The sequence below is a fragment of the Rhinichthys klamathensis genome, unplaced genomic scaffold (genome assembly GCF_029890125.1).
Source record: "Rhinichthys klamathensis goyatoka isolate OS25496 unplaced genomic scaffold, OSU_Roscu_1.1 h1tg000068l_1, whole genome shotgun sequence".
NCBI lineage: Eukaryota > Metazoa > Chordata > Actinopteri > Cypriniformes > Leuciscidae > Rhinichthys > Rhinichthys klamathensis.
The window spans coordinates 3,367,790-3,511,968 of record NW_026606611.1 but is presented as its reverse complement, the minus strand read 5'-3'; positions in this window follow the sequence as shown (position 1 = coordinate 3,511,968).

Genomic DNA, 144,179 nt, shown 5'->3' with positions numbered 1-144,179 from the left:
CACATAAAGACTGCAAATATTAGCAATTTGTTAATCATAATCTGGTGTAATGTTAATCTGAAGTCACGCAAACAGAAGCAGTTTAATGTGCCCTGTGCTGTAGCAAACAGATGCTGTAGCTTGTGGATGTTTGTGTTTCCACAGCAGCTCAGGTAGGAGAGCCATTTGTTTTTATAAAAGTGAACACACACAAAAGATCTCAGCTGCTCAGTAGAATCAACTGAGATTTTGCAATAAACATGTAAATGCGGATAACTACCAAAAATCAGCCGAAAGAGTATACGTACAAATCAATAAAACACCAATGGAATTCCTTTTTGTACATTTTAATGTAGGAACATAAATTGACAATTACACAGTGTTGCATTTGAGACCAGTTTATTCAAGTCAGTCAAAACCAAGACCCAGTTCACATGCTCCCAACTCCAGGACAAGACCAAGACCATGAAAATATTTCTCTCAAATCAAAGTCTAAGACCATATATTTATAGCTTTGATTTTGTTGTTAACTTGACTCTGACTCGATCCTCTCCTTGTCTTGGATTGTCTCCCCTTGTCAAATGGTCTCAAGTACAACACTGCAGTTAAAAGCAAAATCAGGGTAACAGTGTGGGATTACCAGTGGTGTAGGATGGTAATACACTTCTAAATTTCTTATTCAAATTTACCAGAGGCCACCAATTAGTGGATCGCAGTCCAAATCTGGACCCAGATCTGACATAAACTGTTAACATGACAAACAGTCATGTCATATCACACTCAGTCACTGTTCCCATCTACCGCTGTAAGCACAGCAATCTGTGATGCCATTCAATCCGTGATGCCGTTAGATAAGAGAAACACTTTTCTGAGCGTTTTTCCAGAGCTGTAACACTGTTCCACTGAAATCACAGAATGAAAAAAGGTTTTTTTTTAGATTTCATCTCAATGAAATCTAAAAAGCAAAGCAAAGCAAAAGCAAAAGCAAAGCAAGGCAAAAAAAAAAAAAAAAAAAAAACCTTCCATGAGCCTTGGTAATCAATAAATCTCACTGAAATACACATTGCAAATAGAGATGTTTGGCTGGGATGGAAACTTAGAGACTAGACATCATACGAAAACATACAAAATATTTCTTTGGCAGACTATGGAACAATATGAAAAATGTATATGGTAGCACGTAATAATAAGGTATTGACTTAATCACATTAGTTAATGCTTTAGGCATCATGTAAGGAATAACTGACGACAGGCCATTGAATTATTAGAAAAATAATGCACACCCGAGGAGGTAATGCGGTCACGACGTGAAGCGGAGTGGCCGTTACACCTCGGGTGTGCATTATTTTTCTAATAATTCAGCGGCCTGAAGTCAATTATTCCGATACTACAGTTACCACACCTCGAAACATTGTTCAGATGATGCATTTCAAGACGTTTGTCAAGTTTTTGTCATTAAAACGCTCTTGTATGTAGGACTAATTTCTTACGCATCTAATCCCATGCCTCCGTTGCTAATTCCAAAACGTCATTTTAGAGTTATTAAAGGAGGTTTGAGCCACTGATAGCAGACTAATGATGGGGACACACTTACGAATTGCTGAAACATTCGAAGACTGACTGTTTCCATCGACTGTAGCAGGTCTTAAAGCAGTGGTCTCAAACTCGCGGCCCGAGGGCCATTTGAGGCCCGCGGGGTGATATTTTGTGGCCCCCTACTTGACATTAAAGTTTAATGTTAGTGCGGCCCGTCGTTGCGTGTGCCACGTTTTTATTTTTTTTATCCCTTATGGGCTACCATAGATAGTCTCGTGACAGCTTACGGTGGGTTTGTTGTCAATAGTTGTCATAGACAACCGCGAAGTACAAACATACTGCGCCTGGAAAAAATGAGCGCGTCACTTCAATTATGAGCGGGCATGCCGCGCGCCTACATTTGAAATAACGAACTTGAGCGCGCAAAATATGTGAGCGCGATATGTGAACGGCCCCTTGGCGAGCTACCACCAATCAGGCCTCGAGCTACTGGTAGCTCACGAGCGACGTGTTGGAGATCCTTGCTCTAAAACAATGTGAGAATAGTCATTTTGAGCTTGTAATATGTGTCCAACAGGTTGATAAGAAGGTTTGCTTTGATTTGTGCAAAGTCAGTAATTTGCCTGAGACACTATACATGTGTAGAAAGAATTCAATAAGACGGGCAGACATGACTGCAAATATTTGTATTTCAAAAGCAATAATTGTTTTTCTAAGTATAATAAAAGGAAATGTGCCTTCCAAAAAAACATTCAATATCATATTGAAAATAAAAAGGACATGAGGAAATATAAGTACCACAAATATGTGTTATAAGGAAAAGATAAAGAAAGTTTGTAATATGAACTTCAACTGTCAGAAGGACAGCTCATGAAGAACCAATCATGTACAGAAAGGAATGTTCAAATTCAGAGGAACAGATCAGAAGAAACGTTAATAATAAAGATTGAGAAGATTGGATCAGTTGTGCTCCTTTTTTGGAATACTTGAATACTATTTTTTTGTGGAATACTTGATGCGGCCCAGCCTGACCCAGACTCTCCCTCCAGCGGCCCCCAGTTAAGTTGAGTTTGAGACCCCTGTCTTAAAGTCTCCGTGAACCGGAAGTTGCAAACGACTTTTCTCCAGTGTTGTGACGTATTTCCGAGAGAAATGGAATACTAAATGAGGCAAAATAGTGGGCGTGGCTTTTTTTCCAACTACCACCTGATTGGATCTAGAAAAGTAGGTGTTTTCATTCAGCCTGTCTACTGTCAGTTGGAGGGGCGTGGTTACGGATGTTAAGCAGACACCCAAACCGTGAAACCTACGTCATCAGGGAAGGTCCTCCAATGCAGAGGGGAGGGGAAATTTCAGATTTTGATTAAAGATTACGAAGCCAAAAATTTTTTTTTTTGTGGATTGACTTGCATGGATGAATTGTTCACCACAAAACGATCAATTTAGGCAAACAAAGTAAGTATGGTCAATTTTGAATTCATGGGGACTTTAAACACAGACTGAACGGCGCTGAACACGGGTTTGGGCATGATCTGTCATATTGTCATAAGTATCAAATTACATTCATAACTGCCTTAGAGTGAGTGTGTCCCCGGCTTTATGGAGTTATTAATGCAGTTATTAGAGAGAGAGAGAGAGAGAGAGAGAGAGAGAGAGAGAGAGAGAGAGAGAGAGAGAGATGTTGCAATAACTCATCCTTGGGCTCATCCTTGAGCTGCCTGCCGTCACCGACCTTGCTCTCCGAGCGACGTAGGTGACCGCACGCTCCCTGAGTCAGGTGATGTCCACATAGGTGGTCAGACACCTCTGGCTAACCTGGTTGATGTGCGCGAGGCTGAGTGATTTCGTTTCCTCAACTCCCCCATATCCCAGGCTGGCCTCTTCGGCGGCGCGGTCGAGGACTCTGCCCAACAGTTCTCGGCCGCCCAGAAGTGGACTGTGGCTATTTTGTCTGACCCCGCGGCTTTGCTGCCTCCAGCTGCCGGCTCAGACGCCTCAGTCCGCTTGCTGCCGAATGCACCCTCCTGCGACTTCCGCCCCCTCCCGCCTGGCCCCCAGCAGCACCGGGCCGCGCCGTGGAGGTGGTCGCAGGAAGGCGCCCCTGCCCGTACCGGTCCCGCAGCCCCGCCAAGGCCAGGCTTGCGGCGCTCCCGTTACGGGCAGCTCAGATGTGGGTTGCAGTTCTTCAGGGAGTGGTTGCAGGGGCCACTCCTTCCCCCGGTGGAGGGCTGGGGGAGAATCTTTCTAAACCAAAGAGCTGCATCCCATCTCTGAGCCCTCAGAGGGCCGGACGACAGTGCGCGACGCTCCCGGGCCTTGCCGCTCTCGTCCCCCTCTGTCTCTGAGGGCGCGGATGACAGTGTGTGCCGTCTCCGGATCACACCACTCTCGTCCCCCTCTGTCGCCAGACCCCTGGCAGAGCAGACCCCCGTGGAACGCTGGTCCTTCCCTGGTCTCCTCTGTCAGGACGCGGAGCATGACCGTGCCCCTGCACCGGGCCGCTATGCCACCCACGCCTGGGCCGGTCACTCCGCTTCGCTGCCCCTCTGGGGGGACGTCTGTCGTTCGGATGTTTTCGCTGGTTCAGTTCTTGGGAGCTTGGTTAGAGCTTCCCTACCTGTCCCGCTGGGTCGCCCGAACTTCGCACGGTCTCCTCCCTGCTTCAGGGAAGTCCGTTTACTTAGGTCGGTGGCAATGCCCCGATCATGAGAGCGGAGGTTGCCACCCTGCTGGCGAAGGGTGCAATCGAGACTGTCCCTCCATCCGAAATGAGGTCAGGGTTTTACAGCCCGTACTTCATTGTCCCCAAGAAGACCGGTGGGTTACGGCCAATCCTGGATCTGCGTGTCTTGAGCCGCTCCCTTCACAGGCTGCCGTTCAGGATGCTCACGACCAAACGCATTTTCGAATGCGTGCGGCCACAGGATTGGTTTGCAGCGATAGACCTGAAGGACGCCTACTTTCATGTCTCCATTTTACCTCGACACAGACCGTTTCTTCGGTTTGCTTTCGAGGGGCAGGCATACCAGTACGCAGTTCTCCCATTCGGGTTGGCTCTGTCTCCTCGCGTCTTTACGAAGGTCGTCGAGGCAGCCCTTGTTCCCCTGCGCGAACACGGGGTTCGCATCCTGAATTACCTCGACGGCTGGCTAATATTAGCTCACTCTCGAGTCCAGGTTTGCGAACACAGAGACCTAGTGCTCCGGCACCTAGCCCGTCTGGGCCTTCGGGTCAACTGGGAGAAGAGCAAACTTTGCCCCGTGCAGAGGATCTCTTTTCTCGGTATGGAGATAGACTCGGTCGCCATGTCCGCGCAGCTTACGAGCGAGCGCGCACACTCACTGCTGACTTGTCTTCGACAGTTCGAGGGCAAGAGTGCGGTCCCACTGAAACTTTTTCAGAGGCTCCTGGGGCATATGGCATCCGCAGCCGCGGCAACGCCACTCGGATTGCTTCATATGAGACCGCTTCAGCTGTGGCTTCGCAATCGGGTCCCGAGGTGGGCATGGCATTGCGGTACGCTCAGAGTTCCAATAACTGCCGACCTGCCGTCAGTCCTTCACCCCGTGGCGGAACCTCAGCTTTCTACGGGCCGGAGTTCCCCTAGAACGAGTTTCCAGGCATGTTGTTGTCTCCACAGATGCCTCTGCCACGGGCTGGGGCGCCATGTGCAATGGACGTGCAGCCGCGGGCTCCTGGACAGGACCCCAGCGCCTCATGCATGTCAATTGCCTCGAGTTGCTGGCAGTACGCCTTGCCCTGCACCGCTTCCACGCGCTGCTCCAGGGTCAACACGTACTTGTCCGTTCGGACAATACCGCGACAGTAGCGTACATCAACCATCAGGGTGGTCTACGCTCTCGCCGTATGTCGTAACTCGCACGCCACCTCCTCTTATGGAGTCAGAAGCACCTGAGGTCCCTTCGTGCTATTTACATTCCAGGAGAGCGGAACCTTGCAGCCGACGAGCTGTCACGGCTCCGGCCAACCTCTGGCGAATGGCGACTCCATCCCCAGTCGGTCCAGCTGATATGGGACCAGTTCGGGGACGCACAGATATTCTGTTTGCCTCCCACGACTCATCCCATTGCGCCCTGTATTACTCCCTGTCCGAGGCACGCTCGGCACGGATGCACTGGCGCACAGCTGGCCGCAGGGCCTACGCAAATATGCGTTTCCCCCAGTGAGCCTTCTCGCACGGACTCTGTGCAAGATCAAGGAGGACGAGGAGCAGGTCATATTGGTCGCCCCATACTGGCCCACCAAGACCTGGTTCTCCGAACTGATACTCCTCGCGACAGCACCTCCTTGGCCAAATCCTCTGAGGAAGGACCTCCTTTCTCAGAGACGGGGCACCCTATGGCACCCTCGTCCCGATCTTTGGAGACTCCACGTGTGTCTCCTGGATGGTACGAGGCAGGTTTGAGTACCCTGCCACCTGTGGTGGCGGCTACCATCACTTCCGCTAGAGCGTTGTCCACGAGACACGTCTACGCGTTGAAGTGGAACCTCTTCGTCAACTGGTGCTCTTCTCGGCAAGAAGACCCCAGGAGATGCTCGATCGGTGTCGTGCTTTCCTTTCTGCAAGACGGGCTGGAGCGAAGGCTGTCTCCCTCCACCCTGAAGGTGTATGTGGCCGCTATCGCCGCTTATCACGATGCAGTTGAAGGTAAGTCTCTGGGAAAGCACGACCTGATCATCAGGTTCCTGAGAGGAGCGAGGAGACTGAATCCTCCTCGCCCTCCTCTCGTACCCTCTTGGGACCTCTCAGTGGTCTTATATGCCCTGCAGAGGGCTCCCTTTGAGCCTCTGCAATCAGTGGAGATTAAGTTCCTGTCAATGAAGACAGCGCTCCTGGTTGCACTGGCCTCCATCAAGAGGGTGGGGGATCTGCACGCACTCTCCGTTGACGAAGCGTGCCTGGAATTCGGGCCGGCCTGCTCTCACGTGATCCTGAGACCCCGGCCTGGATATGTGCCCAAGGTTCCCACCACTCCCTTCCGGGACCAGGTGGTGAACCTGCAAGCGCTTCCCCTGGAGGAGGCAGACCCAGCCTTGGCACTGCTCTGTCCAGTACGCCCCCTCCGTGCTTACGTAGACAGGACGCAGTGTTTCAGGACCTCAGACTAGCTCTTTGTCTGTTATGGTGGGAAGCTGAAGGGAAAGGCTCTCTCCAAGCAAAGGTTATCCCACTGGATAGTGGACGCCATTGCTTTGGCATACCAGCAGCAAGGTCGACCGTGCCCCCTTGGTGTGACCGCCCACTCCACCCGGAGTGTGGCGTCCTCTTGGGCTTTAGCGCGTGGCGCCTCGCTAACAGACATCTGCAGAGCTGCAGGCTGGGCGACACCCAACACATTCGCCAGATTTTACAATCTCCGAGTGGAGCCAGTCTCCGCCCATGTACTGTCTTTTTCAAGCTAACATGGGAGCCGTTAGGTGTCTCGCTTGCTCGCCATTCCAATCCACGGACTGGATACGTGCGATATTTCCTCAGGTAGCCTTCCTCTCTGAAGCCCTGAGTTCCTCCAGCACTGTTGACGCTGGCGCCAGTGTCTATTGCCTGTGCGTCGGCTAGGTGCCTCCGTGTGCATGGTTCCTCCTCTGAGTAACCCCCACATGTGTATTTCCACTGTAAGCCTCTTTGAGCATGTGTCTTTCCCTCGGCAAGCCACCTTGCCACTCCTGGAGTTGAAAGTTGCCACCCCACGGGCTGGTCACTCCAGTGTTCCTCCATATGAAGCCCCCTCGGCCATATGTGTATTCTTAAGTCCTCCCTATGGGTAGGCATGCTGCGGCATATCTCCCCTGAGATATGCTTCCCAGTGTACCTTGGTATTCCTGTGTTAAGTAGGACTCCTTCGTCCGTGCCTATATCACGACAGGGAGGTCAGACTTCGCAGGGCACTGGAAGACAGCTGTGAAGGTGGCGTGATTACACGGGGACCCCCATTCTCCGTCATCCGACGTAACTCGGAGTGACTACGAAAGGGAACGTCTCGGTTATGGATGTAACCCTCGTTCCCTGAGTAGGGAACGGAGACGTTACGTCTCCCTGCCACTTCCGCTGTACCGCTGGGTAGACGCCTGAGTTCAGTCTCGGCTCCTCAGCGAAGACATGATCTGCTGTTGCAGGTGTCTCTCCTTAAATACCCACGCGGTGGGGCGGAGATACATTATGCAAATTCCGCAGACCCATGGCATTTCATTGCCATAGGCTCGTTTTTTAATACTCGAAGATGATAGGCTTTCTGGCGAAACCCCCATTCTCCGTCATCCGACGTAACGTTGCCACCCCGTAACCGAGACGTTTTCTATTATTGACAGTAGATAACCCAGTAAATGAAGCACACAAAGCCCTTTTAACAAGTAGGCATGTCAATAATTATTTATTTGTTATATTATCTGGAATAATTACGAAAACCCGTGCTGCAGGACTATCAATTTATTTTAGATATTCAGTTTATTTTTCTATTTATTACAGATAGGACTATATACTTTATTTATTTATTAAAATTACACTGCATGTGTCCATTGATTGTGAAGTTATACATCGAAAATTGCAGATCAAGTACATGGGGCTGCATGTTTTTTCTTGTTATGAATTGTATGCTATTTTCCGTTATTACGGTTAACTACACGCAGTGATATAGAACTGTAATGCGGTCAAACCTGCCTGAAACTACTTTAGCCGTGCGTTTCCCTGAAAATAATTGCACACCTTAGAACGTTCTCAACCAATCAGACTCAAGCATTCAACATCCCTGTAGTATAAGATCTAATAATGAACAACATTATTTACTGCATTTATACATTTAGATTGATATACATTTTTCAGCACATTCTCACTCCCAACTCATCACATATGACCCCTTGGCATCACTTTTTAACACACAGGGTACCTGTTTAGCGTAATCTTAGACATACAGGGTAGTCCATTGCTTTCAATGACAAAGTTTTGTCGTCAACAGGCATGGGAATTATATAGTTAAATTATGTGGGGTATCATTTTGTCATTGTGACATATATGTTGGGATATGATTTAGAGACGTTACTGTTAAGTGTTATCATTTCTATTTAAAAGTCTTGTATGCAAGGCAGTGTGCGTCTTTCAAAGGCCATGAGCTATTGCAGTCGCCCACACAACTGAGACATACTGTAACATTTCAGTGTGTATTCATGCCCTGATGCTCATGAATTAATCACACAGAGCCACCCAAACACGTCTTGAGTTAAACATGCTGGAACCTGGGAGGTGAAAATAGCAGTATATAGCGTCATACAGTACGTGAGAGTGATTCGACAGTCAGAAATGAGTCCGGTTGATGACATATCACAGGATACTATTCCATCTGAAAAGCCTGTTGGAGATATGATAAATAGAATCACACCATGCGTTTCTCGCTAACACCGATTTGCTGCATCTGGGAAAGTGGCCAAATGTCATGTGGTTTGTGATGCTTCATTTTCACAGGAACATCTAGATGTGTTCACTTAAAAGAACTGTGCTTTGTCACTCAATGTGTTGAGGCTACGGGGCAAAAAAGGGCCCAGTTTATCCTTAATAATGTAAATTATGGATTTAGCTACGTTTGTAAGATGTCTTTTATTATCACGTAAATACATAGTTCCGTCATGAAACTGTAGATGGTGCAGGCAATGGGTTCTTAATGCAAGCTGATGATATTTGCAACGTTAACTACTGGCACAAGCTGATTGGTTCATGTCCCATCTGCAGCCAATTAGCTTGTTTCTCAACATTTAAATGGCTGGTTAGCATTCACTATAGCAGTTTGCAGTGCTCTTTCAGAGCTCATCTACAACCCCCCACCCTCCCCAGCTCCACCTGTTTAGATCTGCTATGGAAATTGATATATGCTATTTGTGCAGCAGCAGTATGTCTTACACAGCCGCGTATCGGCGTATGTATTGGCAGTAGCAAGTTCCTGTACTTGCTCTGCAGCAGCAATAAACAACAGCAATAACAGCAACAGCTACAGCGTAGCAGATCTATCTTCAGAGAGTTGTCATGATAGAACTAGATTTAGGTCTATCAGCATAAAGTCTGGTCTGCAATGCAGGTTTTTTCACATATCAGACATATTGTCTGATAGACATGGTTGGCAAAACTGTTTGGCCGAAAAAACAAACAAACTGTATTTAATGTAGTCTGGGATTTTTTTCTCTATCTTTTACCTTGCTTTTTTTTTGTCACACAACCTGTTCATGTTGACATCTGCCTAAATGATTCATCTGTTCATCAGCTTTGGCAATTAGCTTAAGAAGCTGTTACACATTTAATATATTACCTCTTAAAACAAATTGTTTGAGCATGTGGAAAGTCTGCTGTCAAAGAAGCTGATGCAGTTAATCCATGATGATTAGACAATGCCTGAGTCGAAAATCAATCATTATCTATGTGCATTTAAAAAAAAAAAAAAAAAGATCAGAGCAAACCACCTAAATGTGCTGTATTATTCATGCCAGGCCAGTAGTTGGCGATGTCACTAGAAACAATACGCGACTATAGACTGAATAGAGTATTAAGTTACAGTATTAGAGTGGTGCAGGTCACGTCAAAACCCGGAAGACTAATTCGCTGCTGGTTCCTTCGAGATTTTCCTATGGGTTTTTATAATGGGGTTTTCAATTTATGAGTAAAATAAAGCCTGTGGTAAACATAACTTGATGATAATTTGGTGTTTTGTTCTACGCCAGTGTAAATGAATGGCTGCATTAAAAGTTTTACGTTTTTAGTTAAAAACAGTGTCGTGTAAAGATCCCCTTTATATTGTTTCACCTTGTTTTCACGTTTCCTTTGTGTCCCATGTTTATGCACTAACCCCCCCCCCCCCCCCCACCCCGTAGCAACCATTGTATTTACCTGTGTCTCGTTTAGCCTAATTGTTTGGTCTTTGTGTTTAAACCCTCTGTTCAGTTAACTTCATTGCCTGATGTTAAAGGTATAGCGGAGGATCTTTCCGAATTTTAGAGAAGACCCGCCCTCTCCAATTTTTAAAAAAATGCACATGCGCAACACTCTATTTGCTCCCGAGAGGGAACGCCTATTAAACGTGTGCACGAGAGAGCATGCACGAGCCTAGTTCACCTCGTGCACGTCGTTTCCACTATGTCAGACCAGAGAATGTCTAGTTTTTCAGCGTGATACCATTTACCGTTTGGTCATAAGGCTACTTTAGACAAATTGAGATGTTTACCGTGTCTACGCGGTGCATGACTTTTGCCAGGGCTAGCATCGCTAATCATAGCTTACATTAACTTTTACTAGCAGTGATTTTAAATGGATTTTCCAAATAGCATGCCAAACTTTACCTGTCGAGTAAAAACTTCGCGACTGAGGCATCGGTGGGAAGCCCAACCTGTGCTTTTAGCGCACGCCAGCGTGTGAAATATTCTCCCAGAAACACTCTGGTCTTGTTTCTTTCTTCAGAGGCCTTTCTCTTCTTGTCACACAATTCGTAGACACTTTTTCTCTTGCGAACCTCAGACATTTTGAAAAAACCCGGTGAGAACGGCGAGCTTCAATGAATGGTTGAAACCGTAGCTCACCACACATATACACCTGAAAGTGCGCATGCGCAGAAAGCGAAAACTACCTAGGGAAGAGCACGTACGACGGCCTTACGTAAACATATCACCAGAATGATTGACAACTAGGAGGACCAATAGTCTTGATGATCCACCCGGAAAAAGAAAATCCTCCGCTATACCTTTAAGATTTATGTTACTTCTGTGTAATTTTCTATTTGAATATATTTTAAAATGTAATTTATTCAATGCTATCTCACGACCAATTCGTACGAGTGATTAAAAGGTGGCTAATTCGTACTAATTCATACGACCTCACTCGTACGAATTCGTACGATTTGTCTAAACCCACGTGATGGGTAGGTTTAGGGGCGGGGTCAGGGGTAGGTCATTCGTACGAATTCATACGAATTTGGTAACTCGTAAAATATGTACGAATTAACAAAAATCGTACGAATTTGTACGAGTGAGGTCATATGAATTAGTACGAATAGCCACCTCGTAAAATTCGGACGAATTGCCGTGAGATTGGGCTGAATTTATTCCTGTGATGGTAAAGCTGAATTTTCAGCATCATTACTCCAGTCTTCAGTCACATGATCCTTCAGAAATCATTGGTGATTTGATGCTCAAGCAACTTTCTTATCATACATTTTAAAAATTGTTGTTGTGCTGCTTAAAATTTTTGTAGGGAGGGAGGGAGATATATTTTCAAAAATGAATCAGTTTTGTTTGCTTTCAGATCACAATGTTACATTCGCATCTTGGGGTGTTTCCAGTTTTGTGGCACTTCACAAATATCACCACTGTCACAAGTGCAAAATTACACTCATGACAAGTATTTGACCTTCTGGCAGCTGCTCCGTTTCACCTTTGCGTGTCACAAAGAGGAAATTGGTTTAAATGAAACCAAAGCTTCCCTTTGAGTCCTATCATCCTGGCGCTGGTCCTGAGTGTGTTTGTGTGTGTTTCTAACCTAGTAACACTTTGCTGGAAAACATCCCAATAGTTGTGCTTAATCTGACAAATCCTCATGAGGATGTCGTTTAAAAAAACCTGTTTATATATAAAGCTAAAAATGGAAGTGGGTTTCTTTTAAGTCTTTGGTTTTCTCACATTAAGACATCTTGTTAAACATGTGAGAGAGAGGAATCTGAAAGTGCAATACAAATGTTATCGCTCTGGTTCAGTTGTAAAGAGGGTAAATGGTTGAAACTGTAAACAAAATGGACTAGAACCTTGATGCTCCAGACAGCTGCAAAAATAGCTCCAGCCTGTCAAATTAAAACATTGCATGCAAATGGAAACTGACAGAACTAATCTAATACTTCTTGTGTACTTTCATAGAGAAGCCATCTGTTCATACACTAATGATAACTGAATTTCGTGTAATATGATCATACCTCCAAATAGGTTTGTAAAACACATTAAACTCGGCATGAAACGTAAGTTCCGATAGTCTTTTTTCCCCTATTTGATCATATAGCCGAGTGAAACAGCTTATCGAACAAGAAAAAATGTAGGGGGGGGGGGGCTTAATTTTGTCCATGGGGAATTGATTGGATGGTTGTGGTTTGCTATTGGTGGATCTGATGTGAGTCGCACGAGCAGGGCCGTCCATAAGGGGGGATAAAGGGGAACGTTTTCTGGGGCCCAGCCGCTAGGGGGGGCCCATGCAGTCCAGCGATAATTATGTTCATCCTAAATATAAGCAAATGTTATCATATTTTATTTTTAACCAAAATAGTGCCATTTATTGTTGAAAGTGAGAAAAAAATGCATTTTATTTAATGTTGCTTGAGTAAAATGTAGCCTGTGCCATAATGAAACACCCCTCTCCTGAAAATGGTCTGAGTAGGCTATTTTTTGTTGTACGTAACGCAAAGTCAAAACGCCAGTGCTTCGCGCCAGTTCGTGGTCAGCAGCGCAAGTGAGTGACACACGATGGAGTGCGCGAATTGACACGGTAAGACCATAGACAGTAAAAGAAAAAGTAAGACCTATTGCTCACCACCTCCCCAGTGTGATAGCAATCGATTGCCTAAAATCGTCCTGTAAATTATCTAATGAGGCCTTATCAGATGCGCGAGGACTGAGAGAATATTTCATGTCATTTACAGCAGCAGTTGTCATGTGCACTGTCCGGCTAAAACTACTACAACATATCGAAGATAGGATGGAATTAGCTTCTGCAGAGTGGCAGCCTTATGGTGTGTTCACACCGAACGCAAATTTAATTATTTGCGCGAGTAGATTACATACAAAGTCAATGCAAAGACGCGAATAGACGCATCATTCGCGCCGGGCGTTGCGAATGACGCGAATTGGGCGACACGTTTGCCGCGAATGTCTTCCGCGCAAGTTGAAAAATTTGAACTCGAGCGAATGTTCAAGCGTCTAACTAGACGCGATAGACGCGTATTTGACGCTCTATTCGCGTTCGGTGTTAACACACCATTAGATGTTGGACAGGTCGCGGGAATGGGGTTGTTTCATGACAATTTTCTTTTTTTTTTTCATTGGTTGTTGCGTTAAATCGTACCCAGATACAATAGTGCTATTTTCTGATTGGCTTTTGTGTAGCTCGACTAACAACACAGGGGAGACGCGCTTGATTCCCGTCGGGTCCAAAGTGAGAGCGGCGCGGCCAGAGACATTTTGGGCGCTGCGGCATATTAAATATAATATAAATCGTTTTTCCGCGTGAGAAGTACAATGTGTGGCGGGAGTGCGTGACAAAAGACCGAAATGAGTGACTGTCATGCTCAATGCGTGACACTTGAGAGCCCTGTGTGTGTGTGTGTGTGTGTGTGTGTGTGTGTAACTATACACACACACCCCATCACTGAGTAAGTCTCTCTCAGTTAAATGTATGTGTTAATGTAGGAGAGAGAGAGCACAGGCATTATATGAGTAGCCTATTGCAGATTTGGGGAGGGCCCATTCACTGGACCTTTTCAGGGGCCCAGTCATTTCTGTGGGCGGGCCTGCGCACGAGTAAACACATCATCAGCGAAGAGATGTCGCTGCAAGAGAGTGACGGGTAGTTATTTTGATTTAAGAATATGAATTTTAATAAATAATGATGTATATGGAAAAATCATTTATTATAAATACAGATCTCCATTTAAATGGTTCATTAATCTGGAGTTAAACAGGGAATGGAGATCGGGTGTACGTTGACTGTTATTTATGTAGCCATTCATATGACATTAATACTTGAATCATACTTATACTGTGCAGCACAGAGTCTGATCCTTTGTTTGCAGTCGATGCATCCCTGTGGTATTTTTTTTTTTAAACATACCATGGTACTGAATGATTACCATATTCATATACATGATACATGTCCAGAAACATAGTATTTCTGTGGTACAATGCCCAAAATACCACAATTCCATGACCCTTAATTGATACTTAATTGTAAGTGTGAAATCAAACACTTCAAACTGAGAAGTTGAATGTAGCATTTACCAACAATATATTTACTGGAGCACTACAAAAATACGTTATGGAAAAAGACCATATGTAATGCTATCCGAGTCTGATAGGACAGTATCCAGTGGCAGACTATTTGTCCACTGTGACAGAAATAAACCTGAGAACCACCTTGACAAGATGCAGACTCAGCGAGTATATAGCCGTATAAATGGGTAAGCAAAAGAAAACAAAAACATGGCTGCACAACAGAAAGCCGGCGTCTACAAAGCAAGCCAAACAAAATCAAGACAGAAGTGCATTTTCCAACTGAATGAACAAAAATGCCAATGATGAAATCACAACGATGTACTTCAACAAAACCAGATTTAACATCATGGATTTGACAGAATGTTGTGCAGTGGAAAAACTTTGAGCATTGTGAAAAAAGATGTTGTGAGTATGGTATCCTTATCTTTCTCTACCAGGAATAGTTCACTCACAAATCATGTACTTAACATCATGTTCCAAAAATATGACTTTTTTTTTTTTTTTCAGGCAACACGAAGAAAGATGTTTAGGAGAATGTTCAAACTGCTATTCGCATACAATGCAAGTGAATAGGCGTAAACACTGTAAAACTGCAACAGGGATACAAATATAGTTTATCTTTACAATCCGTTATATACAAAAAATACACTCTTAAAAATAAAGGTTCCAAAAGGGTTTTCACAGGGATGCCATAGAAAAACCACTTTAGGTTCCTCAAAGAACCTTTTATCGAACAGTTCTTAGTTCACCAAAAAATGACAATCCTTCCATCATTTAGCCTACTGACCCTCATGTCGTTCCAAACCTGTAAGACTTTCGTTCATCTTCGGAACACAAATGAAGATATTTTTAATAAAAATCTGAGAGATTTCTGTCCATCCATTGAAAGTCTATGCAACTGCCACTTTGTTGCTTCAAAAAGTTCATAAAGGGATCGTAAAACGAATCTATATGAATTTAGCGGTTTAGTCGCTTTATATGCTTTTTTTATGACAATTTTTTAATTTAGGCTTTTATTTGCATAACAACATTCATCAACTCACACATCAGTTGTAGTAAACAGAAGCTCAAGTATGTTTGCTTGATGTGCGACTCGCGAGAACCAATGAGGTTCATTCTCGTGTTACGCAGCACGTTTGAGCTTCAGCAAGAACCAATGAGGTTCATTCTCGTGTTACGCAGCACGTTTGAGCTTCAGCAAGAACCAATGAGGTTCATTCTCGTGTTACGCAGCACGTTTGAGCTTCAGCAAGAACCAATGAGGTTCATTCTTGTGTGTAAAGTAAAGTAAAGAAGATTTTTAGCTGAAACTGTGGTCCTCTGTGATTCATATAATGCAAGTTAATGGCTACCATCACTTTGAGATTCAAAAAAACTAAACAAAAAGAGACAAAACAAAATGAATACCCGCGGCTCCTGACCAGGGCCGTCGCTAGTGGGGTGAAAGGTGGTGACAATTATAGGGGCCCCCGCTGCCCAGGGGGCCCCACAAAATCCAGCAGTTATACTATTTAGGCCCCTGTTGTATGAATAATTCTAATATTTATATTAGTTGTATGCCTGAGATTTAAATGAAAACCGCAAAAACGTGCAATTTGGGTAAATATTTTTCCAAATATCTGCTTCTCTTACCTCCATAAAAATGGTTTAGTCCGACCAAAAGTATTTATTAATTATTCAGTCAGAGTCAGTGACAAACATCAGATGGACCCAATAAAATTGTAAGTCCCACCCCAGCTCGTGAACAGAACCAATCAGAGTTGAGGCGGCAGCCTGAAGTTAACGATGAACTTGGTGGAAGAGCAGGAGACTGACTGACTGAAAAATGTCAGTCAGTCTCCTGCTCTTTAAAAAAATTTGTGTTTTATGTCTTCATTTTATTACCAGAAAAAACACAACACAGAATTAGTGTGAATTTTTTTTTCATATTTTTTTTGAAAAAATATGAAAAATATTTCATATTTTGTATTCCCCCAAAATATTTCAAAATATTCCCCCCCCCCCCCCCCCCCCCCCCTGAAAAAAAATCCTAGGGGAAACACTGGGTGCTTCTCAATTCTTATTTGTGCATCCTCGTTTCCTTTCCTCGCGTCTCAGCTCCACCCCCTGCAGGATGCGAGGGAAGGCTGCAAGGAAAGAAAATGAGGACAGAGGAATCGAATGAACGTTTTTTTTATACTTTGGAATACTTGATCACTCGAGCGTCACTTCACTGCGTCATCAGCAGCGCTCAAAGGATCTGCCCTTATGTTGTTGAAGTTTGGTTATTTAAGAAATTAGTAATAAATAATAATAAAGCAAGATACCCTGTTGAAATATGTGAGATGTGTGGTTTATTTAAACTGCAATGGTAAAGTATAAATTAAAATGATTGTGACCGACGTGAAGGGGGAGGAGAATTTATACGTGCGTCACGTTTAGTCGGTAAAACACTTCCGCAAAGCATGCAACTGTGCATCCTCGCTCATAGCTCCTCTGGAAGCCTCCTCACTCCTCGATCCTCGCCTCCTCGCGGTGCAATTAGAGAATTGAGATGTCCTTCAAGATGGCTGAGCTCGATCGGTTTCCGGGTCATAGGATGGAGGACGGAGGATCGAGGAGACGAGGAGGGATATTGAGAAGCACCCACTGAACTCTAATCCACAGCCTTGGCAAATGGTCCTTTCAGTGCAAGCTTCCTGTCGCATAATGACGTGTGGGCGGGAGCGACCTCACACATCCCTCATCATAAGCAAAAACTTCGTCTTAGGTTTAACAACCTATGAAAATGGAAGCTTTAGCGTTAAGTTCTGCCAGGAAGACTCAATTGCTACGTCAATTATTACCTTCTCATCTATCCAATCGTGTCTACTTGCGATATAAAAGACCAGTACTTACACATGTTTGAGTTCGCAGATACTGACGCTTTCATTCACCTCCATCCTCCCCGCCACCACCAAGATGGTCCCTTCCCCTCCATCCTCCCCACCACCACCAGGATGGTCCCTTCCTATACCTCACAGGGGGTCGGCTGCGCCCCTGCCTTCGTCTTCAGGCAGGAAATGCAGAGTCCGGACCCTCGGATCGCGAGCTATGGACGGGGCCTACGCCAAAGAACTTTATTGCTTGCTGGGCTATCAATAAATGTATTTATTGTTACAGTATTTATTCTCCCGAGTCTTTCTGGTACAACTAATAATGAACAATATGAAACTAAAACAACATAAGCTTAATTTAAAATGGCATAGGAACTATAGGCTATTTAGAGGTGGATAAACGCAATTTACAGGTGGATAAACGCACTTTGGAGGTGGGTAAACGCTATTTCCGAATTCTGGGAGGTGCGCAAACGGCGTTTACGTGCGTTTAGCCTTCACTACATCCCTGAATGTTAGTCAGTTTATATGCTGTTTAATGTTTAATGATTCATCTCAGTCGGAAAAGGGTGGCTTGCCTGCTTCAGGTTGTTGGAGAGTTCCTGTCTCAAGTGGAGGAGTTCAAGTATCTTGGGGTCTTGTTCACGAGGGAGGGAAGGATGGAACGGGAGATTGACGGATTGGAACGGGAGATTGACAGACGGATCGGTGCAGCTTCTGCAGTAATGTGGTCGATGTACCGGTCTGTCGTGGTGAAGGAGCAGCTGAGCTGTAAGGCGAAGCTCTCGATTTACCTGTCAATCTACGTTCCTACTCTCACCTATGGTCATGAGCTGTGGGTCCGAAAGGATAAGACCCCGGATACAGGCGGCCGAAATGAGCTTTCTCCGCAGGGTGGCTGGGCGATCCCTTAGAGATAGGGTAAGGAGCTCGGTCACTCGGGAGGAGCTCAGAGTAGAGCCGCTGCTCCTCCACATCGAGAGGGGCCAGCAGAGGTGGCTCGGGCATCTGTTCCGGATGCCTCCTGGACGCCTTCCCAGGGAGGTGTTCCGGGCGCGTCCCACCGGGAGGAGACCCTGGGGAAGACCTAGGACACGCTGGAGGGATTATGTCTCCCGGCTGGCCTGGGAACGCCTCGGTGTTCCTCCAGAAGAGCTGGAGGAAGTGTCTAGGGTGAGGGAAGTCTGGGCGTCTCTGTTTAGACTGCTGCCCCCGCGACCCGGCCCCGGATAAAAGGAAGAAGATGGATGGATGGATGGATGGATGGATGGATGTTTAATGATCACATTATTTTACATTTACGTAAGTAATCTTATATCACTCGTTTCTGCTTCTTCTTCACCTGTGCATAATAGCGCCCCCTACATTATAACAGTTAAAACATGGACAGCCGGAAAATTCAGTCAGTGGCGGGGAAAGAGTAAAGTAAATTTGAAGTAAATTCCTTTGTACACTACCAGTGGATGAGCCTACACAAAAATTCAGTTACTCAGAATTAGGAACATATCTGTTATCTTTATAAATCAATATTTTCCAAAAATGTAAGTTTATAAGATATTATAGAAAAATATTGAATAGGCTATTCAATCAAAAGATTAAACTAAACTACAAGCCAAGTATATTTAGAATACTTAATTATACTTTTAAGTCCATCTCGGTCAAAAGATTGAAAACAAGCAGGGGCCGCATATACTTACACTTTTCTGTCAGAATAAGTCAAGTATACTTAAGTGCATAAAGTATATTTCTGAGAAGTACATACAAAGTAGACTGAAATTCCTATTTTTAGTTTAAAAGAAGTATACCAATAGCACACTTGAAAAAAACTTATTTTTTTGTAAGGATTGTTACACAGAAATTTGAGGAAGTAATCATTCTTGTTGACCAGTTCAAGTGCTCAGCTGAACTTTGACACATGTAACTTACAAACTTCATCCTTACATCTGCTGCTGTCAGACCCGGTATGCTGTGGGTCAGTGGATAAACACATGGATCAGCTCTAGCCTATCAGTCATGGCTTGTTGGTCTACTCTAGTGGTAACCTTTTGCTTTGAGCATGAAAGGATCTGAGTTCTTACTTGCAGTAATTTACCCTCAGGATTTAATAAAGCAAATTTGCAGCACACATCAGTTAATGTCTTAAGATATAAGAAAAAGGGTCCATTGTCTATTGTCAATAGTGTAGCGATGTATGAAGCAAGCTTTCTGTCATGATTCTGCCATCATGTTATTGATTATTCCTAGTCTTGTGGCAGGATCATGACAGAACCAATGTTTTGTGTACAAGAGCATGGCCAATTGTTTGGCCATGTGCTTGTGTTGTCTCGTCTCTTAACCCCGCCCCCTTGTTATCCTGATTCAGTCTTTATTGCTTCACCCGTGTCACCTGTTATGTCTTGATTAGTCTCCTTATTTAATCCCCTTGTGTTTGCTGTCTTGTGTCGGTTCATTGCCAAACGTTACTTGTGAGTATCTTGTGAAAGTCTTGTCATTGAAAGTCATTGTAGGTCTAGTCATTGTTAGTATCTCTCGATGTGTTGTTTGTTTTCTAGTATTTTGTCAGTGTCGTTGTCTAGTTAGTCACCAGAGTCCTGTCTTGTTTTGCCCCCTCGTGGGCTTTGTTTTCCCCTTTTTGTCTTCAATAAATTGTGTGAAGAGCATTCAGTCTGCTTTTGGGTTCGTCAATCTGCATCCACATACCAGAATGAACCGACCAGAACTGAACCCAGCAGACAGTATGTCCTCCCTGCTTAAGCAACAGTCAGCTGACCAGCAATTATGGTGGCAGTCAGCTATCACCGACAGCAGGATGGGCAAGCTTCCTTTCCCTCCCAGGGAGAGAGGTCTCTGAGGAGATATGCTCAGGCCGTGGAAGCAAGGAGGTTTTTCTTACCTGAGATCCTTGTCAACCGTTACCTCATCGCGGGTCTCAAAGCTCCGCCTCCTCTGGCTGAACGGGAGAGGCTGGTCCACCGCCCGTTCCGGGACATGGTGGACTGTTTGTCTCGTAAGGAGCCGCAGGGTCCCATCGTGTCGTCACCTCCTGCCTGTCTGCCGGTGATCCTGGAGGGTCGTATGTTAGGCGTCGTGACGCTTGGAGACCAGACCCGTCCCATTTCGACTCCCGAGGCATCATCTGCACCCGCTGATCTCCGTGGCAAATGAGAGAGACGGCTGTCGTGGGAGTCGACTTCGGAGTCCTCTTCCGCTGAGACTGCAGTCCCAGCTGTACAGCCTCAACTGGTCACAAGCCCGGCTACGGCCTCTGCTCCGCGACCCAGGAAGAAGAGGAAGAGGGGAGCCTCTTGCCATCCGTCTCTCTCAGGGCCCGCTACTGCAAGCGCTGTTCCAGGGCCCGCTACTGCAAGCGCTGTTCCAGGGCCCGGTACTGCAAGCGCTGTTCCAGGGCCCGCTACTGCAAGCGCTGTTCCAGGGCCCGCTACTGCAAGCGCTGTTCCAGGGCCCGCTACTGCAAGCGCTGTTCCAGGGCCCGCTACTGCAAGCGCTGTTCCAGGGCCCGCTACTGCAAGCGCTGTTCCAGGGCCCGCTACTGCAAGCGCTGTTCCAGGGCCCGCTACTGCAAGCGCTGTTCCAGGGCCCGCTACTGCAAGCGCTGTTCCAGGGCCCGCTACTGCAAGCGCTGTTCCAGGGCCCGCTACTGCAAGCGCTGTTCCAGGGCCCGCTACTGCAAGCGCTGTTCCAGGGCCCGCTACTGCAAGCGCTGTTCCAGGGCCCGCTACTGCAAGCGCTGTTCCAGGGCCCGCTACTGCAAGCGCTGTTCCAGAGCCCGCTACTGCAAGCGCTGTTCCAGAGCCCGCTACTGCAAGCGCTGTTCCAGAGCCCGCTACTGCAAGCGCTGTTCCAGAGCCCGCTACTGCAAGCGCTGTTCCAGAGCCCGCTACTGCAAGCGCTGTTCCAGAGCCCGCTACTGCAAGCGCTGTTCCAGAGCCCGCTACTGCAAGCGCTGTTCCAGGATCTGCGGAGAGAGTTGCGGCCGACCTAGCCGCTAAAGATGTTCTGCAAGCTGTTTCTGCGCATCAGGAGATGGCGGTCATCATTGCGGCCAAGGCCCTTTCTAATTACCTGTCTTGTCGCGATTCTTGAACCCCCTGTCTGTCCTGCCTTGTCCTCCGCATCCAAGCCTGTCCCTGTGAGCGCTGCACCCGAGCCGGTCGCTGTGAGCGCCGCACCCAGTCCTGCCCCGTCACCTGCCATGTCCCCCGTCAGAAGTCCCGTTACCTCATCCTCCGTGTCCTCTGTGTCCCCTGTGTCTGAGTCTGTTGCTGCAGCATCCCCGACTGTTTCCCCGTTCGTCCCTGTCTCCACCAGCCCCCGGACTGTTTCCCCGTTTGTCCCTGTCGTCACTAGTCCCCGGACTGTTCCCCCTGTCACCACGAAACCCCGGACTGTTCCGCCCAAGTCTCGTCCTCGTGTGTCTTCCTCCAGACCTGCCCTGAGTTCTTGTCCTCAGCCCTCATCCCATGGACCCAAGACCCCCAGTCCTCCCATCCACCCTGGACCACCCCCCATGAACTCTGTGTTTCCTCCACCTCCTTTGCCTTGTATGTTGTTTTTGATGTTTCACCCTAACCCTGTTATTGTTTATTCATGTATGCCGCTTTTAGTGTTTTCCATGTTTTGTTGGTTTTTGTCAATGTCTCGTTCCGTCTTGTCTTGTGCTTAGTGTCCCTTTGAGGAGCGTCTGGTAGCCGCTCCTTAAAGTGGGGGTTCTGTCATGATTCTGCCATCATGTTATTGATTATTCCTAGTCTTGTGGCAGGATCATGACAGAACCAATGTTTTGTGTACAAGAGCATGGCCAATTGTTTGGCCATGTGCTTGTGTTGTCTCGTCTCTTAACCCCGCCCCCTTGTTATCCTGATTCAGTCTTTATTGCTTCACCCGTGTCACCTGTTATGTCTTGATTAGTCTCCTTATTTAATCCCCTTGTGTTTGCTGTCTTGTGTCGGTTCATTGCCAAACGTTACTTGTGAGTATCTTGTGAAAGTCTTGTCAATGAAAGTCATTGTAGGTCTAGTCATTGTTAGTATCTCTCGAAGTGTTGTTTGTTTTCTAGTATTTTGTCAGTGTCGTTGTCTAGTTAGTCACCAGAGTCTTGTTTTGCCCCCTCGTGGGCTTTGTTTTCCCCTTTTTGTCTTCAATAAATTGTGTGAAGAGCATTCAGTCTGCTTTTGGGTTCGTCAATCTGCATCCACATAACACTTTCAGTCCAAGCAGCTTTCTGTTGGACAACGCAACAAATCTGTGTGAACAACTTGAAACCTTTTCAAAACCTGTGTGGAAAATTCTTTTGTCCTCAAGCAAAATTCCCGATTGAGTGGATTCTTATTGAAATTACTGAAAGGTTCTTTGGGGACTCGAAATGGTTCTTTAATGGCATTGCTGTGAGTCTACCTTGTTTGCATTTTGTTTTGTGAAGTCACTGGTGCAGATACCAATCCACAGAAAAGGGAAGGCAACTGGATTGCTCATTTGAGAACCGAATAAATACTACTGCTGTTGATTTCCTCTAAATATGACAACCACATCCACCACTCAGCAAAACATTTAAGATGACACTTTCTCCACCAGACTGCCACTCATTATAACAAAATGAAAACTGAAGATGTTTTCTTTGCATTACATACACACACACCAGCTGTCTCCTTCACAATGGAACATATTCAAACTTAAAGGTGGGGTAAGCGATATTTGAAAAACACTGTTTGAAAGTTGGTCGGACCGACACAACAAAAATGTAGCCAATCAGCATTAGGGGGCGTATGACTGTGTAAGAGAGAAATTGAGCAAGATTTGAAGAAAGACTGTATAAAGAGAGATGTCTGAGAGACACCACAAAAGAGAAAAGCTCATGAGAATATCACTTGAAAATGAAGGGTTATAATCAGGAAAGAGCTTTAGGATCCTCGTTTACATTAGAAAAGCTTTCCAGCGCTGGAGAGAGCTAAGCGGGAAGGCCTGAAAACAGACGAGGAGGTTGCTTTGATTCCGCTCCATATGTGAGTAACATTTGTGAGTGTCATTATTTGTCTAGAGCTGCTGTGCTGTTGGCAACTAACAACGCACTCTTGTTTGTATTTACTCTTGTGTATGTGTGTTTACTTTTCGTGCTTCCTTGTCATTCGTTCATCATCTTCGCTTCAATTTTTCGTGGCATTATTTTGGTGCGTGTCTGCTACGATAAATAGACATCCACTCTTGCATTGCATGCGTCTAACAGAGGCCAGCTACTGAGAGTTGTGCAGGCTGATGACTGCTAGAGAATGCAATGTTTACTGTTTAGCATCCTTGTTAGTTCACCCGCCTCGCATGCCAGCGATCATGGTTCGAGACCGACTTGGACCAGGGCGGTTAGGATTGGAGGGTGAGCATTGGAGGTGGAGCAATAACAAGAGGGGTGTGTTTGTTTTGGGTTGATTTCAAATATCAACAATACTTTGAGAAATAACATACTGCACCTTTAACATCTCGATTTTTGACACCAGTGCTTCTCACATGTCTCATGACCACGTGATTCAAAATCTACAATGGCATTTTCATTTTTAGATTACTTATGCCATTAAACCTGTCATTGTTTTACCTAGAGAACCTAGAGTACTCTGTAAAAAATGTGGTAACACTTTATAATAACTACACGCTAATAATCATTTGTTAAGCATGAGTAAACAGTTAATTCATCATTCATAAAGCACTAATAGACATTAATTAGCAGTTTATAAATACAGCTATAAATGCTTTCTTCTTGATTTACAAGCATATCTATAATTTATTTAATAATTGTATTTTCATCCTTTATTAATGATCAATTTATTATTTCTAAATGAATAATTGCATTTTTTATAAACCAGTTATTTAAGAGTTTTCAGTGGTTCATAAGATTACTTAGAACGTGTAAGTAACTGATTAATACACTATTTAAATGTACATTCATACATCTTATTATTCAGACATATAGTGATGGTTACTTAGTGTGTTAATAAATGCTTTATTAACATGTATTTATGCTGTAATTCAGGGTTAATTCGGGTAGTTATAAAGCATTTAGTAGTGGTCAGTTAACTATGTTTGTGAGCTCATCTAAAGTGAAGACTATTCATGCCTTGTAAAGCATTTATAAAGGAGATTTAATGGTGCATCAATCTTCTAAACAGTAAAATGTAACAAACACAACACAGTGATACAGAACATAGAAATATTTAACAGCCTTTAAATATCCTTTATAAATGCTTTACAAGGCATGAATAGTCCTCACTTTAGATTAGCTCACAAAATAGTTAACTGACCACTACTAAATGCTTTATAACTACCTGTATTTACTACATTTACTTACACTTTCTAAGTGATCTTATGAATGACTGACAACTCTTAAATAACTGGTTTTTAAATAATGCTTTACTTCATTTAGAAATTATTAATTGATCATTAATAAAGTATGAAAATACAATTATTAAACGCATTATAGATATGCTTATAAATCAAGAAAAAAAGCGTTTATAGCTGTATTTATAAACTGCTTATTAATGTCTATTAATGCTTTATAAATGATGAATTAACTGTTTACTCATGCTTAACAAATGATTAATAGCATGCAGTTATTTATTATTTTAGTCAACTAAAGTTAACTAGCCGTTTAGCCAATTGATTAAAAAAAAGTTCTCAAAAAAGTTCTCAACTTTCGGGAGTAAGTAAAACTCAAAAAAGCCTATGCAAAAAAAAAAAAGAAACAAAATATTACGAGTTGAATGTTTTCAGCAGTGTTTCCTTATGCTGCAATCATACTGTAACATTAATTATGTTGCACCTACATGTCAACTAGCATGTCAGCTAGATAATTAGCTGAGTATTAGTAGATTGTTATGGGTAGGGTTAGTAGTTTGGGTATAGAAAAAGTTGACATGTAGTTGCAAAGTCAGTAGAATATCTGTTGGATGACCATTAAAAAAATGTAAGCAGATATTAAGCAGACAGTCTACTAATACTCTAATGAGAGTTTGTTGACGTGTAGGTGCAAACTTCAAAATAAAGTGTTACCCAGTCGAAAACTCCATACAACAAATATCTAAAGAGAAAGATGACTGAATCTGAGTCAGTTATAGCACTCTGTTTGTATTTGCATGTGCACAAAGCAGAAGAGAAACAGGAATGGAGACAGAATGAAAGGAGATAAAAGTGAGAGACAGTGAGAAAGAGAGCGAGTGGAGTGTTTATTGATCAGTTCGCCTCATCAAGCGGCTGTCTCAGTAAGATGTCGGTGGTGTCCGGCTCACATGCACGCTGCGGTACACCTGAGCAGTGAGACCTACAAGTGCTGACAGCTACGAAATCAGCTCCCTTTCACACATGCATTGTGTCTTTGTCAGAGCACTTTTACTGACTATTACCCCTGAAGGAGTTCACAATGCTGCTATAAGAAGTGTGATTAGTAAGGAAGCTCTACTGAGAGCAATCCAGTTATCTGGTCTTCTAGTCTTGCTTTATTCTGTCAAGATCAGCCAGCAGAGCATAGTAGATGACCTGAAATGATTCAGTAGTTAGTATTTAAATGCTGATCAAATCTGGATTTCAAAAATGAAAGGTGTGGAGAGAGGGCAGAACATTGACTAAAATGACTAACACTGAACTAAAAAAGGATAATAAATACTTAAAGCCACCATGAAATCAAAATGAACAGTTCTATTTTTTTTTATTTATTATAAATGATTTATCTGTGCACATATATATTTTTTTAATTCAAGTGTCCTCGTAATCTTTAATCAGAATAACTTCCCCTTCACCGTTGACGTGTTTATGGGCGCAAGGGTGGGTCACTCACATTAGACCCACCAATAGCAAACAACCATCCAATCAATTCCCCATGGACAAAGTCAAGTCCCGACCTACATTTGTTGTTCGAGAAGCTGTTTCACATAGGGAACTTACAGTAGACAGTCTACTACTGTAGTTGCAAAGTCACTTATAATGTCCTAAGAGGACTATCAAAATAAAGTGTTACCTGTATGATGCTTTTGGGAAACGCAGCCCTGGTTGATCAGCGAGCAGATGTTCACTGATGTACAGTATGGCCATTCTTGCCCACCAGTCAGACCAACACCAAACCATTATTAACAAGATAAAACCAGCTTGATGCTAGGGTCAAACAAGCTCTCTTTACAGAAATCCATTGCATCTGGAAATTTTTTGATAATTATTTCGAGATTGAGATGGTGTTGAATAACCTTCACCTTCTGCCAAATGGATTTCTGAAAAGGAAGTGGTTTTATCATTGTTTCCACAAAGGCACACATGTCACACATGAACTGACAAATCAAAATCTATTCAAATCAATTATATTTCCATTTATCTGCATGTTAAGAAATGTGCCTGAGACAACTGAACTGATATGTCTAATGTCGAGGAGGGATTCATAGTGAGAGAGGATGAATTCACTTGATGCCCGGGATTTAAAGAGAGGCTGTAATCCCAGCATGACAAAAAGATACATTGATATGCCACAGAGGAGATCTGAAGCTATTCTCTGGATCCTTTCTGCTATGCAAGGGCACGGCAGGTTCAGTGCCAGGCAGTCTCTAATGGTACTTCTGTGATAACCAAGTACCCTAAATGAGTGGAATAAAGTTAAAAGTCAGCTATGCATCGGCACATTTGGGGCACCACTGGGGTTATGGGGTTATTAAAGAGAATGATACTTTTAAACCTTGATGGAATCATCTGGCAGCTCTTACATTTGATGCCTTGTGCTTGAGTTGAATCACTCCCTCATGAGCACTGCCATTCACCAAGCACAGAAATCAAGAGAGGTTCATGGCAGACACTACTTCTGCCAGAGGTCTCAAGCTTGAACTGATGTGGAGAGCGCCCCATTCTCTATAAACTGTCTGGCTATTAAATGCAAGGACAGGGGTCAAAATGAAACTGGATGAGACCTTACAAGAGGAGTAGGTTTTAAACTTACTGCATGCTGATAGAAATCCACCGAGCTGGCACATTCATTTTAGATTTTTTCAAAAAGATTTGAGTTATGACAGCATGCTGTTTTAGTATGTTGCAATGCAGTTGCTAGGTGGTTGCTTACTGGCCAGTCAAAAGAGACTCTATTGATACTCTTAATCAGGTTTATTGTCTTCTTTACCAGTAAATGCAACTAAAGTAAACAACAAAATACAATTTCAAAGAAAATATCTTGAATTATCTTTAATGCTCTGGCAAACAGATTGTTCCTTGTTTTCATCTCTAAATTTGTTTAGATTTATGCTTGAAAAAAAAAAAAAGCTAATTGACTAAGGAAAATAAACTGTATATATCACAACAATAATACTCCTAACTCTAAGGTAATACTATTTGTGATGTTTGACTTAGTAACCACCAACGACAGGAAAAATGCTAGTTAAGTTGTCAATGTGCATGACATACAGAGCCATTAACAGTCAGAGCATTTCCTTAAGCTTGATTTCTCCATTTGGAGAAAAAGAATCAACAGACCATTATTTCATCTAGCTAATTTAATGGCACCATATAGTTAGAATAGCATATGGGCTCCTCATAACTCTGTTTAATTAACATCATATTAGCTCTGTGCCTGGAAGAGGCTTTACTTAACCAACAGAAATGATCCATTGATTCTTAGAAAAAGACCATGCAGCGTGGCTGTTTTGTTTGGCTTTAGTCACAGCCACAACACCAACTATTAAATAGTGAATACATGTCTACTTTGATATTAATGGTGATATTATAGTGGTTAAGAATTGTAGTGGTTAAGAATATGTGCTACAAACAAAATAATTTTACTCAATTTTTTTGGTTTTTTTTTTTACTTTATCTGGTCACTACTTCCCTTGGATTGTATGGAGAGGAGCAGCATGAATATTCTTCTAAACATATCTTTTTGACCTGCACAAAGGAAAAAAATAGAAAAGCATGTTGACATTTTAAAGAAATATTAATGTTAACTGATGTCCCTGAAAAATTAATCATGTATTGAACTGAGATCATAATACAGGTCATTTACCATTGTGTCACATCAAAGCACTTACAGCCACGTTTATCAAGCAGAACTGTTCTCGTGTAAGCTTTTAATGACAAATGTCAGCAAAAATGTCCAATGAGTGTAATCTATCCAATGAAAGTGCCTGCAGTAAAAAGTGGCTATGATTAATTTCCATGTGCCTTGTGGTCAACATAGAACTGCAATGAAAAATAACACCTTGAAATGACTGCAGGACTGAAAATTAGACAATATTAAAGCTCTACCATGCAGGAACAGCCCTCGGGTGTCTTACCAACGGGCACAGAAGCTGAAGTAGCTTGAATCTTGATATCACCCTGCGGGTAAGCGGCTTGCAAGCAGCAGCATAAAAAAATAAAAGTTTATCTGAGGTGCCAACACAGCTGCGGCGTTAAAAACAGCCTAGAGATGAACGGCAGCCATCATATGCTCACCTGCTCCTGACTTCAACACAGTCAAACCAATTTACAGGCAACCAGATGGAGAAAGACTGAGACAGCAGAACCACTGAAGAGACTAAATCAACAGATAGAGAAAAGCATGAATGAAATGAGAGACACTTGCCTTTGGAGAACCATAATAATTACTCATTTTATGAAATACCAAATGAGTCTTTTTTTATTTGCAGAAATGTAAACGTCCCTGCTACATTTTTACTTAAATGTAAATATAGGTGCATTGCTTTTCTTTCTCTACTATTAAAGGGTTAGTTCACCCCAAAATGAAAACTACTGTATGTCATTAATTATTCACCCTCATGTCGTTCCAAACCTGTAGACCTTCATTCATCTTCAGAACACAAATGAAGGTATTTTTGATGAAATCTGAGAGCTTCCTGAGCCCTCCATAGACAGCAACGCAACGACCACTTTCAAGGCCCAAAAAGGTAGTAAAGACATCGTAGTTAATGTTACTCCAGTGGTTCAACCTTAATGTTATGAAGCGACAAGAATACTTTTTGTGCGCAAAAAACAAACAAAAATAATGACTTTATTGAAGAATTTCTTCTCTGTGTCAGTCTACAGTAAACACAGTGCAATAATGAGCCGGTGTTCTGACGTAGAACCTGGAAGCACTGCACTGTGATTACTACGTGAACAGCGTATGGAGACTGACACAGAAAAGAAGAAATTCTTCAATAAAGTCGTTTTTTTTTTTATTGTTTTTTTTTTTTGCGCATGGAGGGGTCAGAAAACTCTTGTATTTCATTAAAAAAAAAAATCTTCATTTGTGTTCCAAAGATGACCGAAGGTCTTACAGGTTTGGAACGACATGAGGGTGAGTAATTAATGACAGATTTGTTCATTTTGGGTGAACTAACCCTTTAACATATCCGGACAGACAGTTACAGTCTTCTATTAACAGTTACAATTCTAAGTTTTATTTTGTTGCTACGATGTACACAAAGGGCAAAGCTGTTTGGCTCTGCTAGCCAATATTAGTGTAGATGTAGTGTTTGGTTTGTGAACATTCTCATGGTCTGAAAAGGCCTCGAATTGGTGTGGCTGAGATTACCACAACTCACGGTTATAGTAAGGGTTGTGACATTTCCGGAACACGCTCAAAGCGGTTCGCAAATCAGAACACACTGGGCCAGCTAACCAATCAGAGCACATTTCGCAGGGAGGGGCTTCATCGAAACAGGAACTAAACAGAGCATTTGAGACAGACTGGGAAGAGAGGTGCTGCAATAATGTAAAATATGTGTAATTAATGTATTTTTTGGACAATCAAGCATGAAAACCTATTCTAGTACACCACAAAAACAAAGTTAAGACTTTGTAAAAGAGCATAACAGGACTCCTTAAGTGTAATATACTGACAGATGTTGACCTTTTATCATACGGTCTTATGTCATACAAGCGCTCACAAAGGGGGGCATTGTGACAAGTGATGTAACACACTTACGTCATGCAAAACAATGCCCCCCTCGTGAACGCTCGTATGACATTTGGTAAAAATATTAGTGTTTTTCTTACACACACCTATCGTTTCGCTTCAAAGACATTGTGATTCATCCACTGGGGTCGTATGGATTACCGTCACGATCGCTTTGTGTGGTTTTTCAAGCATCACCCAAGCGGCTCCCATTCAGTGGCATTACAGTATATGGTCTCACAGAGATTGATTATTTTCCTAAACATCTTTGTTTGTGTTTATTGAAGAAAGAAAGTCATATACATTGGGGGTGGCATGAGGGTAACTAAATGATGAGAGAATTGTCATTTTTGGCTGAACTATCCCTTTAAATAACCAAGAACAACAGAGAAACATCTGCTCAAACAACATGTTTAAAAAAAAAAACATACTAATTAAAGCAAACAATTTTAAGCAGTAAATATTCCAAAACATCTAAAAATGTCATATGGATTCATTAATCAAGTGTGAATCACTGGAAACCATCCATGAACAGAAAAGCTCGACCTATAGAATCTGTGACAAGCTGTGACAATAATTTCTGCCCTCAGTTGTAATAACAACAAGCAGTAATCGTGTTTACAGTAATGCACTTACAGTGGAAGCCTGTGTTATAGTCAGCAGTGCTTGAGGTCTCAGTGCTTATACATTGTTACTGCAGTTGAGCTGTGAGGCATGTGCAGACAAGACACCTATAATACTACTGGATCTCAACAGTCTAATCTCCAACAACCTGCTTTAGCTGTTAATTAAATGTTTTCAGCTGGGGGAGGAGACAGACGGATAGAAATGATAGAGGGCTTTAGGAAAAGGGTAATACAGAGATTAGTAGGTACAGTGTGTGCTGCAATTATTATTTAAACAGCACTAGCCCCTAAAAACAAAACCTAGTACATTATTTAATATATGCAGTCCGCAGGGCAAAGGCTCACCGCACTTTTATTTATTTATTAATTAATTTATTATTTATTTTCAAGTGTGTAAGGTCAGTATGTGTTTGCAATAAAAAGAAACCTTAGATGCATAACATGGTGTTTTTTTTAGTTCAAATTTACTGAGAATCTGAGATGATCCTCATGAATGAACCGACCGTCTCATCATGCTTATTTATAAGCCATCTAACTAATCCTGTTTACATTCAGTAAAACCTGTTCTTGAGCCCGTTTGAACTTTGACAAAATCTCTGAGATGAGCTTCGATCCAGGTTCTGGGATTGTGTGATCAAGGCTTGTTTTATTTAACACACACTGTAAAAAATAAACCGTATTTTTTACGGTAAAAAACTGGCAACTGTGGTTGCCAGAACTTTACCGTCAAAAATACGGTAGCAACGTTATTGGTTTTACAGACTTAACTTAAATTTTACAGTAATAAACGGTATTTTATTATCTGATATAATGTTAATTTACCGTCCTATTGAAGTATTAATATCTGTTTTATACCATTGTAATACTCTGACAACCACCAATCTCAGCAGTGATGAGAGTCACGTGATCAATAAAAGCTCATCACAAGCAGCTCTTCCACAAGAAAATTAATGCTATTATAGAAGCTGCACAGTGTAATTCACACTAACACTAAACACCATCATGGTAACATGTTGAAATTTTAAAAATGCAGTAAACATTAATTTAACAACATTAAATATAACATGAAACCCTAATGTACATAACTGATTAGAAAAAGAAAACTATGAAGAAAGTTATTTTAACAAAAATACATCAAATGTGAAGTGTCATGCAGGGAATTGTGGGAATGTCAATTTACGGTTTTTCACTGTAAATTATACAATGAGTTGCTCTTTTTCACTTTCAAAAACTGTAAATTTAACGGTATTTTACAGTAAAATTAGATTAAATGTACCATTAGATCTATCACAGTTATTTACCGTATATAGTGCGGAAACTTTCTGTTAACCAATTAACAGTTTTTCACTGTAGCATTTAACGTCTTTTATCGTTAAAATCACAATCATTTTTTACAGTGCAGGCTCACTGGAAAAACGTGCCTGCGGAGAAATTCCGGCAAAATAACATTAAGGGAGAGTGGTGTAAGATGAGCCATTGTTTACTTATGTGGTCCTCAAGATAAGAGAAAATTAGGATGAAGTATCTAAAGAAATTTAATTTTTTAGACAAAGGGTTCTAAAAATATGGCTTCTTATATAAGATACCTTATGAATAAATGTCACTGAAACTAATAAACATTTAGTCAAAAGGTTCTTGGCATGGTTTTCTGCAATGCCTACATGTTAGGCCATTAGGGACTACAGCTGGAATGATATATATGATTATAATCTGGTAAAAAAAAGCATCTTCTGGTTCTTATCAGAGAAGGATTTGGTGTAATTGTACATCGCTCCTATCAAAAAAAAAAAAAAAAAAAAAAATAGAAACAAATTATGAACTAAACAAGTTGCGTAATATTACATTGAAATTATACCAGTTTATACTTAAGAGATTTAACTTACGGTGGGGTAAGTTTAAAATGCTGGCTCAATTTACCCCACAGCATTTGGCTCACTTTGCCCCATAGCTGCCAATTTGGACAACACTAGCTAGCTTACCAATTCAGGCTAAATGATTTGCATTGTTTTCTACATTGCTAAATCACCAATATGGATCATAAATACTTTTAGACCTGGGCAAATTTGCTTTGATGTAACAGCCATTGCATCTGTTATGCTAAAATTTTACTTTGACAAAGCAAAAACAGTTTTTAAAGTAAATGGGTACCTTCCACTCCCATGTGTTTATCCTTTTCACAGTCTGGCCGAAATGATAGGTGGTTCCAAAACATATAAAAGGGTAAGGTTACCAAGGGGGTGGATCAACATACCCACTGGCTCATCTTGCCCCACTCTCCCCCTACGTTGCCTCTGGCACATTTCACGACACTTTCAAAGTAAAATGTTCATCGAGTGGTGCTAAAAGCATTCAGTTTTATCCTAAACAGATTAACATGAATCTGGCAACATTATTTATTTACGTTGATCATTTACTTTCATTTGTAGCAGACACATGTGGGAAAATTATATCAAAGACACATTTGCACAAAAAACCGCTGACATATAGAGAACAAACAACTATCCCTGGACTCTCCTTCTGCTCCTGGTTTACAAAAACTGGCAGCCACTCAGAAATATCCAGGATGGGAGACTAACAAAGCTATTACCACAAAAGACAACGCATGTCGCCTATGCAGATCTTCAACACAATGGACATTATGAGATCGCCTCCATACCTCCAACGATTGGTGCTAAAAGGCAAATGCTTTATCACATTTGAAAATAACATACCACTTACACTAAACCCTACCCTAAACCTAACCAATAGTATTAACAAAAGCAAACATAAGATACAAACTTATTTGCTGTAGCAATTATGCTATTTTAACTTGCTTCTATAAGTCTTTGAGCTCTTTTACCATGACTCGTGCTTCACGGGACTCAAGTCGTACCCCAATCATTCCACATTACAAAAGCAATTCTTGTTTTAGGTAAGCTACAAAGCAAGTTTACTACATTGGAAAGGCGCACATAGGAGCTGGTTATGTGTTGCTAATTTGTCAAAGTGTATTAGTTTACAAATCATGCACTATATGGTAAAAGTGTTTTGAGGTCATAACATGGTATTCTGCAAGGAACTATTGAATTGTATTTATAGGTAGCCTACGTTTTTGGTGTTTGAAAAATGTAGGTCGAGGCATATTTTTTCAATGAGCCTATGCTGTTATTTTTAGTCTGTGGGGTGAATTCACTAGGCAGTTGCACCACTTCAGTATGAGGTATTGTGCATTTAATTAACTAACCACCTGCAGTCCAGTTTAACCAGAGCCTGGGCTGTAAATGATATGTGTATATTAAATGAGTAAGTCAAAAAGATTCATGAAACAGACTCAGACTCACTCATCAGTGATTATTCAGAGCTGTTACTAATGCCGAGTTCAGAATGCACAATTTTCAAAATAATCGGGTCACTGTTGTTTTCACACTGCATGACTATCTGGGGTAACATTCAGTTGCTGCTGTGTTCACACTGCACGATGGATTGGCGACAGGAGGTTTCACACTGCATGACTTTACAAAAGAAAGAATCGCCGACAACTTCTGCCTGGTCCGCAAACTACGTTTCACAACCAAACAAACGCGAGAAGTGATAGGAAATAACGGAAGATCACGCGTGCGTGAGACCGGAGTTCTGGCGCGACACTGAATTTATTAGTTGACATGTTGCGAAGTTTCTTTTATTCAACAGAATCTTCAAAAGGGACCATCAAAATAAAGTGTTACCAAGCATTCTCCTAAAAAGGGTCAGATATTTTACAAAAAAAAAAACATTAAAATGATATTGTTATGATTCACGTCGGTGTTCCCCGTCTTGTCCAATGGCAGCTGTTTCCTGTTATGTCTATTAGTCTCCCCAGGTGTTTTTGATTTGCCACGCCCCCTTGTTATCTTGTTAAGCTTGTTTGCCCCTGTGTATTTATAGCCCTTGTGTTTCACTTGCTACTTTGTCAGTTGTTGTAAGTGTAATGTCTCTGTGATTCCCCTGGTTTTGTTACTTTGTACTTTGAGTTCTGTTTTATCTGTTACTTTATTAAATAACCCTGCGTTTAGATCCTCGCCTTCGCCTGCTTTCTCCAGCAACATTACAGATATACAGCTTTATAACCGTGTATTCAAATGCGATAGTCAAGTGCGTTTTCAGCTTTGAAGCACAGTAAGAAAATACAGGAAACATATTAGCCCCTTTCACACAGAGATTCCGGAAAATACACGGATAAAGCGACCCGGGATTTGACCCCGGTTCGTTTGATTTTGCTTCATTCACACTGCCAGTGATTTGCCGGAATCAGAGAGCGCGTTCACACACAACCCGTGTATGTTCCGGAAAGACACGTGACATCGATGTGACATGTAATGTCTCAGCAACGTGTATAGTTTGCTTATGAGCTGCGATTTCTCTCTGGAGAAACCACGCTTGTGCATTTTTTTCTCTGATTCGATCATAAACTAGCCTGCTTTCACTTCACTTCAGCGTCATCATTACGACACGGCATTGGTTACAGTTTTTGTTCACACAGCGCGCGTTCCGGGTCTGAACACGGCAATGTTACTAGGTCCCCAACCCGGCATCGATCCCGGCATCAGTCCCGGGTCGTGTTTGCGTTCACACAGAAGGCACTCTGGCAATTTGCCGGCAATTTGCCGGGTTCAAAGCGCTGTGTGAAAGGGGCTATTGACTTCCTGTCTTAGTTCTGAGAAGTCCAATGCTCTGCTGCAAATGAGATCCTAACTGAAATCACCATGGTTACTAAACAGATAAGATCCTGTAGGATTCTGAGATGTTTCTGTAATACGGCCCCAGGTGTCTGGATCACAGAGATGTTATAAAATCAGATCATGGTGGTCCGCAGCTCCCCCCACATCCCAGCACTCATAACCAGCCTGCAAATGGGAAATTGCGCTCTACAAATTGCACTCACCACTAATTTTGTGGGCCTGTTTGTTTCCTGGTTTTCATAATGCCTTTAGTGGATCAGGTGCTAAAACAACACAACATAAAGCGTGTGCAAAAAAAAAAGAAGCTGTGCTGGTGGGTGCAATTAGTGAATCTCCCCAACACTGCATTGTTGCTTTTAGGAATAAAGAGTTGTACTCAGGGGTGTCTTGGACAAAATACCACCATTCACCTTCTTAAATCAGAGCTCAGTATCCTCAGCACAGGATAACACAATCCCTTTGGAAATCCAGGGTTAGGTTAGCAGTCAAATCGTCTTAAGTCATCCATTCCTACTAACCTACTCACTCACCCTCACCTGAGCGATTCCAGCCCAGACCCCTGCTGAATAATCTCACAGTCAGAAAGAAGAAGTGAAAGCTATTTCAAGAGCAAAGTAATCTTCTCGTCCTCTTCAGAGAACATCTATTCCCTCTAATGCGTTTTCCACATTTAATTACCCAAAACCCTCTCACCTTTATTCATGTTCATACACTCTAAAATGCGAAAATCAAAAGTTGAGTTGAAGCCTAATTAGATGTGTTTCATGAACGGCGTGTTACTCAGTATGGATTAGAGGGGATGTCTCTCTTAAGTCTCATTAGAGCAAACCCCTGAGAAACATTCTGTCTGGAATTAAAAGAGTAAATCAAATATTTGACTACATGTGGGAGATGTTTCAGGTAATAATTTATAGAGGCGGATGAATCCGGGAGGATCCAGTAGCAATCACTGTCATGATGTTTTCATTCAGTCTTTCAAAATCAAACTCAAATATCAGTCAGAATAAATGCTATGTTTAATTAAGTACCAACGAAAACTGAAAGACTGCTAGGGATAGAAGTACAGTCTGTTCAATAATATGTGGTACTTCAGAAGCTTTTCCACAGATATTCCAGTCAACCTTAAATTCCAGCAAACAAGGAAGAATAGAAAAACAACTAGATGTGATCAAAGACATTAAGAGACTGTGAGTTGCAACACCTATTTGCCTTAACCACTTAAACATGATGTACATGGATACATGAGGACTTTCCTTCTATAAGGTGGCAGTAGATGTTGTAAGGTTTGTTTGTTTTTTTGAAGAAATTAATACTTTATTAAGCAAGGATGCATTAAATTGGTCAAAAGTGACAGTAAATAGATTTATAATGCTACATTTATAATGTTACAAAATTTGTAGCAATGTAACAAATTTCCATTTCAAGTACAATGTAGTAATTTGTAAAATGTAGTTCTGCTGCAACATCTGGATGTCGTAAAAGTAATAATTCTGAAAATTAAGCTTTGCCATCAAAGGAATAAATTAGCCTATATTTTAACGTATTTTCAAATAGAAAAAGTATTTTAAGTTGTAATAGTATTTCACAATAAGACTGTATTTACTGTATTTTTGATCAAATGCAGCCTAGGTGAGCAAAACAGTCTTCTCTTTTTTTTTCAAAAACATTATGAATGTATAACATCTAATCACATGTTAAGTGGGGAGAGTTGTAACATTTACTTCTAGACCTACAAAAACTGATCAATGGAATTTTGTTTTTGACTCAATTACACAGTGTCAGGAACGACTGGAAGCAAAGTGCAGTAAGCGATGTTTATTTAAAGAATAAACAGTAACGCTGGTCAGCACACAAAACACAGAAACAACAGACAAGTGACGCAGGGACTTTCGACAGGCAACCGGGTGGTGAATGAAGGTCTGAGAAGAATATCCAGGCTCCGGGAATGACGAGAGATGAATCAGTTGTGCAGACACGAAGAACAATCCAGGACACGAAGAAGACCACCACGAAACGGAACAGTAGCTATGTTTCCATCCACACGTTTTTATCCGCATTAAGTGATATCGAATGAAAAATGCCTTATGGAAACAGTAAAATTCGATTGAATTTCATGAATATCGACTCAAATGAAATACGATCGGTCTCATCGGATTTTATCTTGATCGATATACGGCTTATGCGATAAACGCGGATGGAAACGTTATTATGGTGCGATCCATTTTGCCTAGTAAAACTTTGTTCGCAAATGTTGGCTTGAATGTTGTGCAATTCGGTGAGAAAATGAATGGAAACACCTTAACATGTCTCAAATCAATTCGATATACCAATTTGATCGCAAAACAGCATGTGACGTCATTACGCACAGGTTTTTATCCGCTTTAAAGCCGTTTGATGGAAACACACTTTCACCAGCTTTATTCGCATGAGGTTTTTTACCGAACTTCAGATAATTCGATTGACAAGTGGATGGAAACATGGCTACTAACATACCAAATCGATCTGACAACAAGAGATACCAGTCACAGGAATATATAGCCCATGTAAAGTGAAATCAGCTGGCGCTGATGATAAGCGATACTTAGCGGCCACGACCACACAGACACAAACGCCACACACGCACGCACGCACGCACGCACACACACACACAATCACGAGACATGAAGGCAGAGAATTCATAAACCGTGACACACAGTGACTAACATTGTGTATGTTACAATTTTGTGATTGTTAACCCATGTTTTGTTTGCATTTTTTTTATGATATTAAAATATTTTTTATATATAAGTATATAAATTTTATAAATAAGTAAATTCGAATAATAATAGAAAACATGAACAATGATTGAAATTCTGTCCTTGCATTTATTTAAGCGCTTTTTATTATAATACTCCCCCCACTAATAGGGTAGGCCCTATGTTGTAACAACACCACTCTTTGTACTTGACAATAATCTAGAAATTAGCTGTAGAATTTCAAAACAACTTTCATTTGTAGCAGACAAATGTGGGAAAATTATATCAAAGACACATTTTCGTAAAAAACGCTGACATATAGAGAACAAACAACTATCCCTGGACTCCCCTTCTGCCCCTGCTTTACATAAACTGGCAGCCACTCAGAAATATCCAGGGTGGGAGACTAACAAAGCTATTAAAACAAAAGACAACGCATGTCGCCTATGCAGATCTTCAACACAATGGACATTATGAGATCGCCTCCAATTACCTCCATAATATGTGTATCTCATTACATCCACAGGAAATGGCTCACATTCACGTCGCTTTAGTTATTGGTTCCTATTATGGCTTCTTGCAGATCACATACCCACATTCTCTAAATATCTCTCACAGGTCTTAATATGTTTTAGGGAATCAACAGGGCCTGTCTGCGGTGCAGGGATGCTACAGCGCGAACACCACGGCAAGATCGATACTGACTTCAGCATCCTTTAATTCTCAAGCTGGATATTGATCGAGTGGCAGGTGGGAAGGGAGGGATTGTCCTACTGCATGCCATAGATGTCCAGAGGCAGAGAATAACTAAAGCATGTAGACAGATAATAACAATTGATGTGTACCCAGTAACAAAGTGAAATGTCAATAAAACATTTTTGCGAGATATGCAGTGACTCTTTTAGAGTATGTGTGTTTTTAGCCTGTATATTTGCAGGTAAGAACAGATAACACTTAAAATGTACAAAAAAATATCTATTTGACATACGCGTATCTGTGTTCATGACAGATCCGCAATAACGGTTACTGTCTGGTTTGAGGAGATAAAAATTTAGATGATGCGAAAATATGCCATTTTGAAGAAATAAATGTATTAATCCCTTTGTCAAGCAACATAGCTACGGAATACACACAGAGAAACAGTATAGATGTGACAGTAAAAAATTAGAGATAAATCTCTGAAGAAATGTGTCATCCTTCTCTTATCTTTAAGATTAAGCAGATTAAGATAAAACCCTTGCTTGTGCATCAGTCTCTTTTCCCTGAGACTCAATTTGAGCAAGTATGGGTAACTTCCGGTGTGACAATGAAGAAAAACCCCCCCGTATTTTTCTAATGGGGTTTCTCAAAATGTAAAAGCCACACTCAAGAACTGCACACCGGTTTAAACTGGCAGGTGGTATCAGTGCCTCAGATGTGACATCTCCTCAATCTGACAAAGCCCACATGGGCTCAGATCTGACACTGGCAGAGAAACAAACTTGTAAACATGTATGTTCCTGTTGTTCGCTGACGCTGCTTGCAAGCCCCCCTGGGATCTTGATTTTTTTTTGTGACATTTGTATACAGGTGAAACCATACACCCACAGAGATCTTGTTTATTTTATTTTTTGAATGAAGTGTCCTGGCTTGAGAGGATATCGGATATATTGGGTTCCGTTCCACAACACGCTCAGGGAATAGAATGGGAAAACTTTCACTGAGGTGTAAAGGAGGGGAAGGGAAAGCAGGGGGAAAAAGGGGGGAAAAAAGAAATATATTGTGTCTACTCTGACATGTTAATTGTATGTTCGCAATATGAATATATGAATGTCACAATAAAAAAAAAATATATAAAAAAAAAGAATGGGAAAACTAGCCATATGTCCTTCAGTTTTTTTTTGTGGCAGACCACAAAGACTGCTAGATTAACAGATTGCATTATGTAAATAATCGTAAATAATCAAAATAGCTAAATTTAACCGACTGTCTGCTAAATTTAACCGATTGTCTGCTTCCGAAAACTTAAGCCCAGTTCACACCAAGGACAATAAATGTAAAGATAACAGTAAAAATATAGCTCTAAAAATCGTTCTCAATATTAAAGAATAGCAGAGTTCACACCACAGCTATAACGGTAACAGCACAGAGAAAAGATATCGTTGGAATCACTTTCAGAACTATTTTATCTAGCTGATGAACAATAAAAACATTGACAGCCAATCAGAATCCATCCTACTGTAACGAGCTTGAGCATTTAAAGTTGCAGACAAGCACATGCTTGGAATAAACAAAATGATATCGTCCTCTGGTGTTGACGCTAATTATCTTTATAGTTATCGTTCTTGGTGTGAACGGGCCTTTAGGCAGCTGACTTGTTGCCTCGCCGCCCTATCAGGCAATGATTTTACCTCACAAAACTGATTTTGGACAGACTTCTTAGCAGCTTAACAGTTTAATGATCTACAGCTAAATAGAGAGAGCTTTGGTGAAGACTAAGTGAATACTTAATTTCTACAATAGTTATATATCACTAGAAAGGACATCAAAATTGGAAAATGTTGGTCAAAAACTTACATTTAGACAAACTGATCACAGAATGGAAAGCACAGTATTGTGGGATATCAAAGGCAGCAAAGGATACTATATCTATGCTGCCTTCAAAAATTGATCAGATGAAGGAATAGGGATGGGAATTGATAAGAATTTAACGATTCCGATTCCATTATCGATATTGCTTATCGATTCGATTATCGATTCTCTTATCGATTCTCATTGGGTGAGGGAATAAGTACAAATATGTTCGTTTGTATTAACTCGCTTTAATATCTGATCAGAAGACACAGCACAGAGTATTAGTGGTGTGGAACCACTGGTCTCACGGTTCGGTTCGATTACGATTATCATGTCATCGATTCAGTTCAATTCGATATCTCGATGCATTACGATGCACTGCATCCAATTTAAAATTTTACTTCAAAAGTGATGTGTGCGTGTGTGTGTGTGTGTGTGTGTGTGTGTGCGTGTTCGCCTGTTCGGGAAGTCGCAGTGACTGAAACAGTGACATTCCAGTTTAAGTTTCATGGGACTAAAGTCTGTTTATGCCTTTAAGAAAATGAAATTCTGTCAAATCAATTTTGTTTTAAAGAAATGTTCATTTAAAAGCAGTGCTCATTCATCAGTGTATATGTTACCCCAGAGACGCGCGCACCCGTCAACGAGTCCGCTGTTGAAGACGATCATCCATTTATAATCACGCATAACAACACAGAATACTTGTAATTTATTTGACCATCGGGTGCGGATACTTAAATCAGAGAACATTAGGGCGGGTGGATGATTTGTTTTTGGCTGCGGATCCAGGTGATATTGGAGCTCATGCTTACTCTAAAGCAGTGACTCTGCAGGTATTATAACAGCTCGAGTGAACACGGCTAACGTGGTATTTCAAGTTAGTGGTATTACCTCCTGCATATTCTATTTATGCGTGACATGAGCGCACACACACTGTCTCTTCTCCAGGTCGTTCATAAAAGCCGAAATGTGCCCAGATGTAGGCTTTTAAAGTAGTTGGATCATTTTTAATTACTCACACTCGCATCAAATGAATTGCATGCTATGGCCAAATGTTTCTGCATACTGGAGGTAGTTCCCTTTGACGAAATGGAATTTTTTCAAGTGTTGCAACTTGCAAGTGACCGTATTGTCGTCTTTTCGTGTGAAACATAACCAAACTTAAGAGCGGTTCTGCCTCGATGCCATGTTTGCTGCGTTCTGAACGCAGCGCGTGTGTGACGTCATGACACATTTGCAACGAGCGGAACCGATAAGCGGAATCGTTAAGCAGGCATGATAACGGTTCCAAGGAATCGATTCACTGGGCACCGGATCTGAAGAAGAACCGGTTCTCGATTCCCATCCCTATGAAGGTATCTCAAGAGACAGGAAGAGAAACTAACAAACTTCAAACGGGCCTTGATACCATACCTTGGAATGCGTCCTCCGAAGGCAGCCTTTATCAGTTTTCGGACGCAGCCCTTGTGTTTTGGCTTTGTTTTCCCTGTTCCCGTTTTCCCTGTGTTCCCGGTCATTATTAGTTTCCATGGTTTCTGAGTAGTCACACACCTGTTTCTATTCCAGTTAATAGCTCACTCTGTGTATCAGACTGCAGGCAAAAGTGGCCCAAATCCTTTTTTTGGGGTCAAGTGACCAGGTCAGACTTCTTCAGAAGTAGTGTGAACACTCAAATCTTGCCCAGATCTGATTTTTTCAAATCAGATTTAGACCACTTCCATGTGGTCACGAATCATACCCAGGTCTGATTTTTTTCAATGCGGCCGCAGTGTGAACAACCAAGGCGGATTTGATGCGACTTTTACGTCAATCTACATCGACATTATCACGTCACAAATTATGCGCCGGCGAGTTAGCCCTAGACACAGACAGTATAATTAAAACCTTGACTAGGCCTACAAAATGGAGAACAGTGATGGAGCAAGTCAATGGAGGGAGAGTGAGGTGTTAGACCTAGTATATGGGAGATACTTCAATTCAAGCAAAACTAGAAGGATCATACGAAATGGAAGAACGGGGACACAGGAGAACGTGGCTGCAGTGCCAAAGGAAGGTGAAGAGCCTTAAAGGGATACTCCACCCAAAAATAAAAATTCTGTCATCATTTACTCACCCTCAAGTTGTTGCAAACCTGTATGAGTTTCTTTCTTCTGCTGAACACAAAGGAAGATATTTTGAAGAACGATTGGAACTTTGGCACCATTGACTTCCATAGTATTTTTTTTTTCTACTATGGAAGTCAATTGTGCCAAACAACTGTTTGGTTCCAATCGTTCTTCAAAATATCTTCCTTTGTGTTCAGCAGAAGAAAGAAACTCATACAGGTTTGCAACAACTTGAGGGTGAGTAAATGATGACAGAATTTTTCATTTTTGGGTGGAGTATCCCTTTAAAGCTAAATTTAAAGACGCGAATGATTCCAATAACCAAAGCGGTCGTGGTTGCATCACCTGCCCATTTTACAACGAGCTTAGCCGTGTTATGGGCGATAAACCCAGCTGTCAGCCGTTGGAGCTGCTGGATAACTACGAAGCAGGCGAAGAGGAGCCTGAAACTCAGAGGAGTTCGGCGGACAGCCTGGATATAGATGGCGAGACAGGTAAGTTTTCAGTCTTGACATACATAGCCTACGCATATAGAAAATCTTAGGTGGAAACACACTTTAATACAAAATAAAACTTAGAAATATCGCAAAGAAGTTTTACATTTGGAGACTAAAAAGTTGGCGTGTTTATTAGAGGAAAATTATGTTAACAGAATAAACGAGCCAGTCAGCTGCTCCCAGTTTTCTTTGCACAACTCAGAAACCCATCGGAGAAGCAGAGACTACCCTGTACGTGTCTGTCATTCAAAAATGTATACAGTCTATCTACGATCTGATCCAGTGCACTGGTGACCTGGCTTTGCAGAACCAAATCCCATGATTTCCATTACACGAGAGTAGATGTTAAAACTTCATGCTGATTTGTACTCGGCTTTCGCCAAGATAAGCAAAACTAAGACATAGCTTTACAGTAAACTATGCTTCTCCATCCATTTATGCTTCTTTCCATATGGTGGTGAGACTCGCCTTCTGTCCGTCGTTAACGGCTGCAGTGTACTTGGCGCGTCAGCACACGTGACGGCTGCAACTACAGGACCAGCACGACAACCGTCTGGATTGAGCCGAATAGGGGACATCTCTGGGGTCTTCAAGTGGGCACCTTCCGTCCTCAGTGTTTCGTCGACTAGCCCACGACACCTCAAGAGGGCTCGACAGTGACTCCGGCGTCCCAGAGTCACCCCCCTCCGTCCCCCACTCAACTCAGCCCAGCTTACTGACCTCTACATCCCTCCAGCTGCTGAGACCTAACCACAATCTCTCCGCAACCCAACCATACACGCCAACCCGTTTGACTAAGGCTGTCGAGCCCCACTGGTGCGTTAAAGCAGTTTCAGTGGCAACGGTTCCGTATGGCATACCACCTACCGCAAAACACAATATCTGCCCAACCACCCGTCATTCACGCAATATCCACAGGAACGTATACAAATAAACCAACAGACTCTTCAAGTTTTCAAGAATTCTACGAAACCGTAGCGTGGCGGCCTGTACACAGCCAGCTAGAATCTTTCCGTCTCAACCACAGCCAGTTGCTGCTCCTTTCTGCTGCTTCAGATAAGTTCTTTACTGTGCGACGCAACTCTTGGCCGCTAAATCCGACGTCTCTGAGGAACCGGGTTGTAGAGTGTGCCACAAAACCTCGACAACCCACTTCTTCCACTGGATAAACCTGGACTCTCCATCCTCGCTGTTCTGCTTCAGTGGCCAGATGAGCATACCGCAGTTTCTTCCTCTCATATGCCTCATCTACCGCATCCTCCCATGGCACTGTTAACTCTATCACTTGAACAATGCGTGCTGATCCAGACCACAAAACAATATCTGGTCGTAGGTTAGTGGTGGCAATCTCAGGTGGAAAAATAAGCCGTTGATCAAGATCAGCCAGCATCTTCCAGTCCCTAGCAGCTTCCAGTTGTCCTGGGTGAGAATTGGTGTTAACACCTTTTCCCGGTGGTTGCTCGCCTGGGCGGAGGAATATTGTCTTCTGCGTGTAATGTTTTGAACAGGCGGCAACTTATTGGTCATACTACGCTTGCCTTCCAATGCTAAAGCCAAACATCGCAGCACTTGGTCATGGCGCCAAGTAAACCGACCTTGGCTAAGAGCCACCTTACATCCTGTCAAAAGGTGCCTTAATGTGGCAGGTGATGAACACAAAGGACAAGAGGGATCCTCTCCTAGCCAGAGGTTTAGGTTCTGCGGTGATAGGAGAACATCATATGTTGACCTAATAAGGAAACTGATCCTACTCTCTTCCATTGACCAAAGGTCTTGCCAGCCCATCTTGCGTTGTTCCACACTCTCCCATCTCATCCACTCTCCCTGCTTGGCCTGGGAAATGGCCTTTATACACCTCATCCTCTCCTCCTGCTTTCGCACCTCGTTGACTTCCAGCTTCCTCCTTTAAACTGGGCCTGCCTTGTGCCATTTAGGAGGAGCTAAACTGAGCCCAAAACCCCCTCTTACATGCTGTACCTGTCCCACGATATCCCCAATTTGAAGGGCAGCCTTTGCCTCTACTACAGATTTCTTTGCTGACCACTTTCTACCAGTTTTTAACACAGGGGCTGCCTCCCTTACACATTTGTCGCGTGACTCTACTAAGGTCATTTCCAGTCTGACCTTGGCACACTTAAACTCCTCGGTTAAAGCAGAGACTGGCAGCTGCAATATTCCTTTACTATAATGTCCCACTCTGCTGAGGCAGCGTGGAACTCCCAACCATTTCCTGATGTATGAACTAATCAACGCTTCCAGCTTATCCACTGTTGTCAAAGAAACGTTGTACACGGTCAGTGGCCACAGCAACCTCGGCAGTAGACCAAACTGAAAGCACCAGAGTTTTAGTTTGCCAGGTAGAGCACAGCTGTTTATGCTCTTCAACCCTTCCACTGCTTGTCGTCTAACTTCTCCCACCCGAACTGTGTCCTTAAGATCCCCATTGTACCATCTCCCAAGACTCTTCACTGGCTTCTCAGAAACTGTTGGTATTGCCTCACCATTAATGAAGAATGTTTTATCTACTACCTTTCCTTTAACTATCGACATGCTCCTTGATTTAGAGGGCTTAAATTGCATTCGTGCCCATTCAATATTATCTGTTAACTTCCCCAATAACCGATTAGTGCAGGCTACTGTTGTAGTCATGGTTGTCATGTCATCCATGTATGCTCTGATTGGTGGTAGTCGCATCCCAGAAGCCAAGCGCTCTCCTCCTACTACCCATCTTGATGCCCTAATGATTACTTCCATGGCCATGGTAAAAGCCAGTGGAGAAATGGTGCATCCTGCCATTATTCCAACCTCTAGGCATTGCCATGCAGTGCTGAATTTTGGAGTTGAGAAACTGAATTGCAAATCTCCAAAATAGGCTTTCACTAAATTTGTTATTGACATTGGTACTCTGAAAAAAATCAAATGCTGCCCAAAGAAGCTCATGCGGCACTGAACCATATGCATTAGGCAAATCCAGGAATGTCACATGGAGCTCCTTCCTCTCCTTTTTAGCTGACTGAATTCGTTGCCAGATAACATTGATGTGTTCAAAGCATCCTGAGAACCCTGGAATGCCCGCTTTTTAATGAGGTCATTAACTGAGGTGTCAATGAAGCCATTCTTTAATAGGTAGGTGGACAATCTCTGGGCAATAATGCTGAAGAAAATCTTACCTTCAATGTTTAAAGGTGCTATATGGAACTTTTCTTCTAAAATGAATCCTTTTTTTATTGCCTGTGTGTGAAGGGGTTGTAATCACACATTACAATGATCCACTTGTCGGGTTTTGCTATTACCTCTGAAGGCCAATATTCATATTTATATGTGAAGTCTCCGGGTCGGATTTACTGCGAAATCCATCGGATGTGACGTGCACGCGCGCTCCCGAGCCTCTCTCCTTATATACAGTCCATGCGACCAACGGCACTGCAGCTGACGACATGGAGTCTGATAACACCCCAAAACGACCTGCCTCCAGCACAACACACACTCCAACACTAACTCCACATAAATATAAAAACAAAACAAAGTTTTATCTGCTGAAGCTCGTCAGGCCAAACGTGATACTGATCGACTCAGGACGAAAACACGGATCAACAGGCAGAGCTTTTGAATTATTAGTAAACTCAAATGAAATAGCAAGGTAAACTACATGAGACATGTAATGAATACAAAAGACTATTCCAGGATAAGAAGGTTCTTATTCCAGGTGCTTTAGGATACTTGTTTTATGTACTAGATCTAGGTTATGGATCGTTACGCTATAACGTAATTCATCCCACTATCATATTGTTTATAATAAACATTTCCAGACACGTTCAGTACAGTAATGTTACTTCCTACTGTCTTACTGTTACACTGACATTGTTCAGTCTAGTTCACTAACCGTTTTCGTTATCATTATTATGCATTCACCTATCTTGACATTGTTGATTGTGAAAGATACACGAATAGTTAGTGAAATGCCGTAGGCTATGCTAGATAACATCACATGTCGGCTAAATGCAGTCAATGTAACGTTATCATGGTACGAGCATGGAGCATTAGTTCAACGTCAAGCTGATAAAAGTAGCCTATTATTGTAACGTTGCAGTGGGAGTTTACATGAGTTTCCAGCATGTTGTGTGATGCTTTCGCCGTTGCGTTGAAAGTCTCCGTGTGGCCGGTAGTGAATGCTCGCTCCTGAGATCGCACACGCACACGAGCACGAGCGCTCTTGTTGCAATCTGAAACATCACCACTAGAGGCCGCTAAAAGTTCCGTAGAGCACCTTTAATAGTGAAATAGGACGAAACTGACTGATGCTTGTAGCATCTTTTTCTTTAGGTATAAAGACTCCACCTGCTCTGCACCATGCTCTAGGTACAACCTGTTTTTCCCATGCCACTTTTATAAATTCCCACAGAATTCGCAGAACTCCTGAAGCACTCTTGTACACTCTGTACTGTAAGGATTCAGGGCGGATCTAATCCGTGGGAAATTTGCATATCATAATTAATAATTGGTAATTAATAATTATTCATACATGTTTGGATTAGATCAGTCTTACATGTTAATAAATCTCCCGATAAGGGAGGATCTGTCATTTTACCTGCATGCATGCGTGACTCCTTGAAATTAACCACAAGTTGATTGCAATTAATTACACGGACCACGTTTCACAAAACAGGTAAAATGAATTAGCTCAATTGTCAGGATAATATTTGTGGGATCCACAATATCATCTTACTTTATAGGATTTCAGGAAACGCAATTCTCTGGCCAGAAGAATTGGGTTTCCCGCCCTATAAACACAACACATACTCTTTAAGGTAATTTTAATTTTAGTAAGCATGTAGCATAAGACCTTTTGCACTTAAGGGACTTGAAATTGAGCAAAGAGACAGCACATCAATCAAATGAATATATAATTAATTTAATAGAGGCATGACTACTTATGTATTTACTACGGTTACACAGGATATATGTATTTACAAACACATAGACATCAATGAACAATACAATAAGACATCAATGAACGAGAAATGCGTAAAGTTTGGACAATGGATAACTTACACGCGTGAGCGAGTAAGAGAGAGAGGAAAGGGGATGGGGAGAGAGAGAACAGAGAAAATTGGGAGAATTTCATTGGCAGGAAGACATTCACCTCTCCGATTACAACACGAAACATCATCTTAAAACTTCTTAGAAGCTCTATAAAGAGATTATACTTGCACAAGTTATGTTATGGTCTCTCTGTATGTCGAGGCATTCCTGTACGGCCCTGTCTGGCCGCGTGAGCTGAGTCCTTTGTGTGTGAGGAAGCGTCACGTGGGCTGCTTGGCGCGCGTGTTGAACGGAGGTTTAAAGTCTTTAGTGTAACATTTCCAAAGGGAAATAAAGATCTCTACGGGGAAATCACGCGGAGTTAACGTTACATCTTTGCAAGGCTGGCGAAGAAGCGCGTGCTTCGCTCGGTCCGGCGCGTCACGCGGTCACGTGCGCGTGTTTCTCCTTCAAAGCGAGCGCGCGCTCGTTTAAAGGTCCCTTGTAGATGGATTTGCTGAAGAGATATGTCACGGGGTTTTCTTTTCAATCGTCGATTGGAATTAAACACAGAGACTTATCTACAACTGAAAAACACAAACTAAACTAGAAACAAATAAAAGAAAGGCGAAGAGCTCGCCCGGAGGCGAGACGTTACATTATGACACGAGGACAAGGGAGGAAGAGAGAGAACAGAGGGAGGCTCAGTCCTCTTTAGAGGAACTGGAGTCCACGCCTCTGAGGTGCGAACTGGCCAATGACATTCAACGAAACTTTTGGCGGCCAAATTCTCTTTGTCTTGTCAAAGTTAAACTATGGCCGTGTCCGCCTCTTTTATGACCAGTCAGAATTTGTCAGAATCATTCCACAAGATGGTAAAAACATAGAAAACATACATTTTACTGTAATCTTCTGTATCTGACCAAATCAGTTGGAACGAGAAAATTAAAACGGTACCAAACAAAACATTTACACATAATTGGAATACGAAGATACATCTTAAAACATAACTATAAACTCAAGAGTTTCACTGATACGCTAGATCATATCTAGACTACCATGGACTGGGAAACACACAGACATACAGGAATATATCGTATACAATTGGTAATGGCTCGTTTTATGAGTGTAATGTAAAAGTCCATCATGTGTGTGTGTTGGTTTGTGTGTGTGTGTGTTAGAGTTCTGTTATCTCTCTTGCAGAAATGGGGGAAGGCATGGAATGTTCAAGCATTTTATGGCTCTGGCCATTCCTGAGAGAGAGTGTGTGTGTGTGTGTGTTGTACACACGTTCTTGCTTGAGGAAAGGGGGAAGTCAACTGACAGTCCATACCTTACAGTACGGAACTCCATTAGGCCCTGGAGATGATGAAGCCCTTGCCTTTCTCCCTGGAAGCAACACTGGAAATCTTCACTGAAAAGATCAGCAGTGGCCTCAACAACACAGACGACACTGAGCTTCAATTGAAAATGCAAGCAGCACAGCATGAACATGAGCTCAAAATGCTCTCAATGTTCATTGTTTCTTGCAAGGTCAAATTCCCGATGTCCACCTTTCTACCAGGCACCAGTCCAGCCCTCACAGTACAACCCAAGACAACTGCCGCCTCAGCCTACCTTTTACAACTTTACTCAGCCCCCTAAATTTCGCTTGGGTTCACCTCAGCCTCCACCATGTAACGAGACAACCAAACAGCCTCTATCTTTTCTGCAAGATCTGGCTCAACCTCTACCTTTCAACCACCCCCCTGCACAAGCTCCAGATCTACCTCAGCCCTTCAGCCAGGTGTCAGCACACCCTCAAGGTCCAGCTCAGCAGCGTTTCAGCCAGGCCTCAGGACATCCACCATTCTACCGACCTCCAGATGATAAGGAAAAGTAAATCAGATCACAATATTGTGAATTGCTTTCAGTATTGTAGGTCAATCTATGCAAAGACTATCCATCATTATAAAGGTTACCGTAAAACTTCAAATAGTAGCCCGGGCTTTTATTTGCCCAAATCGTCGAACTGCACCGGCTTGTATTTGAGACAGGCGTCTATACGATACGAGACAGGCCTTTATAATTTAGTGTTGAGATGTTGTTCATTGAGTGTATAGGCCTGTCTCTAATCTCTAAAAATCTCCAAATGCTCCACGTGAAACTGCGGTCTTCCGAGCTTTTACTATCGCGTCAATTGATTTTGATTAATATGCGCGAGGGAGAGAGAGCAAGACAGCGCTCGTGGTGTTTGAAGACGCGAGAGTGCGCGCGCGCGGCTGGGGCGCTCTCTCTCTCTCTCTCTGCTTGTAACGCGCCCTGTCAGGCGCAGCAGTCATTCTATTCTACATCACTCATCGATCAAAAAAGACTTTGGAGGGACAAAAATTAGCTTTGGCGGCCGCCAAAAGCGGACGATCTGACGGTTTTAGAGGATTAAATACAACCCGAAACTAAAAAACAGACCCGGCCTCTATTTGAGACCGGCCTTTATTTACCCAAACCTGCAGCCACACCAGGCGTGTAAAAGAGACAGGCGTCTATTTGGGACTCGGCTATTATTTGAAGTTTTACGGTAATTACAGTTCAGATTATATTTGACAGTTTGATTTTAGGTTACAGTTTGAATGTTATGTAGTGTTATTAAACCGACAGAGACTTGCACTATAGCAGAATATTTTTTATTTTGAACATTATTCAAAGTAGAACATAGCAATGGGCAGGTTTTCTAATTTTTTGGCTGAGAAAAATCCTTGTTTGGAAAATTTGATGCCGATTTTTATAGATTAGTTGTTTACATAAACCTACACAACTGAGAATTTCACAGGGATGCATTTCATTTTTATTTTTATTTTTTTTCAGAACAAAACTGACCATTTCATCATTAGTATTGAAAACATTTTTTTTTGTTACACCACACTTTGAGAATGTTATGTTTAAACATTGTCAATTAAAGTTTTCTTTTGTGAATCAGTGTTGGCTGTAAAAAAAACTCTGTCAGTGCCTCTCTGACTTTTGTTGGCTCAGCAGCATCTTGTGCCCCTCCTTCTGCTATCCTGTTGTCCTGAAGAATAGCTCGAGCAGGTCCCTCATAGGCCTCACCATGCTTCTCACACACATTGTGGAGAGTGCAGCATACACTTATGATGGTCGGGACAGTGCGACCATCATAAGTATCTCCACCGACCCCAGGCATCTCCACCGCCCCTTCAATTGGCCGAATGCACATTCCACCGTCACCCTGGCTTTGCTGTGTCGCTCGTTAAAGTACCTTTGCTGCTCTGTCAGGATCCTTGTGTCAGTATACCCTTTAAGCAGCCAGCTCCGCATGGGTTACGCCGGGTCACCAAGCAGCATGATCGGTACTTGGACACCGTCGATCTCCTCTGTGTCTTTTGGTGATGGAAAATAAGAGAAGTTGAATTTATTAGATGTTATATGTTTCTCTAAACATAATCTCCTTTATACTAAGATGGTACTGTTTCCAAATAGGATTTGTGTGTGTGTGTACATCTATGCATGATAGTGATAGAACAACTTACTGGTGGAAAAAGCTCCCCTCTCTCTGCCATGGCAAAGACACAGGAATTCCTAAGAACCCTGGCGTCATGGACACTTCTAGGCCATTCCGTGTAGATGTTGGTGAAACTGTTATGGGGACATGTGATGTGTTATTTTATAATTTTGTCCATGTAAACAATTATGAAAATAAACACAAATCAGTTATTACTGCACTGTGCGACATTTAAATATAGGCTAATTTTGAAATGATCGGTAGGGGATTTTCAAAACAAAACAAAACAAACAGATGGTTACTGTAAACACAGAGGGTCGATCATATTTTAATATCAGTAGGCCTACCGACAAGCCACACCACATAATTGTATCACAAGGCAGCATTATTTAACTATTTTATAAACCTAAATCAGACTTTTCACTCAATGATGGCTAGTACTAGTAAAGTAAAGAAATTACAGGAGAAATTATTTCATAATTGTAGCAGGCTTACCAGAACTAATGATCTACAACTCCCTGCAGAAGGACCGAATGCCATCCTTTGCGATTAAAGTAGTCAACGTGATTTTCTTCTGGGGCAATGATGGGGATATGACTCCCGTCAATTGCTCCAGCGCACTGTGGAAAACGTATCTAGAAGAGGGAACGAGTATTGCGTAAGTTAGCTTACGCTACGGGAAAGATTCATCTTTTCGAGATATTGAAGCCAAAAAATTATCCTTAATTTTGTATTCATTGTCAACACAGTGCAGTGGCTAGCAGACGAGCAGGCTGTCTAGCGTGCTCATTGGCTGCCCTGCGGCAACTGCAGCAGCCTACCACTGAGCCCGGCGTGACGTCACGTCCAATGAAGGGCACTCACGCCCTCATTGCGTCTTAGCCCGCCAGAATGGGCGTGGCTTAGCGTATATAAGCGGGGCTCGGAGGCTGTCTCCCTGGTTTTCATCAACTGAAGCGAAAGTCGCTTGTGGCGCGAGCACGGCAGGTTACGCAATACTCTTTCCCTCTTCTAGAGAGAACCGAGGTTACGTTAGGTAACCAATACGAGAGGTTCTCTCGTATTGCGTAAGTTAGCTTACGCTACGGGAACCCTTTGTCAACGCCGTGCGCGCCAAGCATCCACTTCATGAGTCCCAGGGAATCCCGGGGATCTAAGATAACCAGGGAATAAGGCAGTCAGCAACACGAGCCGGCACAATTACATAAGCACTCATAGGGAATACAGAGCGGCGTCGCTGGTCCGTATAAGCATATAGCATATTAACTAGGGCTGGGCAAGTTAACGCGTTATTATCGCGTTAACACATTTATTAATTAATGCCGAATTTTTTTTATTGCACGTTAACACAGTTTTTTTAATTATTATTTTGAAAGTCCATTGCTCACTGGCTCTGAATACACATAGGCCTACAGTCAAACCATGCATCACAGGAGGGGTGGGATGTTGGTCAGCCAGCAAATAACCCACCCAAACAAGCAGTGGAGAGGCTTCGGCAGGTTCTCTCAGGTGAACAGAAAGGGAGACAGCGCTCCGCGAGTGAATGACAGGCGCTCTATGGATAGTAACCATGGCAACGGCTTCTGTGCCTGCGTTTAGTTTAGCGGAGATGCTCTGCCATGTGAATTCCCTTCTGTTGATGACGTGCTGATAACTATTTAGATTGTGGAAACTCACAAACAGCGAGCCGAGGATCAGTCTCTCTTCCAATGATTTGTGCTGCGCATCGTCAATTCAAATTCGGCAACGGGAGGGCGCGGGCGTGAGGCGAGCATGACCGCAACAGTTTACAGTTTCACAGGAACGCATCCGCTTGTCACTGCACCTGTGCTCGACCACTTCACCTCACTAGGCTGATTTATAATTCTGCGTCGGACCTACACCGGAGTCTCTACGCTATAGACTACGCGTTGGTTTTTATTTATACTTCTGCGTCGTTGTCCCCCTTGACGCGCAATTACACATGCAGAGGGAGCATGCATGTGAAACCCGGGGAGCGGTCCTAGCAATCACAGCGTTTGCGGTACGCGTAGAATTGACGCATTGTTACATTTTTGGAGAGGTGCAAAATGGTATGCATATTTGGCGTGCTGAGAGGGCTCCGGGCTCGGATATTTGGCCCGAACCCAAAGTACTCCCCCCGTATTGCTGGTTTAAGTAGTAACCAGGTGAGTGTGAGGAGACGGGGTGGTGGAGGGATGCTGAAAAACGTTCTTTCGAAGAACATTGGTGAGTCAAATGTGTGTATATATACAGGTCTCCAACTCGAGCTGATTGGATAGACATGTTGATTACTGATGGTCGACAGCTGGTTGGAATGATGTGATTATTGGATCAATTATTTGAACGTGCTCCTCCCGAACTTTGTTAATAAAACATAATTTAATGTAATCTTAGTGTACGTGGGAATTCCATGTCATGACCAAACCTAAGATCAGAGAAGTAACGTTGGTCGACTTATATCAGTAGTAGTGGTCATGACCTCTGACTACATAGACTGTTTCTGCTGCTCCCTGATAAAAGATACCTGTTGATACCTGTTCAGAAAAAAACCCAAGAAAACTGGACTCGTTTTAACAAGCTAGATAAAAGGTAATGCCCTGGCAGTGGCATAGCTTTGTTTTAATATTTGATTTGATTACATTAATGTTTAAGCTGAGATTTACAATAAATATTTTATTGCTACTGTGTTAAGGGAATACTGCTGGTATAAAGCACCTTATTTGTTTAAAGTTTTTGCAAACCACATGTTATTGCACTTTTGTGTATATAGCAGTACATTTAAATCAAAAGTGCGCAATACACTACTTTAGAATTCATTATTCACTCTTGCGCATAACAATAAATTCATGCGATGAATCGCAATTAAAATTTTTAATCGTTGCCCAGCACTAATATTAACATAATATAGTGCAGTTCAACCAGGAGAGCTAAGTCACGTGAGAGTACCCTGCGTACGATCAGATCTGGACAGAACGTGCATCTCTCTTATACTGACAGAAGTTTACCCTGCATGGTGGGAACTTCCAGGTTATAGAACCTAACAAAGGTGGACGAGGAGGCCCAGCCTGCCGCCACACATATGTCATGAATTGAAATTCCGCTGGACCATGCCCACGACGAGGCCATGCCTCTAGTGGAATGAGCCCTGACGCCCAAAGGGCATTGCAGACCTTTTGACGCATAAGCAGCTGCGATAGCGTCCACTATCCATCTGGACAGGCTTTGTTTCGAGGCGCGAGACCATTGGTGCGTCCACCAAACGAAACGAAAAGCTGCTCCGAGCGCCTGAAAGGGGCGGAGTACGTAATGTAAGCCCTCAGCGCCCTGACCGGGCAGAGGAGATTAACATCGCTCTCGCTATCGGATGCTGGCAGAGCCGAAATAGAAATGACCTGCGCTCTGAACGGAGTGCCAATCACTTTAGGGACATAGCCATGTCTAGGTTTGAGGATGACTTTAGAGTCATTCGGTCCGAACTCAAGACATGCAGCGCTGACAGACAGTTTGATTGATGAAAGAGCAGTCAGAAAAACGGTTTGAGTGGTGGGTACTTAGATCCACGGAATCTAACGGTTCAAAGGGATATACTTTCAGGGCCTCGAGGACCAAAGAAAGATCCCACATAGGAACCGACGGGGGGCGCGGGGGATTCATCCTCCTGGCTCTTCTAAGGAAGCGGATGACAAGCTTGTTCCTTCCTAGTGATCGGCCGTGCGTCGACTCTGCGAACGAACGCTGCAACGGCCGCCACATAGACTTTAAGCGTGGAGGGGGACCTCCCCTTAGCCAACAGCTCCTGAAGGAAACTAAGCAACCGCGAGACCCCACACGTTCGTGGGTCCAGATTTTTGTCGGTGCACCATTTGGAGAACACAGACCGTTTAGACGCGTAAAGCTTTCTAGTAGAGGGAGCTCTAGACTGTGTAATCGTGTTCATCACTCCTTCTGGCAGGACAATGGGTATCCGTTGATCAACCATGCATGCAGAGACCAGCGCTCTGGATGGGGATGCCAGATCGAGCCGCAAGCTTGAGAGAGGAGATCTGTCCTCGCCGGAATCGGCCACGGGGCTGTTTGTGACAGCCGCGTCAGCTCCGGGAACCAAGTTTGGTTCTCCCATCGAGGGGCTATAAGGAGCACTGAGTGGCGCATTTCCCTGATTCTCTTGATTACCTGTGGCAACAGTGAGACTGGAGGGAAAGCATACAGCGGGCGGCTGGGCCAGATTTGGGCCAGCGCGCCCTTATTCTTCGAAAGGAACATTGGGCAGTAAGCGTTGTCTTTTGATGCAAAGAGGTCGACTTCCGCTTTGCCGAAAAGGCGCCATAGCAATTGGACTGTTTGGGGATGCAGGGACCATTCCCCCGGGGGAATATTGTCCATGGACAGCTTGTCTGGGCCGTCGTTCAGGTGGCCTGGCACATGCGCAGCCCTCAGCGAGCGCAGATGGTGCTGAGACCAAGCGAGGAGGCGTTCTGTTAGATCGCAGAGGTTCCTGGATCTGACACCGCCTTGACGGTTCACGTTGGACACCACAGACATGTTGTCCGAACGGACTAGAACATGGTGGTCCTGTATGAACGGGAGGAAGCGCTTCAGCACGTTCTCGGCCGCTATCATTTCCAGACAGTTTATGTGAAGGAGCTTCTCTTGGTCTGACCACAGGCCAAAGACCGGTCTGCCCTCGAAGAGAGCGCCCCAACCTGAGTTGGACGCATCTGTCGAGATGACCTTTCGATACGAGACAGTACCCATCGTCACTCCCCGCTGATACCAGTCGGCCGCTAACCAGGGCTGCAGAGCCGTAATGCAGCTCTGAGTCATTCTGATTCATTCGCAGCCGGAGGCCCAAGCTCGACGAGACGCTAAAGTGTTCAGCCAGCGTTGTAGTGGGCGCATGCGCAGTAAGCCCAGCTGGAGCACTGCAGCCGCTGAGGCCATACAGCCCAGCATCCTATCTTCAGAGGAGCAATGCTGCCCTTCTGGAAAGACGTGGCCAGGCATCGAACACGGCGCGGGCACAGTGTCCAGTTCTATTCCTAGAAAGGAAATTGACTGGCTGGATAGTAATGAGCTCTTGGTCCAGTTGACCGTGAGACCCAGGCTTTCCAGATGACTGAGGAGCACTGCTCTGTGAGATAAAAGTTCTATCTCTGACAGTGCCAGAATCAGCCAATCGTCCAGATAGTTCATAATTCGCAAGCCCTGATTTCTCAAGGGGGCGAGAGCCGCGTCCATGCACTTTGTGAATGTACTTGGTGATAAAGACAGGCCGAACGGCAGGACGGTGTATTGATATACCTGACCATCGAAGGCGAATCTCAAGAATGGCATCTTTCAGATTGAGAGAGATAAACCAGTCCCTTGGGCGTACGTGCGCGAGGATTTTTCTGGTCGTAAGCATTTTGAATGGTCTTTTCACAAGAACTTTGTTCAAATGTCTCAGATCTAAAATAGGTCTGAGTGCCCCGTCCTTCTTGGGTATGAGAAAATAACGGCTGTAAAAGCCTGACTCGCTCAGAGAAGGTGGTACCAGTTCTATGGCCCCTTTGCACAGCAGCTTCGCTATTTCTGCGCAGAGTAGATGTGCTACTTCCACATTCACTGTCGTCGTGGTCCGTGCTCGAAAGCGCGGGGGACTGCGATCGAACTGTAGCGAATAGCCCTGCCTTATTGTGCTTAGCACCCCTTCTGATCCCCTGGGATCGCCCCATTCATAGCACGCTTCCCATTGCTATGAATGGGGAGCGTTTTGTGATCACTTTTGTGATGCGCGAGCAGCGCCTTAGGCAAAGTGTTTATTAGTAAGCGTGAACGCACGTGAGCGGGCATGGGACTAACATTCATATGTGGCTCCCTGATTGCTTTGGATGGGGAACGTTTTGTAACAACTCCGAGACGCGTGAGCGGCGCCTGGGGCGAGGTGTTTGTTAGTAAGCGTGAGCGCTCGTCAGCGGGCACGCGATTTACACTCATATGTGACGTCCCGACCACTTTGGATGGGGAGCATTTTGTGACAACTCTGAGACAAGCGAGCGGCGCCCGAGGCGAGGTGTTTGTCAGTAAGTGTGAGCGCTCGTGAGCGGGCACAGGACTTACATTCATAACCTAACCGATATGAGGCTGTTTTGGCTGTGTGACAGAGCGGGCAGAGAGTAGGCGTGGGCACGGACTCGTGGCCACATTTCCTACATTTAACACTCGAGCGGCATTTGCCAGCTTTAAGAGAGTGGGCTCTGTGAGTGTGAGAGACACGGAGGGTATCGTGCTTGTGTGTAGGGGTGAACACCAAGATGTGGGCACATTCTCTACACTTAGGACACCAACGGTGTGAGCCGGATAACCAGACGTTATACCCTTGAGATTTCTCTGGGTCACCGTAGAAACGGCGGTTGTGTGCAGGCGAGCGGGTAGCATTATACACCGAATACACTGCCGAATACACCGCTGCAGTAACCTATTTCTAAGGGGACTGACAGGGCGAGATATTTCGACGATGGTCCGGCCGCGGCGGGACTCAACCGTCTTTTCCTTCTTTCTGCCGCTGGAAGGACTTCAGCTGAGCTGGAGCGTCGCTCCTTAAATCTGTGGAAGCTGGATCCGGGCCTTTCTCCTCCCCTTCTCGGTGGCGCCGTCCACTTGGGAGAGCGTCGAGGAGACACGTGAGTGGAGTCTCGCAGAGAATGGTGCATTCCACGACTTTGGAAAACTCTGAGTCACCTTGGCATCCTTCCGCCTCGCATCAGGCGGTCTCCGTGAACGGCGCTTCTTGTTGCGCGGTCCAGCAGAGGGCGGAGTGACAGCTTCGGCGTTGAACACCTCGAGTCGAGCCCGCAGTGTCGACATCGGGAGTTCTTCGCAGTGGACGCAGCCTCCCGGAGAAGAGCGAGGGCTGCGTGGTCTGGGCCCAGGCAGAGAGCGCAGATCACATGGCAGTCTCCGGCTATGGGCGGGGCTCGGCACGAGCCACAGGAAATGCGAGACGTTTTTAGAAAAACGTCTCGTGCTCTTTTAGAAAGGGTGGTGTCGCAGCGGCGAACACGCACAGAATAGAGCTCAGTAAAAAGGATACGTCGCCGGATAGCGTAGCTCGCACGGATGGCTGAAGGCGGCGCAGACAGTCGGCTTCTTCAGGCGCTGTCGTAAGCTGGCTGTTCGCTCCTCAGACGGCGGTGGCAGCTTCTCTCAGAATCCAGCGATGCGAAGAGCTTCGCTGAAGAGATGAAAACCAGGGAGACAGCCTCCGAGCCCCGGTAATATACGCTAAGCCACGCCCATTCTGGCAGGCTAAGACGCGATGAGCAGGCTAAGACGCGTGATTCATTGGACGTGACGTCACACCGGGCTCAATGGTAGGCTGCTGCAGTTGCCGCAGGGCAGCCAATGAGCACGCTAGACAGCCTGCTGTAGGTCTGCTAGCCGCTGCACTGCGTTGACAATGAATACAAAATTAAGGATAATTTTTTGGCTTCAATATCTCGAAAAGATGAATCTTTCCCAATACGAGAGCCTCTCGTAAGAGAACCACACCTCATTTGGAAGCCTTGTAGGACATCCCGGAGGGCATCTCCTTCGGGCAGTTTTATGAACTCGGGCATGAGGACTTAGCGCACGGCCTTGCAAAATTCGTGCACAATCGCGCACACAGAGGACCTGGCAATGCCAAACAGGTTACCCATCGTGCGGTAACTAATCCCTGTTGCCAGCCAATACAGCCCAACTCCTACACGTTTCCGCACGGAGATGGGTCGCCTAAATTGAGTGTTCTGCTGTAGGAGTCTTGAGTAGAGGCGCTGACAGAGATAATCAAAATTTGCCCACGACATTCGAAAGTTTTCAAAAAACAGCGTCTCTGTGAAGCTATTCACATCATCACATTCCCACCACTCCTGGCTTCGTCTCCGCATCCACACAGACCTCTGTAGTGAATTTGCAGCCATAACCCTGCAAAAGGCCAAAATAGCTCTCTTTCTCTTAATTTTTCTCCTCCTCAGCACCTGCTCATTAATGTTACGGCTGCCATCACAAACATTTTGAAATAAAAGTAAAAATGCTTACTTCCTCCATAAACTCCCCAACTTTAGTGCAACAGTGTGCTGCATCTGATGTCATTGTTATTGTTCATTTGCGCATGCGGGTCAGTTCGAAACCGCAAACAGTTCACAGTGGAATCTGATATAGGCCACATTTTAAAAGGTAATGTGAACAGCCAAACAAAAAATCGGATCTGAGCAAAAAATCCGAATTGAGCATTAAGACTTGCGGTGTGAACGGGGCCTTATCTGTTTTCAGTCTCATTTATGTTTGATGTGGTTGTGTTTTTTGAGTATTACTCTGCTACCTAGTTTCCCTAGTTTAATTGTAAATAAAAGTTTATCTGTTGGATTCTCCTATGATCATGCTCTTAACACAGCCTCCACTCATTACAACAGCATTCTGGCGATGGTTTTAGGCACAGTGGTCTACAACTCAAAAGCAGAATTATTATTTCATTACTATGTTAAAAATGGTTTAAACTGACCAATTGGTGGTTCTGTCACCAAATGTATATGTTATTGTCAGTGGATGCTTACAATGGCATATATAAAATTCAATGGTACACAATAAATTGCATTTAAAAGAGTTATATTTTGCAAAGATTCAATGACCACTGTAGAAGTTCAAAATGGTACATATGCATGTACTTTGCATAACCAACCCGATCTGTGGAGAAAACTTAACTATTTTACCAGATGGCAATGAATCCGTACAATGTGATGATTTGTCCCGAAACATAACATAAAAAAAAGGGAGTATGAAGGTCTACCCCTAACCCCATCCCCAAACAGTCAGTGGGGCGTCAGCAGTACGGAAATGTACAAATGAGATAATTCAAACTAATTAAAATTAGACACCAATTCGCAGAAAAAATTAATTGCTACAAATTGATATTAACAAGACCACGAAAATAGGTAAGCAATCAAAATTATTATTAAGTATTTTTGTTATGTTTAACCAGTGAGTGGTGCTGGTCCCAAACTTCAAGTACTTTCAAAACAGGTTTTATTTGTTATGATGCGCAAAAAGTTTTTGCACAATACAGAGTTTTAAAACAAAATAAAAAATGGTCAAGACCAAAGATAGCCACCACAGTGTCACAGAATAAAGTTCCAATGAAGTTTAATAGCAAATATACTAAACAAACACCACTGAACGTGACCAGACAAAGAGTGAAGACAGTGACCTAAACAAGGTAATTATTAGAACACAGCTGGAACAAATGAACTAATAATAATGATGTGACCATGGAACCTAAAAAGTGTTGGGAAAATCAAACAAAGGAAGGCATGAACTGAAGAAATACAAACTAAAAGTCCTTGAACTGAATTAAACTGAACACAATGGTGACACATAGGAACACTGGGCATCATTTGATGTGGAATACCCCAAAGAAATCTAAAGCGACCACAATGAGATTGCAACCAGAGGCATGAGAGTTTTACAAAATCCTATCCTTGCTTAATATAAATTCAGAAAAGCTGATCCTCAACTTACAGTTACACTTTTGCTAGACAACAATGCACCACTTCCATGTACAGTGTGAATGCTGTAACCTGTTATAATGGGCGCCGACATAAATATGTGCTGCTTACGTGAGCTGTGTGAAACAAGTTTTAGACAGACCAAATCTGATTGTCTCCATTACGGCTAAAAGATCATCCGACTACTAATCAATCACAGAAATGAGCAGCAGCACTGCAGGTCAGCAGAGAGATGTGCAGATGCACCCATAATGAGAAGCAGAAGGACAACAGGGAGCCATTGCTGTTCTTGATGGATGAACATGAGTTAGTTAACAACAAGTGAATCTGAAAGAAGAATGATCCCCTTGAACAACCTAGTGCGAGGAATGACACAATGCCATTGTTTTGCATTTCTCCTTGTTGCACCTGCGCTCTCTGTTCCTGGGATAAAATGATGCACTTCATCTGAAGTAGTTGTCGATAGTGGTTAACATGTTCTCAATACAGATGTTCTGTTTATAGTACACCAACCCCGGAAGATAATTAGCAGTTTCAGCCATGGGATCCCTAAGACATTTCTTAAGGGTTTTAGAACAAACTAGTGGTTTGAGTAAAATGAGGTCGGTGGCTTACATAGATTACCTAACATAAATTAGCAGTGGTGGATGATGTAGGCTACTTGAGTGAAATTCAGGAACCCTAATGAAATACTGCATTTCAAGCATTTCATACAATGAGCTTACAAGCTTGCTCTATTAAAGTAGACTTAGTTCACAAATAACTGACAGTCATGACCTGAATTAGTTTCATATACAATAATCAATACTAAAATTTGGCATTAGCAACTTATCTACACACCATCAGTCACTTGTGTGCATTCATGCTCTGATTTTTTTTTGGTTTTTAGCACACTTTGAGTCAGACATAAACAAATCAGTGATTTGTTAACTGGAGACTCACTCTGACCAGATCATTGAATCACTAAAAAACACACAAAAGAATCAACTGTAAAACTAACTAGAATCAATGGTGCTCATTGAACTTGAATAAATGGTTTTAGTTTAACTTAAATAAATGGTTTTAATTTCAATTGAATTATTCAAATAATCCTACAATTAATGCTTCTTGTTTAGTCCTGTGATTTCAATAACAACAAACTAAATGTAAATTTTCTTTACACATTTGATGTAGCAACTTGTTAGCAATGTACATTCTTAAACCTTCAAAATTCACATTAGAGGTATGACTGTGTAATGCAAGTTATAAAAGAAAGTCATGTAATAAAACCCCGTTTGAAATTTCCTGAGGCAACCCATGTCGAATTAGCCCTCTGGCTTAGCCTACAAATCAAGGTCATGACTGAACAGCTCTATTCACAAATTTTGTTTTGAATGTACTGTGTAGAGTTAGCATGTGCCAATTACTCTACCCAGATTTTAAAGGTGAAGTGTGGAAGTGCCAACATAATGACTTACTTATATTTGTCTCTGCATGTATACGGCGTTGCAATTACACTCTTCACCTCTGCAAACCCAAGACATTTATAGATCTCACTGGACCTTTCATCATTTTCCTGGCTAAGCAGCAAATATGCAAATTCAGCTTGAAATTTTTGATGATGTAGGACTCACAGACAGCCAAGACGCTTGAGAACCTTCCAGACCACACAAGCAGAGGATACTGGCCAAGAAGACAATAAAAAGAGGTGGTAGAAAATTGCATTCTATACCATAAATCATTGTTACAAGAAATAATAATTTCATAGTATGTAAATGTAATTGCTGGTGATGTCATCCTCTGATAAATTATCAGTTACAGGACTTAAAATCTCAGCTACAGGACTTCTTTGCTGCTTCCTCTATGTCCTTCTCATAGGTTGACATGTCATTCATGAATCTAAATTTAGAATAGAGATTGTTGGTATTTCATGGGTGCAGCTCACCTTTCTCCATCCAGGTCAGTGTGATGGACATGGCCTAAGAAAATTCTGAGTTGTCTAACTGGAGGACGGACAAGAGGGAAGTAAAATATTGAAGAGGAGTCCAACTGTACAGACTCTTGTTACTAAGGGAAATATTTTCTACCAGCTAAGGAACACCGAAGTCCATCATCCTGAAAGTAATGAAAGGTTGTGTGCAACAATCTCCTAAAAAAAAACTCAACAAATTTTTTACACAACTTGTCAAGTTTTGCCATTTCATGAGTTGCTGTAAGCTATATGAAGCCCAATGGAAATTAATTAAATAATTTCTAATTTATTCATCAATGTGCCCTTAAATGCTCACAGATCTTAAAAGATTCAGTTGAAGGAAAAAAGAAGAAAGAAACAAGCAGTTCCAAAGCTACCCTCAAACATCACTAAAATCCTTGGTGGAACATGGGTAAAAAAGACTAGTGGCATTGAAAAATCTTTGACAATGGAGATCTGTAGAAACTTTAAGATCTGGAAGGGAAAACCAAACTCTGTAAGTTCTGCTGTGATGTTAGGAACAGAGGGCATATGTTTTGACATATTAAATGAATCGGCCAGCAGTTCTCAGGCTTTGCCTCTACAGAGATACAGTCCAGTGTTGCATCAAACAACAGAGCTGATTTGATTTAACAGATGCTTTTACTGTAGATCAACATCATTCATTCATCATTCATCTGGGTATCATGTCATCAAATAAAATCAAACTTGTTTCTCCATAAAAAACCCCCCACAAAATGTGGAATTATTATTGGTACTTTTGTTACTGTGTGCCACAAAAACTGCAAATGGTATTTGAAACATCAATAGAAAACCTATTTCTTAAGTTCCCTATGCTGTTAGATCACACCTGAACAGAGCAGATCACTCCCTCTGCTCTAACTGAAAACATAAGCTCTATAAGATCTCTCAAGACAGATGGTGCTTGCTTTAACTGAATTTCACATCCAAAGAGACATATTTAAACACAGCTGGAGTCAAGGGACACAGAAAAAAAACAGTGCTAAGTAGAAACAAGCAATCAAATAACAAATTCAATATGTACAATATCTGTCACGTGTGGCTGTACAAAGCACACAAAGACGAAGGAGATCAGCAAAAACAGTCTTTAATCCAATAAATCCAACAGGCAAGGAAAACTGAGGAAACAGAATAACACAACCACGTAAAACACTGACGAGACGGGACAAATAACTGAACAAAACAGGGAGAATATATACCAGACAAAAGCCAGAGGGAGCTAATGAGATAATTAATTAAATGACAGGTAAACTGAAAGATTAATCAAGGGAACAAACAAAAAAATTAGGGCTGTGTCCCAATTCAGAGGCTGCATCCTTCGAAGGCCTGAGCGTTGTTAAATGGGACGGTCTATAGACCTTATGCGCCAGAGAAACAAGCGCGCAGCCATCTTAAGAATACTGTCTCTGAACTTCCGGTTTTGCAGAAAAGAAAATACATACCGGAAGACAAAAGACAACGAGCGCAGCAGTGAAAAGGGGCGGGGCTACATAAGGTCTATAGAGGATTGTTCTTGTCGCCTAGCAACTGTGACAGCTGCCGTTGATGAGTGACAGTAATGTTGTACTAGACTTTTTTGAAAGTTATATTAAACTGTCTGAAAACCAAACAGTGTTCACAAACTGTCTAAATATGCTCACCATGGTTTCTTTCTGTATATAATAAAGAGTATAATATAAAAAATAGTTTTTTTGCAGGGCAGGTAAAAATCTGAACCGGCCTGACTGGGCAAGTAGAAAAAGTGTTAAAACCTAAAATAAAAAACCTTAGTGTTGAGCCCTGATATATTAAAGTCACAGCTAAATGTGACATTTATTACAATGGGTTTATGTCATATTTTTTTAAAACCAATTAAATATTAAAAATGATAGCTTTCAATTATTCTGTAATGTTCAATGGCTATAATTAATGGCAACATTTTAGGAAAAATAATTGAGAAAATGAAAATTGGGAAAAAAATCCATGAAATAGAGACATCAGTATCAGTATCAATGATACCGGCCTACATTCATAGTGCTTAGACGCCATTAAACAAATGTTTAAAATATACAGTCTTTATGTTGTTTCTACATTATTTTGGAGATTCAAAATATAAAAATATATTAAAAACTTTATAATGTTAGGTGCAACTAATCGTGATTAAATACATTTTTTTTAATCAAACTGACAGTTTGAGTCAATAACAACACTGACAATACACATTTTGAATGTCTCTCTTGAGTTCCCACTGCACTATTTTTAAAGTAGTCGGGTCACTGTTCTTTTCACACAGCACGACTATCTGGGGTAGCATTCAGTTGCTGCTGTGTGCACACTGCACGATGGATGGGCGACAGGTGTTTTCACACTGCATGAGTGCGTGAGACCGGAGTTCTCGCGCAAGACTGAAATTGTTATTAAAAATTATAGCCTGCAAGAAGACTGTGATCCAAATTGTCTGTTGAAAAAAAAAATATGCAGGAGGAAATGGTTGGGGAGACGAGGAGAGCAAGGATTGTGTGTTCTGCAAAGAGAGTTGGGGGTAAATAAATAATTTTGCAATGTGCTGCTGTTGCTGCTGGTCAAGCAAATGTTTGTGCTTTGTTTCTGTTCGATATAATTGTAAATATATCTATTAAAATACTGATATTCTGGTTTATACAACTGTCTTGTTTCTTGCTCTCTCATTGGCTGCAGGTCATCGCCGATGTAGTTTTCAGTCAGATTCTCTCAGATCACGTCTTTGATAATTCGCACTGCATGATTGTCACTCACTTGAACGAGCACCGATTTGCCAATGATTTCGGGCATTTGTTGGCGATCTCACAAAACCTTTCGGCGAGCAAAGATCAGGCCTAAAACCGTTCAGTGTGAACTCGGCATTACCTGACCCATTCATTTCAGATCTTGAAGCAGAGGTCTTCAATCCTGCTCCTGGAGGGCCACTGTCCTGCAGAGTTGAGTTCCAACCCCAATCAAACAAACCTGAATCAGCACATCAAGCTCTTTAGGATCACTTGAAAATACAAAGGCAGGCGTGCTGAAGCAGGTTAGAACTAAACTCTGCAGGACAGTGGCCCTCCAGGAGCAGGATTGAAGACCTCTGCGTGTGTTTGATTAGGAAGAGTTAAAAAATCTGTAGAGTTCGTGTGCCTCCAGGAACAGGGTTGGGAAACACTGCTTTAGAGAATGTGATTTTTAAATGTTAAATGGGAAAAGGTTAATCAGATGAAGGATAAGCATGTCTGTTGGACTTCCCCAAACCTCTAATTTAATAATTGTCAAAGTCTAGTGAACACAAATGCACTATGTTGTAATACATACAATTTTAATAAATATAATTTTATTTATTCATTTATATCCTTTATTTCTTTTATTTCATTTAAATAAATACAATTAAATACATAAAATGGATTGAAAACGAAACAGAGATCCTCAAATTTCTTACATGTGCCATTTGTGACATTAATGCTAATTAAGAGATTTGAGAGCTTAAGCAGACAGGAAGAGCATCAGGAATTACAAGCTTAAATTATGTTTGTATGAATTCAGAAGAAATGGAAAATAGCGTACATCATATGAATCACATTTATGATACTTTTATGGTGCTTTTTTGGAGTATAAATCCACTTAAGATGTTAACAGAAGCTTAGACTTTCAGCCTAAGATCTCATTTTGAAATTAACGGACGAAAGAAATCAATACTAGGTTGGAACAACCCTGAGAGTAAATTATAAAAGTATTAATTTTGGGGTAACTTAAACTCCTGGCTAGGAATAAAGTTTATACTAGCATAATGTAGGCTACTATGTATGAAGGAAAAGTACAATGTCTGGTCAAACTAACCATGCCAACAGGACAGGGAGCCCTCTGGAGTTTACTGCCTCTCCATCATGGCTTTACAGCCCCCAGACGGCGCTAAATATTTTATACGATGTGTTCTACGTTAGAAATGAGTGCCATTATTTATGGAAAGGCCTGCAGAGCTCCGTCACGAGGCCACATAATATATGGGCCACTGCTCCAATCTCGCTCCTTGCCACTGAGAGAGCAACACTCAGAGAAGAATAAATAATGAAAAGTATTATTGGAGTGGCCGGCACTTTAAATTTGCTTTCTGTGGCTGAGATGGACATCCTAATATTTGCATACAAAGACTGATTCAAAGGGACAGTTAACTCTTATGACGTTCCAAACCGCCATGAATTCTTCATTGGAACACAGAAAACGTCTCTTTTACTTTTGTAACGACTTTTCTCTGATGGAGGGAACGAGACGTGGTATTGATGACTGACACTAGGGGTCAAACTTTGGAGCCCCAAACACCTCTGATACTTTGAGAGGCCAATGAGAACTGGCCAGTGGAATTTGCATGTGCCATTCCCCCGGACATACGGGTATTAAAGGAGATGGATTGCATCCACTCATTCAGATTTGTGCTCCTGGCACATTCAGACAGTGTCATTTCAGCGAGCAGTTCAGCGCTGTGGCAGGAGGGACACCAAGTCTCATTCCTTCCATTAGGGTGTGGAGATTCCAATAGTAAATGAGACGTTCCCTATTTGTCAGTCACTTCAACGTGGTGTCGATGACTGACACTAAGGGGTCCCCTGGGGAAAACCCCACAACAGCTGAAGAAACTGAAGGAAAAATTAAAGTCCATGGTTAGCCGGTCCAGGGAACTCACGTGGACAAAAAAAGTGCATGTTCTCACGAGGAAAGGCGTTGTGTGCAAGCGGTACACCCGGTCTGTTGCCCGTAACTAACCTGTTCAAACCCAATTGCACAAGGTACTGGGTGTAGCCCAGCTTGCTGCTCTACAAAGGTCTGTTAGAGAGCCGCCGTTGCTAGAGCCCAGGAGGATGCAACACTCCCCGTGGACTGTGTACGCACTTCTAAAAGGCACGGCACGCTTTAGGCGTGGTATGCCAAGGCAATGGTATCCAAAATCCAGTGGGCCATACTCTGTTTGAAGACAGCCCTCCTTCTGCTGTCCCCCAAAACAGACAAAGATCCCGAGAAAATAAATGCTCTGCACTGGGGAGAGCTTGCTCTTTTCCCAGTTGACCTGAAGCACCAATCAGCTGAGGTGTCTTGGCACCAGGTCTTTGGGTGCACACAACAAATGTCCAGAATGAGCTAGGATTGGCTAGTCATCGAGATAGTTGAGAATGTGAATGCCCACTTCCCTTAGCGGAGCAAGGGAAGCTTTTGCAGGGCCCAATTCAAAAGTCGCAGATCTAAGGTTGTAACCCATCGTTTTTCATTGGTATGATGAAGTAAGGGCTATAAAATCCCTTCTTCATCTCGGCTGGAGGGACAAGCTCTATTGCGGTCCTTTGCCAAGAGGACTGCAATTTCCAAATGCAGGAGAGTGGCGTCTTTGCCTGCCACAGAGGTATCTAGAGGATGCTGAACCGGGGCAGGTGCCTGGCGAATTGAATTGCATAGGCGGGTCTGACTGTCCTGATGAGCCAGCACGACAGGTTGGGAAGTTGTAGCCAGGCCTCCAAGCTCCGCATGAGTGGCACCAGGGGAAAAATCTTTTTTGACATACCTGCGGCGGAGCGGCAAAGCAGAGCGTTGGCTGTTATGTCGTGAAGCCACGCCTCCCAATCCTGTGGTTGTGATGTGGGTGTAGTGGAACACCTACCTTGCTCTGTGAGCCCCAACTGGAGGCGGGTGAGGAAGCTACGCATCCTCTAAATGCACCACAACTGTGCTGGACTTTGTGTGAGTTGCATCTAGACATGCGGAGGTGGTGAGTTTGCATCCATCATGTCCGAGCCGCGAGCTGTGTGACCCAGAGAATGAGAAAACTGCACTTAATAAATAAATAAATGCACCGCAAAACACACACTCCACCTGAGGAACCTTTCGTGTACCCCCTGTACCCTAACACCAGCAACTCCTGAAGAGCGGTGAATGAAATGAGATCATGAATAGGAGCACTTGCTTGGCTTCGAAGAACAAATCTGAATGAGTGGATGCATGCCATATCCTTTTATAGGAGTGGTGCATGCAAATTCCACTTGCCAATTCTCATTGACCTTTTCTCAAAGTATCAGAGGTGTTTGGGGCTCCCAAGTACGACCTTTAGTGTCAGTCATCGACACCACATCGAAGTGACTGACATATAGGGATTTTTTTTTTATCATTCAATTAAAATTTATAGTGAATTGAGCATTTAAAAAAAAGAAAAGAGTAACATTTAAAAAAGGATGCAAAGCGCCATTTAAATCAAATCAGCTATTGTTATTTCTCTCATGAAAGTGCCAAGGAGAGCTAAGGTAGATGTCAAGACTTTCAGTGAATAATGACTTAAATTTCAATCTGTTCGTCACACAAAGCTATAGTATGGCTTCCGAAGACTTGAAATATTGCACAGAGGTTGAACGGTCCACTTTTAAGACTTGCCATTCCAGATCCAAAGCACCCTTGTCATTCTTATGGATTACTTCCCATGGCTGTGAACTACAGCCCAACCCTAATATGGTGACTGAAACACATACTTTAACAAACAGCAGTGATGTAGGACTCACCTGCTGAGAAACTGCATGTCTAGGTTCAAATGGGACCCTCAAATACAGAGCACTTCAGACATGTTTAGCTATAAGCCTGTCTCTATAAATAACTGAGTCTCTATGGGTCCCACAGCTGCCCCCTAACACTCACCATCCATCCTCACCAACATTACACTAACTCCTGTTTATTGTAGCAGCTCAGTTGATGATGAGACTCAAGACTAGTGGTTCAAGGTTTATGAAATATGAATTACACTTTAATCTTTTGTAATCATCAGGCACTGAGCTTATTAAATCTTTCAGTAAACAGGTTTTAGACGAAAAAAATACTTTCAGCAGTATACTTACTGTATATTGTACTAAATATATATTTTCTGTAGGATACTGTACATCTTCTATTTATCTTTATATCCCTTTCTCCTCTGGCAAGTACACATATCACACTGACTTTTTCAGGGGAATTAATTCCAAGAAGGTCAAGGAGGGGGCCAACTAAAAGATCATAACATGAAAGTCCTCCAAAGCACACAAAAGCAGTGCAGTTCTACACAGCTATTAATCATGTGTGGATCAACGGTTGTTTATTGCAGAACCTCCACTGCTAAAGTGATTCTGAGGGAGGTAATCATTGGTGCATTCTACCAGATTAAAGACCAATCATGCTTTTTTTGACACCCGTCCTAGCACTAACACTTTTGATCGTGTTTTACTCATCATAATAGGCTGATCTTATTTGAGAGAATTAATTTTTAGCTGGGATTTGGAACTGCATAACCACAAATGCTATTTTTTCTTTTAGACAACACTACAATAAACAATAAGACAATTTCACCACTGTGTTTGCTCCTAAGCCACAGCTAACAGTTTATGCCTCCGAGCAACACACAGGATGCCTTTAATTTTTTTAAACAAATCAGTTGAATGAATGATTCAATTACTCCTCATAATTGTTGGCTGCATCCGAAAGCTGAAAAATTATGCCTCCGCAGGCAGCATACAGAACTAGGGAGTAGGGGTGTAACGATTCACTTGTTTTCTCGATGCATATGCGTCGTCAGGATTTGTAATCGATGCATCGATCTTGAAACAAGTATTTTTAAATCATGAATCGTTGATTTCGGTCAATTATCGATTTAAAATGCCAAGAATTAATCGTGATTTGATAGTGATTTAGTGCTTTAAAATATATAAACATTAAATTACTACTGTAGCTCTCATGAGCAGCCCACATTTGAGCTCTCCTCAGGATGGCCACTGCTATTCACATGAGCAGATGACAGCTCTCTATTGACACAGCAATAGTCCTGAGTCAAACAGGACTGTTGACAAAGCTGTAAAAGTCATTGCATGGTCACTACTGTTGAAATAAAACGCTTTTATTGCGTGGAAACGTTACCGTTATTTTCTATAAATATAAAATACTGAAGTTTAACGAAAAAGAGTCATACCATTGACATTACATGAGCAGTTGAAGTAAAACCCTGTTTATTCAAGGGTACGCATTTATGTCATGGACGGAGCAAACACATAATGTAAGTGTCTAAAGTGTTTACGCACAGCTCCGATGAATGATAAATGAAATTTAACTTAAAGGGATAGTTCACCCAAAAATTAAAATTAGCCCATGACTTACTCACCCTCAAGTCATCCTAGGTGTATATGACATATACAATCGGAGTTATATTAAATAATGTCCTGGCTCTTCCAAGCTTTATAATGGCGGGGAATGGCTATATATTTTTGGTCCATCAAAAAAAGTCAAAGTCCATCAAAGTGCATCCATCCATGATAAAAGTGCTCCACACAGCTATGCGGGGGTTAATAAAGGCCTTCTGAAGTGACGCGATGCGTTTGTGTAAGAAAAATATCCATATTTAAAACTTTATCGACTAAAATAACTAGCTTCCGGCAGACGGCAGTACGCATCGATTTACGGTGAAAGAGTAACGTTTTTCATGTTCAATACTTTTTTGTAGACTTACAACATAGTATTGTAACAACTAGCTACGTTCTCCCCTGCAAATCAAATGGCAACGTAATCAAGACAAGATAAACACAGCATTAATGCCAGTAATTCTTATAAGCCTTGTGAAGCCACAGTGATCCAGTCACAGTCCAGCTGTTCATAAGAAACTTTGGTGTTGAAAACAGCCTCCGAGTGTGTTTGTGTACAACTTTGTGTATACTCACATGTTTGTGCACACCCTAGAGAGGAACAGACACACGCACTTCAAGCATCACTCATTCTTGCACACTTGAGAGGGATAGCGCATAAGACATGCTGTCTTCAGAAACGCCAGTCTTCACTCAACTCCACAGCTGCCTACCTGCTGTGCATTGTCCCTGCTGAAAGGAAAAAAGCAGGACAGTCACTCTGGGAAAGCTCTGAAGCCTGCAGTGATCATAAGCTGTTAAAACAGGTTTTTCTCCCACTGGACACCGCCGTATGATCAGTGATTTTTCAGCCCATTTCTGATAATTACAGAGCTATGCGCTCACACAACCACCAAGTCTTTGATGTCTCTAAGGGACGGGCTACTCTTGAAAAATATTTATTGCGGCCTCTCCGTGGCGTTCATGCAGAATACAATTCCCCCCAACAGTAAAAGCCTGTCACTGGGAATGAAAGACAATAGAGGAGCAGTCAGGACAGATGTATATACTGCATACGTGTGAGGGGAGCTAACAGGCCATATGCTCTTGACACACAGTCCCATTAGACACAAATGCACAGTGACATGATTCCGCTCACTGCAGGCAGCTGTGCTGGAAATAAAGTTCATTTTCAGGTGTAGAATCCTGTGATAGGCAGCATATGCACTTGTTCTAATGGTGACAGGGCAACTGCAGCCAAGCGGCCAATCACTTGTGTTCTTCACGCCCAAGGGCTCAGAAGCTCTGATGGGAAAACAAATGATATTACCCATGCTCGGTCTCTTACTCTCTCGAAACCCCTCTCTGTCTTTCAAAACGGCAGGTCTCTGTAATGAAAATGGCGGATGGCCACTTATCATCTTCAGGAGACAAGATCTGAAGGTAAACCACACACAATGTAATATACAGTATATACAGTGGCCTTCAGAATTATAGGCAAAGATGACAGAAAAAGGCAATAAAACTGTCAGCTTGATGTTAAGCTGAAAATATAAGAGTAATCTTACCTCTCAGTGTGTTAAAGACATTGTGAATTGGTTTGACAAATGCAGTTTTCTTTCCAGTGTTCTTTCCCGATCTAACGGAAAAAATTAACTGTTTTATGAGGTGGTTTTATGATATGCCAAATACATATGAATTTGTATGATGTTAATCACACGAAAAGGTAAAAACATTTTTTAAAGTAAGCATGAAGGTCCACCCCTAAACTTAACAGTCAGTAAGGTATGCAGATCGTGCAAAAACATACAAATGAGATTGTACGAATTCATAAGAATTAGCCACCAATTCACCAAAACGTCAAATTGTTACGAAATGCCATGATGTTGTGTTAATTGAAACAAAGTGAGACATTCCAAAGTCCGTTTTAAATAGCCAATATGCTTTAGTTACATCTCAGCTATGAACCGTTGCTGCATCAGAAATCGCATACTGTCTGAGTCGGCGCTACTTTCAATAAAGAACGTACTTTGCAACAGTTAAAAAGTATGTTCTATAGCATGAACGTGTGTATGTCATCGATGTGCATGTCATCTCGTTGGATGTGGGACATGATTTACTACTTGCTAGTTAGTTGCATGTGGTATTAGGTCTAGTTTTACAAGTCAGTCATCACATTTTGTTTTGTTAAGCGTAGTCATAACTGTAAGTCGGATAAATAAAATCTGGTCTAATTTGAATCTGAAAAGTATGACTGATTACCCCTTGGCGTACTGCTAGTTGGTCAGACTAGTTCTTAAGACACAGTCTGGCTTCTATTTATATAGTCCTCACTGACACACCATAAAGTTCCTATTTAAAATTCACGTATTCCCATTTCAGAATTCATGGTCTGTGGAATTATAAATATGAGCTGACTTGCAGGGCAAATGCCATTAGTCATTCCATCAGCATAGAGAATATAAGAGATAATTCAAATGATACGAGACAAAAGCTTGCTAATCTTATGTCTGGTATAGTTAATATGGCTATTCATGGTTAAATCAAATCCAAAAGGAGTTTGTGTTGAAGACATTTCATTACTTATCTGAGAGACTTTTTAAATGGTCAAATGCTAAGGATTCACTAGCATTCCACCTGTCAACACACTGTCCACTATGACAAATCACTTCACACTTGGAAACAATGTTTGAGAGGCTTTCTCCAAGATGCACAAATTTGCAAAACTGTTCAGTAGCTCCAAATCTCTAGAACTGCAATTAGATACTTTCGAAACAACTATATGGAAGAATTGCTAAACTAAAGTCTCTACCACCATAACAACTCACTAAACATCTCTAGAACTTTTATCAGAACTTGATTCTGTTGAGAGATGAGATCAAATAGAAAGACTGCGAAATATAACATTCTCCACTGTGAAATATAACATTGGATCATGTGTTGTCACATAAAGATAAACGGCACCATGGACTGCACCAAATACCTGGAGATTTTAGGCCCACCATATTTTTCTGGATTTATTGCACTGATCAAAAGCAGATCTCCAAAAAAAAAAAAAATGTTCACACTCAGCCTGTGAATGAAGCATTTGCTGTGGCCATCCAGGTCCCCTGACTAAACTCACCCGAAAACCTCTGGGGCGAAAACCTAAGGATCCCAAAGGATCAGCAAAGATTTGTTTGGAGACATGGTCTCTCAGTGAGTATGCTGTTTTATATAACCTCACCCAGCACTATAGAAAGAGATGAATGATTTTATCTCAGTTTAGAAAGGATGCACTATAAGGTGTAAATGATTTACAATGATAATTGTTCCTATACTCAGGAATATGTACATTTCTTAAAGGGACAATATGTAGGTTTTTTTTCGCCACAAGAGGGCGCAGTTTCCAACAATAACAAAGGCGTAGGTTTATGACGCAGTGATGAGCTGAATGATGGGACATGCTGTCAATCTGATGGATCTAATAATGTTTATGGATGAGTGCAAACATTCATGTTTTTTAACATTACAGTGGTATGAAGCAGGTCGCGATTGCTATATCACACGGGAGTCCCACGGATAAAGGAATAAGGACATTTAATTCTACCGAACTACCCGCAAGTGCTGGATTACTCACACAGGTCAGTTTATTAGGCGAATTAAACTTGTGAGGTAACACAGCGCTGCTTCACTTGGTCTAACGTTACACTATCACACTAAACGGCATTTAAACGTGTGTTGAAAGTTATAATGTTATACTACGTGTTAGTTCGTTTGCTATACGAAACTAGCAGTGAGCTAGATCAACATTAGAAAAACACACTGACTATATTCTAACATTTCATCATGTTGAGCTAACGTTATATAACATTGATTTGTTTTATGTACATTTGCTCACCTGTCTAATAAAGCTGTCAAGTCGTGACTCGTGAAGCTCTGTCAAGTCCAAGTTAGTCGCGGACGTGGAGCTCTCGGCATCTCAAAAACGCCACGCTGATTTTGATCCTCATTTTAGTTCTCATTGTTTGTCCCAAAGTCTGCTTGCCATGGTTTGAAAGAAACAAGAACTGCGTGCCGCTAAACGTTACGCACTACGCAGTTGTCCACGTCTGTCGCCATGGTTACGTCATGGCTATGGCAGTATGAACGGAAACCGAGCATAGCGCGGATATTGCGTCATTGACAGGCGACATTTTTTTCCGGGACGGCCACTTATTTAAAGTGGGAATTTCTCTGAAATAAAAAATCTTTGCAGACTTTTGGGATATTGTAAGTACACAACTGCAGGAAAAATATCATACTGTGCAAGTGATTTTTGGATATTTTATTACAAAATTCTTACATATTGTACCTTTAAGTGCCACTGAAACGTCTCGGTTACGGATGTAACCCTCGTTCCCTGAGTAGGGAACGGAGACGTTCCGTCGGATGACGACGAATGGAGGTTTCGCTTGGAAGCCTATCAACTTCAAGTAATACGAAACGAGCCAATGGCAAAGAAATGCCATGGGTCTGCGGAATTTGCATAGCGTAACTCCGCCTCACCTCGTGGGTATTTAAGGAGAACGCTGGCAGCAATTCAGACATGTTTCTTCGCTGAGGAGCCAAGACTGAGCTCAGGCGATCCCCGCGGTACAGCGGAAAGTGGCAGGAAGACGGAACGTCTCCGTTCCCTACTCAGTGAAGGAGGGTTACATCCGTAACCGAGACGTTCCCTTTCGTTGTCACTCCGAGTTCCGTCGGATGACGACGAATGGGGATCCAGTCTAATCACGCCACCTTCTCGGCTGTCTTCCAGTGCCCTGCGTAAATCTGAGATCCCTGTCGTGAGACTAGCACGGACGAAGGACTCCTATTTAGCACAGGAATACCAAGGTACACTGGGGAGCATATCCCAGATTTTGGGGGAATATGCAATTACTGCCAACCCAGAGGGGGGGGGGGGGGGGGGGGGGGGACTTAAGAATACACATATGACCCGAGGGATGCATATGGGGAAACACTGGGGTGTCCAGCCGCAGGTGAAATATTTCAAGCCCAGGGGTGGCAAGGTGGCTTGCCGAGGGAAAGACACACGCTCAAAGAGGCTTACAGTGGAAATACACATGCGGGGGTAGCTCAGAGGAGGTACCATGCACACGGAAGGCACCTAGCCGACGCGGAGGCAATAGACACTGGCACCAGCGTCAGCAGTGCTGGAGGAGCTCAGGGCTTTAGGGGAAGCTCACCTGAGGAGAATATCGCACGTATCCAGTCTGTGGAGTGGAATGGCGAGCAAGCGAAGACACCTAACGGCTCCCATGTTAGCTTGAAAAAGACAGTACATGGGAGGAGACTGGCTCCACTCGGAGATTGTTAAATCTGGCGAATGTGTTAGGTGTCGCCCAGCCTGCAGCTCTGCAGATGTCTGTTTTAGCGAGGCGCCATGCGCTAAAGCCCAAGAGGACGCCACACTCCGGGTGGAGTGTGCGGTCACACCAAGGGGGCACCGTCGACCTTGCTGCTGGTATGCCAAAGCAATGGCGTGCACTATCCAGTGAGACAACCTTTGCTTGGAGAGAGCCTTTCCCTTCAGCTTCCCAACATAACAGACAAAGAGCTGGTCTGAGGTCCTGAAACACTGCGTTCTGTCTACATAGATGCGAAGAGCACGTACTGGACAGAGCAGTGCCAAGGCTGGGTCTGCCTCCTCCGGGGGCAGCGCTTGCAGGTTCACCACCTGGTCCCGGAAGGGAGTGGTAGGAACCTTGGGCACATATCCAGGCCGGGGTCTCAGGATCACGCGAGAGTAAGCCGGCCCGAATTCCAGGCACGCTTCGTCAACGGAGAATGCGTGCAGGTCCCCTACCCTTTTGATGGAGGCCAATGCAGTCAGAAGCGCTGTCTTCATTGACAGGAAGTTAAGCTCGACCGACTGCAAAGGCTCAAAGGGAGCACTGCGCAGGGCAGTTAAGACCACTGCGAGGTCCCAAGAGGGTACGAGAGGAGGACGAGGAGGACACAGTCTCCTCACTCCTTTCAGGAACCTGATGATCAGGTCGTGTTTCCCCACAGACTTACCTTCTATAAGATCATGCTGTGCTGCAATAGCGGCGACACAGACCTTGAGGGTGGAGGGAGACAGCCTTCACTCCAACCCATCTTGAAGGAAGGAAAGCACGACACTGATCGAACATCTCCGGGGGTCTTCTCGGTGAGAAGAGCACTAGTTGACGAAGAGGTTCCACTTCAACGCGTAGACGTGTCTCGTGGACGACGCTCTAGCGGAAGTGATGGTAGCCACCACCGCTGGTGGTAGGGTACTCAAACCTGCCTCGTCCCATCCAGAAGCCACACGTGGAGGTTCCAAAGCTCGGGACGAGGGTGCCATAGGGTGCCCCGTCCCTGAGAGAGGAGGTCCTTCCTCAGGGGAATCGGCCAAGAGGTGCTGTCGCGAGGAGTATGAGTTCGGAGAACCAGGTCCGGGTGGGCCAGTACGGCGCGACCAGACTGACCTGCTCCTCGTCCTCCCTGACCTTACGCAGGAATTGCGCAAGAAGGCTCACTGGGGGAAACGCATATTTGCGGCCCCGCGGCCAGCTGTGCGCCAGTGCCTGTGTCGAGGGAGGATGGAGACATGAAAGTGGGCGTCCTTCAGGTCGATCGCTGCAAACCAATCCTGGTGCCGCACACATTCGAAAACGCGTTTGGCGGTGAGCATCTTGAACGGCAGCCTGTGAAGGGAGCGGTTCAGAACGCGCAGGTCCAGGATTGTCCGTAACCCACCTGTTTTCTTCGGGACAATGAAGTACGGGCTGTAGAAACCGGTCCTCATTTCGGCTGCGAACCTACAAGCGGGGTCATGCGAACGACAGACTTCCCGTCGGTGGAGCAGCGAGGCGGTATGGCTGACCCAGACGTGGACGGCATAGCGGCCCGGTGTGGGGGTACAGTCATAGACCGCGTCCTGACAGAGGAGACCAGGGAAGGACGAACGTTCCATGGGGGGCTGCTCTGCCAGGGGTCTGGCGACAGAGGAGGATGAGAGCGGCATGGTTCGGGGATGGCGAGCACTGTCATCCAGCTCTGAGACAGAGGAGGACGAGGGGTGCACGGCCCGGGGGCGGCGCACCGTGTCGTCCTAGAACTCTCTGTGCTCAGGGATGGATATGTCACTTCTTTCTTTAACCACATTAGGGTGCTGCCCACCCGGGGGTGAGCAGCGGGGAGTGGAGAACAAAAGATTCTCCCCCGGCCCTCCACCGGGGGAAGGAGTGGTCCTGCTACCACCTCCTGTGAAGTAACCATCGACATCCCTGAGCAGCCCGTCTCAGGAGCGCCGCTTGGCCCGGCGTTTAGCGGGGGGCGGGGCTGGAGAGGGCTGGGGCGCCTTCCTGCGGCTTCCTCCAGGGCCGGGCCCGGGTGAAGGCTGCTGCTTGGGCCGGGCGGGAGGGGCGGGAGCCGCAGGAGGGCGCCCTCGGCGGCGAACAGACTGAGGCGCCTGCCCGGTCGACTGGGTGGAGGCAGCAGCGGGTCGGCGGGGCAGGATATGCTTAATGGCCTCAGTCTGTTTCTGAGCAGTCGAGAACTGTTGGGCGAAGTCCTCAATTGTGCCACCGAAGAGGCCTTCCTGGGACATGGGGGTGTCGAGCAGCCGGGACCGCTCGGCATCCTTCATGTCAGCCAGGTTTAGCCACAGATGTCTCTCCTGGAGCACAGCTGTGGACATCACCAAACCCAGGGAGCGTGCGGTCACCTTCGTCGCCCGGAGAGCGAGGTCGGTGGCGGCGCGCAGCTCATCAAAGAGCCCTGGGTCTGTCCTACCCTCGTGCATGTCCCTGAGCATCTGGGCCTGGTAGACCTGCAGAGTGGCCATGGCATGCAGAGAAGCAGCCGCCTGTCCCGCCGCTCTGTAGGACTTCGCCACAAGTGTAGACGAAAACCTACAGGCTTTGGATGGGTGCTTAGGCTCGCCACAAGAAGAAGCACTCTGAGGACACAGTTGCATCGCAACAGAGCGTTCAACCGAGGGGAGCCCAGTGTACCCACGGGCAGCTGCTCCATTGAGGGGAGGAAAGGCGGATGAAATCAGCGAGCGGTCACGAGAAGACATGGGAGTCTCCCAGGACTTCGAGATTTCATCATGCACGTCTGGGAAGAAAGGTATTGGGGCAGGCTGCGGACGGGAACCAGCAGCTGCACCCAAAAACCAATCGTCTAGCCACGAGCGCTCGGGACAGGGCGGAGGAGTCCACTCTAACCCGATGCACGCGGCCGCCCGGGAAAGCATGGCCGTCATCTCCGGATCAGACTGAGTCACAGCCGTATTCACACCCGAAGGCGGCAGCTGTGACGAGTCGTCACTTCCCGAAGACTCAGACCCACCTTGTGATGCCGCGATCGACATAGCATCTTCCTCTGGAGCGCCAAAGGAAACCCGCGGGGCACCCGAAGATGGTCCCGCGGCAATCCTCTGAGCACTCGCGGGTTGCAACACTGGAGAAGGTGCTGTGGGGCACGGACAAATAGTCGGCGCTTTGTTCCACACAGTCACCCTCAGATCACCCTGGCCACCAGCCGAAGTAGAGCCTCTCGTGGAGGCGCTAGATCGGGGTGTGGATGAGGGGGCTCTCTCTCTTGCGAGGTCACTGAGTCTCGATCTAAGTGTTGCGATGGTCATGATCCCACAGAGAGAACACGAGTCATCCACGAGCGCTGCTCTAGCGTGATCTATGCCCAAACACACTAGACAGCGCTCGTGCCCATCAGAGTCAGATACAAACCGACCGCAACCAGAAGTGCACGGGCGAGGCATCTTTAAAAAGATGTGCCGCGTGCAAGCTCTTTTTAGAAAAAAAGGAAAACTCAAGTGTTGAAGCGCCCGCGGAGAAACACACCAACTGGCAAACCACGCACACCGGGAGATCGCTGTCACACCAACACTGGAGAGTTCGCTCGTTTCGTAAAAGCTGACGAAATCAGAGAAGGCTACAGGAACGAAGGGTAAACTTGGCTCCTCAGCGAAAACATGTCTGAATTGCTGCCAGCGTTCTCCTTAAATACCCACGAGGTGAGGCGGAGTTACGCTATGCAAATTCCGCAGACCCATGGCATTTCATTGCCATTGGCTCATTTTGTATTACTTGAAGTTGATAGGCTTCTAAGCGAAACCCCCATTCGACGTCATCCGACGGAACTCGGAGTGACAACGAAAGGGAACTAAAGGGCAATTCTTGTACTACACTTAATTACATTTTTAATAAAACATACAACAATGTTCGGCCCAGATTATCTAGTAATGTGAGGCATTTTTAGATCAAATCTTAACCCTCCCGATCTGCTCGCGGACACATCAGGGCCACCCCGACAATATCAAACATGTTTTATATTTAGGATTTTAAATCGGAATGATTATGACTGATGACGTCAGTACTTCCACAATAAGGAGTTGGAACTTTTGAAATAGTAGCAACAGCAAAACAAGCAGCTGTATGTGTCCAATGGAGGAACGGCTGGTCGAAATGTGGCAACAACATCTATCATAAAATACTCCACAAGGCTCCTGGGGGTTAATAAAGGCCTTCTGAAGCAAAGCGATGAGTTTGTGTAAGAAAAATATTCATATTTAAAACTTTATATAGTAAAATAACTAGCTTCCGGCCAAACAAACATACGGATTTGACTTAAGTCTCAAAGTCACTTCAGTAAGACTGTCAAGAATGTGAATGTAAGATTCTGATATAATGAAATATAAAAGGCAGCCCCGGCGTAACTGCTGTGTGTCTTGTATAATTAACAACATTCATTGCATGAATGATGAAAACAGTGACAGCAGGAGAAGACGTTGACAAGAGTTTCTTCAAACCTGCCGATAGTGTTCAGATGTCATATTTGTGTAGTTTTGAAAGCAGTAAGATGATATGAAAATGTAGATTTGAAGCTGAGATGAAAACGTCCAATTGGACAACCTTACTTCCCAGCCACCGGCCTTCCAGCTAGTATCTCCAGTCTAAAGATATCATGTGAAATTCATATTTCCAAGTAAGACCTGGAAACAAGCGTGCTGTTCCTTTTGTTCTCCTCATGCTACCCCTTACAGTAGATGCAGCTCTGCATGGCTCTTTTTCTGTTTGATTATTCAGCTCAACATGTCGTGGCAGTGAGAGGAAGATATGGTGCTGGGAGACTGATGTGTGATGTGAAGAACCAGTGTCAAGCCAAGTTTTAAAATCTTAAGAGATGTTACTTCTGATGTGATGGACACAAATATCTCAAATCAAGTCCTTTAATGACAGTACAAGTTTGCTGCAAAATTAAACTCTATAATAGCCAAGAATTAATTGCATGAGACCAAGTGTTTAGTTTCATTATTTAAGACTGACGTAGCAATATATATTACCATTTCAAACCACAGTCCATTAAAATGGTTGTGTAAGTGGGAGTGAGAAGACCATGTTTTGTTGGAATGATGCTAAATGGAAACATGTAAAGATGATATAGTTACAATTGCATTACGTAGGCCTAATCATTAGTAGGAGTATTTAATTCCATTACAGGTGAATGCAGTTACAGCTTGGTAAAAGATCAATTTACAATCTGACAAAGACACTCTTGTGCATGACCTAAAGTTATGCTTTACTATCAGCATGGATTAATTAAATAGCAGGACAGGTCTTATTTATCATTCTCTGTGTACTCAAATCCATTCACTGACTGTCTGATGTATATTGCACACACAAATAAGGCAAAGGGTTGATTAGGCCATTTATCAGTCTGTCTGGAGTTTACAAGGTCTGTGTTAACACTATTAGCACTTTTGAGCATGGAAAAGTGATAAAATCAGTTCAGTCTATCTTTCAAATAATTAAAACTAGCCCGTCCTCAGAAAGCATTTTAAAGAAAGAAAAAAAAAACTGTGTTCGCTCACTTCACATCTCAGTCAGATGGTCTGTTCCAGTCTAACTTAGTAGTTTTTGGCCAGAATAGGTTGCTATCTGGACCAGACTGTGTGCTGTTAATCAAACAGTCTGTGATTACAGATGTGCAGGTGCTGAATAAACAGTCCTCTCTGGTACAGGCTTTGACAGCTTCTCTGTTCAGCACACAAGGGCTCAAGGACACTGACTCTCTCAGGTAATCATTGTATCCTCTGACCCTCCTCTTGCTGTGTGGCATATTTTACATGCCAAAATACCTCAGTCTCCTTAGAGGTCAACTGTCCAATTACAGTCAGAGTTTCGCCTTCACCCCACAAAATGCCTTCATCCTTCATTCACACACAGCAAATTCATTGAGCTTCTTTAATTAAAGCTGTAAGTTAGCGGAGCAATAAAAATAGCGCACCTTTGAAGGCAGATTATCTCCCTTTATCTGCTCTGATTGAGTTTATATTGTCTCTGCAGTGTACTATGGCAGTGTTTCTATAATTAACTCCATAACTATGAGGATCTAATCTATAGGACTGGTGATTTAAACAACAACAACAACAACAGCAAAAAAAAAAAAACATTCTGTTAAATTTTCTTTAACTGATTAACAGTTAAAGAAAAGTCGTGCCATAATGGTGACTTATATTATACAGCCAGTCAGATTTATGATATTACATTTGACAAGAAAATAGCAGGTGCTGCAAAGGACTTTAATTAGTAAAGAAAGATGTGTGCTGTCATCCTCATATTTGCATAGATATTAAATACAGTGAGTCCAAACATCTGAGACCACACATGCAAATGTTTCTTTTTTGCAGTTCTACCAGGAAGACTCGGGAGAGAAGATACTGTACAATTATGCTTTTTATTAACAGCCCAGCAAGCAATATATGCAATAAAGTTCTTTGGCGTAGGCCCCGTCCATAACTCGCGATCCGAGGGTACGGATTCTGCATTTCCTGCCTGAAGATGAAGGCAGGGGCACAGCCGACCCCCCTTAAGTGGGTCGCACACCGGACGAGAAGCGCAGCGCCGCGTCGCGCCACGTCTAGGACAACTCTGGGTATCGCACACCGGACGTGCACATTCTAATGGCGCGAGCACAATTTTGAATCAACTCCTGGTAGAAGAGCTGCACGATGTGTGTTTTATCTTGATTAATTATTTATTTTTTTATGTTCATTGAATAATAGCTGATGTTTGAACGTTAATCAAGTAAAAGTGTCTATCACGTTGAGTCTGTTATTTTGTTGTAACGTTATCCGTTGTCTAGGCAACTATGTCACATAATACAATAGTATTTATTTAGCTAGCATTTAGCAAACCCGAGTGAAAACAGCACGGGGTGAAGCCATGTACATTAACGACGATTTGAGACAAATAAATGTAAATTTAATATAAAACTATGCAAATGGCGCTCTGTGGCGCGGCAGGGTTTTGAACAAGGTCCTGAGCCGTAGCTGGGCGCCGCGGACAGACGCCGAATGGCGCCGCCGGTGTGTGTACACTCATAGAGAATAATGTGTTCGAATTTTAAAGACCTGGCGCTGCGCGACGCGGCGCTGCGCTTCTCGTCCGGTGTGCGACCCCCTTTAGGGTATTGGAAGGGATCATCCTGGTGGTGGTGGGAAGGATGGAGGGAAGAACATCTTGGTGGAGGTGGGGAGGATGGTGGTAAGTGGAAGCGTCAGCATCTGCGAACTCAGACGAGTGTAAGTATGGATCTTTAATACTTCACGTATTAGAACGCGATTGGATAGATGAGAAGGTAATAAATGACGTAACAATTAAGTCTTCCTGGCAGAACTTACGCTACGCTTTCATTTCTTTCTAATTAAATATATATATGTAACCCCTCCACCCGGGTCCTTCTCACCCCACTCTGAGCGGGTCTCCGGCGTGAGAGTCAGGCGCTCTAACAAGGAGGCTAAAGACTACAGCTTCTAACATCTGTCGCTAGAGAGCCTTTTTTTGAGATCAGAGGAGTGAGGTTTACTCGCACAGTGACTACTAGCTGGCCTCTAACTAACTCACCCCCCTAAACCTCACTCCCATCCGGGTCATGGCACCAATGTAACCCCTCCACCCGGGTCCTTCTCACCCCGCTCTGAGCGGGTCTCGAACCCGGATCTCCGGTGTGAGAGTCAGGCGCTCTAACAAGGAGGCTAAATGTTTTATAACATTTAAGAGTAATTGAAAAATGTGAGAAGATTATTCCGTTTTTTTTTTTTTTTTTTTTTTACATAATGTTGATATCACTTCAGGTAAAGACAGGTTTACACTATTTCACATGCACTTGCTGATTAATTAATTCTAAACACAGCCACATATAATAAAGGGGTGTGTACACTTATTCAGTTATTTTTTTTTCTTCTAAAATGTGTAACTTTGGTTCCCTTTTGTAGTCACTACGAGTTACGTCGTGACAACGAATGGGGTTTCGCTTAGAAAGCCTCTCATAAATAAATAAAATAAATAAATAAAACGAGCCAATGGCAAAGAAATGCCATGGGTCTGCGGAATTTGCATAGCGTAACTACGCCCCACCACTTGGGTATATAAGAAAGTACGCTGGCAACATGCAGATATGTTTTCGCTTTGAAGCGAAGTGTATCACTTCACTCCACAAGCCATCCTGAGATTGTCTTCATCTCCACTCTCTTCGAGACGAGCTTCTCTCTAGGTGTTGGTGTGACGGCGAGTTTCAGTGAGTGCACATTCGCTGCTGATCTGTGCAGTGATCTGCCCGAGTGTGTGTTCTCTCCCTGGTCGCTTCAACACTCTGCAGAGTTTTTTTTTCCTCTCACAAAAGAGCTTTCGCGTGGCACGTCTGGTTGCGGTCGGCAGGTTTCTGAGTTTGATGGGCTCAATCGCTGTCTTGCGTGTTTGGGCATAGATCACGCTAAGACAGCGTTTGTGGATGCTTCATGTTCTCACTGCGGGAACATGACCATCGCAAGACTTCGGTCGAGACTCCATGACCACGTCAGTCCCCTCATCCACACCCCGATCTACCCCCTCCACAAGAGGTGGTACTTCGGCTGATGGCCAGGGTGACCTTAGGGTGACGGTGTGCCAGCATTACCCGAGTCAGATCCCGAGTTGACTGCCATGCTTTCCCGGGCAGCCGCGAGCATCGGGTTGGAGTGGAACCCTGAGCACTCGCAGCTGGACGATTGGTTTTTGGGTGCGGCCGCTGATCCCCATCAGCGTCCAACCCCAATACCTTTCATCCCGGACGTGCATGAGGAGGTCACAAGGTCCTGGAAGACACCCTTGTCTTCCAATGATCGTTCAGCGACCTTCTCCACCTTTCCTCCCCTCGATGGGCCCGCTGCTAATGGGTGCACTGGGGTTCCCCAACATTCTGCGATGCAGCTGTCCGCAGAACGCTTTCTCCCGTGGCGACCCAAAGCACCCCTCCAATGCCTGTAGGTTTTCGTCTACTCTGGTGGCGAAATCCTATAGAGCCGCAGGGCAGGTTCTTTGCTTGCCATGGCCATTCTGCAGGTCTATCAGGCCCAGATGCTCAGGGACATGCACAAGGGCAGGACTGACAAAAGGCTCTTTGATGAGCTGCGTGCTGCACTAACCTCGCTCTCTGGGCAACGAAAGTGACCGCACGCTCCCTGGGCCAGGTGATGTCCACTAACGTGGTCCAGGAGAGACACCTTTGGCTCAACCAGGCCGATATGAGAGATGCCGAGCAAACCCGCTTCCTCGACACTCCCATATCCCAGGCTGGCCTCTTCGGCGGCGCAGTTGAGGACTTCGCCCAACAGTTCTCAACCGCCCAGAAGCAGACTGACACTATGCCTCCCCTGTCCGGGCCGGTCATTCCTTCTCGCTGCACCACCGAGGGTACGTCTGTGGTTCGCATGACCCCGCTGGCCCAGTTCTTGGGAGCCTGGCTACAGCTTCCCAACCTGTTCCGCTGGGTCGCGAGAACCATCAGGCTCAGCTATGCGATTCGTCTCGGTTACGTATGTAACCCTCGTTCCCTGAGTAGGGAACGGAGACGTTACGTCTCCCTGCCACTTCCGCTGTACCGCAGGAAATGCCTGAGTTCAGTCTCAGCTCCTCAGCGAAGAAACATCTGCATGTTGCCAGCGTACTTCCTTATATATCCACAAGGTGGGGCAGAGTTACGCTATGCAAATTCTGCAGACCCATGGCATTTCTTTGCCATTTGCTTGTTTTATTTCTCGAAGATCAGAGGCTTTCTAAGCAAAACCCCATTCATCGTCACGACCTAACATCTCCGTTCCCTACTCAGGGAACGAGGGTTACATACGTAACCACGACGGTTTTTTTAGGCATTGCATAGACATATATGAAAAACTTTGAAAGAAGTCTCTTATGTTCACCAAGACTGTAGATGAGCACAAGAGACAGTAAAATATCGTACAAGAGTACGACATTTTTTAAATTAATTTGGAATAAAAATTAATTGGAATAAAAATTCCAAATTACGTTACATTTTTAATTAGTATTGCAGCACAGAGGTTGCATGGACCACATTTATTCAATTTATGGTCAATAATCATGTTTGGATTTATTGCAGTTCGACACAGAGAAGGTTTGCTTGCAGATTTAGTAGCAGCAACTTGTACAAGTGGCCTTGTGAAGGAACCCAGACTGGCTATAGGACACTTTTATCCGAGGAGAATTGAACAATGAATATCGCTAAACTTCAATATACATGTTTGTCTGTGTTGTTAGAACATCAGAATTATTTTGCAGCGCAGAGAGAGTGTGCAAATGGTTGCCAGATTGAGAAGGTTAAGGAAAACTCTGGGAAGAGAATGTATCCTTTTAAGAGAAAACCTCACTTTGTGGAATTCATTCTCCCAACATCTGGCAACTCCAAGCAGGATAGATAGTGGACGCTTGTTACCAATGCAAGATAATGAAAATGTCTAAAAAAATAGGACAAATAATCAGAGGGGGGCAAATATTGTGATGATTACTTTTAATTAATCGTGAGAAGAAGAAATTGTTATCACGGTTAAAATATGATTAATCGTGCAGCCCTATACCAGTTAAACCACTACACTTCTATATTGCCCCTACATTCCATGTCCCACTGACTAGTCGACTACATTTGTGCAAAACTGATCGACTGGTAAAAATGAGTAATCCTTACTGCATTTTGAGTGCTGGCTCACTACAAACACTGCTCTTCATTATTATTCATGATCAATATGCAAAAAAACCCCATCTGAAGTAGATGAGCTCCAGGCCCCATGCTGCTACAGCTACTTCTCATCACAAGATGAATTTATGCATATCAAACCCAGGCCTTGTAGTAATCCCATCATACATGAAGCCCAGCAGGCTCATTCATGATACTGGCTCTGTTGGGACGATCCCTACATGCTGTTTATGAGCAGGAAAATATACTGGAATGAATTAAGAAGCGAAAGAGAAAAAGGACAAAAGTGCTGCATAACTTAAACTTGCTGAAGAGAAAGAGAGAGGGGCAGACACAAGCTAGATCATTTAATTTAATTGAACAATATATCGACTCTGAGGGCCCTATCTTGCACCCAGCGCACGATCTGAAACGCAAGTGTCAAAGCGCAAAGCGCAAGTGACTTTGTGGGCGGATCCCGGCGCTGTTGCTATTTTCCCGGCGGGATAAATGCCTCTTGCGCCTGGCGCAAATCTAAAAGAGGTTGGTCTGAAGTAGCTTCATTATTCATAGGTGTGGTTTGGGCGTAACGTGGAATAAACCAATCAGAGCGTCATCTCACATTCCCTTTAAGAGCAGGTGCGCATGTTGCATGGCGGATTGCTATTATAACGGCGGATTCACCAGGCGCGCGTCAGGAGCGGTTCACAGCCGAGGAGACCGACGTTCTTGTCAGGACCGTGAAAGACAGAGAAGTGACGTTGTATTGCGTGTTTTGCGTGCACCTGTAAACTATGGCATAAACCCTCATGCAAACACCCTCAGACGGCACTGTTTATTGACTGTCTGAAGTAGAATGCATGCAGAAATAACAAGAAATTCAACGTTCAAATCAGACTTATCTATCTATCTATCTATCTATCTATCTATCTATCTATCTATCTATCTATCTATCTATCTATCTATCTATCTATCTATCTATCTATCTATCTATCTATCTATCTATCCATCTATCTATCTATCGTGGGTGGGTTTCTCCCATCCCCATACAAATCAGCGTCGGTTAAACAGGCGTGGGAGGAAAAAAAACTAAATTTTCATGGACACCACAATGATTTCCCTCATGTGTTAATATTTTTCCTTGTTATAATGTATGATTTGCAAAAATAAAAACTGCTGCATCTGTGTTGATGAGATAATCAAAGTGTATGCGCGTTGTGCACCCGCTACATTATGGCCAAGCATGCGCGCTTAAAATAGCATAATGAACAACGCGCAACGCGCCACTGACTTTAGACTAGGTTTTTTCTGGTCAGTGGCGCAATTGTTTTATAGAACAGCAAAATAGCATGAGGGAAAGTTTGCGCCGGAACACGCCTCCTCTTTGCGCTGAACCGCCCCGGGGAGCGCAAGTGTATTTCTTAGTTAACCGACGTGCGTCTGTGGAGGGAAAAGTCCGCTTTGCGCGGGTGCAAAATAGGAATGATACATGCGTCAGTGTACAAAGTCATTTGCGCCGAGTGCAAGATAGAGCCCTATATCACAATGGGGAAGCCGGCAGACCGCTGAGAATGCAATCTTCCACTATAGAGACCTGATGCTGTTTACAGAGAGGTGATATGCATACGGGTGAAGAGACGCTAATGAGAAAGAAACTAGAACTAGCTGAAATAAGTCATATAGATAAAGATAACTGAATGAACTGTTTATCAAACATTTATTTTTTAGTCTGGTGGAATATGATTCTTTGTGCTGAACCTTGAAAAACCGAAGCCGTGCTGAGCTTCGACTCGACTAGAATCCTTCCAGCCAGGATTTCTTAGAAATATAAATACTTTTTTTTTTTTTTTAACATCTTATCTCAGCCGATTGATTCTGACAGTGCAAACGTACTGCTGCTATTGAGAACCCCCCAAAAATGAATTTCGCAGCGCAGTATGATATCTTCAATGTATTCATTCAGTTTGAAACATTGGCTCCTTAAGGAAAACTCTGAAATGCTCTAAACTGGCTGCTTGCCCATTTCTCCCACCACATTTTAAGAATAAAGCATCTGACAGATTTGTGTTGGGTGGGATGGGCGAGACCTTCTGCTAAGGCCTTTCATGTGCCTGATGCTGGAAGGTGCAAAACAGTCTGGCACTGAGGTAATAGACACCGCACCGATGAATACAATCCAAGTTAATTGTATTTTTTTTTTTTTTTGCAAATCTTCAAAAACATACCCATGCATACAATTTACTGCAGTTTCCAGGTGAAATGAATACCGGTGGCAGTAAAACACCAACAACTTTTATTTTTTTCCACACAAATTATGATTACAGGGGCAGGTTATCGATTAATAAAGACTTATTTTCACGCTATTCCTTACACAATACTACGTTATGACCTCTAAACTCTTTTAGCATAGTGCATGAGTTTTTGACTAGTACATTTTGGCATTTGCATCACATAATCGGTTTCATATAGATTTTGTGATGTGAAGTGCTTGGTAACAAGACCTGTGAAACAGCTTGTAGAAGCAAAATAAAATGGCATGGGTGCTTCAGAAAATGTGTTTTTATCTCACGTTTGCTTTTGTTAACACTATCAGTTAGATTTCACGAGTTCACACTTACATCAATTAAACAGAGTAAAGATTATGCGTATTTGGCGTGCTGTCCGGGGGGAGGGCTCCGAGCTCGGAATTTTGCCCGAACCCAGAGTACTCCCCCCGTTGTTGTAAGAGTATTAGGACTATAAGTGAGGAGATGGGGTGGCGGAGGGATGCTGTTAAACTGTCAATGAACGGAGGTAAGTTTGCTGTATATATACACAGCGCTTAACTCGTTGATTAAGCACCACTCGTGTCTAATTAGGTTTGATTATCTGAATGTGCTCCACGTGTGTTTAATTAGGTTTAATTATCTGAACGTGCTCCTCCCGAACTTTGTTAATAAAACATCATTTCACGAGTTCACACTTACATCAATTAAACAGAGTAAAGATTATGCGTATTTGGCGTGCTGTCCGGGGGGAGGGCTCCGAGCTCGGAATTTTGCCCGAACCCAGAGTACTCCCCCAAAAGGCAAAAAGAGCAAAGGACAGCCGCCAGACTAAAGACCCCCCAAAACGCAGAGAATTTGGCGGGCTGGCGTTTTGAGAATAAGCCTGGTTGCTTGACCAGAAGGGCCTGCTGGCTCACGAACGGGGAGCAGTCGTAATTTGGAACAACAGTTGGGAGGGCTCGCACTGTTTCTCGACGGGAGCAGCTCACAGCGTCAGACAGGCGAGCTCTACCGGCCGATGAACAGCGTGATTTATGCCGCCTGACCAGGAGGGCCCGTGTTGCCTCTGGCGGGAGCAGCTCACTGCGCTGGGCGGACGGGCCCTACTGGTTGACAAGATTTGGGAATGCCCAACCAGGAGGGCCCATGTAGCTTCCGACGGGAGCAGCTCACAGCGTCGGGCTGATGGGCCCTACCGGCTGACGGTGGAGTGGCGCGTTTTTTGGAAGCCCGGACTGGAGATTTCTTGCTGTCCGCTGGGAAATCGATACCTGTTGGATGGGAAAGAGAAAACATAGATGCATGCAAAGTCCGCTGGGAGACCAATGCTCGCTGGACAGAAAAAGAGAAAACATAGATGCATGCAAAGTCCGCTGGGAGACCAATGCTCGCTGGACAGAAAAAGAGGAAACATAGATGCTTGCAATGTCCGCTGGGAGACAAATGCTCGCTGGACAGAATTATGCAATGTCCGCTGGGAGACCAATGCTCGCTGGACAGAAAAGAGGAAACATAGATGCTTGCAATGTCCGCTGGGAGACCAATGCTCGCTGGACAGAAAAAGGAGAAAACATAGATGCTTTGCAATGTCCGCTGGGAGACCAATGCTTGCTGGACAGAAAAAGGAGAAAACATAGATGCTTGCAATGTCCGCTGGGAGACCAATGCTCGCTGGACAGAGGAAGAGGAAACATAGATGCATGCGACGTCCGCTGGGAGACCAATGCTCGCTGGACAGAGAAAGAGGAAACATAGATGCATGCGACGTCCGCTGGGAGACCAATGCTCGCTGGACAGAGAAAGAGGAAACATAGATGCATGCGACGTCCGCTGGGAGACCAATGCTCGCTGGACAGAGAAAGAGGAAACATAGATGCATGCAACGTCCGCTGGGAGACCAATGCTCGCTGGACAGAGAAAGAGGAAACATAGATGCATGCAACGTCCGCTGGGAGACCAATGCTCGCTGGACAGAGAAAGAGGAAACATAGATGCATGCAACGTCCGCTGGGAGACCAATGCTCGCTGGACAGAGAAAGAGGCATCACGTAGGCGTTTTAACAGGAATATTAATTCTGAATAGTGAGGTACTGGAGAGGAGACATCACTGCTGCGGCAGTGGAAAAATAGCCAGAGAAACAGAGCTCCTGCGGGAGCAGAGGAGACATCACTGCTGCGGCAGTGGAGAAAATAGCCAGAGAAACAGAGCTCCTGCGGGAGCAGAGGAGACGTCACTACTGTGGCAGTGGAGAAACTTACCTGGAGAAAAAAAAGAGCTCCTGCGGGAGCAGAGGAGACATCACTGCTGCGGCAGTGGAGAAAATAGCCAGGGAAACAGAGCTCCTGCGGGAGCAGAGACATCACTGCTGCGGCAGTGGAGAAAATAGCCAGGGAAACAGAGCTCCTGCGGGAGCAGAGACATCACTGCTGCGGCAGTGGAGAAAATAGCCAGGGAAACAGAGCTCCTGCGGGAGCAGAGGAGACATCACTGCTGCGGCAGTGGAGAAAAAAGCCAGGGAAACAGAGCTCCTGTGGGAGCAGAGGAGACATCACTGCTGCGGCAGTGGAGAAAATAGCCAGGGAAACAGAGCTCCTGCGGGAGCAGAGGAGACATCACTGCTGCGGCAGTGGAGAAAATAGCCAGGGAAACAGAGCTCCTGCGGGAGCAGAGACATCACTGCTGCGGCAGTGGAGAAAATAGCCAGGGAAACAGAGCTCCTGCGGGAGCAGAGGAGACATCACTGCTGCGGCAGTGGAGAAAATAGCCAGGGAAACAGAGCTCCTGCGGGAGCAGAGACATCACTGCTGCGGCAGTGGAGAAAATAGCCAGGGAAACAGAGCTCCTGCGGGAGCAGAGGAGACATCACTGCTGCGGCAGTGGAGAAAATAGCCAGGGAAACAGAGCTCCTGCGGGAGCAGAGGAGACGTCACTACTGTGGCAGTGGAGAAACTTACCTGGAGAAAAAAGAGCTCCTGCGGGAGCAGAGGAGACATCACTGCAGCGGCAGTGGAGAAAATAGCCAGAGAAACAGATCAGATTATTTTATTTAATGCCATGTCGGCATCCAGAGCTATTTTCATGGCAAAAATTCAATCACAAAAATACAAATATCATATAAATACAATAAAAACAAAGCAAATATAAACAACAAGTCATATTATATAATATATATATTTAAATTAACATGATAAAAATCTAAAACCTTTTCAGGCATAATCTCATTAAATATGTCCTTCAATGAAGAAACTTCATAAAAGAGCATTCTGCTTGCATGAAGGGCAGAACAATCTAATAAAACATGTTTGACAGATAAGGGAATTTTACAAAACATACACAAAGTTGGGTCTTCAACTTTAAGCAAAAAACATGGGTCAAACTTGTGTCCAGAGAAACAGAGCTCCTGCGGGAGCAGAAAACTTACCTGGAGAAATGAGCCCCTGCGGGAGCGGAGAAGACATCACTGCTGCGGCAGTGGAGAAATTTACCTGGACAAATTGAGTTCCTCTGGTGTGAGGCTGAGCAAAGGGAGGAGTAGATTGGGGCCTGGTGGGCCGATGCTCGTCTTCTTGCGCGTTAATCAAAAACGCGAAGAGGTGGTGAGAGATTAAATCCTTGCAGGATTATGCGCATCTGAAGTTTAAGTGGCCGAGCAAAGATAGCGGTTCGCGTTTTAGAACAGTGGGAAGGTGGGCGAGATCAAAATATCCTATCGATTTTTTTTTTTTTTTTCTTGTGCAGTGAGGCCTGGAAAACAACTGTATCCAAGTTAATGCCCAGAATTCAAATGGACGAGGCTGAACCCATGGTTTTAACCTGTGCAATTGGAATCCCGAGCTCAGCAGAAACTGTGCGGGGCTGAGAGATCGATTATTAAACGTACGAAAATGTTCTTATTTTCTCTGTTTATTTCGTTTATTTTGATCATTTCTATGGGTCATATTACCTGCCGATTTGTTCGTTCTGAATCAGAAAAACCAATAGTGAAACTGTGGCTTTAAACTAGCCTACCTACTTCAAAAAAATAAAAATAAAAATGCATTTATGCTATAACTTTAAGTTTCTAAGCGATTTTTGTAAATAAATTGCAGGACAGTGTTAACGAAAGGTTCTTAATGATTCTGTGTGCAATCTGCACGTAATGTGCGACCTATTGTTTACGTGTGAGTTTACCAAAAGGAAGCATCGCGTTAATGAACGGCAAATCATTTGTACGGAAACTATTTAAAACGCGCGTTCCCCCGATCAAAATTAGTATCCAGATAGCATAACTTGCTCGTGATTCAACAACTGAAGTGATACGAAGTTCAATTAGGGACAGAAAACGAAAAGGTTTTGAGCCAAGCACTCACAGAGTTGACCCGGCAGATGTTGAGTGTGGACTGACCGGGACTGAATCTGCAGCGCGGCTTACTTAGGGCCTGCTGGGGCGGCCTGACGCTGGAGGAAGACCCGTTCCTTCGAATTAAGAGGGCGGCATTGCCTTATGACCATTTCTCTATGGCAGGAATTATTGAATGGGACAGTTTAAAGAAATACGCGGAAGTAGATTGCTGATGTTTCGCCCGCGGTGGCGAGGACCCATTTGTTTGGCCTGACGCCCACGAGATAATACCAGAGGATTGTGGCAAAGATTCCTAATCCTGAAGGATGAAAGATTCTTCATCAAACGGGAAGCGCTCGATTCGGGCATGTTAGGAAGGTACTGCGGGGCCAAATGCTGTTAAACTGTCAATGAACGGAGGTAAGTTTGCTGTATATATACACAGCGCTTAACTCGTTGATTAAGCACCACTCGTGTCTAATTAGGTTTGATTATCTGAATGTGCTCCACGTGTGTTTAATTAGGTTTAATTATCTGAACGTGCTCCTCCCGAACTTTGTTAATAAAACATCATTTAGGGCAGGGTTAGTCCAGGTGATAAAGCATTTACATTTTAGCACCACTGAATGGACATTTCGTCACGGAAATGAACTGTCCTTATACATTGAACCATTGTAACAAAATCTTGCTCGTTTCACATTCATACAAAATTCTGTCATGAAACTCTAGATGGAGCAGGCTCTTAACTCAATCTGCTTGCAATCATATCATTCTCTATAGGGCACAGCTGATTGGTTCCTGCTGTATCAGTAGCCAATGAGCTCGCTGCTCAAACTTTAAATACTTGGTCTGCATATTCTGTAGCAGTGCGCCTTCCCCAGCTCCACCTGTATAGATCTGCAAAGGATAATTGACGTATGCTATATTGTACAGCAGCAGCATGTCTTACTTGCTCACTGCAGAGTGTCGTGTATGTATTGGCAGTAGCAAGTCCCGTACTTGCTCTGCAGCAGCAATAAACAACAGCAGCAGCAATAACAGTAGCAGCAGCATAGCAGATTCCGCCAAGACCAAACGTATCAATAATGTCAAATCCATTACCATGCCACTTAAAATCTGTTTCAGATAAAACTGAACATGCTTTTAGTACCACTCACTGGACACTTCACTTTGAAAGTGTCACGAAACATGCAAGAAGCAATGTAATGTTTTGCAGAAATGTCGCCACAGGCACCTTTTTTAACAAACCCTGGTTGGATAAATTATGCATCCCACTCTCGGCAGGCACAGAATATCTCTCGACATCAGTTCTTCACTAACAGCAATCAATTGAAAGACATGCAAATGTACAGTACATATTTCACAGAAAAGGTTTTTGAAACAAAATAATTTTTCTATTTTAAAAAAAGAAAATAATTCTAATTAGTTCCTTGTTAGCAAATGGCCAGTTTCTGTTTATGTGATGAATCACTTACATTTGTATCCCTGCAACCTTCTGCGGCAACCAATAACAAGCCATGCTGCAGCTCCACAAGTTTACACCATATGCTCCATTTTCCTAAAAACTCCTTCTTGACCAAAGGTGACCTGAAATAAGGTCCTTAAATCAATGTGTTACTCAAGAGAGTCCAGTTGGTAGCGAGTTGGAAATGTCTCAGAACTCTTAAAAGAAAGTGGATCACTTGCTCCCTTTTGGACTCGTTCTTCCAAGGCTGGTGCTCTTACATCAAATAATCATGATATCTCTCTCTCAACTGAGAATCAGTCCATGCCATGATCTGTATGTGTGACGCTTTTCAACATGAACATGGGGAACCTCTGCTTACCTACTTCTTCTACAATCAATCAAAAGCATTTATAAAGAATCTAACAAGCTTTTTGCAAAGGAGAGTTTACTGCTAAACTCAATGTCTCCAAACACTGGTTTTCAATGCTATACACAATACAGTGGTAAATGTCCTGAAGCGCATTTAGCTACAGAGTCTGAAGCATGTTTGTGTTTCCAAGTTCAGACAACATTACATGTCTGTCTCAACACAGCATGTAAAGGTATGTATTTGCCATGAGCAAGGTCAAAACCAATCGATCAAGCTATAGACCATATCTATTGATTGTCTGGTTTGCTTTCCTTCATGGTTGCCTTGAGTCATTGACATTTAGGACTAAAATGTTTATATCACTATATCACCATTTGTTCTTCACAGATTGGTGTAAGGTTCAGAATTTAATTTTAATGAGCAATTATTATGATGATTACTAATCAATGTGGTGCATTAAAAACATCAAGTGATTGCTGTTGTTAATCATTATTTTGTTCCATAATTAAACACAGACAGAAGCAGCAGCTTTAAATTCTGAGGACAAAGCTAAATATGGGGGCCAAAACATCTTGATCTTATCCACTAACATTTGGAGATGTTTGAAAACACATGTGACCACATTGTATTTATAGTGTAAACGCTTATATGGTGTATTGTGTTCAAACAGCAGTGAAGGACCACCCACTCAACAGTCAATCAAGCACTGTGCTAAAACAAGAGTTTTGACTAGTTATGTGCAGGTTTAAATAACTCTCCAGTTGCAATAACTAGGAGAAATTTGCACATTTACAGTGCTGGTCGGAATTATTTGTCCCCTTGGTAAATATGATCAAAGATGGCTGTAAAAAATAAATGATAAGATTTCTAGCAGAGGTTGTCAGGTTTTGATTTTTTGTCTGATGGTATTTTATTGAATCCATGATGCCATGTATCTGAACAAGATTTCCAGGACCAGAAAATTAGGCCCACAGCATTAAAGATACAGCAGAGTATTTCATTTTACACATGGGATACTTTTTCCCCCCTGGGTGCACCAAACCCATCTTAAGTATTTGCTGCCAAAAAAGCTATTTTTTTGTTTGTTTCATCTGTCCATAGAACCCATCCCGTTTGAAGTTCCAGTAGTGTCAGTTACTTTTCAAACGAGCTTTTTGGCAGCAAACACTTAATATGGGTTTGGTTCATACAGTGATAAAAAAGTACCCCATGTGTAAAATGAAATGCTCTACTGTATCTTTAATGCTGTGGGCCTAATTTTCTGCCAGAGGTCCTGGACATCTTCTTCAGATACATGGCATCTTTGATTCGATCAACAACAGATAAAAAATCAAAACCTGACAGCCTGTGCTAGGAATATAACGGGCCATGTTTGAATCTTTCAACAGGACAGTGATCCAAAAACAAACATCAAAATCAAAACAAAAATGGGTAACTGAGCACAAAATGAAGCTTCTGCCATGGCCATCCCAGTCTCTGACTTGAACCCTATAGAAGATGAGTGGGCTGAACTGAAGAGAAGAAGCGCCAACATGGATCTGGGAATCTGAAGGATCTGGAGAGATTCTGTATGGAGGAATAGTCTCTGATCTCTTCTCGGGTGTTCTTTAAACTCATCAGGCATTCTAGGAGAAGACTCAGAGCTGTTATCTAGGAAAAAGGAAGTTGCAAGAAGTATTCAATCAAAGGGGGCAAATAATTGTTCCCAATGTGTTTTGGAGAAAAACATTTATTACATAATGTGATTTTCCCCCCACTTTCAATTCTTTTACTTCAATAAAAGGTTCTTCAATGCAAAATGTTCATATAATGAATACAGTGTTTGCATGTTGTGAGTTTGCAGTGAGCTCTGATTCAAGGTAATTTGATTTTAATATATATTTTATTTAAAATGTAATTACTAAACTATTATCAGTTACAGTAATGACACAGCTAAGAAGCTATGACAGAATACAAGTTACACTGCCAGAGAGGACATTAATTACCGTAAGACTGCAGCAATTCTCCTCTTATTGAAAGAAGAAAAAAGCAGCTATACTGTATATTTATCACATGGCTAATTGCATTAAAGGTGCCTTGTGTAATGTCCGCCAAAAAATCAATTCATACTCCACATTCCATACCAGATGGGGGCAGTATACCTCCAGAAAGTGAGTTGGTCTACTCTAGAGTAACAAACGAGAAACGGCATAGTCTCTATGCTCTGCCCCTACCTTCACAACGACCCTAGAGCCATAGCCGAAGCCGAGCCAACTCCTAATAGAGGACGTTTTGACTCCAGAGGAACGTTGGTTGATGTCAAGTGATTTTTATTTAAAAATATGACATCTTCAAGCTACTCCCCTTCACCTTTACCAGTGAATATGTTCATATTCGTTTTGTTCATTGTGGCAAGGGGGGCGTGGTTAAGCTAAGTCTGTAATGGGAGAGAGGATCGGGAGACAGGTGCGGCGTGAGTGGGTTAAGTGTGAATGACAAACACCTGTGTCTTATTTCAGTAATTGGCGTGGGGAGACGGATAAAAGTCACAAGGAAACGAGAGAATGGCTGAGAGAGACCGGAGGAGACTTGTGGGTGAACTGGACTGAGACGGGATAGAAAGAGTGGAGATCGACGACAGCGAGTGACGTCGAATGACAGCTGATTGCAGCGAACTGAGTCTGTTTTTGTTCAGCGCACGTTGCGCGACTTTTGTTTATGTGGAAAGAGTTTTGAGTTTGAATAAATACCCACAGTCTCCTCAAGCCGACCCTGTCCTCTTCCTTCCCTTGATCTGAACGTTTACATCTGCTACACTGGTGCCGAAACCCGGGAAGGAAGACGGAAGCCGTCGCCAGCATGCAGTCACCGGCAACCTCGCCACTTGCGGACGTGGTTGCTTCCCTCGCGGTCCTCCACAAAGATCAACATCGAGCCATGTTGGAGATGAGGACCGATCTGGAAGGTCGGTTCCAGTTCCTGGTTCAAAGCCAACAAGAGGATCGCGAGAGGTTCCGGAGCTGGATGGACCGGGAAGTTCGGACGGAACCAACGCCGCCACCGGTCGAGCGCCCCCACCTGCCCCTGAATAAAATGGGTCCGCAGGATGACCCAGAGGCGTTCCTGGACCTCTTCGAGAGATCAGCGGAGGCAGGTGGGTGGCCAAGAGAGCAATGGCCGGTGCGCCTCATCCCTTTGCTGACCGGGGAGGCGCAAGCGGCAGCACAACAGCTACCCGTCCAGAACCTCCTGGTCTTCGACGACCTGAAAAGAGCCATTATACAGCGGGTCGGCCGGAGCCCAGAGCAACAGCGCCAGCGGTTCCGTTCACTGGATCTGGGCGAGAGCGGCCGACACTTCGTGTTGGCTCAGCAGCTACGAGACTCCTGCCGCAAGTGGCTGCGGGCTGAGGGAAGCGACGTCGGGGAGATCATCGACCGTGTGGTGCTGGAACAGTTCATCAGCCGTTTACCACGGAAGACCGCGGAGTGGGTCCAGTGCCACCGACCGGCGTCGCTGGACTTGGCCATTCAGTTGGCGGAGGACCAGCTGGTGGCGTGCTCCAGGGTCGGCGAAAGCCTTCCAACAGTCTCTCTCTCTTCTTCTTTTTCTTCTCCTTCCCCCTCTTCCACTTCTTCCCCTCGACCTGTTCCCCTTCCTAGGTCCCGTCCTCTCGGACCGTTCCGTGGCCCTCCCCGGGGACGGGGAGGGACTTCGCTGGATCCGGCAGTGGGCCTGAGACCTGCTGGCGCTGCGGGGACCCGGACCATTTCATAGACAGGTGTCCGGTGATGGATGTGGGGACAATGATCCGGGTCCCGGAAGCCCCGCAGGCTGCCCACCATCAGGCTGGCCGGTACCAAATACCTGTGAGTATAAAGGGGGGTACCTATCAGGCTCTGGTGGACTCAGGATGTAACCAAACCTCGATCCACCAAAGCCTGATTCAACCTGAGGCATTGGATATGAGCCGCATGGTTCGGGTAAGGTGTGTGCACGGGGATGTGGTGAAGTATCCGCTCATGTCTGCTATGATTAAATTTAGGGGTCAAAACCATAGTGTGGAGGTGGCAGTTAACCCGCACCTCAGGCATCCGCTGATTCTGGGGACTAATTGGCCTGCTTTTACTGAATTATTGGGGTTATTGTGTGCGGATGTCTCTTGTGGAAAAGGGAAGCAGGAGGGGGAAGCGGTCGTGCGGTTGGGAGAGGCTGAACCGGGACCTCCGGGACTGGAACCAGGGGATCCGAACGCAATTGGGAGACAGATTCTCCCAGAGCGTGATGATTTTCCCCTGGAACAGTCTCAGGATGAGTCTTTAAAACATGCTTTTGAACAGGTCCGTACCATCGACGGTCAACCTCACCAGCCCGCTCGACCGCTCTCGTATCCATATTTTGCGATCCTGAAAGACCGGTTGTATAGAGTGATACAAGACACTCAAACAAAAGAAATTACAACCCAGTTGTTAGTACCAAAGAGCCGTCGGGAAATGCTTTTCCAGGCGGCTCATTCAAATCCCATGGCGGGACACTTAGGGCAAATAACGACACTTAACCGTCTCATGGCCCGATTCTTTTGGCCGGGCATTCACGAGAACGTGTGCAGGTGGTGCGCGGCTTGTCGTGAATGTCAGCTGGTAAATCCGCCGGCCGCCCCAAAAGCGCCATTGCGCCCACTTCCGTTGATAGAGGTCCCCTTCCAACGAATTGCGATGGACCTCATCTGGCCATTAGAACGGTCAGCACGGGGACATCGCTTTGCATTAGTCATAGTGGACTATGCAACGCGATATCCTGAGGCAGTGGCACTCCGCAGCATCTCCGCTAAAAGTGTAGCGGATGCCCTGTTTCGTCTAATCTCCCGAGTGGGGATAACGAAAGAGATCCTCACTGATCAAGGCACGGCGTTCATGTCACGTACTTTACGCGAACTTTACGAGTTATTGGGCAATAAATCGATTCGCACCAGCGTCTTTCACCCACAAACGGACGGCTTGGTGGAACGATTTAATCGCACGTTAAAGACGATGATTCGTAAATTCGTTCACGAAGACGCCAGAAATTGGGATAAATGGTTAGAACCCCTATTGTTTGCTGTGCGCGAGGTCCCGCAAGCCTCCACGGGGTTTTCCCCCTTCGAGCTCCTTTATGGTCGTCAGCCCCGCGGGGTGCTAGACGTGCTGAAGGAGACTTGGGAGGAGGGGCCTTCGGAGAGTCGAAATGAAATTCAGTATGCCCTGGACCTGAGAACAAAACTCCACACTTTGGGGCGGCTCTCAATGGAGAATTTGTTACAGGCTCAGGGCAGACAGACCCAGTTATACAATAGGGGAACAAAACTAAGAGAATTTTCACCGGGAGATAAAGTCCTTCTATTGCTTCCCACGTCGAGTTCTAAATTACTCGCGAAGTGGCAAGGACCCTTTGAGGTCACACAGCGAGTCGGGGATCTCAATTATGAGGTACTTCGATCGGATAGGAACGGGGCACGTCAAATTTACCACCTCAACCTCCTAAAAAAATGGAGTGAGGCGGAGTCAGGAATGCTGGCGACGGTGATTAGTGCGGAAGAGGATCTCGGACCAGAAGCGAATATCAAACCCCCATCTCTCGCACTGGCTCCAGGTGGAGATCATCTTTCGCCGTCTCAGCTTTCTGATGTTGCCAGGTTGCAAGCAGGATTTGCAGACGTGTTCTCGCCCCTACCCGGTCGAACCAACCTCATTCAGCACCATATTGAGACCGAGCCGGGCGTGGTGGTGCGCAGCCGGCCGTATCGTTTGCCCGAACACAAGAAAAATGTGGTTCGGTCGGAATTAGAGGCGATGCTCGAGATGGGCGTAATAGAAGAATCCCACAGTAATTGGGCGATCCCGATAGTCTTAGTACCTAAAACCGACGGCTCAGTTCGGTTTTGTGTGGATTACCGCAGGGTTAATGCTGTATCGAAATTCGATGCCTATCCAATGCCCCGGATTGACGAACTGCTTGATCGGCTCGGCACTGCTCGGTTTTATTCAACGCTGGATTTAACTAAAGGATATTGGCAGATCCCCTTATCGCCTCTATCTAAAGAAAAAACAGCCTTTACGATGCCGTTCGGATTACACCAATTCGTTACACTTCCGTTTGGGTTGTTCGGGGCTCCAGCCACCTTCCAGCGTCTCATGGACAGAATACTCCGGCCACATGCTGCATATGCCGCTGCCTATCTGGATGATATAATCATTTATAGTAACGACTGGCAGCGCCATATGGAGCATGTGCGCGCGGTCCTCGGAGCGCTGAGGCTGGCTGGGCTGACGGCCAACCCAAAGAAGTGTGCGGTTGGGCGCGTAGAGGTCAGGTATCTGGGATTCCACTTGGGTCACGGGCAAGTGCGTCCCCAAATTGATAAAACAGCAGCAGTTGCAACATGCCCGAGACCTAAGACCAAAAAGGAGGTGAGACAGTTCCTGGGGCTGGCGGGATATTATAGAAGGTTTGTGCCTAATTATTCGGACCTTGCCAGCCCGCTGACTGATCTCACTAAAAAGGAGTCACCAGATCCGGTTCAGTGGACGGAGCAGTGTCAGCAGGCTTTCACCCAGGTAAAGGCTGCTCTATGTGGTGGGCCGCTACTACAGGCTCCTGATTTTTCTCTCCCCTTTTTGTTACAGACCGACGCGTCGGACAGAGGGCTGGGAGCAGTCCTGTCTCAGGAGATGGAGGGGGAGGAACGGCCGGTGCTGTACATTAGTCGCAAGCTCTCAAAGAGAGAGACTAAGTACAGCACCATTGAGAAGGAGTGTTTAGCCATCAGGTGGGCCGTCCTCACCCTCCGATATTATCTCCTGGGACGGGAATTCACCCTCTGCTCGGACCACGCGCTACTCCAATGGCTCCACCGCATGAAAGATACCAACGCGCGGACCACCCGTTGGTATCTAGCCTTACAACCCTTTAAGTTCCAGGTGGTCCACAGGCCGGGTGCACAGATGGCTGCGGCTCCCCGGCCTGAGTCGGGCGGTGGGGGTATGTGGCAAGGGGGGCGTGGTTAAGCTAAGTCTGTAATGGGAGAGAGGATCGGGAGACAGGTGCGGCGTGAGTGGGTTAAGTGTGAATGACAAACACCTGTGTCTTATTTCAGTAATTGGCGTGGGGAGACGGATAAAAGTCACAAGGAAACGAGAGAATGGCTGAGAGAGACCGGAGGAGACTTGTGGGTGAACTGGACTGAGACGGGAGAGAAAGAGTGGAGATCGACGACAGCGAGTGACGTCGAATGACAGCTGATTGCAGCGAACTGAGTCTGTTTTTGTTCAGCGCACGTTGCGCGACTTTTGTTTATGTGGAAAGAGTTTTGAGTTTGAATAAATACCCACAGTCTCCTCAAGCCGACCCTGTCCTCTTCCTTCCCTTGATCTGAACGTTTACATCTGCTACATTCATATTACATTTTTATTGTTAGTTTGAATTACATTAATTTGACAGACAGCATGATGATGTTGACCAAGCTAGCGCCATTCAGAGCTGCCAACTCTCATGAATTCAACGTGAGACACACGCAATTGACACTTTTCACACGCTTTTCACGCCACACATCAATTTTGTCACGCACCGAAAAATCGCAAAGCAAAGAGGACACGGAGACCGACAGACTAGACAGAGCAGGTTAGTTATGATATAAAAAAAACTCAGGTTCTGTCAATTTTATTACGCAATTCAAACAATAAATACCGTTTTGGCGCTTGTAAATATTACACGACAGATCCCTAGCACACGTGAACCGAGCGTGTTTTTTTCCCTGCAGCGGGTGGATGTGGTGGTGGTAAGGGTCTCTTGCCAAGGGCTTCAGCCATTCTTCCGCTCTCTTCCCTGAACTGAAATGTAGTAGTGGGCTGTACTTTCCACACGATTGACATCAGGTTCAAGTACGCTCACAAGCCGTGCGAGTTATTCGTGTATTGCAGTTTGGCTGGTGGTTATGTTGCCCGCATACCGCCTCCCATGGCCGAAACTGGTATTATGAAATCTGTCGGGCCGTGGCTAGTAATTTAGCATCCTAATTCAGGTTGATATCTCTGCAGCACTATAACTTGTCTTTTTTTTAATGACATCATCATCTTATTTCTTCTCATTCTTTTGATGCGTGTAGCTCATTTTTTGGATATTTTTACCTCAATTCTTACACAAGGCACCTTTAACACTCGCACCAATAACAGATTAATTTCTCCCCATCACAAACACAATGAAGGCTTTAAGTATGACTGTCGTGGAACAACAATTTGACCAAATTGCTCTGTCATTCAGACAAAACATTAAATTGACCCTGAAAGAGGCACTTGTCAGGTTAGTGTACTTCCTCACAGGACTTGATAGACTGACTGTGTCTATCAAACAGCAAACCACACCATCATTACTGCGTACAGAGAGAGATATACAAAGTTAAAAACTCAACAATATTCATACAATCAAACCGCATTACATAATAATATAATGAAACACATTGCAGTCTGTTAAAGTGATTTTAAAATCACACTAGTGGCTACACTGGAAGCTACAGAACTCAAACTGGATTCCAACCCCTAAACCAAAAAGCTCTCCATGTCATTGGAAAATTAATTTCATCCATGTAATTAAATACTGCTTATGCTAATGAGTTTGTCTTGTAGAGACTTGCTGTCAACTCAAGTTGCTATGACAGCAAGATGGATTGGAAATCAATCAATCAATCAATCAATGAATCAATCAATGAATCAATCAATCAATCAATCAATCAATCAATCAATCAACCAATCAATCAATCAAATCAATCAATCAATCAATCAATCGATCAAATCAATCAACCAACCAGTCAGTCAATCAATCAATTGATGGCAAATTCTATTTTCTGCTAATTTCAGGCTGAGAGATAATCACATTAACAGATTGTATTATTTTATTGCTTAATTACATTATTTATTAAGTATCTTCACATTTAGAGAGTTAATAAGGCTTTGTTAATTAAGTCAGTGTGGTTTGTATCCAACCCACCACCAGTCAACAGTCTTCATTTATTGAGGATCTGTCGCTGTATATCATCATGGTAATCATCCGAGTTGCTCTAAAACAAGTAATAAGACAAACATAGCAAGCTCAGCATGAATAATAATGCATAGACACAATGAATAGACAGGTTGCAACTACCAGTCAATTAAAAAGCTAACATTTGCACATATTTATGTATAAATCGCATGTGTTCCACATACTTGCTTAGGTGGTCATAAATCAAGCAGCTGTGAGGATGGCAATAACACATTAAGGGCCCTATTTTAACGATCTGAAACGCAAGTGTCAAAGCGTAAAGCGCAAGTAATTTTGTGGGCGGATCCCGGAGCTGGTGCTATTTTCCCGGCGGGATAAATGCCTCTTGCGCCTGGCGCAAATCTAAAAGGGGTTGGCCTGAAGTAGCTTCATTATTCATAGGTGTGGTTTGGGCGTAACGTGAAATAAACCAATCAGAGCGTCATCTCACATTCCCTTTAAGAGCAGGGCGCTTGTTCTAAAGCGGATTCCTATTATAACGGCGGATTTGCCAGGCGCGCGCCAGGAGCGGTTCACAGCCGAGGAGAGCAACGTTCTCGTCAGGGCCGTAAAACACAGAGAAGTGACATTGGGGATGGAGAAACCCACCCAAATTAACTTCTGTTAAACAGGCGTATGATAATTTGGGTAAATGTGTAAGCTACATGCTTTTATAATAAATTGTCATTCTATCTAAAAATCTATCTGCTGATAGATTTTCTATCTATCTATCTATCTATCTTGCTGTCTGCCTCGCTGCCTGCTGTGTGTTTGTTTGCTTCGAGGCTGTAAGCTCCGCCTGAGCCTCGTATTTCTTTATGTTTTGAGCCATCATTTACTATCTCATTGTTTATACTACTAAATACAGCTTACCCATTATCTCAGATTAACCTTACATCTCTAGCTTCCGTTATTGTTAACACAGCACGCTAGTAACTCGCTAACGTTAGCCTGCTAACGCGCCACCCGTGCGCTCATTTATATATTTATTTTCTCTCGCGCGCCCGCGCCTTTTGAGTTCATAAAGTCCAGGTAAGTAAGAAATCAATCAACAAACACGGTGAGTAATGTCTTCTTGTCCTGTTATTGTCACCTGTGTCACATGTCATATGTTTAGTATAGCCTTCTCCGATGGCAATATAGGATTTATATGTGATAAATGCAAGGAGACAGTCAGGCTGACGGAGAAGATTTCAGAACTAGAGACACGCATCCAAACTTTAATTGAGGATGGTAAGAATGCTAGATCTTTAGATAGTGTTTTGGATGCGCCTAGCATAGTGAACTCTTTACATGATTCGGTTCCGGCTGAAGTAGAGCCCGTGCAGCAGGGCAGATGGGTTACTGTGAGAGATCACTGCTCTAGTCGCGGATCAAAGAACCACTCTTCCGTTCCGATTCCCATAACAAATCGATTTGCCCCACTCAGTGAAACACCCACTGAGAATTCTGTTGATTGTGCCCTGGTAATTGGTGATTCGATGACACGGAACGTGAAAATAGAGACACCAGCCACCAGAGTCACATGTTTGCCGGGAGCCAGAGCGCCTGACATCAAAGCAAATTTAAAAGTGCTGGCTAATGCTAATCGTAAATTCTCTAAGATCATTATTCATGTCGGCACTATTGATGTTCGACTCCGCCAGTCGGAGATCACCAAAATTAATATTAAAGAGGTTTGTGAACTCGCAAGTACGATGTCAGGCACTGTAATTTGCTCTGGCCCCCTTCCTGTACGCAGGAGTGATGAGATAGTTAGCCGATTGGCCTCACTGAATGGTTGGCTGTCGAAGTGGTGTCCGCAGAATAATATAAAATTCATAGACAATTGGAAAAGTTTTTGGGGCAAGCCTGATCTGTTGAAAAGAGATGGTATCCATCCCTCCTGGGCTGGTGCTGCTCTTCTCTCTAGTAATTTGGCTCATAGTCTTAGAGCTAAAACATGACAATCTGGGGCTCAGGTCAGGAAGCAGACAGACTGGCTAAACCGACCGTCTGCTAGCGGCCTCACGTCACCAAGGTCAGATAAATCCCATCACATAGAGCCTCTTTCACCTAGATATCATCATATAGAGACTGTGTCTGTTCCCCGAATTTGGAAATCCAAAAAACGTCAGGTTAAAAATGTAATTGATGTTCAACAAATAAAAAACAGATATAATACAGATGAGCAAATGATAAAGCTTGGGTTGCTGAATATTCGATCCCTTACTTCAAAATCTCTTATAGTTAATGATATGATTTCAGATTATAATCTTGATATGCTGTGTTTGACAGAAACCTGGCTAAAACCAAACGATTACATTATTTTAAATGAGTCAACCCCACAAGATTACAGTTATAAAAATGAACCTCGTCTGAAAGGCAAAGGGGGAGGTGTTGCTGTAATTTATAGTAATATTTTCAAAACCACTAAGAAATGTAGCTTTAAATATACTTCTTTTGAAATATTGGTGCTTAATGTAAAAATATATAGTGTAAACGATAAATCACATTTGAGACTTCTGCTGGCTACTGTGTACAGGCCACCAGGGCACCATAAAGATTTTATCAAAGAATTTGCGGACTTTCTATCAGATTTAGTATTGGCTGCAGATAAAGTACTAATTGTTGGTGATTTTAATATACATGTAGATAATGAAAAAGATGCTTTGGGATTGGCATTTAAAGACATTGTAAACTCAATTGGAGTTAGACAACACGTGTCAGGACCTACTCATTGTCGTAATCATACTCTAGATCTAATATTATCACATGGAATAGATGTTGATGCTGTTGAAATTCTGCAGCAGAGCGAAGACATCTCAGATCATTATCTAGTCTCATGTAAAATTACATTTAGCCAAGGCTGCAAAGCCGACTCCGTGTTATAAATACGTTAGACCTATAACTTCTGCCACTAAAGATTGCTTTATCAAAAATCTTCCTAATCAGTTTCATCATCTCAGCATCCCAGATGGCTTAGAAGAACTCGATATTGCAACAGAAACGTTTAACTCTCTCTTTTCCAGCACTTTAGACGCAGTTGCTCCGTTGCGCTTAAAGAAGATTAAAGAAAATAGTCCAACGCCATGGTATACAGCGAGCACACTCAGGCCCTAAAGAGAGCAGCCAGAAAAATGGAGCGCAACTGGAAGAAAACTAAACTAGAGGTATTTCGGATTTCGTGGAAAGAGAGCTCAATTGCTCAATTTAAAAGCTGCTAGATCTGCTTATTTTTCAAACCTATTAGAAGAAAATAAACATAATCCTAGGTATTTATTTGAAACAGTGGCTAAACTAACGAAAAAGAAAGCTTCAAGCTCAGAAGTGTCAAAGCAACACGGCAGTGATGACTTTATGAACTTCTTCACTTATAAGATTGATAATATCAGGGACAAAATTATAACTATGCAACCGTCTACCACAGTATCGCATCAGGAAGTGCATTGTAGTCTCCCTGAGGAAAAATTTGATTTATTTGTTGCTATAGGAGAGGAAGAATTCTGCAAACTCGTTAATTCATCTAAATCGACAACTTGTATGTTAGATCCTATACCGACTAAGCTACTGAAAGAGATGTTTCCAGAGGTCTTATATCCTCTTCTTAATATCATTAATTCATCTTTGTCTCTAGGATACGTACCAAAAACCTTTAAACTGGCTATGATAAAACCGCTTGTTAAAAAAACACAACTTGATCCTACAGAATTAGTCAATTACAGGCCGATCTCGAATCTGCCTTTTCTGTCAAAGATATTAGAAAAAGCAGTATCTTCACAACTATGTTCCTTTCTAGAAAGAAATGATATCTGCGAGGATTTTCAGTCCGGATTTAGACCGTACCATAGCACTGCGACCGCTCTCATTAGAGTCACAAATGATTTGCTCTTATCATCCGATCGTGGTTGTATCTCTCTATTAGTGTTACTCGATCTTAGTGCTGCATTTGACACCATTGACCACAACATTCTTTTAAATGACTAGAAAACTATGTTGGCATTAGTGGAATTGCATTAGCATGGTTTAAATCATACTTAACTGACCGTTATCAGTTTGTAGCAGTAAATGAAGAGATGTCTTATCGATCACAAGTTCAGTATGGCGTACCACAAGGCTCAGTACTAGGACCGCTGCTGTTCACTCTGTACATGCTACCATTAGGAGATATCATTAGGAAACATGGAGTTAGCTTTCACTGTTATGCCGATGATACTCAGCTGTATATTTCTTCAAAACCCAACGAAACTTACCAATTCACAAAATTAACGGAATGCATAGCTGATATAAAAAATTGGATGACTAGTAATTTCCTACTACTAAATTCTGAAAAGACAGAGATTCTAATTATTGGACAAAAAACTTCCACACGTAATAACCCAGAATACTGTCTAACACTTAATGGCTGCTCTGTCAAGTCTTCGTCGTCGGTTAGGAACCTGGGTGTGCTATTTGATACCAACCTTTCTTTTGAAAGCCACGTGTCTAGTATCTGTAAAACTGCATTTTTCCATCTTAAAAATATATCTAAATTACGCTGTCATGTTAGGCAGAAACACAGGAAGCAATCGCGAGTATAATACAATATTTATTTGAAGCACAAAACACACAAGTCCAGGGTGCAGTGAGCCAGGTGGAGATAGGTGACCCAGGGACTTCGATGGTCAATACCGGTGACGTGCAGACAAACGGTGAGACGATCCAAATCCACACGGAAGACGACGAACAGGAAACACCAGGCAGGAACACGAACCAGAAGACAGGGGAACATCAAACAACGATCTGACAAAGGTGAGAGAACAGCGGTGAGTTTAAGAAGCGTGGTGAGATGACCTGCAGCTGGTGATTGTAATGATGAACAGCTGGAGTGGATCAGGTAATGACATACAGACACGCCCCTTGCACACGTGCACTCATACAACAACATAAACACAAGACTAGAAGGAACCAGCGAATACATCTACCGTGACATACGCCATATGCTCTCATTGGGAAATGCGGAACAATTAGTCCATGCGTTCATGACCTCAAGGCTAGATTATTGTAATGCTCTACTGGGTGGTTGCCCTGCACGCTTAATAAACAAACTACAGCTAGTTCAAAACGCCGCAGCTCGAGTTCTTACCAGAACCAGGAAATATGACCATATTAGCCCGGTTCTGTCAACACTGCATTGGCTCCCTATTAAACATCGTATAAATTTTAAAATATTGTTGATTACCTACAAAGCACTAAATGGTCTAGCTCCGCAGTACTTGAGCAAGCTCTTAACGCATTATAGTCCTTCATGTCTATTGCGATCTCAAAATTCCGGCCAGTTGATAATACCTAGAATATCTAAATCGACTGCTGGCGGTAGATCCTTTTCCTATTTAGCACCAAAACTTTGGAACAGTCTTCCTACCATTGTCCGGGAAGCAGACACACTCTGTCAGTTCAAAGCTAGACTAAAAACACATCTCTTTGACCTAGCATACACATAATACATTATAAACTTCTATAAATTCAATGTTAGGCTGCATAGATTAGGTCAGCCGGAACTGGGAACACTTCCCTTAAATCTTGATGTACTCGCTACATCATAAGAAGAATGGCATCTACGCTAATATTAGTGTCTTTGTTTATCCCGAGGTTTTCCCGCAGCCTGCCGGATCCAGGCCGTGTCCAGATCTGACGAAGGAGATTCGCCTGGACCCGATGACAATGCAGTGCTGAAGTATCCACTATCCTCTCCCTATGGAGGATCCCTTTCCCACTCTACAGATAAAGCGCTGTGAATTCCGGCTCGCGTATATGGAGGGATTATTGGGTCAGATTGAAAACTAAAAGTCTAAAACTAAAAGTCTTAAACGAAAACCAAAAGTCTAAGTTTGAAACTAAAAGTCTAAGTCGAAAACTAAAAGTCAAAGTCGAAAATGAATTTGGTATTTAGGATTGCACTCCACTCCAACACTCCAACATTGCAACCTTGAAGTCGCAGCCTGTTTATTATGCTGCGTTCACACCAAACACGAGTAGAGCGAAATCTATCGCTATTTAGAGTTTTATTTATTTTTATACTGTGTATTCTCCGTGTAAATTCGTGCACCGAACCGTGACGCCCGTAGGCTACCGTTTCGGTTCAATAGGAATACATGTACCGTTCCAGTACCCCTATACAACGCTGTCAGTTGAAGTTATCACATTATAAATATAGTCTTCGCTCCAGACCTGCTCACTCGCTCTGTTTGGTTTCATTACAGTGTGCTCCTTAGCACTGGACTGACTGGAGCGCCCTCTGCTGTCCATAAGGTGCATCTGCACCAGCCATTTCAAACCCAGCCTCCAGTATTTGGGCCACGCCTCCTTATTTGCATACACTCCTCAATCTTCAATCCTCAAATGCCCAATCCTAAATGGCTAAATGATTAAATGCCCAATCCTAAATCCCTAAATGCCCAATCCTAAATCCTAAATGGCTAAATGACCAAATGCCCAATCCTAAATACCAAATGCCCTATCCTAAATACCAAATGCCCAATCCTAAATACCAAATGCCCAATCCTAAATACCAAATTCATTTTCGACTTAGACTTTTAGTTTTCGACTTAGACTTTTAGTTTCAAACTTAGACTTTTGGTTTTCGTTTAAGACTTTTAGTTTTAGACTTTTAGTATTCAATCTGACCCAATAATCCCTCCATACGCGTACCCCGAAGTGATAAAATAAAACAAAATTCTGTATCAAAATTTATAGGCAAGAAAAGTAGTTTGTTTAGGCTGGGTTGTATAAATTACAAACCTGCGCACATATTTTAAAAAGCACATAACTATAGAATTCTGAATGAGCATGTGAACGCCGTCAGCGTTAATCAAAGGTTCGCGTTTAAAGTCTGATCATTTCGACGGAGGTGAATCAATCAAAGTTAACTTTAGCTGGAAGTAACATTATTCAAGAACCGCTATAACGCCAAAACAATCTGTTACCTTAAATTATATGTTTATCTCTGTAAAGCTGCTTTGAAACAATTCATTGTTAAAAGCGCTATATAAATGAAGATGACTTGACTTGACTTGACTATCTATCTATCTATCTATCTATCGTAATAATGTATGATTTGCAAAAATGAAAACTGCTGCTTAGATGAGAGAATCAACGTGTATGTGCGTTGTGCACACGCTACATTGATTATGGCCAAGCATGCGCCCTTAAAATAGCATAATGAACAACGCGCAACGCGCCACTGACTTTAGACTAGTTTTTTTCTGGTCAGTGGCGCAATTGTTTTATAGAACAGCAAAATAGCATGAGGGAAAGTTTGCGCCGGAACACGCCTCCTCTTTGCGCTGAACCGCCCCGGGGAGCGCAAGTGTATTTCTTAGTTAACCGACGTGCGTCTGTGGAGGGAAAAACCCGCTTTGCGCGGCTGCAAAATAGGAATGATACATGCGTCAGTGTACAAAGTCATTTGCGCCGAGTGCAAGATAGGGCCCTAAGTCTCATATGATAATTCATACCCCATCTCTCATGGCATAATTTCACTTTGAGAAAATTTCAGGATTTGTTTCTCGTTGACAGTTAGTTATTTGTGAAATATTACCAAATTATAAATCCGTATAAGACTGGTGAACATTTGTTGTACTGTAAAGTCTTCATCCGGTTTGGAAGTTCTGAATGAAGTTAAAGAGTTGTCAAAGGCAATACAAGAATGTGAACAGATTCACAGACTATTATAGCTCAATAATCCAGGGTGGATTTTCTTCAGCTGAGCTCCGTGAAGTTCGAGTTAAGATGCATGTCACATCCTCAAGATCCTAGTCCTAGCTACACAATTTCAAAGGTGGTGAATGTGTGTCCGGCCTCATTTCAGTTACAGAACCAGAACAGGGAATTCCAATAATTTACAAGTATTTTAATTTGTGGATTAAAACAATTTAGTTTTGTCTCTCTTCTGGCTGCATCAAGGGAATCATATCAACTACTTGATTGTATCGTTGAAAAAGTGTAAATTGTCACCCAGTGATATAATAAAAGTTGGATATAGAATACATCCTACTTTTCCCTGCATGCATACAGTGCACTCACATTAAGCAATATATACTACATAGCAAATCTCTATTACGTGATTGTTTCGGTTGTCTCAAAAATGTAAACTGTATTATTGCACAGTTCAATATATATATATAAATATATATAATATATAATATTATATTATACATTTACCCAGTTGGTTCACCTTCCGCCAATGTTCATGCCCATTAGATGGGCATACCGAAACAGCACATTGGTACACTGATATTGTATATAAAGTAGCGAAGCTTTGAATGTTAGACCTTCTAACTCATTTTTTATATATCTCTTTCTATTCTATTCTTCATTTGTAAAGCCCCCACCCCAGTAATTCCTGTAAAAGCCCTTCTCAAATTCCAGATGGACAATCCAAGACATGATTATTAACAAGGTCTTTCTAACAATGTACTGTGATCCGACGTCCGTGTGTTTACACAAATTATTTATTTTTGCTGTCTCTCTTCTGACCGGATTAAGGGAATAATTAGTTTTGGGTTCCAGTCCAGTGGCGGTGTGGCACATTTCCCCTGCGGCTCCACAATTTAGGATGTGCGTGTCAGGGCTTTGAGCTCTCGAAGGGTTTGTGTGAGCTGTTTCAGAGGGAAACAGGGTCTGACAGCACTGCTGGAGCAGCATCTTCTGAGCTCTAAGACCTGAGGAGTTTAATAGAGAGCAGTCATCAATAAAGACCCACCCTTTACTCACATTCACAGTCTATCAGACAATCCTAGAAATTCTGGATTTAAAATGTCTCCATTATATTAAGCCATCATCAATTTGCATACACACTAAAGCAGACTGATTAAACTCGGCTGATTACATTTGCGAATTAGCCATTCAGAGCACAATCAGGTAAGAAACAGGAATCAAGTTAGAGATGGTAATGGTAATCATGGCATATTAATAAATATGCAAAGAAAGAATATGCTACTATGATGAGAAAGATTCAGAAATGTTTTTTGTGGCACATTAGTCAAATTATTAATCACTTATATACAGTATAGCTATGATGGGAGCTTGAAAACTACACATTGACATAAACAACAGAGGACACTGAACTGAGAAAATCAAGGGCTTATGAACATAAACATCAAGGGAAAACTGAACAGGTGTGGAACTACTTACAAACCATGACAACAGATGAACGAACTAGAACTAAGGGGCTGTTTACACGACACAGTATTCAACTAAAAACGTAAAACTTTTTATGTGTTTTGGCCGTTCATTTACACGACAACGGCTTCCTATAAACAACAAGACCTCAAATCTCTGAAAATGATGACGTCATTTACATGCGTATTACGTGTTCAGTAGTGTTTCATCGCCATCTAAAGGCCTGGCAGCAGAATACAGCGTTTTTAGTCGTTTTCGCGGATCTATGTGAATGGGGATCGTTTTGAAAATGGTGTCGTTTGTACGCGGAAAACTCAAAGGAAAAACTTCTCCGTTTTAAGGATATCGTTGTCGTGTAAACGTACCCTAATTAAAAATGGAAACAATAAAAACCAAGGCATACACTTAACAACTATGTCATGAATTGCGTGGAAGCAAAGGCGGTAGTCGGATCTAAATGCAGCAGTAGACTTTAATAATGCAGACTAAACTCAGAACAGACAAGACACTCGTGGTACGTAAATACATTCATTCAATAACTGACAAAGACAGGGCAGAAACACAGGGCTTAAATAATCAGAGAAAAAACGAGCAGACAGGATAACAAGGGGGCGTGGATAACAAGAAACACCTGGGATAACTAATGACAAGACACTAATGATACTAAACATGACAGGACACAAGACCCACATTATGACATAACCCTTAAGGGCGGCTCCTGACGCCCAACAAAACCAAAAAAAAAACCCAAGTTCAGGAGGGCGGTGAAGCACAGGTGGTCTTGGGGGAGGGATGGAGGGCCAGGCCCGTGCAGGGAACGGGACCAGGACCAAGGCAAGGCGGGCCTGGGCCGCAGAGCATGGGCGGACCAGACTGGGCCGGTGACCAGGGCGGAGCCGGACGAGGCGAAGGCCAGGGCGGAGCAGGACGAGGCGAAGGCCAGGGCGGAGCAGGACGAGGCGAAGGCCAGGGCGGGGCCGGACGAGGCGAAGGCCAGGGCGGAGCAGGACGAGGCGAAGGCCAGGGCGGAGCAGGACGAGGCGAAGGCCAGGGCGGAGCAGGACGAGGCGAAGGCCAGGGCGGTGAAGCCCCTGCAGACGACCATGGCGGCGCAGCCTTCATTGTCTCTTCACCGGACCCTTGGCCCCCCCCCAAAAAATACTTGGGAAAACCTAGGGGGACAACCTCCAGGCTGGCAACGGGCTCTGGAACAGTCTCATGGAGCTTCATAGACATTGGCCGAGCGAAGAGCAGAGACGGGGCCGGCAGGGCGAGGCGCAGAGGCGGGGCCGGCAGGGCGAGGTGTCTGGGAACACCCACCGGAGCCTGGCGAACCAAACGAGTCCTCCTTCTCCTCCTGCGACGGCGAGTCACTGGGCTAGATACTCTCACTTGGCTAGATTCAGCACTTGACTCACTTGACTTGGCACTTGACTCACTCGATTCACTTGATTCACTTGACACGGCACTTGATTCACTTGACTTGGCACTTGACTCACTTGATTCACTTGATTCGGCACTCGGCTCACTTGACTCGGCACTCGGCTCACTTGACTCACCTGACTCGGGACTTGACTCACTTGACTCGGCACTCGGCTCGCTTGACTCATTTGACTCACTTGACTCGGGACTTGACTCACTTGACTCGGGACTTGACTCGGTACTTTGCTCACTTGACTCGGGACTTGACTCACTTGACTCGGGTTCGTCGAGGCAGAAGCGACGTGCGGGTTCGGCTGAGCGGGCGAGAAGCGCGGGTTTGCGAAGCGCGGTCTCGGCAGGGCTGGGGTGAAGCGCGGGTTCGACATGGTGGGACCCTGGAATGATGGTCTTCCTGGCAGCACGCGCAGACCTCATAGGAGGATCAGCCACGCTGGAGATCGGTCCCGTACGGCCATAGACCGATCCGGTGGCTGGCTTGATTGCTGGCAAGACGTGGAGCGTGGTCTGAGGGGATACTGCAGGTTCAGGGTGCTTCTCCTCCTCGCCCACGGTAAACGAAGAGCCGCTCCACAACAGGGCCAGGTCGATATACCACTCTAAAGACCCGTGCAGATCAGGTTCGGGCATCTGAGACCGGAGTGGTTCCGATAATCCCCCGCGGAAGCAGATTTTCAAGCCCTGGGTGCTCATTTGCGCGAGATGCGCCAGTTCAATGAAATCCGCGACGTACCGTTCTATGGAGCGATTCTCTTGACGGAGACGGAGAATCTGGACATCAGGGGCCTCATTTATAAACGTTGCGTACGCACAAAAAAAGGCGTACGCCGCTCTCTACGCAATAATTGGTATTTATAAAAAGCAAACTTGACGGGAAAATGTGCGGTCCTTCACGCAAGCTCTGACCCAGGCGTACGCACAAAAACGGGTGAAATGAGAAATGGCGACACCGTCGGCAGATGGAAGAAACACGTGAAAGTGTGTGAAACTGTAGACCGTTGTGTAAAATAAATGGCAATACTGCCTCTCATAAATAACACGAAGACGTCACAAAGCAAGTATTACAATTAACAGCCTACACGAACACCCGTTTGATCGATCTGCAACAGAAATGCAAATTAACACATATTTGCAAAAAGAAAAGTGAAATATGTTCTGCAATAATATTGGCATGTTATACAATTCATCCTCATAAATAAGATGGTAAACAGAACGAAATAATGTACAAAACTGATATTCTCGCCAATGTGTCCGTCTGGCGGAGCAGATATAGCTAAATATAGCTAGATAGTCAGTCAGATAGATAATTAGGGAGAGATAGATAGATAAATAGATAGATGTATTATTTGTCCACTGGGAAAGTTGTTTTCTTAGTAAAAATGTATTTATCAGCTACGGAATGGTATTCATGCAGGTATTTCATGCATATGCCTTCAGTTTGTTTTATTTTTGATTCAGAACCATTCAGAAAGCTGCAAGAAATTACATTTGCGCTGAACTATTTCCCATTTCCAATTAGATTATAACCGACATCTGTAGCTTGTCATTTCTTTTTTATTTCGGCCACAGTCCGAGGTTGTGAGGCTACAGCATTTACGGCGTCTGCAACCTTTTGCCACTCAAGTGCCTTTTTGGCATTAGTAGCTAATGCCCACACGGTGCCCTCCAAACAACATTTTTCGGTAACACTTTATTTCGATAGTCCACTTTAGACATTCTACTAACTATAAGTAACTTTTCAACTACATGTCAACTAACTGTCATTAGAGAATTAGTTGACTGTCTGCTTAATATCTGCTAACACTTTATTTTGTTTGTCCCCCAACAGATATTCTGCTGACTATAAGTAACTTAGCAACTACAAGTCAACTTGTTCTCCTAACCCGAACCCTAACACCTAATCATTACCTACCAGTCTACTGACAGTCTACTACAGCCTACTAATACTCTAAAGACAGTTAGTTGACATGTAGTTGAAAAGTTACTTATAGTTAGTAGAATGTCTAAAGTGACTATCGAAATAAAGAGTAACCCATTTTTCTCCTCTTTTCCACCTCGCCAACGATAACTTCTACTTCACATTGAGTGAAGTTACGTTTTTTTGATTTCCTCTCTATGTTTGCCATGATTTCGCAATCGATGAATATTAACTTGTGGGCGTTTCACGGACTATTTATGGGCAACTATGGGCGTGACATGAAGCCGCAAAAGCTGCGCTACTTTTAGAATTGATTGTGATTTATTAAGGGAAAAATGCGTAGGATGTGCGTGCGCACGGTTTTATAAATCCGAATATTTCTGTGCGTACGCACGTCCTATGTTTCATCCGTACGCCACTTCTGACGCAAATCCTACGCAAAGTTTTATAAATGAGGCCCCAGGACTCCAGGTTGGCATGGCTGCTGGATCACGATGCGGTGAGTTCTTCTCCTAACTGCTAGATCCTGGGAGGTCAGTTATTCTGTCATGAATTGCGTGGAAGTGTAATACTCAGATTCGCGGGTCTTGAGAAATCCGTGCTTACCGAGTATTATGCGTGGATTCTTGACTATTTTCTGCTTCTGTCGCGGTCGCTTGATAGAAGAGGCAGACTAAGACTTCTGTGCTCAGAACTCAGTGTTTATTTCAACATTTCTCTTAAACATCGTTCCACCGATTACATTGACCATTCCTTCAACCCACTCATCTCTTCACTTCCCCTCTCTCGACTCCCCCTTTTTTCACCTTTTTTCTTTCCCTTACGCTAGCGATATCTCGCGTACCATCTAACTTTATTTAACCTTCTCCTTTCGATTCTTACATAATACTCCCCTTCCTATAAGAAATGTCCTCATTTCTATGTATGTTGACACAAAACGCAAGAGAACGTGATATAACAGTGCATGTCATGAAACGTACACATTATTATACACTTTTTTTTTTACTGCTGTATAACCATGAGAACAATGAACTTGTTATACTGTTAAACAACTTACAGTGGTATCAAAAAATAAAATAAAAATAAAAAAATAACACAAAATACTCATTATACTATTCCTACTGTATAATGATATAACCAACTCACATCAAAACCGCAAGGTACACCATTCAAGGTACACCATTTAGTACAATTGAAAGTCTTTCAAATAAGCCGGCATTCGACGCAACCTTGGTCGTCCGTGTAGTGTGGAGGACTGCGTGACCGGGGCCACTGGGGAACCAGCGGGTACTCCCACTACCACCGAAGTTGGCGTTTGGGAGGGCTGTACCAAGGGAGGTGCGGGGCAAATGTCTCTAGCATTGTCCTTTAAAACATCAGGTAAGGGGCCGTGCTGCGGCAAAGGTTGGTGTGCTGGCGGCAAACGTGGCCTGCGGGGTCCAGCGGAAGGCCCTGGGGCCATTGGCGTAACATGAGGTGGAAGGAGACCTGATAGTGTGTTCAGTGTGTTTGGTTTGGCGGTTAACTGAGGTGAGGGGGGTGCGTGTGTTTATGAGTGGTCAGTGATGTATGGCTTCATGCGGTTATAGTGAATGACTTTGGTCTTGGCGTGTGGTTTGGAAGTATCACGAACAGCAAAATCCACGGGAGTAAGACTACCAAGAGGTGCTATTGACTGTAAAACCTCATAAGGACCCACCCAGCGAGGACGTAGTTTATTATGCTTGTTGGCTGGGTCATCAAGGAGTACCAAGTCGCCCGCCTTGTATGGAGTGTACTTCACATGACGATCATAGTAATGTCGTTGTTGTTCTTGCGCTTTGTCCCGTAAGGCAGTTGCTGATCGATAAGCAGAGGATAATCTGCGTCGTAGTGAATGAGCAAACGCTGCAGGCGTACCCGATGTGGCTGAAGTGACAGAGGTGCTGTCCTGAAATAGCACGTCTAAGGCCTCGCGTCCATGCGCTAAAAAGAATGGCGTGAACCCGGTACTGGAATGATTGATGGTGTTGTACGCTAATGCGACATGTGTGAGGTGTTCGTCCCATTCCCTACCAGACTCAAAGAGATATTTAGCAAGCTCATCTTTTAGGGTACGATTGAAGCGCTCCACAGCGCCGTCGCATTGGGCGTGGTAGGGTGATGTGCGGAGCTTTTTAATGCCCAATAACTTTTAGAGATTTTGAATGAGGTCAGATTCGAATTGTCTGCCTTGGTCGGAGTGCAAGGCATCCGGAACCCCATGTTGCGGTATGTAATGATCAAAAATGCAACCTGCCACAGAGATAGCTGTCTGATCCTTCAAAGGATACAGATTTACAAATTTAGTGTACAGGTCCATCATCACTAAAACATAACGGTTTCCTTTAGTTGACGGAGGCAGCTCGGTTATGTCCGCGACGACGATTTCGAATGGTCGATCAGGAGAAATGGAAATGAGCGGAGCTTGTGGTCGAGGCACAGGCGAACGTCGTGACTGACAGGCAGCGCATCAAGAACATTGTTTAGAAATGTCTGCAGACATGTAGGGGCAATAAAAGAGCCGCCTAGCCCTATTCAGGGTTTTAGCATGTCCGTAGTGGCCAACTGAAGGATCGCCGTGCACATGGGTCAGTACGTCTGGAACCAAGGACGTCGGAATGATAATTTGGAGGACATCATCCGCCGGAGATTCACGCGACAGTCTACACAAGACATTTTCATGTATTGTTAACCGACTGAATTGTGACCACAATTTCCTAACGTATGGTAACGCGTTCCGGAGCCTCCACAAAGGGGGCTTATGACCCGTTTCTACCCATGAGAGGACAGCGGCCAAGTCAGAGTCAGATCGTTGTTGTTCTGCTACTTTCCAGTCGCTTTGAATTTGAATAAGGTTCGCTGTGACATAACTTGGAACAGGCGTGACTACTAGAGAATTAACATCCATTTTTGGTGTTTGCAAAGGTGTTGACGCAGGGTTTGACTGAGGCTTGAACAATGTGGTCTGTGTGGCGACCGAAAACTTTGCGGACTTCCATTCGTTGCCATTATCTTGTTGAAGAACCTCACCCTGAGGCCGTCGAGACATAGCGTCTGCGTTCAAGTGTTTGGCACCTTCGCGGTGGCGCACGCACCAATCATAAAGGTCTAGTTCAACTGCCCAGCGCGCGCGTCTACCTGTTGGATCGTGATCCAGAGGGAGCTTTTTTAGTCCGACCAACGGCTTGTGGTCCGTGATGATAGTAAATGGGTGGCACGCAAGGTAGTGGCGGAAATGGCGAACTGACCACACAATGGCGAATAGTTCTCGGTCGAAAGTGGACCATTTCCTTTCCGACGCAGACAGCACATGGCTGGCGTACGCGATAACATGCTCCTTGCCATCCAAGTGCTGTGAGAGGACAGAGCCGACTGAATACAAGGACGCGTCTGTGTAAAGTAGGAAGGGTATCGAAAGGTTCGGAAACGCCATAATAGGCGGCGACGTCAATGCTTCCTTTAAGACGTGAAACGATTCATCCGCCTGAACTGACCAAGTGAACGCAACACCCTTGTGTGTTAGCCGGTGTAAGGGCTCTGCTGTATGAGAAAAGTTTTTTATAAACCTTCGGTAATACGAACATAAACCTAAGAAAGCCCTGACCTGCGTGGCGGACTTTGGAATTGGCCACGTCTTAACTTTCTCAATGTTTGATGGGTCAGGCTCAACTCCGGCACTGGAGACACGATGGCCCAGAAACGTAACCGAGGAGCATGCCAGATGACATTTAGACGGCTTGAGTTTAAGTCCGGCCGAACGGAAACGTCCAAATACGTCGCGCAAGTGTTTCAGATGTTGTGCGAAATCTGCGCTGTAAACGATTATGTCATCTAAATAGATCAAGCAAATGCTCCAATGAAGACCACGGAGCACCAACTCCATTAAACGCTGGAAGCTAGGCGGCGCGTTTGACATACCCATGGGCATCATACGGAATTGATAAAGCCCTGCTCCCGTCGAGAACGCAGTTTTTTCTTTGTCTGCCGGGTTAAGGGGTATTTGCCAATAACCCGCCGTCAAATCAATCGTGCTGAACATTTGTGCCCCAGACAGCCTATCAAGAGTGTCGTCGACCCGAGGAAGAGGGTGTGAGTCCTTGATTGTGACTGCATTGAGTCGTCTGTAGTCCACACAGAACCGGTATGTACCGTCTTTCTTTCGAACGAGTACAACCGGGGCTGACCATGGGCTCTGTGACTCCTCAATGATGTCACACTCCAAAAGCCTAGACACCTCTTCTTGTAGAATATTCTGCGTCGCTGGTGATGTGCGATATGGGCGTAGTTTGATTGGCGCTGCATCTCCAGTGTTAATGGTGTGTGTGACTAAATCGGTCCGTCCGTAATCGTGTGGATGTGAACTAAAAATGTCTGCAAATTCTGTCAGCAAATCCTTAAGCAAAGACTGCTGGTCTGCATCTAAGCAGGTATCTGCTAAAAGCGTGTCCTGAACAGTGCATGTTTTGTCAGTGGAGGTGGTGACAGATGAAACTAGTACATATTCATCCTGTGTATTTCCCGTTATAGAGAAAAACTGGCCCACGGGGCATCCCGCCTCTAAAGAGACCGGTTGGCTGGTCGGATTAACGACTCTAACGATGCCTCTACCATTTTGAATCGACGTTAGAGTGCGTGCAATGCCTAAAGACACAGCCTGGGAAGACTGAGGCTCTACAATACCTACATATGAGTCTGTGAAGGGGTTTGCGACAACACCGTCTTTAATAGAAATGGAGATCGTCATTTCTGACATTGGCGGCACAGTTACCTGTGCGATAGAGAACGCTGCGCCCTGTACTGGAATGAATGACTGTGGCGGTGAAAGACATACTGTAGTGTCATACAATCGTAGCTGTTTGTGTGGTATATCGACCGTAACTGCGTGTTTGACCATGAAATCCCATCCGATAAGCACCGGATGGGTTGCTGTTCGTGTTATGTGAAAAATATGAGAAAATGTGGCATCCCCAATATGCACAAGGGCTGTTACAGAGCCCAGTATGTCTAATGGTTGTCCTGTGACTGAGGAGGCCAACACAAATGACTTATTAACAGGTTGAGATGCCAAGGCTGGGATCGATCTACGACAGTCGTCGATAATGAGGGATAAACCCGAACCGGTATCGACAAGAGCATAGATTTCGGTACCAGCCAGCGTAACTTGAATGAATGGTGTAGGTGGGGTGGATGTATAGCACATATCATCAGAGTGGTCCATTGAGTGTGCTGGAGCTGACATTTGGTCCCCAATGAAAGCTTCTACTCGTTTCCCTGATGTGGCGAAGGAGGGGCAGTATCTCTTTTTACTGAAGAGAAATGAACATGGCGGGTAGGGGATGTGTGAGAGTGTGGTGGCTGTTTGTAATGCGGAGCTGGTGATGGTGAGCGGTGGGTGTGATAAGTAGAATGCCTGTAATGTGAGTTTGGTGAGGGTGTGCGAGTGGCATGTGATCTGTCATCATAGACCAAATGGGGTCGGCGCTCTCTCGAGGGGGAGCGGTCTGGCCTAGGGTGTGTATAATTGTGTCTATGGGGGCTATGTTGATCGGGATGTGAATGATATGGGGTGTGTGACTCACAACACAGGGGAGGGGGAGAATAGCTGCGATGGCTCTGATGACGGGGGTCTTCATAAGATGTAGCGTGATCATGAGAAGAGTGGCAGCGGTGCGAGGAGCTGTAGTCATCATAAGGTCGTTGTCGTCGTTCTCTCTGTGGGTGCTGTGACGGGTAGCGGCCATCCTGACAACGATGGTGATGGTCATCCCACTCAGACTGGCGAGTCCGTGGTGTTATGTTGTAGTCAACAGCTGCGCAGGCGTGTGTAGTTTCTGTCATCTTGTGCTGGAGGTTGGCGATCTGTTGTGAGAGTACATCAAGGCGGTCGTCAGTCCGACGCTCGTGAGACTGGCGTAAAGTATGCAGGTCCATCCGGAGGTCAGCGATGGCCGACGCCAAATCTGCGACGGGCGTTGGCGTCGCTGTGGCAGATAAAGGCTGCTGATGCACAGTAACTGGCATGATAGCTGTTGGATTAGCTATGCTGATGGCCAACTGTGCACGTTCACATTGACTGGCTATTTTTAAAGCATTGTCCAAGGTCACTGCTCCAGGCTCATGTATTTTCAATTGAAGTGCAGGGTCTAAGCCAGTAAGAAATCGACGAAAAATTTCACAATTTCGAGCCGTGACATCATACTGAGGAAAAGCTTCTGTCACTAAGCTGGTGAGCTCAGCTGCATAAACTTCGAGAGGCTCTTGAGGCTTGCGGGGACGAGCATTCAAATATGTTTGAAATGTGGCCAAAAACGTGGCACGTCCAAAAACAGCACCTAAACTGGCCTTAGTCAGATACTAGTCCGCTTTAACAGCAGGGGAGAGAGACTGCCAATATGCAAATGCAGGTCCCGTGAGCTTAGCAGGAAGAAGTTTAGCTTTATCTGGTGGTGTGGCAGAGACATTAAGTGCAACTTCAAATCTTTGTATCCAGGAGCCGAATGGTTCAGAGTTATCGCCCGAAAAGGGAGCAGGAAGATCAATTCTGAAGGGCACATGTGAATTTGTACCAGCCGTCACGTTATGTGGTTGCGGCTGCTCCACGATATCATGCTCACCATCAGACATTTTGTGCGTGCGAGCAACGGCGAGAGGGGGGGGGAGAAGAAAAAAAAAAGAAAGAAAAAAAATATGGCACGTAATCCGAACTTGCAAAAATATAGCACGTAAAATATTATGGGCAATATTAACGTGCCTGCAGGTTGATGTGGCTATTCCACGTTGTTCAGAGTCAAGCAGTTCAAATGTCCATACCGAAAACAGAAAGATAAAAAATAGCCAACCAGCGCTGCCACCAGTGTAATACTCAGATTCGCGGGTCTTGAGAAATCCGTGCTTACCGAGTATTATGCGTGGATTCTTGACTATTTTCTGCTTCTGCCGCGGTCGCTTGATAGAAGAGGCAGACTAAGACTTCTGTGCTCAGAACTCAGTGTTTATTTCAACATTTCTCTTAAACATCGTTCCACCGATTACATTGACCATTCCTTCAACCCACTCATCTCTTCACTTCCCCTCTCTCGACTCCTCCTCTTTTCACCTTTTTTCTTTCCCTTAAGCTCGCGATATCTCGCGTACCATCTAACTTTATTTAACCTTCTCCTTTCGATTCTTACAGAAGCAAAGGCGGTAGTCGGATCTAAATGCAGCAGCAGACTTTAATAATTCAGACTAAACTCAGAACAGACAAGACACTCGTGGTACGTAAATACATTCATTCAATAACTGACAAAGACAGGGCAGAAACACAGGGCTTAAATAATCAGAGACACACGAGCTAGATAGGATAACAAGGGGGCGTGGATAACAAGAAACACCTGGGATAACTAATGACACTAAACATGATAGGACACAAGACCCACATTATGACAAACTGTAAATTTGACTGTCTATTATGTTTTCTTTTATTATTGTTTCACTTTACAATAAGGTCCCATTTGTTAACATTAGTTAACTTCATTATTCAACATTAAATAACCATGGGTTGTGCGAACTGTGCTTGCGACAGCACTGAATAAAGTGAAACAACACAAATATATTCATAATATAAATCATTCTTAATTAATTTCTGAGGCTGTCATTAAATTCATAGATGTTCACAAACATACAAAAAAGTACATGTAAACATTACATACCAATACCGGAATACTGGTGAGATCGAGCTGAATAATGTTTAATTTTCAAAGATATTAAGATACAAACCTTTTAAGCATTCACTTAGACTCGTAGACTAAATGGGTAAGACACTTCTGTGCTCAGGAATACTCTCAAAAAGACTAATTCACTACAATTTTACATTTCATGCCAAAGCCTATGATTACAGTACTGGAAGTCTTATTGAAATGCACACAATAGCCTCAGTAAAATGTTAAGATCATCATCTTAGCATGAACAACGCCTGCTGGTGTTCCTCTGTTAACTACTTAACACTTTGCTTTCACATTACTAATACTTGTGCTGGTCTCCGCTTCCCTCCCTAACAATTATGTCTTCACAGGTGACTCAAGGTCTTGTTATTTTCTGCACTCTGCACCTTCTGAACCGCATGCATGCCTACTTCCAGTGTTAACCTTCACATTGCCCACCAAAGCCGTCCTCTCTAATGGTAAAACATTTAAAGCCTCCTCAACATAAACATTCTCAACACCTATTCCCCAAAACCTTTTCTTGTAAACAACTTATTTGAATAACAGTTATAGTGACTGACAGAGTCGTCAGTCATTTGAGTTAACAGTGTTAGTTGTACTGAGAAGTGCAACTATTTTATAACCAAACAATAAATTTAAGATTTTTAAGTTCCCTCAACTATTGCAATTATGTTGTCAGCTTTGATTTGTTTGTTCGCTAAATGCTGAATGCATCCTGAAGCCAGAAAACTCTTTTCAATTACAGATCTCTTGTTCAACACATTTTCAATTAGCAACACTGTAGCACATTTTGCCTTCATTTAACCTTATCATGGACCCTTAAGACATTGTTTTATTCTCATAAGGTGTGGAGGACATATCAGTGTTTGTCTCTAAAGGAGACAACATTTTGCAACATTGTGAAGTTTATTGAATTAAGAAAGACACACAGTTAACCTCAGTAATGTTGTTGATCCTCAAAAAATAAAGTGAAAAGAGATTCACATTTAATAGTTCCAGTAGTGGACTATAGCTGAAAAAATCATCACGCCATTTGAGACGTAAGAGCGATGTCTGATACATGAACGAATTGATTCTTTCCAACGAAGCTGTTCAACTGGTTCACAAGGATTCATTCGTGATCAGATTGCATCTGTTCTTGAGTCAACGACTCATTTGTATTTTGTGCATGACATGCAAAAATGCATTTACCTTTGAACCTGCCTGGTTTTGTTACTCATTCTTTCAGACTACATGTAAATGATCTCTGATTTGCTAACATACTCACATGTGATACTAAAAACGTCTCTGCCAAGTTGCTGGATACTGAATGTGTTGATTTGTAATGGTCAGTCTGATGATGGAATTTACTCGAGGTTGTGGTGTCAGTAGACTACCCTGATGATTTCTTTATGGCCCTTTAATACATGTTCTGAAAGAACTTTGCAAGTTAAACACTGAGCTCTTTTGATTCAAACAGATTCTGAAAATCAACATATGGCCTCTATAGGATCTGGATTTCCAACACAAAGTCATATTTGATTCCTGTCTGCAGACTAATGAACGAAAGAGCTTTGGAGATCTCTTGAGTGAGCTATGACTCCTAACTCTTCTGTGTTTGTGCTAACGAACCAGGCGGTGTAAATCTGTTTTCAGAACTTAATGTACTTTATTTAATCTTATAGTATGCTTCTATGCAAATTAATCTTTACTGAACAAACAGGCAAAAAAAAAAAAAAAAACACAGCTGGACTTGTCAATGTGTTATTGAATTGAATATGGTAGAACAGGTGGTTTTATCCAGAACTTTTCAGCCAGAACAAGCTGCTCTCTTTAAGACATGACAGGCAAGAAACACTAGAGATGTACTCATTCGTTTCTGATAGGGTCAACGTGGAGGAATCTGATCCTTGATTTTCAGCTTCTTTTTTGCAGTTTCTATTGGAACATTACAGAAATACGGGTTACACATAATACTCACATAATTCCCTTGGAACTTAATCAGTTTAAAAGTGTTCGTACAGTACCACTTGGTCCTTATGGGTGTTTTTTTTTTCTACCCCTGGGTTTGTTCTCCCAAAGGGATGTGGGGTAACACTTTAGAATACCGTATCTTACGTCGTTGGTATAGAGTGCTCTTCACACTCTATACCAACGACTGTGTTTTGCACCCAACCATCATATCATCAAATTTTCTGATGAGACTGCACTGGTAGCTTTGATGAAGGAGGGGGAAGGGGCTGAACTGTATGTGCAAACAGTGAATAATCTTGTAATGTGGTGTGATCAAAATGCCCTCATCCTCAATACACAGAAAACTGAGGAGAGGTTATCTTCGGCACCTCTCATGAGTGCAACATTACACCAATAATCATTCACAATCAAATCATAAAACAAAAATCATCATTCAAAAATCTTGGAGTGCATGTGGACAGTGACCTTTCCTGGACTCATCATGTAGACTACATCTGCAGCAAGGTACAGCAGAGAATCTACTTTTTAAGGAGACTTAGGTCATTCGGAGCGAGTAGCGAAATCCTGTCTCTTTTCTTTGTGTCAACAATCCAAAGCATTCTGCAGTATGGAGGCGCAGTGTGGTTTGGGGGCCTCTCAGCTCATTTGAAGGCCAGGATTCATCGGCTCCTGGGAATTTGTTCCAAATTGGTGAGACACTCAGTTGAGAAGGCGTTTACTGAAAGCCATGTACTCCATACTGTTGGGCTGGCTGACAAAATCTCCCAAGATTCTTCCAATGTGTTGAATCAGGAGTATCAACTCCTGCCCTCTGGGAGACGCTATAGGGTTCCAGAGTGCAGGAAGAACAAATATAAACACTCATTTGTTCCTCTGTCAATATCGCTGCTGAATCAACACAAGAGAGTAAAGAAGTGATAGTGTCCCCCCACTTGAACTTTAATATACAGGATATATTTATGGCTATTGAAGAACACTCTTGCAGGGCGGAGTACCCATAATATTATTTAAGTATCTATTTATATTTTTTATTGATGACTCTATGTTTTTAGCTTGTGTGTGTTATAATTGTTGGAGCTTGTACTGCAAGACAAATTTCCGTGCACACGGACAATAAAGTGCTAGCTATCTATTTATCTATCTATCTACTTACTGCATAACTAATAAGGAATTATTGAAGAATTAGTAGGTAATTCTTCATTAACTACTTCTTCACTGCTGTTAACTACTAAGGAAGATGTGTTAACTAATCAGTATATAATAGAATTTTATGATTGTGTTAAGTTACAGTTAGTTAATCAATAATGAATGAATTCGGTCATACCTCCTGAAGAACTACTACTAATTATCTACTAATAAGGTTCAAGAAAAATAACTAAGAAGTAACTCATGACAGTCATACAAAACTAACCTCAGATTAGTTTTTATATTTTATATACAGTACTGTGTGTGTCTGTTTTCCTCAGCATAGAATGCCATTTAGTAAATTCATGTATTTTAGGCAACAACTGAGGGGAACTGAAAATATAGGAAACTTATTAGTAATTAATAAAGAATTATTAGATAATTCTTCAGGAATTATTTATAACCTGGAACAGTATTCTAAAGTGAAAATACAGGGAACCTATTAGTAATTAATAAATAATTGTCAAATAATTATCCAGGAATTAGGCTACTTATTGTCAGGATACTAGGCACACAGAGAGCGAAGTAAGTGAATATAACAGCTTTATTTAGTGATGCAACAAGTTATGGTGAGTATCAGGATCGAGGAGACGTGAAGAAACACAGGATGTGGAAGCCACGATAGGTGAGATCAAACTTTCCAGATACTTGAATTACAGTCCGCTCTGGGATAATAATGCTGATCTTTTCTATTACAGTTTCTGGAGGTTTCGCCGGGTGACACGTGGAGATGGTGGAACACTGGAGATTGCTGGATGACAGGTAACTCATGGAGATAGACAAGTTCCTACAGATCACAGACCAAGAAGCCAGAGGTTAGTAAATCATTGGTGAGTATACTTTACGTTCGGAGATAACAGATATGTCAAGGAATCAGAGACAACAGATAAGGGTCAGTTGCTGTTGGAGGCTTGACAAAAAAAATCCCAGAGAGCGTTTTATAGAGCTGGTTGATGAGGTAACTGATGATGAACAGGTGTGTGTGATTAGTATTCTGGAGAGAGTGATCTTTGAGTGGTGGATTGAACCGAGCTTGATTGATTCCTGACACTTATAACCTGAAACAGTAACGTAATCATCTATAACCTTTGTAAAATACACTACAATGACTCGTTTAAGCTACATGATATCTTCCTTTATTTCAGATGATATTTGGTTTTAACATGTATACTGCCTACATTTAAACTCGTTTAACAAACATTTTAAAATCAAAAGTTAAACCTTTAAAAGTAATTCAAGTAATCAACTGGTCTTGTTTCCATTGTAGTGGTGCTGGATCTCTTGCTGGAGCTGGGCTCGTGTTCGGCAGGGAAACTGCTTAACTTCAGACCGCCGCCCTGCGTTTCACTCATAGCCGAAATATGCTGTGACTGACTCCATAACCTGCCCATAAACAAACAGTGCACGGCTCTAAGAACATATTTTAACATGTTATGTAAATAGATTTACTATCTTTATACAAACCTGTATTTCGCAGAAGAAATGCACCAAATCGGCGGCGCTGAGAACTCTCCAGAAGAGGATGCAAATGCTCTTGCATCACCAAATCACTGTAAAATGTGGGCTACCGTGATACTGCCGGAACTTGAATTGTGCAAAATAAGTTTAAAATGTATAAGAACTAAGTATAATAATATGCTTTTTACTTTTTAAGTACTTTAAAAATTAATTACCTTTGTACTTTTACTAAGGTAATTTTGAAAATGGCCTAATTATAATTTTACTGGAGTAATATTTTATTGGGGTATCTGTACTTTTACTCAAGCACTTGATTTGTGTACTTCTTCCACCACTACAATGCTAAAAAAAAAAAAAAAACTGGATTATTGACTACTGTGTATGACTGTTCATTAGTAGTTACTTCATAGTTATTTTTCTTGAACCTTAATTAGTAGATAATTAGTAGTAGTTCTTTAGGAGGTATGACAGAATTCATTCATTATTGATTAACTAACTGTAACTGAACACAATCATAAAATTCTATTGCATACTGATTAGTTAACACATCTTCCTTAGTAGTTAACAGCAGTGAAGAAGTAGTTAATGAATAATTACCTACTAGTTCTTTAATAATTCCTGATTAGTTATGCAGTAAGTAAGGTACAGTATTCTAAAGTGTTACCGGGATGTGTGTCTTAGGTTCAACAATTCACTCTTCTCATATAAGAGACAAAAATTTTCTGTTGCCCTGAAAGTTTTCTGTTCCCCTATTCTTTTTTCCTTTTGTCACTGAGGGGACATGCAAAGCGGCTGTCAAAAGTTCCATGAACACTTGTCTGGCCTGGTTCTTCTGTGAAATCGAAAACTTTGAGTAATGTATCAAACAGCAGGTGTGAGACAAGCAGGTGTAAAGGAATGACAAGCAGATCTATTTAACATTTAAAACACAAGAATCTCTGCATTAAACAGGAAGAGATGTATAAGTGTAAGCGCTGCTCAGCGAAAAGTTGACATCCTTCTTAAAATAAAAATATTGCCTTTAATCTATTCTCTCTTTTTGAAGTTGAATAATAAAAACCCCCGACAAAAACAAAACAAAAACTACAGGCAGTCACATGCTCCTCTGTCTGATGTTGCAGAACTACTCAAATGTCAAGATAAAAGTAATATTGGTCTCATGTCAAAACAAACCAAAACTGTACATTATATTTGTTTGTTTATTTCAGGTACAAAAGAGACGTACAAAAGTTAGAAGGTATAATACAAGAAAGTTAGAAATGTTTTCGTTTTGCACTCCTCTAGTGTTACCCTAATGGCAAAATTTTAGTACTCAGTACTAACATCAGAAAATAATGTCTCAATTCTCAATACCACAGAAGTGCACAGTTAAAAATGAATATAAATAAGAATCAAAGGTATGTAGCATCAAGTATAATCGATTACATAATTAGTCTTCATGGCAAGATTGTTATGATTGTTTTATAGAAATAGATAGAATTGCACCGATATTAAATCTCTCCGCCGGTATACCAATAGCCGACTAAATGCTATTTATTTTCAGATAATAATTAAACAAATAAAAACTGAAGTGTTTGTATACAACTCAGTTGCACATAAACACTTGTCTTCAAGTCAAATTTCAAGACATACATATATAATTAACAGTAAATAAGCCCCTCTATAGTGTTTTTTGTAGACAACTAATGAACTGTCAACATAACTTTCCTGAGGTAAAAGCAAACGTTAGGTGACATATTGTTAAACGCTGTTTTATTGATGTCTTTCCGCATTTGAAACTCTGATTGAGTGACTACATGTGTCGAGGTTGAGTGAAGCGATGAAGCGAGGACTCAGAAATGCAGAAGTAATGGGCTTTTATTAGTTATAAAATAAAACTAAAAACAAACAAAAACTACCCCAAGGGGGAAAACAGGGACTTGACTTGATGGGAAACCACACAGAGGGAACATAAGACAAAGATCTGGCACATGACTAAAAACACAAGGAGAATAAAAAGGTAGCAAACAAGGCAGGTAATAAGAGAGGACAGGTGGGGCAACTAAACCAATAATCAGGTAACAAGATGGGCCAGGTTAAGACAATCGATATTGCACAAGGTAACACATGACGAGCCATGTGCTCACACCAAACATGACAAAAACATGAGCACATGGCCAGCAAACACAATCACAAGCCATGTGCCTAAACAAAAACAGGACATAAGCCGCGTGTTCACACAAAACATGCAGCCCGATCTCACGGCAATTCGTACGAATTTTACGAGGTGGCTAATTCGTACTAATTCATATGACCTCACTCGTACAAATTCGTTGTGAGATAGCGTTGAAAGTTAAACATGACAACATGAAAGCACGCGGCCAGTGAAAACACAAGCAGCGTGAATGCCTGAATCCAGACACAGAACCGACACACACAAAATAACTCACATGGACAGAAAAGCTCGAAATGGCGCGCTCACACAAAGACAAGACAATACGGGAGCATCAGGGCTCTGTCACAAAACAGAGAATAAACTAGACCGAAGTGACAGAATCCTGACAACATGATATATTTCAGTAAGTTGTACTCTATCTTTCAACATACCTCTTGATGTTCATGCATGTTTTATTCATGCTATAACTTATAATAAAGTTGAAGAAAATACTGCCGCTTGAACTGAGGCGCTGATCTGTCATGTCACATTAAAGAGCGTCAGAAGCGCCATTTAGTGTTTGAATTTTGTGATAAAGTGGACAGAATATGAAAGGTATTTGAATCTCTCCACTGCTGTTAATTAGAGTCACATCCACTTCTATTCACAAAAGGATACCTTTACTTTAAAATGTTTTCCATGGCCCATGAGTCATTCATCCTCTCATGGAGGTCATTCCTGAGAATGTGAAGGAAATGGATTTGGCTTGTGTGGGACACACACACAGAAATGACACAGGTGTGTCTATATGGTAACACTCGCTGAGATTGATGTCAGAGCATTATTACAGAGTGTTGGCATGCAATGAAGAGAAATCTGGCTACATGCTGTTTAGTGGGCCTAATCTATCGACGGTCTGAGTGTCGCTGCCACCAGGATCTTATCAACAGCAACTAATTATGGAAGAGGTGAGCTGCATTAAGGAAATGTCAGCATCTCAGTAACCTCTAGCTCATCTTATCTGTCCTCAGAAGACATGCGTGACAACACGCTCTCCTTGCTCATTGTCATCACACCAACATGGATTTTTTTTAAAGAGTAAAACCAACAATCTGCCTTTTGAAAGCTCCCTGAAACATGATGGTCCCCCGGCAATTAGTGTGTGTGTGTCTTGGGTTTACTTATATATGTGCTGTATTAGCAGGCCATGGCTTGTGGAATGAAGGATTATAGCTTTTTTTCTGATTTAAGGTGGTGTGAAGGGCAAATACAGGGGCTACGTATTTGCTACACTGAAAAATGCATGAATGTCATTGCATTAGATAACAAAAGGTCAAACCAAGTGGCATTTATTTTACAGAGATACATCACATGCCCACTTTTCAAGCAAAACATTCCACAAAAATGTGTTATTTTTTAAAGGGATAGTTCACCACAACATGTACATTCTGTAATCATTTTCTCCCCCTTATGTCGTTCGAAACCTGTACGACTTTCTTTCTTCTGTGGAACATAATAGAATATATTTTGAGAAATGTCTCAATTTCTGTTTCTTCTGTCAAATATCTTCATTTGTGTTCCACTCAAAAGACTCATACAGGTTTGGAACGACATGAGGGTGAGAATTTTAATTTTTCATCTCTCTAGGTGATGAAACAATACTATTCACTTCAAATGTAATAAGTAGCCTACATCACTGTGATACGAAGAAAGAATGAAAGAGTCCTGCACCAAAAAAAGATGGGTAAAAAAATCTTTTTCATTTTGATGTATTCTCTTTCCCAGCACAATTCTCCTGTGTGCATTTTGACGGTTGAAAATGATGGATATCTATGTTGTTTATCTCTGCTACATTCTACTGTCCTCAGATTTCATGTCCGTAATTCATAGCAAAAACTCTTGCATTAAATCGATCTCAAACGGATTAAAAGAAGTTATTATCCATTGCCTGTGTGACATCATTAACCAGTGACAAATTATGACTAGCAAGTTGTTCTCTTCAACGATGCACAAGCACCCCAGTAGAGTTCACTCTTATATGCAACAAAATCTCTCTTCAATACTATTTCAGCAATTTAATCAGTTCAGAACTGTTTACTGTAAATAAGCAGTTTTTTTTTTTAGTTTTTTTTAAAGAAGGAATTTTTGGTAAAAAGCTACATTTAGATGGTGGGGCTCACCCAGAACATTTTCTAGTGTCTCTCTCTGTTTGATTTCTCTCAGGCAAGAGCGTGGAGGAAAGGAGGTGGAAATGACGGGACTGGAAGGGCAGGAGCTCATTATAATGCCTGGCATGACAGCCACTGTGAGGTGTCTTCTCTGTGCGGGTCAGTGACAATGCATGGCAAAGCCCTGACAGAGAGATGGGACAACCCCAGCATGCACTGCACTCATTTGCGCAGAAGATTCATATCAGACGACAGCAGCTATTCAGAAAGCAACTGAAGAGTTCGACCTCTGAGTCCATGGTCATCAGCTCAGGGCTGCCAAAATTTACTCCAGAACAGAAGGCTGATAGAGAAAGAGCAATGGCAATAACAAGCTAATAGCTCCGGTTCCTCTCCCGGATGTCTGGCTCCCAGTAGAATCATGACCCGGCAAGTATTCCACATCGAGCTTTAATCCGGGAAAGCCTCACACTCACAAACAACAACACATTCACTACAATAGTTCAAGACAAATCAAGCTCAGAAATCACAGTTCTTATCTAATACTGAAAGAGAATTTTGTCATATTCATTGCAAGGCATCTCTGTGCCATCTTGTGATACTTACAGCTTCACATAGAGGACATGTTTAGGCTTTGATAGGTCTACTGAATGATTTTTCCAAATAGGACGTCTTCCTGGATTAAAACCTTTCTTTGCTTCTGGAACAATAATAACCTTAACCAGTGGATATTGCTTTTTTACTCCATGGTAAGAATGGCTTCCCCTAAAGAATCCTCAAAAAACATAGCAATGCTGTTTATTTACGTAAAAATTAATCTATATAGATTAAATAATCTATACATCTATGTTTATATGTACGAAAGCATATTTTTTTTACCCTTTTTTGTTTGTTTTTGAAATAAATGAATACAATGATGCATTCATTTGAATAAAAGTAACACTAAATACTTTTACATTGTTAGAAAAAATCTATCACAAATAATTCTTCTGAACTTTCTATCTTTTTTTTTATAGAAATATCACACCCGAATCTGTAGCAGATGTGTTGATTAAACATACAACGCAAACACAACATTTCGGTCAACAGACATTTCTTAGGTTGTCTGAAACATTGCGTATTAAAGCTATTAAAAGATTGATCAAGTTTGAGTGGTGTGCGAGATTTTTATTTTATTTTTTATTTAGTATAACGATGCTAAAAAGAGTTATTTTAAATGGTTTTTAATGCTTTTACTGCATTTTAGTCAAATAAATGCAGCTTTAAAATACATTAAAACCTCTTTTATATGCATGGAAACAACATAAAAGTCAATGAGTCCAAGACTATTATGAAGTGTTTCCTCATTGCAGAATTTAATTGAAACTTAATCTTATATAAGTCACATCTCTAGCCAAGCTTATAAAAGAACTTACAGTGGCCATCAGAAATGTAGGCGGTTTGATAAAATGTGGAGTCTGGAGTCAGTCATGATGCTGAAGTTGACCTCTTTATGATAGTAAATGAAAGTGGATTAAAATTGAATTAAATGTTCATTGCAGACTTCAAAGATTTAAAAACTTCTGCACTCATGCGACCAATCACACTCATGCCACCTCTTGCACGACCTACTTTCTCAGTTACATTTACAATTAACACTGCAGGTTGGACTTGGAGAGTGATATGATCGGTATATTTATATTTATATTTAGATGGTTATAATTAGATATGATTGGTTTGTGCAATAATTTCCGCCTCTTCTTTTGGTGCGCGTTTGCGAATCAGCCAGAATGAACAAAATGACGGGGTTGATGGGAAGACTACTTAAAAAATAAGTAAACAACTCACCCACTTAGATATCACCTCTTCATGTCACGTCAAAATCAAACTTGAAATGGCCTGAAAACATGATGTTTGTGGGGGTTTTAGAGAGCAATCAGCTTGGTGAAATTAAAGGTACATCGATCGTGTCTGTGTTTACCGAGCTTGATGACTGATGATCCGGAAACAAGTGAATACTAAAAAGAAAAGTTGAACATCAGTTCACAAATAAAATATATTGTTTAAATTGTTACTGCCTTTAGTTATTATTTTGGAATAAATGTAAAAATGAGATTTATACTTGGTTTTAATAAATAGAACATTGTTAATGTAAAAATACTAAATAAAATTATATTTGGTTTATTTTTTCTTTTATTTTGATGTAATGTAAAGTAATGTTCATTTAAACATGTTCATTTAAGGACTTTGCCTCCATACAGAACACCACTGCACGCCACAGTTGTAAGTGTCTAGCTATAAAGCATAAATGTGGGTAAAATGGAAAATGGTCTCGCATTGCCAACAGATCTCTGCTGAAAATTTCCAGACGTGTGAAAAGTTTGAAATCACATCAGGTATTTAAAGGGAAAATAGATGCCAAGTCATGAGTCAATGCTAATGTCTCGACTAGCAACTGAATACATGCATAAATAAGATAAACTCTGGGCTGACAGGAAGTTTGTCACACATTGTTTATTCATTTGGAGCAATTGCAATACAGTATGTGTCTTATCAGAAAATGCATATACTGGTGGAGAGTTATAACTAAAGAATTGAATTCAAAATGCTTTAATTAAACCATCAATACAGTTCGGTCATTAAGCTAATGATCATCACAATTATTATTCATTCTTAACTCGTAACACTAAATAGCAAACGTTGAAATGTAACCATATTTATTGGGGGAGTGAGTCTTGTTACAAATGTAAGTCAATTATTTTTAGAGGAATTAAAGAAATAAAGGATTTAAAAGGAATAACGAAAAAGAAAAAAATATATAGTAAAATAGTGAAACAACTATAATTTATTACAGTCCATTTAAACTTTGAAAAAATATTTGGTTACACGTTATTTTAAGGTGTCGTTGTTACAGTGTAATTATATATTTAAGTACTGAGTAATCATAAATAACTATGGGGTTAGGGTTTGGTTCAAGGTTAGTTGCATGTTATTATGCATAATTTACTATTATTACTATGGCAAGTACATGTAACATATGTAACAAGGACACTGTAAAATAAAGTGTTACCAAATAATTTGATTTTGAAATATGCAGTCATTCACTCTTAATCATTTGTCACATATGCTGGCTCTGATAATGTTGTCTCGTCTCATTCAATTACGAATTACAGTATGAATCAGGGGTGGTGATGGCGCAGTGGATAAGACACATGCCTTTGGTGTGAGAGACCCGGGTTCGAATCCACTGTGAGACACCAATGTGTCCCTGAACAAGACACTTAACCCCTAGTTGCTCCAGAGGCGTGCGACCTCTGACATATATAGCCATTGTAAGTCGCTTTGGATAAAAGCGTCAGCTAAATGAATAAATGTAAATGTAAATAAATGAATCAGGTAAAGGATAAACTATTTTACATTCAAAATGGCAACGTCTCTTAACATTTCTAATTCAAATATTAAATGTTTAGCTGTTACTCGCACTCTTTAATCGTTAAAACTCAAGCACAATGCTGGAATTCGCTTTGTAAACAGTCCAGCCCACCTTCTTTGATTGGATTGGCCGACTCAAACATTTTGACATTGACAAGCACTATTAGACCTCTCATGCAGACCACTCTAAAAATGCTTTTTAAAAACGTTTTCTTACCCTAACAACAATGAGAGCGATTCATAATAGGGCGTAGCAAAGCAGCATTAAGAATATCAAATATTGGGGGGAACAATTTGGCAATATTTGATTACTGGGGGAACAATGTCTGTGCTGGTTACGACCACACATTGTGACTTAAAGGCAGCCTTCTTTGGCCTTGCAGCCACCCAGAACATTCTAGCAATTAAAAACACATTAGCAACCACATAGCAATGCCCTGGAAACTCTGGCGGTGAGTTTTGGACACACAATCACCATTTGCTTTAGAAAATATACAAATGTTGTTGTTGTCTTTGCACTTGTGGCTTTGGAATACCTTTCAGTGTCATAATTTGTCTAAGACTGTATTGTGTAATGGAAATCGAAAGGGTAGCAGTATTGTAAGAAATAAAATGATATTTTAATGCATATCTCTCAAAAAATGGCCAGAGTTTGTTGTTCATTAATATGATAAGTCACTGACATCCATTCCAGTAGAATCACTAATAAATATAGCCAAATTAACCTATCGCTCTCAATGTTTTAATGAAGCAAACTCTGTATGGATGGATGTTAATCCACGTTGGAGCATTAGATCCTCTCCTCAGAGAGTCATTAAACACAGAGTCGGCCTTGTGTTTCCAAAGACCCAGAGAACTGCTGAATATATAATGCTGCAAACACAGGGAACGGTCATTATGTGGGTTACATTAGGTCTTTTCTGACAGCAAAGAAAATGCAAAATCATTTTAAAAAATGCACTTTAGCCACCCTTGGCTATAAATGCGAACTTCAAGCAATTGTTTCTTTTCATAACGGCCTCACCAAAATGTCCGTGTAGATAACAATAAGCTCTATGGCCACTTGACACTGACCTTGCACAAATGATTATCATGCAGTATGTAAATCAGGCTCTTTGTAAAACTGGCTCATCAAACATAGCTTCCTATGTTGTTTTTAAATAAACCAGCAATTCATGAATAAATATATTTTAAAATTCCGAGACATGAGAGGAGATAAAACTGAGAATGTTGTGAAAGAAATGTTGAACATCGTTTTATTGTCTTGCTGTAATCTCATTCAAAACTCGTTCAAAATGTTTTTTTTTGCTCTGAGTTTGCTCTTTCAAATCACATCAGGAGACTTAGTTGTGATTATCATATCTCCATTTTAGTATCAACAGAGTTTCAGATCTAAAATTCCTTAGGATAAATACAAGTAACTAAGACATGAGAAATTTCCAGAGTCCAAAACGAGAACGTCAGCGCTATGGTTTTGAAGCATGTCCTGATTTTGCAGAGTTAGACGTGTTCCTTGGTCAACATATTTTGTTGATCATGGAACAGCATTCCTGTCTGAAAACTTAGTCCAATATCCCTCCCCTAAACCTAACTCTACCCATAAGTTTATTTATCCCTAAAATCAGAGGGAAATGAATGTAGAAACACTGATGTAGAAGCACCTAACTCTGATTGTAAGCCTCAGCTTGACATAAACTGTAAACTTGTCAATCAAATCTGATTGATTGACTGGAATGTTGTTCCAGGATCACCAAAGATGTTGATCCAGGAAAATGTTTAACTTAGTAAAATTTGGTTAGGTGGTTCTGCACACGGTTATTCTAAGCTTATAGCGATGATTCTCTTTTATTAACTTTGTCTTCAGATGTCTTCTATTTTATTTTACAAGAAACATGTTCAATTTAAAAATTTATTATATTCCTAATAATGTAAATACGGAAACTATATCATTTAAATAACATACATTTCATAATATCAAGGGTTACTAGTTTACATGTATCTTCAATGCAAAGCATTGCATATGCGGCACATGCTCCAGACAGAAACGGTGGATTAAATAAGTGTAGAAGTTTAGTGAAAGATAAATGCTTTCTTTTAAAACATATAACTACCACTAGTGTACCAGTGCTTCATGGATGCATAACCTTTTTGTTTCTTTGTTTGTTTAGCATTGAAATGTTTGTCTTGTAGAAACATTTTGCATGCATGTAAATACAAGGATTTTCTTCTTAAATCATTGTGCAACAAAACACTGTATAAACAACTTTGAATGTGATGACAATGCAAATATTGAGTTTAATTGAAATGGTGTGGATGAATGAGATTGCAATACTCAGTTTGTCTCCTCTAAAGTTTAAGACGAGATCTCAACATCACACACTGTGTTCAGATTTTTCTCCTTAGCAGTGGCTCTGGGGTCTTATACTTGTCTCCTCCAGAGTTTAGAAGGCATCTCAACACTTTACAAAGTGTGCATCAAGTCAAATGTCTCAATATGAACTCAAATATTACTACCATATAATATGTATAAATACAATATGTCTCTTTAGTTCTCCTGTAAAAATCTGAGCAAAGTGTGTGATGTTGAGTTTGCTTCTAAAACCAAAGATATGTTTTATAGACAAGCTAGTACGACAATATTGACATTTTTTGTGGTTCTTCACCCTTCATTAAATATCCATCAGTCAGTCTGGTATGGCCTATTTAAAAGGGGTAGAAGCATAGAAATGAAACAACAGTAGAAGAAAGTTTATTAATTACCACTATTGAACGGGCCATAGTTGGATTTTCAACCTCGATAGCAAGGTGAAAAGCTCAACCCCACTCGATGGGATTTAATGCAAACAGCGTGTCATGACCTCAGTGTTATGTCTCACCTCAATGACAGCCCTTTCCCCGAGAGCAGTGACTCTATCAGTGACACGGGGCACTGGAACCTTCACAGGTCACTGGCTGAACTTCCTGTATGTGCTTACTAACAACACTTCAACAGCACTTTGACGTTTCACTCCTGAAGTATAAACCAGTACCTGCTTACACTACCAGCATTTAAACCAACATGAAATCAAAACGTATTGTATTTACTTTCATAATCCTGCTTGTATTGTGAATATAGATGCAAGTTATTTCAAACATAAAGACACATTCACAATCATTCTGACTCCATTCTGGTATGTAATGTCCACTTTTCACTATCAAATCAAGTCGCACCTTAAATTTGTTTCCTTGAATATTGTAAATATTATTTCATTCAGACGTCACATTGAAGAAGTAAAATGGGTTGCAAGTAGCTCATCACATTGACTAACTCACAGTGTACAATGACTGCAGGCGATATTAAATCCTCCCATAGGAAATAAAAGCAGACATATTGAAGTCTCTGGTAATATTTCAGGTACAATCATAGCAGGAACATTCAAATGCTTATCTTGGTTTTAAGGGGGTCTGACACACTGGTCTACAGCACAAGCTCAAATCCATATGCTGAAATCCTGTGACTTTTCATCAATACAGGGGTGAGAATACAAAAGCAAGGAGTTCTAGTCTCCATAGTACTACAACAGTGATGATCACCAATAGGGAGTAAAGGAGGAGGGGGGATTGGTTGTCTCTACTTTTGTTGACTGTGTAGAGCTTGTACAAGAGTGAAACGTCTTTGTCATGTAAAGGACTATTATTGAGATAAGATCCAGATATTCAGATAACATCAGCTGAACACTGCCCTTCAGAGGCCCCTCAGTTACCTCATTACTAGAAAGCTGACAGTTTCAACAAGGACAATGTGACCAGCATGCATCTTGTTTGTTCTTGGAACAAAATTACTTTCAATCAGACAATATGTTTTATGGACAACTAGTAAGTTGCATGTAGGTTTAAAGGGCCTAAAACAACACCAATAAATTTGGCGTGTCTATTTACACCAAGTACAAATAGTCTTAATGACAATAACAAATAGTCTGGTAATTTAGCGATTTAGAGGTAAATTAATTAATAAATAACAAAAAATCTCCCCCCAAAAAATTGCATTAAAAAAATACAAAATATCATAATGAAATGATATATGCTTTCTGTACAAAAAAAAAAAAATGAAGTAGTGTAATTTTAATGGTTCGGGTCATTTTTGACCATCAAGAGAATGATAATTCACACACGAGGAGAGTATGACTTAAAAATCAAGTTGAATCTCATATAACTTATAAAAGAAAGTTGAAATTGCAAAAATTATTTCGATGTGTTAAAGTAATGCAAAATATAGGGAGAGGGAAAACAGAAGTTTTACAATATTAAGAAGTTTTCACAAATATAATGCTTTTCACTCCAGTTTAAATGATTCCTCAACCAAAAGTGGAATCTTACTAAAAATAATAGAGTGAAAGTAATAGTATTCAACTGGTCATGTGATCACAACATGACAGCCACCATAACGGTGGACCAGCATTATGTACAATAAATGGCTGAAGCCATCACCGCATGCAGGTGTGGATAATTTTAAATATTTACCAGAATTATTCATTTATTCATGGATAAAAAAAAACTTTGATACCACCACAGTCACATTGTAAAAAAATATCGTAACTTTTATGGTAAAAGAATGCAACGGTAATCTGTTAACAGTAAGTTCCCTAACTCTATTATGGTGAAAAACTGTAAAATATCTAATGGGACATTTCATGTAATTTAGCAGTAGAAATCAACAAGTCACCTTATAATTTACAGTGAAAAAAACAAAAACAACCACAGCTGCCATTTTTAATGTAAATTTCACAGACTGTTATTTTTACTTTTTTTTTTTAATTTTTAAAGTGAACAGTGTTTACTCTATTGAGGGGAAAACTACCTACATTTATGTATTCATTTTAATTGTCTCAGTACATAAAGAAAAAGCATTTTATCAACCAACAATAACACACTCCACTTTAAGTGCACATTTCTGTAAGTTCAACTTTCTAAACAGCAACCCAGCATCCAGAATATATAGATATAATATTTCCTTATATTAAGTTCACCAATGCTTGGTAAAAGTCCTATCAAAAAACATGTTAGCTCAATAAAGGAAACTTACAAAAGCAATATTCACCAAGCAACCACAGGGTTGAACAGACTGATGTTGAAAATCAGACCAAAAGCATGACTTTTGTGCGATGAGATTTAAAATGATGAAGTTGGCAGCTTTTGTGGTATTACAACTAAGCATTTGACTGCAACATGACAGAATCAATAGAATAACATAGATAATAACTTATCTGGTGATCAGAGATTGGAGAAAAGCTTAGGTCTCTAATCTAATGCAAGTTGAACAGGTCTCTCTGTGTGGGTCCTGCCTGAGGGATGCACACAGGGGCTGGTCCCAACAGAGACACAAGTTGTATAATCTAATAGTCGGACTGACAAAGCAATTTATGGTTGCACTTTATTTTACAGTATGTTTTCTTACAGTGTATTCCTAAGAAAGTATTTAAGGTAATATAAGGTAACTACATGGGTAATATAAGGTAACTACATGGGTTAAGGTTAGGGATAGGTTAAGGTTTAGTAGTTATAACCCAGTTATTGTAATTGCTATACTAAGTACATAGTACATGTGGAACAGGACTTTTAAGTGCTACCCATACAACACCCAGTGCAGTCCAAGTTATGATTTTGAAAATTGGAGTATCAATACAATCACCACCTTACAAACATCGCTGTTACCAATTATAATGGATACAAATGCACAACAATGTGCAACTGCAAGCAAACGTTAAGCTAAATTTATTTCTTATTTTGTGCGAAAAAAAAGTGTGCTTGATTATATTCAATGTGTAGTGTACTTCAAAAATATTCAAATTTTCATTTAATTGCAATTAACTTGCATTTAAGGGGCTGTTTACACCTGGCCACTTCATGCGTTTTTCTCAGATTGGATAGCTATCTGATTTATCAAAACGATTCCATTTACACCTGGTCACATAAATGTGTTTTTGCAAAACGGATATAAATCCGATCATCAATTCCCGCTCTATATGCAAATTTAATCGAGAGCTCATCACCAAAAGCAACAGATATGAGCTGCATTTTATTGATCATCAACTAAAATTTCAAAATCAAAGACCGCAATAAGAGAGAGCGGCAACAGCCCTGGTAAGATCATTGCGTTTCTTTACTTTTAATGAAAATGATTGTGTGTTAAGTGCCTGGGACTCACTTTCACTATGATTTGCGATAGTTTGCACGTTGACTTGATGAATAGATGCTCAGCTGCTCATCTGCAGTGATGCGTGTTGCAGTAGCGTCGCCATATCTGGCTATATAGGACATATAGCCTATAACACGCTCTCACACTGTCACAGTCATCGTCTGCACCATCCTGTATTCGTCTTCACTACACTTTCCAGAATCCCTCGTGTCTTCACACCTGAATTCACTCCCTCATTACACACCTGTTCATCGTCATCATCATCCGTGTCACCTGTCCTCACCTCGTTAGTGTTCATTGGTATCTGTATTTAGTTTCCCTCTGTTCAGTCAGTCCTTGTTGGTTCTACTTTGTTCATGATTGTGTTTACAGTGTGTGTGTGTGTCATCCTGACTGTCATCCTGC